At 39.7% G+C, this 113,897-nt stretch overlaps 1 protein-coding gene and 3 long non-coding RNA genes across 4 annotated transcripts; 1 reads left to right on the top strand and 3 right to left on the bottom strand.

Annotated features, from left to right (window-relative positions):
- Positions 1–11,413: 11,413 nt before the first annotated feature.
- On the bottom strand, positions 11,414–12,608 carry LOC124268251. Its single transcript, XR_006896245.1, has 3 exons — positions 12,387–12,608; positions 11,673–11,896; positions 11,414–11,541 (listed from the first exon to the last, which is right to left on the bottom strand). It is a non-coding gene; the product is annotated as an uncharacterized LOC124268251 (long non-coding RNA).
- Positions 11,448–28,615, top strand: LOC124268252. The gene is made up of 4 exons (XR_006896246.1): positions 11,448–11,506; positions 14,131–14,136; positions 22,602–22,614; positions 28,604–28,615. It is a non-coding gene; the product is annotated as an uncharacterized LOC124268252 (long non-coding RNA).
- LOC124268253 lies at positions 21,029–27,096 on the bottom strand. Its single transcript, XR_006896247.1, has 3 exons — positions 26,995–27,096; positions 25,083–25,165; positions 21,029–21,356 (listed from the first exon to the last, which is right to left on the bottom strand). It is a non-coding gene; the product is annotated as an uncharacterized LOC124268253 (long non-coding RNA).
- An 18,325-nt stretch (positions 28,616–46,940) lies between the features above and the next one.
- Positions 46,941–62,955, bottom strand: LOC124268182 (2-phosphoxylose phosphatase 1-like). The gene is made up of 4 exons (XM_046703204.1): positions 62,869–62,955; positions 60,621–60,780; positions 54,065–54,523; positions 46,941–51,733 (listed from the first exon to the last, which is right to left on the bottom strand). Exons 2-4 carry the CDS (start codon positions 60,739–60,741, stop codon positions 50,520–50,522), a joined length of 1,794 nt encoding a protein of 597 aa, XP_046559160.1. The 5' UTR covers positions 60,742–60,780; positions 62,869–62,955; the 3' UTR covers positions 46,941–50,519.
- Between the last annotated feature and the right edge of the window lie 50,942 nt (positions 62,956–113,897).

Raw genomic sequence — 113,897 nt, 5'->3', positions numbered from 1 at the left:
GAAACAAAGAGGGTGTCCTTTTATAATTGATTCACGGACAATAGTAATGTAATGTGGATGCTGCGGCACAAAGATGGAAAATGTTTACACTTTGTTTTACAGCCTTATCAGGAGGAGACATGGAACAGAGAGACATATTTACGCTCCCCTTTGAAAACTTACACAAATGCCAAAACATACTTCATGTTTTCAAAAAGGTATGTTTTGACGCCGCTTTCAGCAATATTCCAGCAAAATCACGGCGGGCACACTAGAAATGGTCTTAACACATTGTGGGGCGAAGGGGTAGCTTAGTGGTTAAGGCGTTCGCTCGTCACGCCGAAGACCCGGGTTCGATTCTCCACCCGGAGACATGGGCACAATGCACGAAGCACATTTCCGATATTGCTGGAATATTTCACTCACTTAACACATTGTACCCATATGGGGAATCGAACCTGGGTCTTCGTCGTGACGAGCGAAAGCTTTAACCACTAGGCTGCCCTACCATCGACTGGTTCAAAAGAAAACCTGTTTCACTCACCAACAACCACAAATAGCAGAACTGTGAAATATTTCATCTTCAATGTTACTTCTTTTGCAATGTTCAGTGTTGTGTGTGGCTTCTGATTCACATCCTGTTATATACGGATGATATAACACAAATGTCACGATGATCGCGAGAAATGTAACATCACATTTATGATCAACGTTGGTCAACGTTTTAGCCTCTCACCAAGCTCACAGCGGATGTACGTGGTGATAAGCTTCTTATGGGATAAAGTGGTGTTTTCACGTGAAGAGGTCGAGCCTACAACACGGATACAAGCAATAAAATCTCAATACGATAATGATAACGAAATGGAACCACGTATCATTGATACACTAAAACAACAAGAGATGCAAAATCTACAGACAAGAGAATATCAAGTAGCATAAGAAAGAAATATGCTTTGTTGGTTGATGAATTGTAGAGCGGGGCAGTCATTACCAGCCGATAAGTGACCGCAAACGGTCCTGCAGAGTGTCCCTGTATGTGGCGACCGAAATCTCCACACCACTGGTGTAATCACAGGACCTCACACAGCTTTGGCCATGAGGGGTTAATGGCAGCCGTGTATCTAGTGATGGTGCATGATTTCCAGAAGGGGGACACTCATGGTGACGACTTCACGTCTCTGTGGATTTACTGGTATAAATATGACCCGAGAAAAAAAAATTAAGGGCATTCGCCTTTTGTCAATCACAAGACATTTTTCACTGTGTTTTATCAAGAACCATGAAGTATTTTAGCGTGACTCTTCTTGTGGCACTGGGTAAGTGATTCAGGCATTTTTACAATCTAATGTTTCTCATAAACTATGCAAGTGGTTTCTTTGCAACAGAAATTGATAATCTCGAACTAATTCCTACTGTTTATTGTTTTTCAGCTGCAATGGTGTGTGTGTCTATAGTTGAATGTCATGGACATGGGCATGGACATGGGCATGGACATGGGCATGGACATGGGCACGGACACGGGCACGGTCACCATGGACACGGACACGGTCACGGGCACCATGGACACGGTCACCATGGTCACGGACACGGGCACCATGGACACGGACACGGTCACGGGCACCATGGACACGGGCATGGACATGGTCACCATGGTCACGGACACGGACACGGACACGGGCACGGGCATGGGCATGGGCACAGTCACGGGCACCATGGTTGAGAGAAAGCTGTCGAGCGTCCACCTTGGTTTCGGTCAATTTGTAACAATATTTATAATAAACCAAACATGCATCGTCATTTGTTTTTTCTTGATATTTTTCAATCTGATGTATCAGGGAAACTTTACTTACAGGCGCACGGCATGATCGTAGTATAGCAAACGTTTGCCGCTGTTAAGGGCGCCTTATAAAGCTGGACGTATACCAGTGTATACATTTGGGTTGTGAAGCATTCTTAAGGTGGGTCAGCCTGGGAAATTTGCTCAGGTTACTGTTTCCAGACATTTCTCTTAAAGTTGCAAGCAAACACTTTTTCGCAAATCGTTCTACAGCACATGATACATAAACATGTTTGTGTGTGTATTTCCCGAATAAACAATGTTTCTAACCAACACGTTCTTGAACCAAATGTTTGTTTTCAAACATTCCCAGCAACAAGAATATCAAACTGATCCCTCACAAGACCATGTGAGGCGATATCGAGTGTGTCTCCTCCTCCAATTCTGACCATCGGGTCCATTTACCATTTACCAGTGTTGCTGGTTGGGCATGTATGTTCTTACATGGAGTTCTCAATCATTCTAGAGCTGTAGACCTATTCTGATACAGTGAGAAATATGGTTATTCTAAAAAGTGGCTAGTATTTAGCTGACGAAACAAAAACGAATCTGTGCATCAATTGACATTGAAAAAGGGCGATATTATCACTGTCGAAAGGGCACAACGATTCTGTTTAAAGATGTGTCGGGGGCTCCCCAAAACTACTAGATCTGACATATGTAACTTCCTGATTAGATGGTACTCGGCAGAAGCACATATCGACACAAGGAAGTTTCCTTGGCTCCTTGTGCAACGACAAGAAGCACCTACCTTGCTTCAAACTCTTTATCTCACGCCTGCTTGCGTTTAGAAACTGCACATTATAGACAAGAACAGGATTTAGACCAGATATAGTGCATGTACTTGAAAAATACAAACTGATGCACTTTCTTGAGAATTTCGTCTCCTCAGGCATCTTCATGAGTCAACTCTCCTGGAAGAAGATCGTAAAAGACTCTGTCATGAAATACGAGAAGTCCTCCTGCAACCAACGAATGGCATCAGATCCAGATCTCAGACACTTCAGGACATTACACCCCTCGATAGAGCCACAGTCAGCTTGGCTACTTGCCAAAAGATACCCCTTCTTGAAATAACAATGCATCTTCATAGTGCAAATGTTTGCTCTCTGGCGTCCTTGCCGTGTGTATGGACCTTGTGATAAATGTAGTGTGAACTGTGCACACCTCCTGAACCATGTCCTAACATCGTGTGAAACTTGTGCTGGCTGCAGAGACCAACTCTGGTGTGACTTTATCAACGTGGGCCCAGTACGTGGAGTTGAGCGTGGAACTACACAAGACTGATATGGCCTGCCGTCCCCCACTACTGCTCTCTGACGAGGAGACTGAGCTGTACACACTGACTGTTGTTAACGGACTCTACGCGACCTGTAATGTATGAATATTCTACGCGTCTCTATTGTTAACTTAAACTTATCTTAACTTATCTCGCATTCCCCTGTACTCTCCATTGGAGGAATAAAAGTGTATATATCGGTACCATGACAGGGAGTATGCATTAATCTTATCATCACGGCATGGCCACAGAGACTGTTCACAAATGTTATCATCATGACATGTCCATAAGGACTATTCACCAATCTCATCACCTCGGCATGACCAAAACGACTATTCACCAATCTCATCATCACGGCATCACCATTGGGAGTATTCACCAATCTCATCATCACTGCATGGCCATAGGAAGTATTTACCAATCTCATCATCACAGCATCACCATAGTTAGTTTTCACCAATCTCATCATCACGGCATGACCAAAGGGAGTATTCACCAATCTCATGATCACGGCATGACCATAGGGACTATTCACCTATCTCATGATCAAGTCATGACCATAGGGACTATTCACTAATCTCATCATCAAGTCATGACCATAGGGAGTATTCACCAATTATCATAATCACGGCATGACCATAAGAAATGTTCACCAATCTCATCATCACTGCATGATCATAGGGAGTATTCACCAGCCTCATCATCACTGCATGGCCATAGGGAGTATTCACCAACCTCATCATCATGGCATGGCCATATGGAGTATTCACCACTATCATTATCATGGCATGACCATAGGGAGTATTCACCAATCTCTTTATCACGGGTGGCGGTGAGGTAGCCTAGTGGCTAAGGCGTTCGCTCGTCACGCTGAAGAACTCACATGGGTACAATGTGTGAAGCCCATTTCTGGTGTCCCCATCCGTGATATTGCTAAAAGCGCCGAAAACCCAACTCACTCACTATTTAACGAGGCATAGCGATCTATGTTTTTATGTCTGATGATGTGTTTCAGGCGTGCGGAAAGGGCAGTTGAAGGACTGCACAATGGGGTCACTTTGCTGAGTCCAGGAGTGATAAATAGGGACAGAGTCATATAGGCTTGTTTGAGTGATAATGGCGGGAAAACATTTAATCTAAAAGAAACATGTTTTCACAGACTGGCGTTATAACATTCTAAGAAGAATATATGATCCCATATAGATGTCTGGGATAAATAAAACTGTCAAACCCCGGTAACAGTCACTCTGCTTGTTCCCTACCCACATGTTGCATTTGTTCACCCCAACTACACGCAGCGCTTGTACGAACGTGCGGCACTTCATGAAGTTTATAAGAGACTGAAGGTGAACTGATTTACGCCGTTTTCAGCAATAATCAAGCAATATCACTATTAGGAATCGAACACGGGCATGTTTTCCTCTTAGAGTAATGTGTTAAATTGACCCATGATTATATCCTTGTGTCCTTGTCTGCTCTCTTTTAAGTACGGGCCTATTATCATTAAGGCAAATACCCATTTACCAATAACGTAGCAAATCATTAAGTCATTCTTACAGATCCAGTGTGCTTGAAAAGTATAAAACAAGATCACAAGTGAATAGTTGATTTTTATTTTCCAACATGTTTCCCAGAAAACGCAGTTTTTACTGAAAAAGGAAAGAAAACATGCATCAAATTAAACGCAAATTCATATTAGGCAGTAATACATCAGCCGGGTTTCATTCTACAGTAGAGAAAACTTTACCTGATGGAACCGACGGTTAAAACAGAACTTCCCACGTTGATAATAATGTTTCAATATCAGAAATGATAACTGCAGAATACCACGCAGGCTCAATGCATTCACAAAGAACGCAGCCCAATACCATGTTCAACTAATTGTATGGATTCCACTTATTTTGAAGGTAATGCCTTACAGGTAGTAATAGTTTTCTTCCTATCCATGGTGACCATGCCCGTGTCCGTGCCCGTGTCCATGGTGACCATGCCCGTGCCCGTGTCCATGTCCGTGCCCGTGTCCATGGTGACCATGTCCGTGACCATGATGCCCGTGTCCATGGTGACCATGTCCGTGACCATGATGACCATGTCCATGCCCGTGTCCATGGTGCCCGTGTCCATGATGACCATGTCCGTGACCATGTCCATGCCCGTGTCCATGGTGCCCGTGACCATGCCCGTGTCCATGATGACCATGTCCGTGACCATGTCCATGCCCGTGTCCATGACCATGGGCGTCAGAGTAGCTTATTGCACAAAGCCATGCTGAAACAAAGAGGGTGTCCTTTTATAAATGATTCACGGACAACAGTAATGTAATTTGCATACTGCGGCACAAAGATGGAAAATGTTTACACCTTGTTTTACAGCCTTATCAGGAGGAGACATGGAACAGAGAGACATATTTACGCTCCCCCCTTTGAAAACTTACACAAATGCCAAAACATACTTCATGTTTTCAAAAAAGGTATGTTTTGACGCCGCTTTCAGCAATATTCCAGCAAAATCACGGCGGGGACACTAGAAATGGTCTTAACACATTGTGGGGCGAAGGGGTAGCTTAGTGGTTAAGGCGTTCGCTCGTCACGCCGAAGACCCGGGTTCGAATCCCCACATGGACACAATGCACGAAGCATATTACCGGTGTTCCCCGCCGTGATATTGCTGGAATATTTCACTCACATAACACATTGTACCCATATGGAGAATCGAACCTGGGCCTTCGGCGTGACGAGCGAAAGCTTTAACCACTAGGCTACCGTACATTCCCGGTTGGTTCAAAAGAAAACCTGTTTCACTCACCAACAACCACAAATAGCAGAACTGTAAAATAATTCATCTTCAATGTTACTTCTTTTGCAATGTTCAGTGTTGTGTGTGGCTTCTGATTCACATCCTGTTATATACGGATGATATAACACAAATGTCACGATGATCGCGAGAAATGTAACATCACATTTATGATCAACGTTGGTCAACGTTTTAGCCTCTCACCAAGCTCACAGCAGATGTACGTGGTGATAAGCTTCTTATGGGATAAAGTGGTGTTTTCACGTGAAGAGGTCGACCGCAAACGGTCCTGCAGAGTGTCCCTGTATGTGGCGACCGAAATCTCCACACCACTGGTGTAACCACAGGACCTCACACAGCTTTGGCCACGAGTGGTGACTGGAAGCCGTGTATCTAGTGATGGTGGATGATTTCCAGAAGGGGGACACTCATGGTGACGACTTCACGTCTCTGTGGATTTACTGGTATAAATATGACCCGAGAAAAAGAATTAACGTCATTCGACTTGTGTCAATCACAAGACATTTTTCACTGTGTTTTATCAAGAACCATGAAGTATTTTAGCGTGACTCTTCTTGTGGCACTGGGTAAGTGATACAGACACTTTTACAATTTAATGTTTCTCATTAACTATGCAAGTGGTTTCTTTGCAACAGAAATTGATAATCTCGAAATAATTCCTACTGTTTATTGTGTTTCAGCTGCAATGGTGTGTGTGTCTATAGTTGAATGTCATGGACATGGGCACGGTCACGGTCATCATGGGCACGGACACGGACATGGTCACGGGCACCATGGACATGGTCACGGTCACCATGGACACGGACATGGTCACCATGGACACGGGCATGGACATGGTCACCATGGACACGGACACGGTCATGGTCACCATGGACACGGTCACCATGGACACGGGCACGGACATGGTCACCATGGACACGGACACGGGCATGGTCACGGTCATCATGGTCACGGACATGGTCACCATGGACACGGGCATGGTCACGGTCATCATGGACACGGGCACGGTCACGGTCACGGACACGGGCACCATGGTTGAGAGAGAACTGTCGAGCGTCTTGGTATCGGTCAATTTGTAGCAATATTTATAATAAACCAAATATACATCGCTATTTGTCTTCCTTGATGTTTTTCAATCTGATATATCAGGTAAACTTTACCAACAGGTGCACGACACGATCGTAGTGTATCCAACGTTTGCCCCTAAAAATGACGCCTTATAAAGCTGGACGTTTCCGATTGTATACGTTAGGGTTGTTAGGCGTTCTTTGGGTGGGTCAGAATGGTAAATTTGCTCAGCTTACTGTTTTCAGACATTTCTCTTAAAGATGCAACCCACCAAATTTGCGCAAATCGTTTATGTGACAACATGTCTAGGTGTTTAGAACCTGATAAAACAATATTTCTATCATATACGTTCTAGAACCAAATGTTTGCTTGATCCCTCATTAATACCATGGAAGGCGATGTCGGGTGAGTCTCCTCCTCCAGTTCTGACCATCTGGTCCATTTATGCCAAGTGTAGCTGGTTGGGCATATATGTTCTCAATCATAATGGAACTGTAGACCTAGTCTGATACAAGGACAAATATGGTTATTCTAAAAAGTGTCTAGTGTCTAGCTGCCGAAACAGAAACGGATTTGTGCATCAATTCAGATTGGCAGACAAGTACAAGAGTGAGTGAGTTTAGTTTTACGCCGCACTCAGCAATATTCCAGCTATATGGCGGCGGCCTGTAAATGACAAGTACAAGACATCACCTGACTTACTAGTACTTCCTGGTAGGGTAACCTCTAGAAACATCAGATTTAAGACGTCAAAGCAGGGAAATATTAGTCTCAAATATCTAAACGAATTCCACGGGGCCTGAAAGGCAAAGTAATGTATGCTCCTGCTACAAAACGACGGCCTGTAAACAGTCTGGACCAGACAATCAAGTGATCAGTACCACTGAAAATCAGTCATGACCCAGGTGCTGAAACACCCATTGATCACACAATAATCAATAGAAAGGTGAGGCGGTGGGGTAGTCTAGTGGTTAAAGCGCTCGCTCGTCACGGTGAAGGCCCGGGTTAGATTTCCCACATGGGTCCATATCAATTAATTGTTACTTTACGACACGTATTCCAGTGTTTGCACTGCTTCATTATGATTAAAGTCATGGGTGTGCCATACATATATTTCTCCCCTTCGCCCCTCTATAACATGATACTCTATGTTCATTTTCATTTCCTATGTCCGTTGTTTTATCATGTTACATATCCACCTATACATGTATCATTACAAGGACACCGAGCGTGCCTGGTGTGAATAAATCAAGAAATATATATTTCTTTGTTTGTCTTCTTTAAATATACCTGTATATCATAATTGGGAGGCGGGGTAGCCTAATGGTTAAAGCGCCCGCTCGTCCCGCTGAAGACCCGGGTTCGATTTCCAACAATATGCGAAGCTTATTCCTGGTGTCCCCGCCGTGGTATTGCTGAAATATTGCTTAAAGAGGTGTAAAACTAAACTCACTCACTCACTAGAAAGGTGGTGCCAGCGAGAATGGAGGTGTGCACATTTCTTGTGAAGTTTGAAGCAAGGAATAGCGTCACGTATCCTGTTGACGAACAGTGTGTCAGATTTGGTTAATATCGCTGGATGTCTCCCATAAATATTCTTAAATGACGTATGAAAACGTTTGATGGTGTAACCGTGACTGAACCGCTTATTTCCACGACATTTTGAACACCCTAAAAATAAAGTAGATCACAGGAAATGTTAGTACACGTAAACCGGCATTTACAAACTATACACGAATTACTAGGAGAAAACAGGTTTTAACCGCTATAAGAAATATTCCAGCAATATTACGACAAATAACACATGACATGGACTTCACGCGTGATCTGCCAGATGTGGGTAACCGAAACGAGGCCCTTGGCGGGGAAGCGAAGGCGCATGCAATCATGATTGGAATCGTACAAGCAACTCTGCTTTTAACAGCGATATCTTATGGATATGAAAAGGGTTTAGTTGCCATGTGTATAAACCACAAGAAATGGGCTCACACGTGTTGTGATTTTGTAGGGAATAGAACCCGGACCTATGGTATGGCAAGTAAACACGTTACCCACTACACTACCCAGCCGCCGGTTCTGATCCTCACAGAATATCCAGTCCATATTTGTGGTGTGTTGTATTCAGTGTGTGATTTTTTTGTGTGCGATATAATCATTTTTCAATCAGGAATCTGAACATGTTTTTGGAGACCCACAACATAGGCATTTGTTTTCAACCATTTCCGAGAACAGAATTTTAACAGAGCTACAGATTGGGATATTGAGTTCAGTACTCGCTTGCGTTCATCTCAAATGGGTATCCTAATTTTCCTTTGAGTAACCAAATAAATTGTGACTCACCTCACTCAAACTCAATTGTGTTTTTGCCATTTTCCATTTATTGAAAAATTTAATAAAGCTTTATTGTTGGTTTACGTGTTTGTTATTTATATTTGATCTGTAACATGAGGAACGATAAGAAAGACTGCATGTTGCCAAGTTCATGTGTTGAAACAGAACCTATCAATATACCTCAGTTATTTTATCAATCCACCGTTTATCAATCTGTACCTCTGAATATTGTTACAGTAATAAATTGTAACTAACTCATTGTTACACTCACATACACACTGAACATCCAACCAATCCCTCAGAATACCAACTGTTCAGCAACTTGTATCTCTTCCTTGAGACTTCAACAATTGTGGGGCACGTTCCAAAACCGGAAATTCTCAAGGCTTAAAATCGGAAATACCAACATTGTCCCTTTATTCGTTCATATTGTCAACATTATTTTTCGAGGGAACAGTTTTTTGCTTCTACTGAAGCGTGTAAGGGCAACTATTTTTAACATCACTTTCATCAACGTAGAAGATACTTTCATCCACGTAGAAGATACTTTCATCTCCGTAGAAGATACATTTATTTAAGGGAGCTACTTCCATTTACGTATACGTCACTTTCATCAACGTAGAAGATACTTTCATCAAGTTAGATATTCAACATATTTTAGATTGTGACACTAATACGTTTCCATAGGCTACAGCAGAAGCCAGGGAGTAGAATGTTGTCCAAGACACTTGTACTAATCTTCGATTGTTCTTCAATGGGATTTCATATGATAATGGTGAGTGACATAGTCGATGTTACGTGTCATGGCAGATATTACTGCATAGCCAACGAATATAGACACTGTGTTTATTGCCATGACGTGTGTAAAACATATTTTATTATTTAACTCATGCGTATGTTGTGTTGAATAATTTCGATGAGTATATGATTGTGTTCTGGACCACCCTTTATGCGGACGACCCACAGATATAAGTGGCCATTATGTGAGCAAGTGAGTGAGTGAGTTAGTTAGTTTAGTTTTACGCCGCTCTCAGCAATATTCCAGCTAAATGGCAGCGGTCTGTAAATAATTGAGTCTGGACTTGACAATCCAGTAATCAACAGCATGAGCATCGATCTAAAACAATTGGGATACGATGACATGTGTCAACCAAGTCAGCGAGCCTGACCACCCGATCCCGTTAGTCGCCTTTCACGACAAGCATGGGTTACTGAAGACCAATTATAACCCGGATCTACACGGGTAATGAGTGGGTGAAGTTTGCACCCTTTTGAACAGTATTGAAGGCGCGACAGCTCTGTGTTATAAGAGGAAAGCCGTGGACGCAAGTATGGTCAATATATCTCCTGTAAATACTAAGGTGATACCTAAGGATCATGACGAGCACGAATCTTGGACTAGACCATGTGGGCATAGGATCGGAAAGGAATTAACACCGTTAAATTGCGGTTACATGAATAGACAGTGACCACAGTGCGGAATATTCTGTCAATATAAATCGAGTTTCCCTAATTGATAAAGCAATTATATTTCAGTTTGCAAATGAAATCTATTATTATATAAGTTCCTCATGCACATTTCGCCTTGTCACAGAAAACACGGAGTAAGAAGTTGATTTGTTTATTGATTCAGTTCCTTATACAAAAGTACCGCTACCAGATAACAGCCTCTGAAATGATAAAAACAGTTTTGTTACCATTTATTAGCTCTTACCTTCATAGATACTGAACATTTTCACGAACTGAGATTTCGTCTGTTTTGTGAGAAAGCTTATCCATATTAACATGTTCCTGGAACATTATTTATTGATACTTAGTGACAAGCACTGTTCTTCAGATTTAAGCTTACACCGTACAAGTCTTGTTTATCCATGGTGATGTCCATGGCCGTGTCCGTGACCATGTCCGTGTCCATGGTGACCATGTCCGTGATGACCATGACCGTGCCCGTGTCCATGGTGACCATGCCCGTGTCCGTGATGACCATGTCCATGTCCATGGTGACCATGGCCGTGTCCATGGTGACCATGGCCGTGTCCATGCCCATGTCCATGGTGACCATGCCCATGATGACCATGCCCATGCCCGTGATGACCATGTCCATGCCCGTGATGACCATGACCATGCCCGTGATGACCATGACCATGTCCGTGATGACCATGTCCATGCCCGTGTCCATGGTGACCATGTCCGTGACCGTGCGCGTCACATAGAGTTAACGCAACCATGCACCCTGAAAACAGATATTAACATGAGTGACACTGAATCCTTAAATCTTCTAGCATACGCTTTAGGAACATATACTCTTCTGTATCCTAACCGTGTTCGTAGGACAGTTGCAGTAAAACAAAATGAGTAACTTACCGATCGCTAGAAGCAACAAAACTGTTAAGTTGTTCATTGTGTAACACGCTGTACTGGCCTTCCTATGGTGGGTATCACGAAAACAGAAGTCTTTATATACGGTAAACTGCATTGGTCATGGTCGATCATCAAAAAAAAGCGAGACGCATCTCAGCAGGACCACAACGGTTTTAGAAGAAGGTGGCGACCCCTCCACCACGTCACAGCTGGGGGTCCAGTAATACCTATGTATGTAACAAATTTAAAATGAATGCCGATATTAAATTTATATTTCTGATCAAATGGTAAAATTTGAATAGTTGATAAAATGTTTTACACAGAAAAAAGCACCATTTCTTCTGTTATCTGCAGTGATATTACCTGAGCATTGCTAAAGAGTGAGTTATTTTTTTACGAGTCTTTTAGCAATATTCCAGCAATATCAAGGCGAGGTAACCAGAAATGGGCTTCACACATTGTACCCACGTGGGGAATCGAACCCGGGTCTTCGGCTTGACGAGCGAACGCTGTAACCACTGGGCTACCCCGACGCCCCATTGCTAAAGAAAGAGGTGTAACCATGCATGTAATTTAGTAATTTAAAAAAACTGAAATGAATGCCTATATATTTTGTTCAAATTAATATATTTGATCAAATGTTTCCACAAAATGGCCCATTTCCGGTGATAGTGTCATATTATTGCTGAAAGCGGCGTAAAACCTACTCATTCATACTTATCCATTACAATCCAACGCAGCATGGTGTGACGGTCACGCAGAGTGTCGCCATGGTGTAGCCCCTCTATCGCTCTTGGGGATGTAGTGGAAGTCACGCACCTACGGTCAACAATCACCAGGTACAGCAGGAGGCTGTTTCAGTCAGTTCCTTTTGGTTTCTATTTTACACAGGTTTTACCCACGTTTGGTTATCACAAAGTGTGGGTGATTCTATCATGTTTAAAATTATATTCAAACAACGGTTGAAAGATATTGATTTCCAAAATTGGCATAGTTTTATGTCATCTTCGCACTATTTAAGTAATTATAGTAAGTTAGTAACTGGGAATGAGGCAGTTTGTATTCCCCATTTATAGAATAAAGGAAAAGTCAAAATAATTATGTCTGAACATTTAATGCACCAAAACTAAAACAAAACAGTAAACCAAATGAAAAATCCCCCACACTGTACATTCACCGAAAGTGTGAGTGATAACTTAGCTTCTATGAATGAATGTCTTCCCGATAATGGAAGCTATTTCTAAATAATAACTTTTAACCCCTGGCTGGAGCTCTGTATGAACGTCTTTGTCCCTCAACAATATGTCTAACTATCTCGCCGGTGTTAATACTGATTAGCGCTGTCGTCAGCTATGACCACGAAATGCAAGAGATTTTAAAACCCACGTGCATATACGCATAGCGACGGGTGTATTCGGGCGTGCTGAACCAAGCTAAAAACGAAAACATCTATTTCCTTCTGTTCAGTAACATTAATTCTTTCTTTCAGCCTTTCAGACATTTTGAATGTTCACATTCACCAATAAATTCAGCATTAAACATTCCAGGGCCATACTTGAACAGTGGTTTTTTTTAAAATGAGCAATCATCTTCATAAAATCAATATGGATTCCAATCATTTTATCGTTTTTATGAGTCAAAAGATGTTTTTTCATCGTGGTCACCACGAGAAGTTTTATGTACGAATCTATCATTGCAAAAATCCAGGGGTGCTTAATTAAGTTTATCAATTATCAGTTCGACAACCTGCCGATTAACTGTAAATAAAAGGGACGAAGACAATTTCCACAATAATGAAAATCTCTGCTAAAACCAGTGTTTTTGAATCACAGTCAAACCGTCATGAACCATTTGTTCGCGTTCCCTCTCAACCTCTGTCACACGTCACAAAGACATGTAAATGCAAGTCAACTGTTCACCTAAACGCCCCTATCATTATTACACGTGTGTTGTGCCCTAAAACCTACTCATGTTTATTTCATTCGTAACTACTCGCCTCTTTCCGCGACCTACAAGAAGACTCGTACCCCTATCGTACGCCATTATTGCCAAGAATCGTGGCAAACCAATCAAATCGCGCGTAGTAAAACGCATTTCGAAGCATGAAAATGGCGGCACCGTTGAAGTTTGAAACTTCGCTAAACTATTCAAAGCACAATTTAATAATATACTTTGAGCTAAAGGATCAGAAACTTTAAACACTGAAACGTATTTACAGAGGGAATGACTGTATTGCTGTTTTGCCCACGGGATGTAGGATATTCTAGAGCCATGTTTGGAAATTCAGAGTTATCTTTCATTGGTGATAGTACTAGACTATTTTCATACCAATGCCCGTTTGCGCTTAGTCAGGGCCCAGTCGTAAACATGGCCACGAGAGGGGTACGAGACGCCATCCGGCTTGCCGGAATGACACGAGTAGTTACGAATGATGTTTATTTATGATTACTGTGCACTTAAGACCATTGTAGGTTTAAGGGCACAACACACGTGATCCAGTACGATTGTGTATCACTGAACCTCAATGACGAGACTCGTTGCTCATGTGCCAAAATGATTTGCGTCATTGACTATTCGTTTTGTTCCTGTTTCTGTAAAATATGTGCGTGTGGTTGTTAGATGTTGGCGTTGTGTAGGACATGCTTGCTAGTTAGTCACACACGCGCGCACGCACACACCTCCACACCCACTACCTCCGTACATCACAGGAGAAAACGATCTCGATCGTATGCTATAACTGTGACATACTAGTAGAGCTGTGACGATATATCGTAGTATCGATAATCGTGATACTTTATCTGACGATACATATATCGATTTTCGTATCGTGATATGTATCGTTGACGTTAGAATTTCTATTTTTCACTAGAAATTGATGAGTATGTCCCAATTTACACTGTTACTTGCTATCAAAATATGCTTTTTTTTAAGGAAATAACTAAAGGTAGCATATCGTGATATGCATCGAATCGAATCGTATCGTTCCAAGATATCGCGATATGTATCGTATCGTGAAATTTCTGCATCGTCACACCACTACATACTAGGCTGGTTGTATGGCTGGTTTCAGATGGATCGGGTTACATTCTACACAGTCACATTTGTTCTCTCTATAAAGTCATTGTTAGCGTGGCTGTCTCGTGATTTATTTATACCTTTTCTGTATTGATCAATGATATATTGGTGGCATTAATGGATATAACAAGGACTAGCTGGCTCGTAGTCAGTATAATGTGTCTGAGTGGGGCATTCATGCTTAACTGCGGCCTGGTATCTCAGTGAGCTGGCACTATAAAACCGACTAAAGTCGGGGCTAGTACAAGCAGCCACACATACACATACACACGCAAGGACGTCGTCATATGAACGAAATATTCTTAAGTGCGACGTTAAACCCCATTTCACTTCACCTCTTGAATTAAAAAGGCGAATGAAGCGTACGTACAAGGGTAGAGAGAAGAAATGTAAGTCGAACTGCATGATACATATACTTACGTAAAAAAGTAACTGTGCATGACAGAAAAATTGCATAATAAAAGCTGTTTGAAATGTTATTAAAATAACAATAATAAACACGTAGCAAAACACTTTGGCACCACATCTCTTCCAGGGCGTGTCACGATGCCTCGTGTCATATACAGATTTCGATTTTATGCTGTCAACTTCTAAACAGTGATTAAGGAAAACACCACAAATCATGTTGTCATCTTTTTGCATTAAATAATGGCATGCCTTCAAATAATGCACAGTTACATTATTGCAGTAGTACTTAACAGTTTGCAAGCAAATGTGCAATATTCATTATGCTTTATGCTTTATACCGAAGACTGAATCAATACACAGACAATATTTGTGCCACCATGTATACAAAACTGGCTTATACGCAATCGTCGGGTATCTCTAACTTTAACTCCAACACCCACCCGTGTGGTGACTGCGGGGGAAGATGCGGGAAGCACGACCAGGAGGAGAGAAGGGCGTTCCCGAAGGGAATAGTGAGCCTCGGAGATGATGCAACGTCAGGAATTCATTCAACAGCCTCCACACTTCAGTTTCCTGGCATTCTAAACAAGTCTTCCTGGTAGGTCACCTCCAGGAAGGCCGGACTTATTAATGGCCAATATTATGCTTATTTGCTTATAACAATCAGCTGCGTGAGACTGTTAAGGTTAAACGTAGTGAACGTTTGTTGCCCTGCCAGGACAATATATACCCGTCCATAGGTCTTTGTCATCTTGGATACATTTCGACCCGTGAAGATCCGGGGTAGAATAGGTCTTCAGCAACCGATGCTTGCCACAAAAGGCGACTATGCTTGTCGTAAGAGGCGACTAACGGGATCGGGTGGTCAGGCTCGCTGACTTGGTTGACTACATGTCATTGAATCCCCATTGTGTAGATCGATGCTCATGCTGTTGATCACTGGATTGTCTGGTCCAGACTCGATTATTTACAGACCGCCGCCATATAGCTGGAATATTGCTGAGTGCGGCGTAAAACTAACTCACTCACTGAACGACTGAATGAATATGATTTTACGCCGCTTTTAGCAATATTCCAGCAATATCACGGCGAGGGACACCATAAATGGGCTTCACGCATTGTACCCATGTGGGAAATCGAACCCGGGCCTTTGGCGTGACGAGCGAACGCTTTAACCACTAGGCTACCCCATCGCCCGGCTTTGAGTACAGTTTCTGTTGTCACAAAATGGGGCATCGTCAAAATCCCAAACAGTGTTGACGATGACATCATTTCTGCTGTGGAAAACGTTTTCATCAACACGAAAACACAGTGGGACCTAGGCACTCTGGCATCGTCTACCATAATACATTCCGAAAACAAATCTGATGCCTTGACTGCTGTCACCCTGATCAAAATTGAGTGAGAGTTTTACGACGCTTTAAGCAATGTTCTAGCAATATCACTGCGGAGGACACCCGAAATGGGCTCCACGCATTGTACCCATGTGGGGACTCGAACCTGGGTCCCCGGCGTGACGAGCGAACGCTTTAACCACTATGCTACCCCACCGCCCCTTGATCAAAAGCCTTTGAGTACGTCTCGTATGACGCTAATTGAAATCTTTGTTGAAAGACAACTATGTGACCTCGTCCTGTTACAGGAACGTACGTTGTAGATCCTGATATCCGTGATACCATACAACAGGTATGTTACAACCATATCAACATGCATCAATATCATAGCCTTCGGATTTCCGGATATAGCTAACGTTATGGTAAAAATTATAAATAGTTAGAATTTATACATCGTAATAACGTTATCTGGATATGTCTAGTATGTGTTTGCTCGCTTTTTCTGATTATAAAATACATAAATGATTGTAAATATAATGATAAAAAGCAGCGCGTAACAAAACAATAACATTGAAAATTGAGTTTATTTGAATACCAATGTTTGGTTTTGTACAACAGATATTCATGTTCGCATGCGCATACTATTGTTATTACACGTTTTTGCGAAATTGTTTTATGGGATATCTGACATTAAATATGTAAGACATAACATAGTGGAACGTAGACAACATATGCCTAAAAGTCGCATTACGCCCTTGGAGATCTTCGACCTTTTGCTGAACATAGACGCTTCTATGCAGTGTACATACATTTCTGATTTGCCGAAAAGTGTGTTGTGTTCATTAATGGAATTCGAAGTCATGAATTCGTCCGGGACCAACCATGACTTTGCTTGAGTTCTACGTGCCTGGAAATAGTCAACACCTTGCAGATAAAAGTTGTATTTATCAAATAATTATGTGAAATGACAGGTGTTCACTCTACTTTATGTGTAACTGAATCATTGAAGACTTCAACATTTGAAATCGAATGAGTTTATTCAAGGTGCACTGGCTGGTTCGGCTGATTCAGCTGCTTCAGCCTGATTTCTAAACTGCTGCATTCGCTGCCTCGCCAGCCTATATTGCTGGAGTTGATGATTCCAACCTGAGAACAACAAAATATCAAAAATAAAACAAATACGTTATTCTTACGAAGCAGATATATTGAAAAAAACCCAGCTAGTTCTTTCCCTTTTTTCATCAACAATTATCTTTCATATATGTAATTGAGAATTTTTGCATTTATTTTATATGTATTTTCCGATTAGATTGACGTTCAAATTACATTATAGGCTTAGAAGTTTTTAAAATTAAACATGGTATTATAAAATTTAAACATATATCAACATAATCCAGCACCATTGCTAATTATAATTATACAAATTATATCACACATTTGAAGGGGGGCACCAAATGCACTGTTAATATGTTAATAACCCTCTTTCCCTTACATCAATGTGCGAATTAAGACAAGCGATTCATATCAGAATCAGAGTAAGCAACACAAACACCAAAGTGAGTGAGTGATTATAGTTTTACTCCGCATCAGCTGTCTTGCAGCTATTCGCGACAAGGAGACCAAACAGAGAGTTATTCTTGTAAGAATCCATCTGCAACATACCTTTAAAACTTGATGTTGTTCATGTTAACATACTATTTATCATTTAAGATACGCTTTGCCAAAATTAATGAGAGAAGATAAGTTTGAATGTCGGACAGTGTTAGCTAGATATCATCAGGCATCAGTAAACTGGCTGAATGTCTTACCTTTCACTTACGTAAGAGTTTTTCCGCCATGGAAAACAAGAGCCACCAGATGATGATCCCCCCCCCCGGAGAAGAAATCATCTGACTGTTATTTTAAGTCAGACTTGATTGTTTTAGATCGTTTCCATGGGAATCATGAAAAATATAAATGCCAAAATCTGCAAATAGCAAAAGGCACCATTTCAAGATCTGTTTGATATATGTGCCAAGTTTTGAAAGAAATGCCGGAAGCGCATCCCTCCCTTTTGAGACAAAGTCCTAATCGTTTCCAAGGAAACAGAAGAAAATATAAATGCCAAATATCAGCAAATAGCAAAAGGCAGCATTTGATGATCTCTCACATATATCTGCCAAGTTTTATTGATAGATAGTGAGCGTTTTTTTGTGTTTCCACCCCTTTTCGTCTCCAAACTGTTTCCATGGAAACCGAGAAAAATAGAAATCCCAAAAATCTGTAAATAGCGAAAGGCACCACTTTAGGTTCTGTTTGATATATCTACCAAGTTTTGCTGAACTATATTGAACGGTTTTTGAGTTATGGTCCGGTTACGGACAGATGGACAGACGAGGCGTTGACAAGGTTCCCCCGCGAGGATAAAACCCCACAAAAATATCGCGATTTATGATTTTTCACGAATAAACGTTTTTACGTCTTTATCTGACATAAATAATTTAACGCTGGCGAGGAACCAAAGTGCAAACTGGACACCTACTACACGTGTGTCGACATGAAACATTCCATTGCGCCTGTGGTCGACATGTTGCAGCAACAAAAGTTGATGCACCCAATGATGAAGGAATTCATCTATTCGACTGAAATTGTTCATGAGAAATAATACAGAGTTACAACAAAAGAGTGACGTCACAAGAATTATTTACCTTCAATGCACGTTCTCCTTGTGTGGTATCAAATATTCCAATCACATGTTAGTATTAGTACACTATAATATATACAACATGCACATATTCAACAGTGATAGTTGGTCGTTAGTATCTTTCAGGGTATCCCACTCAACGTTTGATAGAGACACCGAGATAACCCATGCTGTTATCAAAGTCTCAGTGTAACTATTTTCTATTTCATCTTGAAATAAAGTTCATGGAATACAGCCGCTTGACAACTTCAATTAGTTACATACTATTCCCAAATTGTATTAAGGTACATCCGGGATTCGAACCGACACACTCAGAGTCAGGTACATAATCTCCAGCACACAAAGTCAGCCATCTAACCGACTCAACCACTGTGGTTTCTACCAAATATAACATGTGTTACATTTGATTGCTTTCCTATGGATGTATTCATATTATACTTAAAGGTGGTCACCGGTTGTATGGCGTTTAGCCGTTAGCGAGCACACATTCTATATGAAAGATAAATTTGACGTACATAAGTACATATAAGGTTTTCTTATCAAGAAATGTACCTAATCCATTTTTATACAACTAAAATCCCGTTAATTCGGATCGTAGTGTCCACATGAAATTTCCCGGATTAACACGCTTACAAAGTACCTTTTCTGCAGTGAATTCGCATTACCTCTGACTGTATCGTCTACGAAAAATTACTTCCCGGAAGGCGGTCTTCAGATTCCTTGTGCCCGAAATACATAGATTTCACTGTACAGGAGTCTGTCCTTCAAAACTATAACCACCTAAGTTCAAACGTATAACCTGTTTCCAGTATCCGCAAACACGCTTGAACGTAATATGAGAAGTGATGCGAGTTGTATGATGGATCACTGGTGATCAGCATTTCGGGGCATTGTCTCCATCAGCGTTTGATGGTGTTACGATATTGTGAAATAATATAGACTCAGACAGTAATGTTCCTCAGTGGTAACTCGTCTATCCGCATCAGATGTTTAATTCACACAAATAGGAGTGTGTAAACAGGGTTTTGAACTAACAGTCAAGCATTGAGAGGGCAGGAACTTTAAAAATAGTTTTCAAATTTGTTTACCCTGGTGTAAGAAATCGTTCCTTAATGTTTGTATGAGTGAGTGAGTATGGTTTTAAGCCGCTTTTAACAGTATTCCAGCAATATCACGGCAGGGAACACCAGAAATGGGCTTTACACACTGTACCCATGTGCATGATTAAAATAACAAAGATAATATACAGGATTACAGAATCACAATAGGATTCATGTATTGTGTCAGTGGCGCTGGAGGTGGATGCTCTTGTCATAGTATCACAAGGAGGAAATTGTGTAAAATCTCTTTATTGCATAAATTACAGTCATGTATGTAGTTGTTGATAGCATCGTGTGTATACATATCCTTCTCCACATCAGACATGATGCTTAACTATGACGACACCATACCATAGAACAAGCAATTAAATAGAAATAGCTAGTTATGACCATATCATCAGGTATGTGTTCATACAATGGTATACTAACTTTTAACATATTTTAATCATTCGGGGGATTATTTCACGTTAACAAATCCCTATTCACTAATTGTGAGGAGGTCGAAACCTAACAAAACCTATGTTTCATAAACGTGTGATGGGTTGTGTTATTTGACTTTCTTGGGGAATAGGATGCAAAGGTGAGTGTTCATTTTAGCTGAAGTTATAAACACTCTTCAAGAACACGTACATTTCAAGCATATATGCTGACATTAGAATTTCAGAATTGTTAAACATCCGGAAAATCTTAAATTCAAATCAGCGACAAAATTGAAGTACAGGTGTTTATTTCACAAATGAATGCTATTTTCAATGAAAATACATTTCAAGTTTATTTCCACAGCATAACCAACCATTGAAATTCCATGGAACGGTTATGAGATTGAATTTATCAGTGTTCCTAGTCATTGATTGTCATTCAGTTGTGTCCGATTCCCATCGTGTGATACATTCGGATAATTCCGGTCGCACTCGTTACTTCTTATGGCTCCGGTAATCCTTCGACCTGTTCCGAATGTCAAAGAAGACGGTGGATTCCTATGCAGCGGCACCTGCAGCGGCCTGTGCCTCGGCTGCAGCGGCTTGTCTTTCAGCCTGCGCCATTCGCGCCTTCACGCGCTGTACTTGTGTCATCTGCTGATTGAATGCTGGAAACACGACATATTGATACATACCATGCAGAGAATAAATACAAAACGGCGAATCACAGAATGTGTCTGTTTAATTTTCCCCTGACATGTAGCAAAATGTTGGTTGATTGGTTCTTGTTTAACGCCGAACTCAGCAATATTCCAGCTATATGGCGGCGGTCTGAAAATAATCGAGTCTTGACCAGACAATCCACTGTACAACTTTATGAGCATTGATCTACGCAATTGGGATACGATGACCATATGTCAACCAAGTCGGCGAGTCAACCACCCGAACCACAGTCGCCTCTTAGGACAAGCATTGGTTGCTGAAGACCAATTCTAACCTAATTGTTCACGGATCCAGCACCAGGTCAGTCTACAATCCACTAAATGGAGAATCCTAGATCACGTCTGTCTACACCCTGTCCCAACTAGCTGCAACACGTCACGTGATTTCAAGCAGACGCAAAACACACCAATTTGGGTACCTATATAACTGAAGGCCTTGAAGGGCTTGGAACTACTTCAAGTATGTGCTGTGTGCATTGATCCATCCATTTAACCAAACTGTAGGAGGTTCGGACATTCATTGAACATCTTTAATCTGTTTGTTTTATTTTGATTTGACTTAGTTCCTCTAGAACATTTTTATATATTTTATACAAGAAAGTGTATACTCATTTTCACTTTGGGATTTGTTGGAAGCATTTGATGGTAAGCCATTGCTGTTTCATGATTTGAGCTGTTACTCTCGAACACCAATCAGGGATATACGTTTTTTTCAAGTTGGGAGAACATTATACAAACGGCAATGCCAGAGAATAATCACAATCCAATATCTGCAGAAAGATTTTGTTTGGCGTAAACTGCTAAATAGTGGTCGGAATTCATTTAATGGATCTCTATTAATAAGTGACGACACAAGATGTTCGTCAAAAAGGGTAAGCATGTTCTTCTCTACTGGTAGCACCTGGCGCTTTAAAGCCGCGCTCATATAATTTACATAGTTTTTATATACCGTTGGGCCTCATTCTTTTATAGATAACCACTTTTTATTGTTTCTAACGACATTTCAGGACATCCTCTTCCATTAATGTCAAAGGTAATAACTAGGGATAAACGTAGCATAAAGGCTCTTTTACGTGTTTCCCATATGGTCATATTTGTGTGAAAGTGACCGATGTACTTGGCTGACTTACATGACACACGTGTTAACATGGCCATATATCTTTCCTAACCGGAAGTCACGTTATTCTACAGTTCATGACCGCTGGTGAATTATGGGAGACTATTCAGAATACAAATCCAGATGAAGGTGATATAGAAAGTTGTAAACTATTTTCGTGACCAATTTCATATTTTGCTTGCCAACAAGGATTCATAATGTGTGTCAGATGTCAGCGAAAATAACACAATACGAGAAATACCACATCATTCATAAGAGAAAGAGCCATTTTGGCCTACATTAATGGCAGCATTGGGAACGACAGGGCATAAGTATTTTTCTTTCAAAATGAATAAAACGACAGGAATGCGCGAACGGATAGGTCTTAAGGTCATTAAGGAAATGCGCAGATACGCTAGTACATATGTCATGGGAGGGAAGGAATAAGAATAAGAAGAAACAGTAAGAAGACACATGTACATATATGTCAGATGTAGGAATAAGAAGATATTTATGAATATCTGCAATATCGGCCATAGAAGTGAATTAAAAGCAACACACGAACATTACACATTGACTGGAATTAGTACACATAGACAGAAATAGGTTGGCACACAGCCATGTGTCGACGTTGCTTGCATATAATTTCACATTACACATATACATACACATACACGCACCCCCCTCTAAATTGTTCAAGGGGTTGTTTTAACCATCTGAGGTGAACTAATTTCTTTTTAATGTGGAAATGAAAAGGCTTCAAGACATCAACATCATAAACCCAATATGCCGCATGTTGACGAAAATCAACAAGCCCGGAGGAGATCCCCTTGCATGACCTCTTCTATTGTACCTATCTCAAGTTACTGCCCTTGTTTCACTGACATTCACGTCACTCACACGTTCCTATTTATCACCTGCTGTCGGCGGGTTCAGCCTTGTCTATTTTTTCATGGCCGGTAAAGCAAAAAACACATTCCAAAGACCGGTATGAAGAAATTTGCATTATGTAATTCTCACAGATGACGTATTTGTAACTCGTAAAGGCGAGAATTTATGGATGTCAACTTCTTTATTTTGTGTTAATCAAAAGATATATTTATATCTCCTTCCATTCAATTTGGATTTCAAGAAACGATACATAATTTTGTTGTTATATCCTTGTATTAAAAATAGACATCATGACGAATATGATGTTAATAGTTATGACGATGGGATAGTTAATTTTTGTAGTTTTATATAACTCCAAGGACAAGAAGGACAAAAACAGGGCCAAAAATATATGCATTCTCAATCATCACGATTTAGCCCCATGTAACCACAATAAACCGCCAGCTGATGACAGCTTGGCATGCTACAGGAAGTAAACCGCTTTTTGTCATGCAACGTGATGTATGAGTGACAGCCTCTTTTATACATCTATGAGTGTTTGGATTGGGGAGACATCGTGGATTAAGATAACAGTTATATCTTGAGAACTGTGTCACGAAATATAATATGTGAATTTTAGCACAGTACATTACAATATGTATTTAATTTCTTTAAACACATCACAGACACATTATGATGGTTTTGTGGAAAATATCATAAACGAGGTTTTTTTTACCGCAAACCATTAAATTATGTTTTAGACAGGACAGATGTTTTTGCAAAACCAAGACTGTTTTTTTTTGTAAGAATACCTGACAAAACCATTTTGGTTCACAAGCGTAAATACTGCTTATCTTTCAAAAGCTGCCTTGTCAGCCCCACGTCCCCGCATATGCAGAATAAATAACACACATTATACCCAGTTTGGGCATCATACCCGGGGCTACGGCACGACGAGAGCATGCACACCCAACAACATCTGACGGACGGACTATTGTAGGTAATGACGTACTAATGAATATATATGGATCATGCATAATTCCATGGTAGCGACATACATGAGGAGAGACTTTGGATCCATGCATATATAATCATGAAAAGTATATATCTTGATATTTTCTCATTGTTACTTCCAATATGATATGCAGTTGCAACAAAATGCCATGCACTACAATACTAAGAGAATTCTGAGCAACGTGTTCTTGTCCCCCAATGACAATACAAAAAAGAAGGATAAAGCAACCCAACATTCAAACACAAGATTTAGACAATTGAAGAAAGCTCTTTTTCAGCCTGGATAACTATTGTTTTATGCAGAAAATGTCGACTGACGACTGTTTTCAAAAGGTCAAGCCTCGGCTGACATTTTTGCCAGGAATATTTCCAACCATGGATGCGATATGTTAAAATGGGTGGATCATTATGCATTCATAATGTCATACAGCGTTTGGAGAGATGGGACAGTTCTGTTTCGAGTAATTCCAAAAGTGAATGAAAGAATGATACGAAAATCAAATAATAGTAACAAATAAACAAGTAATAATTTACAAACTTGAATATTTTTCATGCAATTCGGTTGTCATATCATTGAGGTTTGTGTAAAGAATAGGACATACGGAGACAGAAAATCAAAACAAGGCATAATATATAAGTGAGCGTAAGTGTAAGTGGAGCGTAGGAGTGTAAGTATTGGGAATATCACTTACTTTGCCAGAAGGATGGCGGGTTGTAAACAGTCCATGGACGGGAGGTTAATCTGAACCACTCGTTCTTGATTTTCACAATGGCTCTGCAAGGAAAAAACATAAGAATATTAATAATAACAGTGCATATTTATAATGCGCACATATCCACGCTCGTAAGCATGCTCATGACTCTAGCACATTATTATTACGGATAACCTAAGCTGCCTGTTAGGCGCTAGAGTGTCACATGACACATCCCACCGGGTACCCATTTTCTGCTGGGTGAACACATATTAGAATGATCGATGAAGGCCACCTGTTTGTTTTACATAATGATCCTGACATGAATATAACCATAACCTGTCGAGCCCGGTTGGATCGTGGTAGGGCTGTAACGATGCATCCAACTATGGATAGATTGCAAGTGTTGAGTCTCCATAGCAATTAATCGATGGTAGAAAAAAGGAAAACTATCGGTGCATCGATGGTATGTGTGACTATCGATAGTTTAGTAACTGACTTTTGTTGATAAATGCGCAGCGCAAAATACAAGATGTTTGGGTGCAGACTTGCAGCTTCATTGAGTTTATGTTTTAACTGTTTACTTGATCTGGGTTTCAAGGATCTTGTCAGTAATTAAAAGAGACTGAACTACTTCAACTTAATTTTATCGCATATTAACTATACGTTAATTTGGGAAATAACTTCAAATGAGACATATCAAGGAGAGAATAAACTATTGCAGTAGTATTGCCATAGTTGGTCGCACTAGACTATCGCTATCGCAATAGTATGTTTCAATAGACTATCGCTATCGCTATAGTTGTTTGCCCCTCAATAGTCGCCCCTAGATCTTGGACACCTCACGTGTCACTATTCTGCTCCATCGATCACTTGATTGTCTGGTTTGATTACAGGCTACCGTCGCATGGCCGAACTGTTGTGTGGCGACGAGCTGTGGATATTTACAATTTCCAGGCAAAATGTGTGAATGGCGGGTGCTACCGGTAGGACACCTGTTACTCTTTTCGCGAACACCTGTTTTCATCACTGATTATCAGTGCTCCATTCATATGATTTGTACAGCTATTTTGCCTTTAAACCAAATGGAATCTATTTCTGAGGACCGTCAAAACTACGTGTTCTTATGCACTGACGTTTTATACCATATTGTCAGCGTGAGTTGACAGCACGTCTCTTACTGGCACGCACATTGTGAGTAGCATGTGCTACCGGTAGAGCTGGACGTACTCATCTTTCTTGTGATAGTCCCATCACTGAGTGTACAGTATGCATGTAATACTCTTCCCTGTTTATTATTGTGTGCAACCTTGAACCAGGCTCAGCAGATATACGAGACTAATTAATCAGTGGCGTAAACGTTTTGAATTCAGAGTTAGTCACCTACAATCTATGCTTGTGTTAAGAGACGACCCAAAACAGACTGGGTGTTCCTGTCACTGGTTTTCATGGTCAGGGTTACATTATTCGGAAGTAGATTAGAAATAGGGTTGGAATAATGCTAAATGCTACTGGGAAACACTCACAGCATATGACGTCAATAACACATATATCAGTCGCGGTACAAGAACATATATATAGTATTCTTCTGAACTCGTGAATTAGTGAATTATATGACCCGTCAGTCATTTTGGAGGAGAATGAGTGAGTGTGGCTTTATGACGCTTTTAGCAATATTCCAGCAATATCACGGCGGAGTACACAAGAAATGGCTTTACACATTGTACCCATGTGGGGAATCGAACCCGGGTCTTCTGCGTGACAAAACAAAAGCTTTGCCCCTTTTGGAGCAAAGATTAATGGGAAGCATGTTCGTCTTTTTCACCCCGTATCTGGAGCTAACCGACGCACATTACCAGTAGGCTAAATAACGACAGAATCGGAAAACCGAATATGTGGTTGTAAGACTTACACGAAAACAATCTTCTCCGACTTCATTGCCCCTTCGCTTGGGAACCAGATGAACGCTGCGCTCTTCCTCTGTCTTGAGCCGTAGCGGCGAAGGTTAGGGTCGTTAGGGTAGCGCATTCTGTAAACTTCAAGATGGCGCTCTTCCACGCTCCCTACAGCGTCATAACCCTGAGCTCCGCGGTTACACCTGAATCCGACACCCCCAGCCGCGTAATAAGGGTAGATAGAAAACACGCCCACTGGCCTCCATGGGGCTCCAACTTCAGCGTTGGCAACGGCAGGTTCTGCGTAGATGACGAAGTCGGTGAAGTTCTCGAAACTGTAAATGGAGTTCTCCCACTGGTGGATACGCACTAGAAAAGATTAAATCACATAACGTTACATTGTAAATGAAGCCATAAGGAGCAAATAGAACGGTATTCACATTTCCCATCTAAAATGTTATATTTTGTATGGTAAAAATGCTTCCATGAATCGATGAGTCGTCTTGATGGATTTAGCAAAAGGGTTCCTTCTGTAAAAAATTTTCGTTCTTTGTCTTACCAAGACAAACAGAGACAAAAATGTAAGATTGTCTTAATGACAAAAACTTCTAATGAGAAGCAGTATACATGGCATATAACCCAAACAGACCCGTGAAGATCCGAGATAGAATTGGTCTTCAGTAACCCATGCTTGTCGTAAGTGGCGACTAACGGGATCGGGTGGTCAGGCTCGCGAACTTGTTGACACATGTCATTATATCCCAATTGTGTAGATCGATGCTCATGTAGCTGTAATATTGCTGAGTGCAACCAGCCAACCTTCGTTTTTGGTCAAATGTTACCGATTTTATAACTGGCAGAGGTAGAGTTAAGCTGCGTATCTGCGTAAATTACGCAAATATTTATGTGAAAACTCAATTCCTATTAAGTCTATTGCGTAAGAGTACGCTTGAATTTTTGTAAATACTCAATAGAAGTGATGTTACATGCGTACACACAAAAGTGTCAAATATTAGCTTGCGTACCGGTGGATAGATAAAATAACTAAGGTATATTGAGAGGTTCTGCTTCAGGACATGAACTTGGCAACTAGCAGTCTTTCTTATTGTTTCTCATATTACAGATCAAATATAAATAACAAACACTCACATTTAAACTTTATTATATTTTAACAATTAATGGAAAATGACAAAATACCCAATTGAGTTTGAGTGAGGTGGGTACAATTTATTTGGTTACTCAAAGGAAAATTATGATACCCAATTGAGATGACCACAAGCGAGTACATAACTCAATGACCCCAGAAGTTATCTGCAGCTCTGTATAACCTTATAGACCGTTGTAAAACCAGCATACAGCGTCTGTGAAATATACCTGTCCACACAAGTCAATACTCTGTAAACCAAAGACAAGGAAAAGCTGGATCCGTAACAAGCGAGGCGGCCGTAAAGTGACCTGTGTCTCAAAAGTAAGAGACACCTGACGCTTGACGTCAGCTTGTCTTTGATCAGTCATACTGTAAACCACACGTCCATTAAGCAATGTCAGTAAGGCTTCATGTGTCAAAATTAGCCTGTCAAGTTTTTTGGGACTAAAACGTGACTTCAGACAATTCTCGTAATCCAGTCCATGGCCATGACGAGGTAATAACATCAGACCACTTGGAAGATCGAATAATTACAATGAAGGGTTTATTTTAGGAATATTGACTTACTAGTAGTAAACTGGAGCTTTAGAAATATATCATAGGTTGTAATGCAGATGCTGCATGTGTGCTTCTATTTATTCAATGCCTAACATTTTTATACTGTTCCTGCGTTGCGGGGTTATCTTTCCTTTGACGGTTAAACTAAATATATAGAGTATCTCACCCAAGTGAGATATCAAGAACTGATATCAAGAATAATCAACATGAGTTGATAAACTTACAAATGTCCTAGGCTTGCCGAGGAGATTTTTAATTTTATTAACTCGTGTTGATCAGAAGACACGAGGGTGAGATTCTATTTATTATCAAAATTCACTCTTCTTTAGTTTTTAATGAAAAATGTACATCTCTGAACATGGTTCTGCCATTAGACTTGCAGTGCAGCGATGTCATAGCATTGTGACGTCATCAAGTTCCTGACGTATCCTCGGAGATATCGCTTGATCTCACCCAAGCGATATCTACTGTAAAACACAGTTTTTGATGATAAAACAAAAAAAGTCTCTGTGTTGAATTTATTGTTTTTAGGCTTATATCTCCATTACCGGTTACATAATTAATAGTAAATATTAATACATATATAATCAATTCTGGATGTAATCCCAGATTTACACTATTCAAATAGCACATCAATATTAAATGGCACTGATGATAGCTGTTTTAATCTGCTATATGATAATTATCATACTATTGTTACCAACGTTTTAATTTAAAGGATACGATGTCTTACACGAAAGATTTGAATTGTGAAAAAAACTTTCATTTTAATTGTTGGTGTTTGATACAAGTATTATTGTTACAATTGTTTATATTGCTGAAGTGATTCATTTGCTTAATACTTTGAGAGGTACAGTAGATGTACTTCACATCTGCATTTCCGAGGCCATTTCTGGTGTTCCTCGCCGTGATATTGCTGGAATATTGCTATAAGCGGCGTGAAACCCAAGTCACTCGCTCACATCTACCTTATTGTGTAACTATTTGAACATACCTTAAACCTTAAACGTGTCTTAGGATTTATGGAGTAAAAACCTATAAGTCTGCATAATGTAAATTCTTCTTGTGGGCGACATGTTTGGGAACGTTTGGGAAAACACTATCTAATTAAACTGGCATTATTCCAAAATAGATTCGTTCTTTAGAAAATTTGAATACCGGAGCTGTTCCTCTGAAACTGCACCTACTGGATATTCTTCGAGAATCGCTGATATACTTTTTGGTTTGTTTTAGAGCGAATATGTTTCGACTACTACCTCAAATGATAGCTGTTTATCTCTGAAAGAAGCCGAATACTTTTTTTCAAAAGAACGAACTATTTTGGATTTGTAAAACCTGACACAAATGTTTTGTTTTCAAGAATTATAAGGATGTATGTATAAAATATTTACATATCTTTTTAAAACTGAGGCCGACCGCGAAACTTTCATGTGACTTCTCCATTACTTCATACGGAGTACAAATTTTGGGGGCGGTGGGGTAGCCTAGTGGTTAAAGCGTTGGCTCGTCACGCCGAAGGCCCGGGTTCGATTCCCCACATGGGCACAATGTGTGAAGCCCATTTCTGGTGTCCCCTGCCGTCATATTGCTGGAATATTGCTAAAAGCGGCGTAAAACTAAACTCAGTCAGTCAGTCATACGGAGTCACAATTCTGTGATAAATTAAAGCACACGTTCACCCATGTAGGGAACAACGGTTTGCTGTTAAGGAAAATGGGGGTTTCGCGTAAGTTAAATATGGGCGGCATGGATACCATTTCACGGGTTAAGTTCTATTTCTGTGAACTACATTACAAAACAAATTGACCACACAATAGATCCAGCTCTATGAACCTAAAGGGGGTGCATGAAATATTCCAAATGCATATGACAGACAGAATAACGTAGCACTCACACAGCATTTCAAACTACACCATAATGACAGTTTGTATAGTTTTTCTAAAAAAAATGTAACGAAAACAGTCCTCAAAGAAAAGATTTTTGTTGAACAAAATTCAAATTCTAATTTTGAAATTCTACTTCAGCCAACATTCTTGAGTAGTATAAAATCTACTGAAAGCAAAATATGAAAATAAAATAAAATAATAAAAGAAGTAAAATTCAAATGAAAATACCTTCAATAGGTTTGCCTCTTCTGACATCACTGTGTAATCCTCGAGTAGAAAGCTCGAAAGGTGCCGAATTTTCTGGCCAAAGTGTTGGTCGAGATGTGAGGTACTGGCAAGGTGTTTCGTACCTCATCCGAGGAGTCCGTCTAAACTGGCCATCTACTCCTACACAGACACACAACGCCAGAAGCACACCCGCGAACACTCTATTGAGACTCACCATTTTGAAAGTAGACAACGAAACACGGAAAAAATGTCCTCTTATACCCTCAGCTCTATCTGTCCCCTCCAAGCCCCGCCTACCATCACTCATATGCAAATGAGACTGCCTATGGACAAAACTGGCCTTTGTTTTGTCATCTGACCGGAGCACGAGTAAAATTACTATTGTTATGGAGCTAATCAATCACTCCCGTCAACGTCAACGTCTATCTGACGTGTATTATCCAAGGCAATTAGCTGGACAGTGTATGCGAATCTTAAGAACCTGTGCCGTGCTGTACACTATGGTGAACATCTTAATCCATGTTATATATTATGTAACATTACAACATGCAGCGATTAATGTGAATGTCATGGTTATATGAAATAATGAAGTTGTGACTTGGATCACTGCGAGTCTGTAACATGACCTCAGCTTCTATGGACAGGTTTTGCATAATGCAGAGTGTTAGGCACCGGCTGATCTGTACCAACATGGGAGTAAAATGTCCACGTAGTCAGGATGAACGCCTGGGGCTAAGCCTATATTTTTACCGTAGCATAAGAAAGTGATGAGCGAAAGATGGCATCTTGCTCAGTCAAGTGACTTGACATGTACTTCCAGAAACGTTAACGGAAAAGTAGAACACTCTTTGCGGCTAACGTATGTTCGTGAGGCGTATCTATAAATAAACCTCGTTTTTATGAGAAAAGTACCCATACATGAATAAACGATTGAGAAAAGGAGGCGTGCACACTTCATTTTTACCCGAGTTTCAATGGTCATTTAACAAACTTTCAGCACAAAAGGGGGGGTGCGCACCCCTGCACCCCCCCTCTGGATCCGCCTATGCGATTGGTGATTACATTTCGTAGTATGTAACATTGTTACCTTATATGAGAGAATATAAAATGACGTTTGCTATAGCCATCAAATTTTCTGAATATGTACTATGAAAACTCAGAATGGATCTTCCCCTATGGATATGGGCTGATATGTGTGAAGCCCATTCTTGGTGTCCCCCGCCGTGGTATTGTGGAATATTGCTAAAAGTTAGTGAGTTTAGGGTTACACCGCTTTTAACAATATTCCAGCAGCAATATCACGGCGGGGACACCAGTAATAGGCTTCACACATTGTACCCATGTGGGGAATCGAACAAGGTCTTCGGCTTTACGAGCGAACGCTTTAACCACTAGACTACCGCAACGAATAGCAGAGAGATCCAAATACAAGACGTCATCACCTGAGAACAAACTGCCTGGATCATCATCAACAAAGTGTACACATAGTGGGAGACAAAAGACAACAGCTGTGGAAACTAAACGAACAGTCCACTGCAAATCAGTGATGACGGTAGGTGTTCCCGACAGTGACAAACACGTCCTCATTAAAAGACTCGGGGACATGGTTTATTTCTGTGTTTTGTCACCAAACACGACATCGTCGGGCTCAGACACGACGTATACGGCATACCTTGTGTACATTAGTATATATCTTGAGCTGCACAACAAACAAATACCAGGGTACGTGCAGTGGTTTTATACTGCCCCGGGCTTATAATGTGGGTGAGAGGTGTGTAACTGTACAACTGAAGAACGATGAGGTGGGCTGAAGGCGACAGCGACTGCTTGAACTATTTCTTTCTTCTGTAGTTCCATTTTTTACCTCAAGAGACAATTTACATATGAGGAAATTCGTTCCACATGAGTATTTACCTGTCTTTTTTCTGTACCTGTATATCTTAAATATGAAAGTTCCAATATCAGGATACGCTCTTAAATTATAGGTTTTTAGGTATTTGTTTGTCTTACTTCTACGTTTTTGTACGTTAAAACCCTGGAAGTCTTCAAATGAAAGAAGGCTTAATTAAAAAAGTACACATCTGAACATCACCTCAAATGATGTATAATTCGTCGGGAGGAAAACAATTTTACACCTTCTCCTGTGGAGACAAATTACTTTACTGTAACTTATCACTAACATTTATACCCTAATTTAATCTTGTTCGCATAACATCTCTAAAACACTCATACCATGCTCTCATCTATAATATATACGCCCCACAAAACGTAACATCTGTAAAACATGTATACCACGTTCTCATCTATAAACGTGCCATAAAACGGAACATCTCTAAAACATCTATATCGTGTTCTCATTCATATACGTCTCACAAAACGTAACATCTCAAAACATTCATAACATGTTCACATCTATATTCGCCCCCTACAAAGTAACATCTATAAAATATTTATCCCATGTTCTCATCTATATACGTCCCATAAAACGTAACATCTGTAAAACATTTATACCATGTTCTCATCTATATATGTCCTATAAAACGTAACATATCTAAAACTTTTACACCATGTTCTCATCTATATATGTCCCATAAAACGTAACATCTGTAAAACATGTATACCATGTTCTCATCTATATATGTCCCATAAAACGTAACATATCTAAAACTTTTACACCATGTTCTCATCTATATACGTCCCATAAAACGTAACATCTATAAAACATTTATACCATGTTCTCATCTATATACGTCCCATAAAACGTAACATCTATAAAACATTTATACCATGTTCTCATCTATATACGTCCCATAAAACGTAACATCTATAAAACATGTATACCATGTTCTCATCTATACACGTCCCATAAAACGTAACATCTATAAAACATTTATCCCATGTTCTCATCTTTATACGTCCAAAAAAACGTAACATCTATAAAACATTTATACCATGTTCTCATCTATATACGTCCAAAAAAACGTAACACCTATAAAACATTTATACCATGTTCTCATCTATATATGTCCCAAAAAACGTAACATCTCTGAAACATTTATACCATGTTCTCATTTATATTTGCCGCATCAACAGTGGTGATCATTCAATTTACATATAGGGCTAAATATCATGTTTCAATTACGGAGTGAGTGAGATAGTTATACGCCGCACTTAGCAATATTACAGCTTATGGCGGCGGTCTGTAAATAATTGAGTCTGGACCAGACAATCCAGTGATCAACAGCATGAGCTTCAATCTACACCATTGGAATACGATGACATGTGTCAACCAAATCAGATAGCCTGACCACCCGATCCCGTTAGTTGCCTCTTACGACAAGCATGCGTTACTGAAGATCAATTCTAACCTGGATCTTCACGGGTCTCATACACTGAACAAATGCAAATAAACGAGGAACGACAAGCCATCGCTTTAAGTATATTTCTACCACCCTGTGGTATTTTGATAGCTTGTCATTGTCAATTGCACAAGCTCATCTATCACTCGATGTTTTTTTTCCTTCTCTAAATAGGACAAGGTTAGCGTTTTTCCACAGACGGAAACATATGAAAACGACATACGATACATCAATGGAAAATAGGTAAAACAAAATGTCATTCAAGTGTTGACCTCGACCTTATAAAGGAGGTCGGTCCTGAACCTGTGTCTACAACTGTTACATAATTATCAACTGATATTATGGTCAATACAGCAGCAGCTCTTTATAAACCCATCGGCTTCTTCAGTTCTCTAGGAAGATGGCTGTAATTTATATGTTTCCTGCAAATAGGTGTATGTATGAATGTGTCCGTGTGTGTGCGTGCGTGCACGTATGCGTGCGTGTGTGTGTACTTAGGTTCGTACGTATGGATGGATGTCTGTCTGTACGGATGGATGGATTGGTCGGTGTAATGTACGTTCGTACGTATGTATGTGCGTGCGTGCGTGCGTGCGTATGTATGCATCTGTGTATGTGCGTGCGTTGCGTGCGTGTGTGTGTACTTAGGTTCATACGTATGGATGGATGTCTGTCTGTACGGATGGATGGATTGGTCGGTGTAATGTACGTAGGTACGTACGTACTTATGTATGTATGTATGTGCGTGCGTGCGTGCGTACGTACGTACGTATGTATGTATGTATGTATGTATGTGTGTATCTGTGTATGTGCGTGTGTGCGTGCTTGCGTGTGTGTGTGTGTTTGTGTGAATGGCTGATGGATGTAAACATGTAAACATACTTAAATATATGGGAAGGAAACAGATAATTTACATCTCTAACGAAAACAGATACTTTGCATTTTAACTTGAAATATTCTTTTTCTATGGTTTATGTCAAGTGAATAAATATTTGATATTACATGTATTAATGAAGGAATATGGGGAAGGGCATGCAAGGGCATTAACAGATATACAACGTCGTTTCTCCATAGGGTGTGTGTGTGTGTGTGTGTGTGTGTGTGTGTGTGTGTTAGTGAAGGAGAGGTTGTTTGTCTAGACTTATTGTGACTTTTAGGCCACATGCATCAATCACATTTTCTAACCTTTCAAAGAAAACCATTTTTACAACCTATGTGAACTCATTACTATCATGCGTCTGCTTTGACAGCGACTGTTCGTCACTGTGATCTAAATAACAAGTAGAAAACCCGTGACCCTGTTTTCATGTTTACCGACGACACACCCCAGGATCCCGGGTTGTGACAGTTTGTCCCATGGGTTCACAAAAGACGTAAATGTCTGTGACTTGTGTCACTCTGGGATGTCCTCCCACATGGAGATGATAATCCATGAGTAACTGTAAACACCGTCAGAGACAACTTATTTACTCCCCATTGTCATGGAAGACAAGTAAACCGTGAAGATCCGGGTTAGAATTGGTCTTCAGCAACCTATGTTTGTCGTCAGGGGCGACTAACGGGATCGGGTGGTCAGGCTCACTGACTTGGTTGACACATGTCATCGTATCCCAATTGCGTGGAACGATGCTCATGATGTTGATCATTGGATTTTCTGGTCCAGACTCGGATTATTTAGAGACCACCGCCATATAGCTGGAATATTGCTGATCCAACCAACCAACAAACAAATCAACCATGATAGACACATGGAGGACATTTCAAACCCCAGGCATCAGTGACAAAATAAAGAATGAAGTCTGATGCAACACCACTTTAAGTTGTACCATACATTCACGATACTTTTCAGGTAAATAATTGACTAGCCTCTACATGTGTTTATGACAGGTGTCACCACCGTGAGCGGACAGGTTCAATTTTCGCAAACAATCATTTCCGATAGTGATTAATATGTATATGAACATGATACAGTCGAAATCGTACAATCGGCTCTAGGGAGAGATTTTTTGTGGACGTTGAAATGGTTCTGTTGGATTTATTTCGACAACACCCAACCACCACGTGTTTGTCTTTACAATGTTCTTTTTTTATTATTATAATTATTTCAAAAAGTACATGACACATCTTTTCAATCATAAATTCTTTCATACTTTGAATAGCATTCTATACATTCATTTTCAAATCCAAAATCTACCTTAGAAAATTGGACCACAAATACAGATATATGACAAAATAGCACTGACTGGGTATAACTGCATTAAACAAAATATACCAAAGACATTGCACTGAATAAACGTACAGTTAACAAAGAGGCTATAAACCCTTCTTATGCATGAATTGGCGCCAACAGAAGATGAGAAGGGGTTATGTTAGTTTTTCACCTGTTACACATTCAGTAAACATATATTGTTACTTCTTAGAAAATACCCTACAATGACAAAACATTTCTGTTGGCACATATATTTTTAACACTGGTTGTACAGCTCTACGTACAGTCATTAAAGCCATATGGAGAGCTGGAATACAGTCCCTTAGATTTAGAAAGATATACTGTCATGCTCCTCACTGTTGCAATATGATATCTATATAATTATGCAAACGAACATGTAGGGTTACATTGGTGTTCAAATTGCTTCTGAATTCAAAATTTAGAGTTGTATTAGACATGTACACTGTATATAAACATTTATTTGATTTGTTTTTTACACATAAATACAACATTCACTCACACATTCATACTATAGATGAATTAACCAGAGATAAACTAATTTACATTGTCAATATTTACTCCTGAAAAAGATTTTCATATTTTTTCCATTTGTTATTGTATTCTTGAAGCTTTGCTTTGGTATAAAATCTACTTTTTCCTATCTTACGGTAATATTTCCATTCTTTTTTAAATACGGGTAAATGTGGTATTCGATTTGTAAGTTTACATTTATAGATATGAAATTTAGCTAGTAAAATTATCAAGTCAAATTGAGCATCACTGTGGAAGGATTCTGAAATACCAAATAATACTAGATCACAGTGGAATACAATTCTGGTAGCATGTGAACAGTTCAACTTTACAATATTCAGTACATTAGCAGGGAAATCCAACTTCCCTTTCGACCACCACCAGCCATTCCCGTCAGTGTCATATACATGGACGTACACGCCTTCGTCATGGCTGTCAATCATATCTGTCAGTTATCCATACAAAGTACACAATGTACATGTAACAGTGATCGACACTGGTCAGGACAATTGACAAGAGGCATAACAGTGACCCATTGTTCAGTGAGTGGATTTATTAGTCTATGCGACATGTACGGTATGGTGGCGATTGACAATGAAATGCCTGACAGATCCCCGAGGCGATGCTGCTTGACGTGGTATATCCCTTATAGTGTGTCCATTACTGTAACTATCTTGACAAACAGCATACAGTTATATATTTCTAAAACATTGTTTGATTCATTATTTCTGTAATGTATTTTAATTATTACCTTTTTATTTTAAAGTCAGACATATATTCAATGTGAAATATAACTTCATTACATAAATATAACTTCATTACACACTGATTCATAATTAATCACAAATGTATACACGTTGAACAGGTTCGTTGAAAATAAAAATCGGAGTCAACATAATAAATTTCAAAGTCAGGGAATAACAAGTCTTTATTATCCAACAAAACAGCTCCCACTGTGTGAGAAGGCAAAATAGCGGTGAAAATGAATGGATAGGTAAAAAATAGTGATAACACTAATTGTTCGCCAAAATGGCAAGGATGTCAACCAAGTCAGCGAGCCTGACCACCGATCCCGTTAGTCGCCTCTTACGACAAGCATAGTCGCCTTTTGAGGCAAGCATGGGTTGCTGAAGACCTATTCTAACCCGGATCTTCACGGGTCCTGATATTTAGTGTGTAGTAGTAGGTTTATGCATTTTAAGTAACAAAGGTTACTTTAGATTTGTTGTCAGCTGTAAGAACGGAACATTTGAATCATAATCGAAGGACACTGTAACAGTCATATGACATTTCGGCTAAGTGTAGTACCAAACTCAAGAGCGATGCAAAATCTGTCTTTTTAACCACTTCAACGATACAAACACATTTTGTTGTTTTGTTCGGGTTTTTGTTTTTGTTTGTTGTTGTTTTTAGTTGTTGTTTTTTTTTTAAAGGTTGGGGAGAGAGAGAGAGAAAGGGCGTCGTATTTGGGGCGACCCGGTATTCGAACCCACGAGCAACACCCATGACACACTGACCAAAGTGCAATGCGTGACGCAGCTTGACTGATAACGCTGGTGACAACAAGTGTTGTTTCAGAGAGGCAGGTTGTAAAGTTACTCAGGTCGGTTGAAACAAGGGTTATAACGTGAAAAACTGATTTAGGGTTTTCACAAGATAAGTTTACAGGATTTAATGAAAGGTTGTTACTTCTGTGACAAAATTATCCTTTACTCTCACATACGACTGAACCAGTCCGCATTAGGTCAAATATTCTTCATGTTAGGATTGCATTGCAAAATGGGAAATCACTCCATGGATCATTGTGATCTAAAAAAGTGGTAAATAACCTGTGAACCTGTTTCAAACAGACAGTTTGCTAAGTTGCCCATAACTCAAGTCGGTTGAAACAAGAGTTATATCATGAAAATAAAAGTCGGTTGAAACAAGAGTTATAACTGAAGTCGGTTGCAATTGAGACAAGGGTTTTCACACGAAAGCTCAAGTTGTTGTTGAGAAGATAAGTTTAATATGAAGGCTTACAGGACTTAATGAATTAAGGTAATTATTTCTGTGTCGTGAGTATACTTTACCTTCACATACGACTGAACCGGTCAAAACTTATTTATGCTGAAACTGCGTTGTAAAATGGGAAATCACTCCAGGTAATGCATGGAAGGTGGGTGTGACGGTTTTTAGCAGTTTTTATGTGACAAGGATAATACTCTTCCTTGTCACATAAACCAGCCAGGAGGGTAGTCACATAGTATGGAAGACTTCTGTGACCCTCGGATGTTCAAACAAGAAGGCCTAAAAAGTCGTGTACTTGAATGTGGCTCATTTTGAGATCGCAGGAAAGATTTGTTCTCTACTATTGAGAACCGTGGCAACATCTAACTACTGTAATGGATATTCATACAAGTGTAGACCCGTGAAGATCCGGGGTAGAATAGGTCTTCAGCAACCCATTCTTGCCACAAAATGCGACTATGCTTGTCGTAAGAGGCGACTAACGGGATCGGGTGGTCAGGCTCGCTGACTTGGTTGACACATGTCATCGGTTCCAAATTGCGCAGATCGATGCTCAAGATGTTGATCACTGGATTGTCTGGTCGAGACTCGATTATTTACAGACCGCCGCCATATAGCTGGAATATTGCTGAGTGCTGGCGTAAAACTAAACTCACTCACTCACTCTTATAAGTCTAGGAAGGAGAGATCTGACCAAAAACTCGTGTTTTGAAATGACATCTTTTTGTTGCTTCCTTCCTTCTCTGAATCTAGATGTTAATGTGCCGTTAATTTCAACGCAAAAAAACAACAAAGTATTAGATCTGTTGATCCGGGTATTTTAAGAATTGCTTTGATGTATAAAAAAACAATAGATGACTCCCATCAGCTTCCAACAGGATTTAGTTCATAGTGGGTGAGTGAGTATTTACGCCGTTTGTATCAATAGTACAGCAATATAACGGCGGGAGACACCTGAAATGGGATTCACACATTGTACCCATGTATGGGAATTGTACCCGGGTCTTCGGCGTGACGAGCGAACGTTTTAACCACGAGGTTACCACATCGCCCACTTAGTTCCCAGGTAAACCTGACCAGTCGTGATATGTTTACTTAAGTGCACTTCCAAGCGTTCTGAAATGTCATATTTTTCGTGTAACCCATTTATTCACTTATACAACTGCATAAAAGACACACCTATCCAACCTGCGTCCTACAAGCACGAAGATTCTCCATGGAACAGAACCCGCTGCACTGTAGTTGTAAAAGACTTTATCCCTCCAGGCACATCTCTCCACTGAATTATTAACTGCGTCGTAGAAGGGCTGGACTTGACAAATGTGCAATCCTAGCCTGGAAGACAAAAAAATATGCCAAAATAAAAGTCGAAAGGGGAGACACGTGTCAGGAGCCTGTGTACAGTTTGTTTGTTGTTTAACGCCGCACTCAGTAATATTCCAGCTATATGGCGGTGGATACGATTACTTGTGTCAACAAAGTCAGCGAGCCTGACCCCAGATCCCGTTAGTCGCCTCTTACGACAAGGATGGGTTACTGAAAACCAATTTTAACCCGGATCTTGAAGGGTCTACTACTACTACTACTACTACTACTACTACTACTACTACTACTACTACTACTACTACTACTACTACGAATTATATTCTTCACATGACATTTTTTCAAAAGGAAACTTAAAGGACGTTAATTTGTTTTAGTCTTAATTATTGTATCAAGTTACAAAGTAAAGTAACTTGATAGTAATTGATTCTTTTTGGCATCTGAGAAACTAGTGGCATGATGACTGTTTTATGAATCTGACACAATGACTGCACATGCGTTTGGAAAAAAACATGGCATATCAAGTAAATACACCTGTCTTGGCAGATTTGTTCAGCGGTAATCCAAGACTTTTGGGAACAATGTTAGGCTTGACTACTGTGGGAAACAGTATCCATGCCAGAAGTAGTGATGGAGTGGCCGAGCTTGACCATCTCTTGTAAACTCGTACAAGCTAGCAATAAGTAAGGGAAACAGAGGGTGAGGTGAGGTGAGGTGAGGTGAGGTGAGGTGAGGTGAGGTGAGGTGAGGTGAGGTGAGGTGAGGTGAGGTGAGGTGAGGTGAGGTGAGGTGAGGTGAGGTGAGGTGAGGTGAGGTGAGGTGAGGTGAGGTGAGGTGAGGTGAGGTGAGGTGAGGTGAGGTGAGGTGAGGTGAGGTGAGGTGAGGTGAGGTGAGGTGAGGTGAGGTGAGGTGAGGTGAGGTGAGGTGAGGTGAGGTGAGGTGAGGTGAGGTGAGGTGAGGTGAGGTGAGGTGAGGTGAGGTGAGGTGAGGTGAGGTGAGGTGAGGTGAGGTGAGGTGAGGTGAGGTGAGGTGAGGTGAGGTGAGGTGAGGTGAGGTGAGGTGAGGTGAGGTGAGGTGAGGTGAGGTGAGGTGAGGTGAGGTGAGGTGAGGTGAGGTGAGGTGAGGTGAGGTGAGGTGAGGTGAGGTGAGGTGAGGTGAGGTGAGGTGAGGTGAGGTGAGGTGAGGTGAGGTGAGGTGAGGTGAGGTGAGGTGAGGTGAGGTGAGGTGAGGTGAGGTGAGGTGAGGTGAGGTGAGGTGAGGTGAGGTGAGGTGAGGTGAGGTGAGGTGAGGTGAGGTGAGGTGAGGTGAGGTGAGGTGAGGTGAGGTGAGGTGAGGTGAGGTGAGGTGAGGTGAGGTGAGGTGAGGTGAGGTGAGGTGAGGTGAGGTGAGGTGAGGTGAGGTGAGGTGAGGTGAGGTGAGGTGAGGTGAGGTGAGGTGAGGTGAGGTGAGGTGAGGTGAGGTGAGGTGAGGTGAGGTGAGGTGAGGTGAGGTGAGGTGAGGTGAGGTGAGGTGAGGTGAGGTGAGGTGAGGTGAGGTGAGGTGAGGTGAGGTGAGGTGAGGTGAGGTGAGGTGAGGTGAGGTGAGGTGAGGTGAGGTGAGGTGAGGTGAGGTGAGGTGAGGTGAGGTGAGGTGAGGTGAGGTGAGGTGAGGTGAGGTGAGGTGAGGTGAGGTGAGGTGAGGTGAGGTGAGGTGAGGTGAGGTGAGGTGAGGTGAGGTGAGGTGAGGTGAGGTGAGGTGAGGTGAGGTGAGGTGAGGTGAGGTGAGGTGAGGTGAGGTGAGGTGAGGTGAGGTGAGGTGAGGTGAGGTGAGGTGAGGTGAGGTGAGGTGAGGTGAGGTGAGGTGAGGTGAGGTGAGGTGAGGTGAGGTGAGGTGAGGTGAGGTGAGGTGAGGTGAGGTGAGGTGAGGTGAGGTGAGGTGAGGTGAGGTGAGGTGAGGTGAGGTGAGGTGAGGTGAGGTGAGGTGAGGTGAGGTGAGGTGAGGTGAGGTGAGGTGAGGTGAGGTGAGGTGAGGTGAGGTGAGGTGAGGTGAGGTGAGGTGAGGTGAGGTGAGGTGAGGTGAGGTGAGGTGAGGTGAGGTGAGGTGAGGTGAGGTGAGGTGAGGTGAGGTGAGGTGAGGTGAGGTGAGGTGAGGTGAGGTGAGGTGAGGTGAGGTGAGGTGAGGTGAGGTGAGGTGAGGTGAGGTGAGGTGAGGTGAGGTGAGGTGAGGTGAGGTGAGGTGAGGTGAGGTGAGGTGAGGTGAGGTGAGGTGAGGTGAGGTGAGGTGAGGTGAGGTGAGGTGAGGTGAGGTGAGGTGAGGTGAGGTGAGGTGAGGTGAGGTGAGGTGAGGTGAGGTGAGGTGAGGTGAGGTGAGGTGAGGTGAGGTGAGGTGAGGTGAGGTGAGGTGAGGTGAGGTGAGGTGAGGTGAGGTGAGGTGAGGTGAGGTGAGGTGAGGTGAGGTGAGGTGAGGTGAGGTGAGGTGAGGTGAGGTGAGGTGAGGTGAGGTGAGGTGAGGTGAGGTGAGGTGAGGTGAGGTGAGGTGAGGTGAGGTGAGGTGAGGTGAGGTGAGGTGAGGTGAGGTGAGGTGAGGTGAGGTGAGGTGAGGTGAGGTGAGGTGAGGTGAGGTGAGGTGAGGTGAGGTGAGGTGAGGTGAGGTGAGGTGAGGTGAGGTGAGGTGAGGTGAGGTGAGGTGAGGTGAGGTGAGGTGAGGTGAGGTGAGGTGAGTGTTTTGTATATTTAATGCAGAATGTCTCCCATAACCCATGTGGGTGGCCGATATAACAAAAAAGCATCGTACTTTGTGTATATTAACTATGTATTGTAGCAGGCTATGCTTGAATGAATAATCCTTACCGTCTCTCTCTCTCTCTCTCTCTGTCTCTCTCTCACCCGAGTTCCATAGTTACAGCGACAGTCCAAATGTCTGGATATTTAGTCATTTTGTAAGTAAAATGGCATGTGATATGACGATTAAAACAAAGTCATGTGGGCTATTATCAACATTTATTTCATTTGAAGCAAGTATATATAATTATGCAAGCACAAGATACAGGTATGTACACAAACAGGGTGAAAGGAAAACATGAAAGCTTGTCTTTGGTTCCGATTAACCGGTATATACAGACAGTATGCACAAGACAGGTATGCTTCACACTGGGATTGTGTTGTGGGATGTGAAGGCGATCCATGTGGAGGTGCAGTGGGTGAGTGAGTGACAGTTTTGAACAGTATTTAGTTCTTTAACATGTCAGCTTGGTGTTTAAGTGAGTGAGTGAGTTTAGTTTTACGCCGGTTTTAGCAATTTTCCAGCATTATCACGGCGGGGACACCAGAAATGGGCTTCACACATTGTACCCATGTGGGGAATCGAACCCGGGTCTTCGGGGTGACGAGCGAACGCTCTTAACCACTAGGCTACCCCACCGCCCCTGCTGGTTTAGAGGTGAGGTGAGGTGAAATTGGGTTTAACGTCGTGCTTGAGAATATTTCGCTCATATGAGGACGTGCATGCACGTGTATGTGTATGTGCGGCTGCTTGTACTAGCCTAGACTTAAGCTGGTTTTATAGTGCTAGTCCACTGAGATACCACGCCGCAGTGAAGCATGAATACCCCACTCAGACACATTATACTGACTCCGAGCTGGTTTAGAGAGTGCATCAGGAATTTAGAGGGTGTTAAGAGAAAACTGGTTTAGAAAGTGCATATTTAGAATGTGCTGGTGGCTCTGTCGAAATGATTGGGGTCATGGTTGTTGTGGATAGTGGAGGTGTAGTAGTGGTTGGTGGTGACAAGGGTGGTTAAACTAGTTGGTGGTGACGGTGATGGTGGATGTAGTAGTGGTTGGTGGTGATGGTGGTAGTTGAAGTAGTGATTGTTGCATTTGCTGGTAGTGGTGTGGGGTAGAAGTGGGTGATGGTGGTGATGGTGGTGATGATGGGTGGCGGTAGAAGTGGCTGGTGGTGATGGTGGTGGTGGTGATGGTAGCGGTGTAGAAGTGGTTGGTGGTGATGGTGGTGGTGGTGTGGGGTGGTGTGGGGTGAGAAGTGGGTGATGGTGGTGGTGGTGGGGTAGAAGTGTTGGTGGTGATGGTGGTGGTGTGGGGTAGAAGTGGTTGGTGGTGATGGTGGTGGTGTGGGGTAGAAGTGGTTGGTGGTGATGGTGGTGGTGTGGGGTAGAAGTGGTGATGGTGGTGATGGTGGTGATGTGGGGTAGAAGTGGGTGATGGTGGTGGTAAGGGGTAGAAGTGGTTGGTGGTGATGGTGGTTGGTGGTGATGGTGGTGGTGTGGGGTAGAAGTGGGTGATGGTGATGGTGGTGGTGTGGGGTAGAAGTGGTTGGTGGTGATGGTGGTTGGTGGTGATGGTGGTGGTGTGGGGTAGAAGTGGGTGATGGTGGTGGTGTGGGGTAGAAGTGGTTGGTGGTGATGGTGGTTGGTGGTGATGGTGGTGGTGTGGGGTAGAAGTGGGTGATGGTGGTGGTGTGTGGGTGGGGCAGAAGTGGTGATGGTGGTGGTGGGCAGAAGCCGGTTGGTGGTGATGGTGGTTGGTGGTGATGTGGTGGTGTGGGGTAGAAGTGGGTGATGGTGGTGGTGTGGGGTTAGAAGTGGTTGGTGGTGATGGTGGTTGGTGGTGATGGTAGTGGTGTGGGGTAGAAGTTGTTTGGTGGTGGTGGTGTGGGGTAGAAGTGGTTGGTGGTGATGGTGGTTGGTGGTGATGGTAGTGGTGTGGGGTAGAAGTGTTTGGTGGTGGTGGTGTGGGGTAGAAGTGGTTGGTGGTGATGGTGATTGGTGGTGATGGTATTGGTGTGGGGTAGAAGTGTTTGGTGGTGGTGGTGGTGGTTTGGGGTAGAAGTGGTTGGTGGTGGTGTGGGGTAGAAGTGGTTGGTGGTGGTGTGGGGTAGAAGTGTTGGTGGTGATGGTGGTGGTGTTGTGGCGTAGTGAGTGTGTTTGGTTTTACGCTGCTTTTAGCAATATTCCAGCAATATCACAGCATGGGACACCAGAAATGTGTGTGGGGTAGAAGTGGTTGTTGGTGGTGTAAGGGCGTAGTGGTTGGTGGTGTACATGAAGACAGTGTTAAAAGTACTGCTGGTAGTATTTGAAAACACCACAGAAACAATTCATCTGACAGGGCAGAGCATCATGGAGGATGAACTGAGCATCTACCTGTCTGTGTAGACTGCTGGAATGTTGGTATACAAGAATCAGCTTCAAGAACCATCAAGTGCCAACCCCTCTCTTCATCATTCCCACACATAGGATCAGCTGTGCCAATAAATATTTTCCAGTTTCAACCAACAGGAGTCGAGAGTCATAATAAAAAGAAATTTAAAAAAATATCTTTATGCCCACTCAGTCCATGTTCAATAAATTACAAAAGTTTAAGCACAAAAGCCAAACAAATTCAAAACAGTTACTGTCAACATGGTAAACCTTTTAAATAGTAATTGCTCAGAGGTATTGAATGCAATAACTATATCCTGTTAAAACTGAAAAAAAAGACTCCGACAAGAAAATAAAACCTTTTCTGGCAGAAGTAAATTCATTTATGTTACTTTAAACAAATTAAACATTCCACACTTACACCAGTTTTAACTACACCAATCCAAATAAAATAAAAACTATTGACCCACACCATATTTTAAATGTATTATGTTATCCTACCCAGGTTAACATATAAAAAATGAGTTGGACATTGTTCCAACTCTCAAGGTGACTAGTAGAAAGTAGTGTATCCACTTGATGCAAGAACATAGTGCTGAGGTGGATCCAGGAATTCGAAAAATTATACTCAAGTTTGTTGATGGATGCAAATTATACCAAAGTTTTTTGATGGAAAGAAATAACACCCAAGTTTGTTGAGGGATGCACATTATACCCAAGATTGTTGAGGGAAACAAATAACACCCAAGTTTGTTCAGGGATGCAAACTATACCCAAGTTTGTTGAGGGATGCAAATAATACCCAAGCTTGTTGAGGGATGCAAATAACACCCAAGTTTGTTCAGGGATGCACATTATACCCAAGTTTGTTCAGGGATGCAAATAATACCCAAGATTGTTGAGGGATGCAAATAACACCCAAGTTTGTTGAGGGATGCAAATTATACCTAAGATTGTTGAGGGATGCAAATAACACCCACATTTGTTCTGGGATGCACATTATACCAAAGATTGTTGAGGGATTCAAATAACACCCAAGTTTGTTGAGGGATGCAAATTATACCTAAGATTGTTGAGGGATGCAAATAACACCCACATTTGTTCTGGGAAGCACATTATACCCAAGTTTGTTGAGGGATGCAAATTATACCCAAGTTTGTTGAGGGATGCAAATTATACCTAAGTTTGTTGGGGGATGCAAATTATACCCAAGTTTGTTGAAGGATGCAAATAACACCCACGTTTGTTATGGGATGCAAATTATACCTAAGTTTGTTGAGGGATGCAAATTATACCTAAGTTTGTTGAGGGATGCAAATTATACCCAATGTTTGTTGAGGGATGCAAATTATACCCAAGGTTGTTCAGGGACACCACTAATTCCCAAGTTCGCTGAGGTTGCAGTTAACATGTCAGAAGAAATAGGGACCACAAAGCTTCCCTAGCGCCCCTGAAAGGAATCTTGAATAAATCTACCCCTTGGATCTGCAGTGCAGTGTATATGAGACAATGAAGATCAAACTTTAGTCTTCGCACGTTTTTTTGTACCTTTCCCCAAAGAAAAGAAATTACACATTCCAGGATGTTGTCACATTTTCACTCAATTCCAACATTTTTATACACAAAATGATATGCAAAATATACATAGTGAAAAAATAAACAAGTACAACAAAACATGCAACTGGCATAAAGAGCACTGGTCGTTTACAGTTCCGACATGAACTACACGCAATACAAAACACTACAACCAGAAACAAACTGGAAATAACTTGGAGGAAACGGGACAAATAGATCAAATTCATTCAGTATGTTTTGTTGTGAAAACAGACAAATTAAATGCATGTTATATGAAAAACTGAAACGAAATGCAAATACATATTTTGAATACACAAAAACAGTTTTGATGATAACACAAAATAATGCCACATATTCTGCATCAATTGGCAAGAGGTGACTTAGAATGGGTTAACAGCACTCTTTCGTCATTAGAAACAAATGGACAATATATATACTGATATCTTCAAATTTCACAACAAACCCTTCTGCGTTAATTTCATGTATAAACAATCCCACTTCACAATTTTCCTTTAGAAACAGCCACAAATAAAAGGTCACAGAAATTAATTCACAGATTTCAGTCCCAGTCTCACGACCAGTATGTCTCACATGATTTTATTTTCCCCAAGTGATTACAAAAACTTGTTCTTTGTAATTTTGTTTGTGCTGAGTGAGTGAGTGAGTATGGTTTTACCCTGCTGTTAGCAATATTCCAGCAATATCACGGCGGAGGACACCAGAAATGGGCTTCAAACATTGTACCCATGTGGGGAATCTAACCCGGGCCTTCAGCGTGACAGCGAACACTTTAACCACTAGGCTACCCCATCGCCCATTTGTACACTTGAGAACACTACACACATAATCCTCCAAACAGTCAAGCTTCATACGAATCACATCAAGCCACAGATATAACACAGATGTCTTAAAATATTTGGTGTGAAGAAAATAAATAATACAAAAACATTCTTCCCACCTTACAAGTCATCAGAACGAGAAACAATGACAAAAATAACAGACACCAATCTCAGTCTGAGTACAATTGTGAAAACACATTGTCACCTAGAAAATGATCAAATGTAACAAGTTACATTTGGGATCACACTTTCTCAGTGAAGTACAGAGTCTAGTACAGTTTTTCAAATTGTATGGGACTTAATCTAAAAAAAGTACTAGAATCTACACTTTTTGAGAAAGTGTTAATCCAAATTTAACATATTTTATGAAGTACATTTGGTTTTCAAGTATCAATTTAGCTCATAAGAGTTAAGGATGTAATTGTTTCAAATTTGTGTGTCAATTGACAAAATTTAATTTGAAGTGAAGCGAAAATGTGACTGATTTGTTAAAATCATATTTGTGGTGTCGTTGTTTTTTTATCACTAAGGCCACACCAACTTTATTTATTGTTTTACGGATCCGCCGGTCATATATTTTCAAGAATAAGAAAAAAAATGAAAATTAAGTTTCCCGCTCAAAAATTGTTTTTACGGTATATATTTTTATTGGCCAAAAATGAAAACGTGCAAGAAAATGTTTTTAGATTGTTTTTTGCCCCATATACACTTTTTATATTGCCAAAAGTAAAATACTTTTAGTATTTAAAGGGAATATTACTTTCACTGGTGATTTTCATTTTCATTTTCATTCCCTCCTGCCTTTAGATTTTGGGGGGACAGAAATCTGTAAAACGAGAAATAAAATTGGTCTGACCTAATCACCATAAAATTTTGTTGTGTGACTTGTCTACAGAAGAAGAAATTAGTTATCAATATTGTTTTCTTTTGCAAATATAATACAAATGCCCATTCAGAAAAAGGTAATCAGCCCATATGAAGTGTAACTGGAACAGACATTCTCAAAGTCCATAGTTTAGTCTCCCAATGTAGCCATAGTAACTAATCTTATTCTTAACAACCCTTCTTAGCCTTCACTGTAGTGAATCTTACCCAAATGCTTTTATTGAAACAAATGTATGCTTGAAAAAAATTGCAACTTACTGCAATGTAAAAATACCAATCACCAAAAAGGCCACAATTTGTACATCTTTCGAAACTGATGGCATGTTGCTTGGAAATCAACATGATCAATATTTAATAAATAAAAAATATGACCTTACCATAACCTCATCAAACACCAAATACACACAAAAAAAACCAACGACTGAATACATATACAAGAGGTTTAAGTACTTTTTGTTTGTTTGTTGTATAATGCTGCACTCAGTAGAATTAAAGCTATATGGCAGCAGTATGTGAATAATCAAGTCCTGACCATACAATCCAGTGATTACCATCAAGAGCATCAATCTAATCATTCTAACCAAGAGAGCGAGCCTGACCACCCGATCCCATTAGTTGCTGGTTACAACAAGCATGGGTTGCTGAAGACCAACTCTAACCTCGATTTTCATGAGTTTTTATTGTGATTCGGTTTAATTGTACGCCACTTTTAGCAATATTCCAGCAACATCATGATGGAGGTCACCAGAAATGGGCTTCACACATTGTACCCATGTGGGGAATCGAACCTGGGTCTTCAGCGTGACGAGCGAATGCTTTAACCACAAGACAAGTAGTACTGATGAGGGGGTGACGAGATTGTACTTCAATGATTTCTCCTTGCTCCTAACTTCATTTACTAGGCTGCTAACTCTCCAAAATTTACACGTTAATTAAAAAAAGAGAGAATTTTTTTTTTTTTTAAGCATAAATATATAAAATGATAAAAAATACCTCATTACTGTCGTTATCAATATGAAACACTTTTCTCAAACTATATTTTCAGGTCACATAACTGTTTATTTCATATTTTAAAATGGTTGCAATCATTGTTTTCATGTGTGGCTTTATGCCACTGATAAAAAAGAATAATAACACTACTTGATGATAAACAGTGTTTGTGTCAACTACTATGAAATATCCTCTATGTAATACTTAGCATGACTAATTATTTCTGACATGTAGCAGCTTGTTATGGTATCAATTCACCTAACTGTAAAAATTCATAATATGCATAGTATGTAAAACATACCTTTTTGTCCGGTTATCCAGATGAGTCAGTATATTCAGGAAAAAGTTTCTAGATGACAAGGTTACACTCTAAAGCTACTTAGTTTTATGATTACACAAGAATTAGGTAAAAGTTCACCTTATATGTAGAATAATAAATATTCATATAAAATGTAATGCCTGGTCTTAAATTATGTCCACATAAAACAATGCATGCTGAAAGTAATGAGGCAAATTGAAGGGCAAATTGAAGTCTCACTGAGCTCTTTTAAACATCTCTGCTCGGATCAGTATTTCAGCATCATGGACAGTGTGGTTTCAGAGTTTTCAAAAGAGTCTTACTGACAACAAAACACCCACATGATATAAGCATGAAATGCTAAAGCTCATAAGAATAGCGGGTGTTATCACCCAGGACAGATTTCCTTGCAATCACTTCAAAAACAATCACAGTAATTCTTGATTAACAAAATACATCGCCTGTATAGCAAGAACAAAATGTCTTTTCAATGTCGGTGAATATAATGATTAATTCACAGCACTAATAGACATCTGGAAACTGCCATATGATCTACTTTTAAACAGCTTAATTTGTTGTCGTCGGCTCACAGGCCTGAGGATATGTTTTACCGTTGAATAAGGATAAATTCTCCTTCTGAACAAACTCAACAAAATATTTCAATTTACAGAATCCACTCTTTGCCTGGCCCTTGCAGAAGCTGACCTTGGCCGTAACATCTTCACCGTTTATCAAAATACGCAGAAAGTGGTGTTTTTTCGGCTCTTCTCTTGAATACAACTCAAATGCGATTCTCGTTGCATACTTTGGCCATCGCCCATGTCCAATTCCTAAGGCAGTGGCCAAAGGACTGACCGTTGTGTCGTGGCCAGAGTAGAGAACAAACTTGACCTTTGCCTTCTTCTTTGTGGTGAGAACCATATGTTGTTTAATCTCATACAGCAATGGATGAATACCCAGACGAGCATACTTTTGATATGAATTTAATTCATCTAGTTTGGCACCATGCAAATCAAGCTGATGCCACAACTCTGCTAGATACGAGGGTTCTATGCAGTCATTATTCTTGTTGCAAGGGAGAGGAATCTTATGACAAGCATATGCCATGAGGGTGTCTATCATTGACCATAGCCATGGCAACTCCTGTCTCTTTATATTATAAACATTAGCGATATATTGTCGAACCCGTTTTAAATCTGTGTTATTCCTATCATACGCTCCCGCCTCTCCGTCACTCATTTTCTTGTATTGTCTCAGCACAGGACATGAACAGGAATGTCCAAACGATTTCTCTGAACAGAAAAACAAATTATCAGACCGAAAGATGTTCAAATCAGTCAAATTTAAAGCAGGGAGGAATGTGTAGAGAAGAGCTATTGCGCTTTGGTATGTTCGACTATAGCCAGTGCTTTTTACATACACCTGGCTTGGGCTGAAGGGTTCTGAGAACAGCCGCCATTTTTGGACATATCGCTCATGAAGGTGCCAGCCAGTTAGCAGATGCTGTAAGGAGCCCTGTCCGGTGAGTTCTGAGCTATCACATGTTTGTGAGCGAGGGTACAGATGGAAAGGAAAGGTGTTTCCGGGATGGAGACGAGTTTGGTAATACTGCATTGTTGAGACAAATTTGTCAAAATTGGGGATGTCAAATTTTTTGGATGAATCATGCTGGCAGCTGAGAACGGGATTTGGTGAGTTTTTGAAGCTTCCCATTGGGGATCGGTCTCCGTGCCGTACAATGAGATACACCGACTTGAGGGAGTAGCCAGGAGGAGCTTCACCTGGGGATGAAACAGGAATACATGAGTTGTGTAAATCACAGGGCATTATCTTGATCTGCTCTGGAATAATAATAATAATGATAAGTCATCTTCTATAGCGCACAGTCTCCAAACACCAAGTGTTTGCTCGTGCGCTTTAATCAGAATCTGATTCTTATTACCCCGGATAACCCAAGCTGCCTGTTAGGTGCTAGAAGGTTATAGTCACATGACTATCTAACCGGGTACCCATTTTCTGCTGGGTGAACAGTGGCAATTTTGAACACTTGCCCAAGGTGAGACCACATGTATCACATGTGCTTCGTTGTGAGGCAGTCAAGCTGCCAAACACGGTCACCCATCCAAGGACTGTCCGAGCTCGATGTTGCTTAACTTCAACTGATTTGTGACCTCAGCTCTGTGCACAGGACCACACACCACCACAATACTGCGACTGCTGCAAATGTCAGTAATTAAACCCAATTAATCCCAACTCACTCAGGAAAATAAGAACTTTATAATGAAATCCAGTTGTGAAAATATTAACAATTTTACCAATTTGAGGAAGAGGGTTTTATGAAAGTCAACTTCTTTGTTATGTTCCTCATAGAAGAAGTTGACATCCATAAAACTCTCTTCCTCATGTGTCTCACTTCTAAATGCCATTTGAAAACCTTTACCAATTTGACTCACAGAAATTTGTTCTATATATATGCCAGGGTAGAGATTGCGATCTGAGTCCCTACTGGTAGAATCTCCGATCCTTCTTGTAGAGATTTGCAATCGGAGTCTCTAGTGGTACAATCAGAGATTCTACCAGTACCATTTCAAATTCAAATGGTAGAAACTCCGACTGATCTGTGGGCAAACAACAAAGACACTTTCTTTGCTGAACAATAATATGCATTTTATTCAGATATAACACTGTTTCCAGTGAAACTGTGTTTATTTCAGTAAAGGGGCCATAGAACATAGAACATGATGTATAAGAGATGAGATAAAATATGATAAAATACCACATTGCATCAATTCAGTTGAGAAATTGTGAACGTTTCTTAAAAGCTAGAAATACAGATCGCAATCTCTACCCTGACATATATCGTTGTGTCATAATATGCAGTATTTCTGGGAATAGAGTGGGGTGAGTAAATGTTTCATGGCTCAGTGAGCAATATCCCAGCCACGTCATGGTGGCCTGTAAATAATCCTCTGAAGAAGAATCTTAAATGTAACCATGGTTACGGGCAGTATGTGTAACATGGGAGCCCCATTTCATGTATGATTTACGCCCTCTACTGGTGAGGCCAGGCCTATATACTTCCTGGCTATACAGATGGTCAACAAGGTTTATATGTAAACAGACAAAATAGTTGAACAAACCGTAACAATTTAGCATATTCATCATGTTAATGCATATTCATGGACCAAAGCACCTATTGAGTCTTTTTATGAAATGTGCATGAATTTTGCAAATATTCACAAGTGGATAAACGCAATGGGGCAGCATTAATCTGCTGCTAGGTTGTTTTCCTGAGAATATTAACAAAAAAACAACAGGATCTCTAGACTCTTCTGAGCCTGTGTATGTACCTATCAGCCTAAAATGTCAGCAAAGATAGACAGCTACTGTCAGCATTACTATTAAAATATTTTCTGCATAAATCATATGAATAATGATGAAAATATTATTCACAAATGTGAAACAAGCATAATAAAAGATATATTACTCATGAAAACATGACTTTCTGACATAGGACAGATGAACATTTTAGTTAGAAGTCTGACTGACTGACTGAGTTTGGTTTTTACGCTGCTTTTAGCAATATTCCAGAAACATCACTGCGGGGGACACCAGAAATGGGCTTCGCACATTGTACCCATGTGGGGATTCGAACCCGGGTCTTCGCCGTGATGAGCCAACGCTTTAACCACTAGGCTACCCCACCGCCCTAGTTAGAAGTCAGTGAGTTTAGTTTTCCCCACTTTTAGCAATATTCCAGCAATATCAAGGTGGGGGACACCAGAAATGTACCCATGTGGGAAATCAAACCCAGGCCTTGGGTGTTGATGAGTGAACCCTTTAACAAACAAGCTACCCCAACGCCCATTTATTTAGAAAAAATACATCATTTTGGTAGCTCTCATTGTCATACATTTAGATTAGAATGATGATGTCTGTGTTTTCCTTTCTGATAATATCTTTGAATATTTGAATTTTAAGATTTTAGTCCACTGTAAAATGTGTGGTGGCTAAGTCGCCTGAGACCCCACCCTGTATCACTTTGAGCTTAGTTCCCATGTTTATATTACTTGTTAAACTAACCTGACTCTCTTTGTCTGACGTGTACTCACCCTCACGTCCCCGGACTTCCCTCACAGGTTGGTTACAATACTCTGCTATCCGTGGCACGACAAGAGGATCTGTCACCCCCATGAACTCATCCAGTCTCTGAGATCTATGCTTGGAATTGTGGACTTTAGCAACTTGTCTCCCCTTGTCTCCCTTCCTCTTGTCTGGCCACGACATCTTCTCCACCAGGTTGGATTTCTTCCCCTTGGAAGGAGTTTTCTCTCGCACAACATTGCTGTTCAAAATTTTTACATCAAGATTTTTGTTTCTTATACCGTGAACACCTCCATCATTGCTTTCTTGAGCATGCTGGAATAGAAGTGCTTTATTGGCAGTGTTTGAATCTGGTTCCTCCATCAAGGACGTCATGCCTTCCTCTGACTGCCGCTGCCGAGCTCGCAACTTCACCATCTGACCTTGCTTCACACCTGGAAAACTGGGGGAATCCAGACTGAGGGAATCTGAAACACATTGATAAGTTTCCTTCTAACAAGATTCTCTTAATTGTTGTCAAAAAAAAAAAAATATCTCAATTTTTCTTAAAAGGTTATCTGAATGTGCATTGGGCAAACCTCCATGAAGACTCATTCCAATCTCAATGAAAGTTATGTGTGAAAATATGACAAACCAGTCAGAATGGCATAATGACACTTTGATAAAAATATTCCTGAGTATTTAAATCATTTATGGCATTATGTGAATTTTTTTTCAAAATCATGAAAAATATATATCTTCATTAAAAAAAACCCCAGCAATACAATATTTTAACTATAAATTGTATATTTATATACTTATCCTATCTCACGGTATGCACCTCTCTCTCTTCGTCTTCGACCCATATGTGGAAATGTGCTGTAGGCCTCTGTACCACCTGACCTCTGCCCCCACTCCGATAGCATGACCTGTCAATCATCTCTACAAGCGTGCAGTGCGCTCAGATGATCATGTGATGTCCCCTAGCTGTCATTCTCGTCTTGGAGCTTCCAGTAATCTGTGATGTGGGGTAGGTCGGTTGGGTGTCCATCGTGTGAGATAGGATAAGTATATAAATATACAATTTATAGTCAAAATTTCCAAATTTTTAAACTTATCCTATCTCACGGTATGCATTATCCCACGGTTGGCTGGTGGGCCGCAGATTATCCTGTGTCAACTCTACAACCGTGAGGTCCCATAACACAAGGAGGCCAGGAGAAAGCACCAACTCCCGATGTGCTAACTCTGAACTTGTGATGGGTTGCTTTTGATAACCCCTTAGCTGACACAGCACAAAAACTCTAGGGAGTGGGCGGTCCCGAAATAATGTGGTTTTCAGCCGAAACTTTTGACAAACAAAAGGACGCAGTTTGGCAAGTAGATCTTGCCTCCCCACGATTTATCAAGTGATCCCAGTGAATTAAAGTCGAAGACCTTAATCTGGACAGTCCCTGCTTCGAAACTATCCCACACAGACACACGCTGGAAGGCGGTGAAAGAGGGAACAGCCCGTTGCTCAACTTGTTTAACGTTCAGTACCAATCCCCCCAACTTACCATAGGTGAGAACGGACTTAGGAGCAGAACGTTTCGAAAACCAAGCAGGTAATCGGAAATCAACACTACACAGACGTAATTGCTCAGAGAGTAGAGGTCAGTAAGTGGAATGTTGACCATCTCTGCATGTAGCACAAGACTAGCCTCTCAGTCTATCAAGTCATGGGTATGACAGTGGGTATGAGGTGGTCTAAGCCCAAATATAATCCATACCAATAAGAAAGATAGGAACAATATCTTTCATGATACAGAGAATGCAAGACCTACACGAAGCTAGGAACTGCATCTTATCTGTGTTTGCGAGCCGACAACAACTGCTGCACCAGAGCCAATGGACCCAGTTGGTGAAGACTTTCCACGTCAGTGACAGACAGATCCCGGAGGTAGGGTGAGACAAAGACCAATCTCCAAAAACAACCCTTCATGATGACGTGAAGGGAACAGCAGCGTCATCGTAGAGGTCAAGGCTCTTGTGTCATGAGGGTTGGCCGTAGTAGGAGGAGGAAGGTCAGCATAGACGTAGGCAGGAAGGATGGTAGATCGCATCCAGAATGCCAGTGTGGTATGAGAGACTTCTGTAGATGAGGCAGGTGACTGAGAAATAAACAGTATCTTGCGTAACCTACGACGGTCCTTGGAGGCAGCTAATAGACCCGTAAAGTCCGGACAGGACATAGGGAGAGATCCTCGGTGTCGTCAGGGCCCAGAATAGTAGACAGCGGTGGGAAGGCGAAAGTCTGTCCGGCTGTCCAGGCAACTGGTTTTAGCGACAAGACAAAGAATCTGCAATGATGTACTTCACCCCTGGGATGTGATTGGCCTGGACTGTGATGTTGAGAGAGTCCACTAAGTGGAAAAACTGTTGTGTCCACTGAAGAAGCTGAGGAGACCCCATGGATCCCATTCGATTGATGTGCCACACGACTGCAGCATAGTCCGATCGAATCAAAAGCTTGGTTGATTGTAACAGGTGTTGCCAATGAGTGATCGCAAGAATCACTGCCCTGCGCTCGAAACCGTTGATGTGACATGCGCGGTCTGCGGGAGACCTGCTGATCGAGAAAGTGAGCTCCCCACCCATGTACAGAGGCGTCTACGTACAGGTGATGTACTGGAGCAAACAGCCTTAAAGAGACTTCGCTGCAAACATTCAACATGTTTAAAAACCACTGGAGATCGGGATGGAGCACTGGAGAAAGAAAGATCAATGCGTGAGGTTCGCCGATCCTGATATGCGGACACAGAAAATATTGGAGAAGCCGTAGTTGAAGCTGTCCCCTAAGAGTCACAACTTGAGCTGACATCAACAGAAAAAGGTCTTGTAACTGACGAAGAATCTTGGGTTGCGAAAGCACTAGGGGTACCATAGAAACTCCAGTGCAGACATTCAGTTCGCCGAGCCACCACTGAAGGACTGGACGAAGCGGTTCTGAAAGGTGTCTCAATTCCTTCGGATTCAGTTGACGGACTCGAGATACGGGCGTAGAAATCGCTGTATCGGCCGAAGTAGGAGATGGCCTCTGTATGTTGGGGCTTGAGCTGATATCAGAAGGTCTAGCAACTACTTCCACTGAAGAAGGAATCTCTCCTGAGATAGGATACATTCGATTAGTCAGGCCAGCATGACAATACTGAAGAAGTGCTTAATAGTAGGTTTGTGGCATGGAGATTGTCAGTCAATCTACAGGATCGTTCACATTGTACACATAGTGATGCAGGCCCTATGGTTCGCCAAATGAAGTGTTGGTCCGCCAGATGGAGTGAAAAGTTAGTAGATGTGAGGCATGGGATTGTCAATCTACCAGAACATTCGTAATGTTGATGGAATGGCGGAGGTAAAAAGACAAGTGACCCCAGGAAACGAAGGTAGTAAAATCGATGCTTGCGGACAGTCCTGACATAGCTGCAGTGGCCTCTGAACTGAGGGCTTAAGCTAAAAACTGAGTAACCCTAGCCAAATGAAAGCGCTTTCGGGCGATTCTGTTTGACACCCTCGGTAAACTGTTTCTCTCAGATGACTGACAAAACTCAACATGCTGACTCTTACCGGGAATGGCACCGTTCATCATCACTGGCAATTAAAGGCTGGGATAGGTATCTGCTTCGTGAGACCAAGACAAGTCTGTCAGGGCACTTCATAGTCACTGTATCATCAAAAGTCTCCGGTAAACAAACAGTAGTCCGTCATTACAAATGCTACATACAATGCAATAGTGACAAAAACTGGACAACACGGTCGTCAATTAACCAGGCGAATCCCAACCCATATAATCTGGGTAAAGTGATGCTAGCTACTTGACCAAGCATCACAGCTGGTACCACACGCAGAAACTGTGCATTGATATTCAGGAATATTGTACGACGCTTCCCTAAGTCTTTTTACTGTATACAGACTACTCGTAGCAGCTTTGTGGTGTATCACTGGGTGTAATCGTGGTCTGTTTCGTCAACCTCAGCACCCTTCCTTTCACATCGTCAAGTTTCTGGACAAATATGTCAAACCGGGTGGTTGTAGAGCTGATATCTACGTCGAAGGGTAGATTCGTTGAATAGAATCATTCATCAAAGTCGAAGATCGGATGGTAGATGATGGAGGAATCTTAAATCCGGGATCATCAATCACCGCCATAATGTAGAGGCCTGCGCTACTGACATACTACTACCTCTGTACAACCAGCCGAAACGATGCACTAACTGGAAGCGGCGCACTGGATGGAAGCGTTGATACATAAGAGAACGGCGCACTGGATGGAAGCGTTGATACATAAGAGAGCGCGACTGGATGGAAGCGATGATACATAAGAGAGCAGTAGTAAGCGACACTCTGGATAATGATCGCGCACTAGTAGATAACCAGAAAGTGAATGAAAGCGGCGCATTGGGACAAAGCGTCGCACTGGACTGAAAGCATTGTTGTGTAGAGATGAGCTAATCAAAACCCAAGGTGCACTCTGCAGTGCCGAACTGAATGAAAGTGGCGCATTGGAGTGAACGCTTGTTCTGTTCATAGACACCGTAGAAGCAGGAAGCGTTACCCCGAAGCCAAGATGAGCACCAGTAAAAACTGTAGAAATGAGGTATCAACGCCGAAGTTGGAAGAAGTGTTGAAGTAGAACTGCAGTAGTAAAAGTCACTGTAGGTACCGTATTGTGCGAACTAGTAAACAAGTCATGATGATAGTATGCGCATAGAGGTAACCAGATGATTCGGCGAATGCTGACACTGTTGTATCGGCGAATACTGTTGGAGTGGTAATCTGGTATGGTGCGGCGATCAGGATCGATTCCGAGATCTAGGTTGGTTCGACGATCGAAGAAGTGATCTGGTTCGGTACTGTGATCCGGTTCGGTCAAATGATCTGGTTTGGCAGGGTGATCGCGTTCGGCCGCATTCACGATCTAAAGCACTGAGTCAATCGGGACTGGTGCATTTGTCTAAAACGTCCTACCATACAGTAATAGTGTACTGGACTGAAAGGTGTTCCAATCAAAAACAGTTCACTAGGCTGAATCACTGGGCTGAAGTGTTGATCCAATCGAATGCGGTGCATATGGCTTATGAGTTGGACCGAACGAGAGCGGTGAACTGGAGTGAAATGATGCACTTGTCTCTTCTTCTCTTTGTGAGAGCGAGACATTGGTGCAAAGTGATGAATGGACAGCAAGTGCCACTCTGGTAGTAAGCGGCGCACTGGAACTAGGAGGTGGTTCATAGACAGGTGGTGCAAGGTACGGGAAAGGTGTTGAAAGCGCCGCACTGGATACTGCCGTCATGCCTGATGTCACCAAAGGAAGATATGAGAGCGCCGAACTGGAACAAAGCGCCGCATTGGAAGCATATAGGTTGAAGCGCCGAACTGATCCCTGTGGTTGAAAGCGCCAAACTGACTGCACTCACTGCATGAGAGTGAACGCTTTCACCAAGTGCACCCACCATAGCACCATCAATTCGATTTAATCCATTTTGACAATCAAATAATGTCTAGCTGAGAGAACAACACACATCCAGTCGGTGTAGCGACAAGAAAGAGAATGACAGCTAGGGGACGTCACATGATCATCTGAGCGCACTGCACGCTTATAGAGATGATTGACAGGTCATGCTATTGGAGTGGGGGCAGAGGTCAGGTGGTACAGGGGACAAGAAGTTTTGATTCAACTTAGCCTACAGCACGTTTCCACATATAGGTCGAAGACGAAAAGAGAGAGAGGTGCATACCGTGAGATAGGATAAGTTTTATAAATTATGTGTGCTTCAGTGATATTAAGTACCACTGGAATCAAACCAGAATAGAGTGAGTGAGTTTAGTTTTACGCAGCACTCAGCAATATTCCAGCTATATGGCAGTGGTCTGTAAATAAACGAGTCTGGACCAGACATTCCAGTGATCAACAACATGAGCATCGATCTGCGCAATTGGGAACCGATGACATGTGGCAACCATGTCAGCGAGCCTGACAACCAGATCCCGTTAGTCGCCTCTTACGACAAGCATAGTCGCCTTTGTGGCAAGCATGGGTTGCTGAAGACCTATTCTACTCCGGATCTTCACAGGTCAAACTGGAATAGAGCTATCGTTCTTTTTTTTTCAAGTAGTTCTGATGTTCATACGCCAATATGAAATCTTTCCAGGGAGGAGTGAGTGAGTGAGTGAGAGTGAGTGAGAGTGAGTGAGTATGGTTTTACACTGCTTTTAGCAATATTCTAACAATATCATGGCGGGCAAATCAGACATGGGCTTCACACATTGTACCCATGTGGGGAATCGAACCTGGTCCTTCAGTGTGATGAGCGGACGCTTTAACCATTGAGCCCCTTTTCAGTTTTAGAGCCAGGTGATGTTTACCAATTTTCATTAAACATTACTAGTTCTTTGTTGTAATATGTTTACGACTAGATGGGTAACTGAGAGAATGTGTTGTCGTCAAATATTACTTGAAGTCAGAAGGGGAAAAGTATTTCTACTGGACATTGAGACTCACTGCCTTTTAAGAAGGAAATTGTTCAAATATGGTGAGATACTTACATATGAAAAATGTGATGGTCGCCATGACAGACAGGGTCGCGATGATCACGACCAGTCTGCGGAGCGAACACCGACCCATCGTGTGAGATACTGTGTAGTGACAGCATCGGGTGACCAGCATCACATGCCCTGGTCGACACACTTCAGCACATGGTAACACCTGGAAAACACTGAAACAGTTACATGGTACCATCTATAACATGTTCTGGGAAGGCTTCGAGTAGAAAGAGTGAGTGATATTCTACACAATTTATTTTAGCAATATTCCAGCAATATCATGGAAGGGGGTGACAAGAAATAGGCTTCACACACTCTACACATGTAGGGAATCGAACCCAGGTCTTCAGCAAATGAATGCTCTAACCAACAGGCAACCCCACCACCCCTTTGAGAAGATAAAGGATGAATTATAGAGGTTGTTATTTGGTAAACATGCTGTGTGTAATAAATGCATGTTGACAATGTATGAAGTATAAATACACAGTGAATGGTAGAACATTGCTTGTTTTCGCATAACCTTCTGTACATAATCACAAACAACATTTTATGTTCAGACATCTGCTTAACTCCAGAAAAATTTGTTGTTTGACATATTGCCTTTTTAGACTCATTGCTTATCACATAATAATAGCCTGTCAACTAGTCACTGGTTACATATTACATAAGACCTGTACCAAAAGATAGAGTATTGGGGCTTGAGATGTGCCACCTTCAGGTTCATAGAGGTTTTCATGGCTTAAGGATACAGCTTATACATACAACATAGGGATATATCTACTTCATATTATTAAAGTATGTCTAAATGATGTAATATTAGGCTGAGTATAATTCACGAACTTTTCAAAGGACATACTTCTGGGCATCATTACAGCTTATTGAGTGCAGCTGAATTGTGTTAATTGGCAAGAGCCTCCAATTATTGTCATTTCAATCCCTACCCAATCAAGAGGGTAAGTTATGTAATTGTAATATTAAGTTGCCATAGAGATATGACAAATAAAACCTCGGAGATATAATGCTAATGCAGCCTGATACTGGCAAAAAATGACAATTTATTCATCACTACATGAACCAAATTCATGTCAAAATCTGTGACTGACTTATTGAGTTTTTCACACAACACCAAGACTTGAAATTAATTAATATACATTGTTTACAATACCCTGTATGTTGTCCCAGTGTTATCTGATGTCCTGGTCTGGGATCTGACATGTTAGTTTCTTGAACATATAAATCCAGAGTTAATACATTCCGTTTTGGGTGCACACTGCTTTAGTCTGGTCCAACACAGTCGAGATGTCAACATACACCAGGAGTAAGCTATTTCTAAGTTGTCCCTACATCGAACCCTGTTAGCCCTGACCTATCCTTAGCCTATGGATAATCTTTCCAATCAAGCACCATTTTGTGATCATTTTAATTAAACACCTCTTGCCAGTAAAACAACACTTTTGGGTATTTTGGGTTTCTTATCAGTTAATGTTGAAGAACCCAATTTCGTCTGAAAATATACAATTTTGATCAAGTTCTGCAGAAAAGGGTAGCTACACCACCTACACCCAGAACTGACGTACTGATCACTTTGTAAGTATTGTGCTTGCATTCATGATCCCATGATGATGTGTTGACAAATTTGCAATGCCAATTAGTCTTGATAAACTTCAACCTGACACTAGCAAAGCTAATTCACTCAAGTCACAAAATGCAATTACGAAATTGTAGCCTTAACCAGAAAATGAACAAAATTAGATTTCCTGCCACTGCACTGCCACTGATATGTTAATGATATCATGTACAGACAAACACTTTTACAACAAAAAGTATTGAGCATCAAACAGAATTAAAATCAAGTAATAATAAAAGTCAGAGATGATACTGAATGTGACCGATCATCAAAGCCCGACTTTGAACTATCGACCATGTTGACATAACCGTCACGTCATTGGAACGTGTAAGTTGTAACGGCAAGTCGCCATTTTTTCAATTTGGATTACTCATTTGCTCAGCGGCTGATACAACTTTACAACTTGAGCGCTTCCACTGAACATAGGACTGATATTGTTTGGGCAATGACACTGCACCAATGACGTAGACCACGTAATCTTTGGGAGCATCATCCTCAGACAAGTCAGAGTGTATGTTTAGAAATGATGCAGCAAAAATACAATGGCAAAAGAAAAATGCAAACAATAGTACTAATGTGCACTCGTCTACCTTTTGCAATGACAAAGAACTAATGGGGTACTACCTTGAATGTGGTTGGAAGATGTGCCTAATATCAAATATTTCTGAAGAAAAACATCACATTATTTCTTCCGGATGTGAGATGGTACCATCAAAGGGGCATAACTCTGAACAGGGAACACTACATCACACCGCTAAAACATCGATTATCAAGCAAATCATATACTAACTACATCCATTCTATCTTCAAATAATGTGAGACACTGTCTCGACTGATCTCGCTGATATGAATATGTAATGCAAGGAAATACACATGAAATGATAACATGGTTTAGGTAAATTGTTATTATATTATTCCACCGACCAGCATAAGTAAACTGTTTTAGTGTTTTGTCTCTTTAATGCAAATTATCATTTGTATTGGCGTCAATATAGATAGATTATTTACCATATTGTGATTTAAACCCGTTGACGATTTATCTTAAAAAATGAAAATATACGCAACGAAATAGGACAACATTGAGAATTGGGAGATCCTAAACCCAGGGTTCATTTTGGGCTTTTGCATTGCAGAAGGGGCTCGGTGGAAGGGAAAATAATGTTGTTCAAAGACATTCTATATTGGTAGTAGTAGTAGTTAGTAGTAGTAGCAGTAGTAGTAGTAGTAGTAGTAGTAGTAGCAGTAGTAGTAGTAGTAGTAGTAGCAGCAGTAGTAGCAGTAGTAGCAGAAGCAGAAGCAGCAGTACAACAACTTAATAGTAATCGTCGTCGTTATAGAAGCAGTTGTAGTATTAACAGCAGCAGCACATGCATGTATTGCGGGAATTTTGAGCGCAACTCAAAACCCTTTTAATCTTACCTCACCTTATGTCATATGTAAACGACATCCCAAACTGTCGAACATTTCAGAATAGTAACCGTTGGAAGCGCACGTACAATCCCCCAATCTGACAACACATTTCGAGTAAATACACACGCTCCTTTGTTGGGACAGCCTCAGCCATGCAAACGCACACAAACATCACAAATAAAAAAAAGGAAAATAAAATAAAATGAAACCCGCCAGAATTTGGATAGGTGCTCACATGCGCTTCATAATATTGCGATATAATGCTATACAAATAAAGCGCCTGAGTTCCAAGTTGGATAGGTTCTCACAGACGCAACGAAATATTATTTACAGTGGAGTATACATTTACATGGGAGTATACATGTGCTTCCACGTGGGCCCTCACTGAAGCCCTGAACTTCTCACGTTTCAAGCTGCCGAGCATACCACCTACCAAAATACACTCAACAACAAACGTTACTGATCGCGATCGTTGAGTTGTGCACAGTGCCATCACCTTTCTGAAATATGTTTGTTCTAATATTGTTCTGAGGAAAAATAAATATTCTTAATCAAGGCGCATATGAAGACACGAAAGTGTTTATGGATAACAACTTGTTAAATATTTGTAACTACGCTTCAGTGCTTATTTTGTCATTTGGGGCGATGGCGGTAACCTAGTGGTTCAAACGTTCGCTCGTCACGACCCGGAAGACCCGGGTTCCAGTCCCCACATGGGTATAACATGTGAAGGCCATTTATGGTGACCCCGACGTGACAACGCTGGAATATTGGTACAAGCGGCGTAAGAATAAATTCACTCACTCACTCACTCGCGCATCCGGTCATTTACGACATCAAAACGCATCCCCTGAATTCCAAATAGATCTGCCACATCATATTTACTCGAGTCTCATTTCCTCACCCCTTGAATCCCAAATACTGATGAGGGATGGTGAGGTAGCCTAGCGGTTAAGGCTTTCGCTCGTCAGGCCGAACACCCCGGATCAATTCCTCACATGGCTACAATGTGTGAAGCCTATTTCTGGTGTCCCCCGCCGTGATATTGCTGGAATATTGATAAAAGCGGCGTAAAACTAAACTCACTCACTCACCCAGCATATGTAAGACTTCACCCCAAAAAGGCAGAAAACCCGGAAGATTTTCCAAATAGTCTTCAGGTCGACCCCCAGTCCGGCGTACCAGAAATGAGTTGCCAACCTCAGCAAGTATCTTGTCTTCATGTTTTTAAACTTCTACAGGCCTATCAGAAACGAAACTGAAAAGAAGTGGCGGAAATGTTATATATTGGTAGACATGTTGCAGGATGTAATGACCACAACTGGTAGACAAGTTTCAGGGTGTAATGACCACAACTGGTAGACAAGTTTCAGAGTGTAATGAACTCAACTGGTAGACAAGTTTCAGGGTGTAATGACCACAACTGGTAGACATGTTTCAGGATGTAATGACCACAACTGGTAGACAGGTTTCAGGATGTAATGACCACAACTGGTAGACATGTTACAGGATGTAATGACCACAACTGGTAGACATGTTACAGGGTATAATGACCACAACTGGTAGACAGGTTTCAGGGTGTAATGACCACAACTGGTAGACAGGTTTCAGGATGTAATGACCACAACTGGTAGACATGTTTCAGGGATGTAATGACCACAACTGGTAGACATGTTGACAGTTTCAGGTTATGTAATGACCACAACTGGTAGACATGTTACAGGGTGTAATGACCACAACTGGTAGACATGTTACAGGGTGTAATGACCACAACTGGTAGACATGTTTCAGGGTGTAATGACCACAACTGGTAGACATTTCAGGGTGTAATGACCACAACTGGTAGACATGTTACAGGATGTAATGACCACAACTGGTAGACATGTTTCAGGGTGTAATGACCACAACTGGTAGACATGTTTCAGGGTGTAATGACCACAACTGGTAGACATGTTACAGGGTGTAATGACCACAACTGGTAGACATGTTACAGGGTGTAATGACCACAACTGGTGTAATGACACAACTGGTAGACATGTTACAGGTGTAATGTTTCAGGGTGTAATGAATGACCACAACTGGTAGACAGGTTATGTTTCAGGGTGTAATGACCACAACTGGTAGACACAACTGGTTACAGGGTGTAATGACCACAACTGGTAGACATGTTTCAGGGTGTAATGACCACAACTGGTAGACATGTTACAGGGTGTAATGACCACAACTGGTAGACAGGTTTCAGGGTGTAATGACCACAACTGGTAGACGGTTTTCAGGGTGTAATGACCACAACTGGTAGACATGTTACAGGGTGTAATGACCACAACTGGTAGACATAATGACCACAACTGGTTTTCAGGGTAATGAGGACATGTGTAATGACCACAACTGGTAGACATGTTGACCACAACTGGTACAGGGTGTAATGACCACAACTGGTAGACATGTTACAGGTAGACATGTAATGACCACAACTGGTAGACACAACTGGTTTTCAGGACCACAACTGTAAATGACCACAACTGGTAGACATGTTACAGGATGTAATGACCACAACTGGTAGACATGTTACAGGATTAATAATGACCACAACTGGTAGACATGTTTCAGGGTGGGTGTAATGACCACAACTGGTAGACATGGGTTTCAGGGGGTGTGTAATGACCACAACTGGTAGACATGTTACAGGGTGTAATGACCAACAACATGTTACAGGGTAGACAGGGTGTAATGACCACAACTGGTAGACATGTTTCAGGGTGTAATGACCACAACTGGTAGACATGTTACAGGGTGTAATGACCACAACTGGTAGACATGTTACAGGGGTGTAATGTAATGACCACAACTGGTCAGACATGTTTCAGGGGTGTGTAATGACCACAACTGGTAGACAGGTTTCCAGGACAATGTAATGACCACAACTGGTAGACATGTTACAGGGTGTAATGACCACAACTGGTAGACATGTTTCAGGGTGTAATGTACAACTGGTAACAACATGGTAGACAGGGTGTAATGACCACAACTGGTAGACATGTTACAGGGTGTAATGACCACAACTGGTAGACATGTTTTAATGACCACAACTGGGTGTAATGACCACAACTGGTAGACATGTTACAGGGTGTAATGACCACAACTGGTAGACATGTTTTCAGGGTGTAATGACCACAACTGGTAGACTGGTAGACATGTTACAGGGTGTAATGACCACAACTGGTAGACGGTAGGGTGTAATGACCACAACTGGTAGACATGTTTCAGGGTGTAATGACCACAACTGGTAGACATGTTACAGGGTGTAATGACCACAACTGGTAGACATGTTACAGGATGTAATGACCACAACTGGTAGACATGTTTCAGGATGTAATGACCACAACTGGTAGACAGGTTTCAGGTGTAATGACCACATCCAGAAATAACTTTACCCCAGAACTTCCCTGTATCAAAGGAGCTGAGAAAAAAGAACGCTTTCATCAAATGGATTAGTTTCAGGTGAAGTACCACGAGCAACACTGGGTATTGTATTTCAGTGTTATTATTGGATAGGTTCCGCAAGTTAACAGTCAGACTGTAGTTTTTATGTCTGAATATTCGTGCTTTTTCAAGAAAGTAGAAGAAAAGTAAACGCGACCACACATACAACGTCCATCCTGCATCGTTGTAAATTGAGTACAGTTCAGTCACCTCGCATCGCATTTTCTATTAAACCCCAGGGTTAATTCTACTCACATTGTACACCTTTCTTGCTTCATTTCAGTTTATCGACAAGTGACCACAGTTTTATTGCTTCCACGGCCAAGTTCGGCCAATATACAAATGTGCAACCCCCGTGTCTTTGGGTAATATAAATTTGTCATGAACGTCACTAATTGTTCTCCTTGGATGAGCTCACCACACCTTGTGGTACGAATCGCTGTCAGGAGCTTTGATGAAGTGAGATCACGTCGCGCGACTTGACAGTAAAATCTCCACTTGCTTAGTGTGGGTGTCTACTGAGCCATGAATGACAAACTAGGCTATATACAACCTTGGTGATTTATTATACAATCGCCATCTACAAAAAGAAGGACCTGATTCACCTATCACGTCCGACAAACCGGTGACAAATTACCCCGATCTTAAGATTAACGCATTACATTACAACGTCACACGGTTGACTTGACGCAGTACCAGTACGTCTTTGTAAACCTTAAAGAATTCTTTAAAGAAATAAATTTGTGAAAGGGGTATATTTCAAATTATAGGAGTACCCGTTTTCAATACGCGAACTTTTAAATAATAATTACATCGTTTTTCTGTGTCGAACTGTTGTAATATTCTACCCCTGTCTTCCTGTCGGGTAATTGCATATCTAAGCAATTTTAAACAACTCGTTATTTGCAATCATGAATTCATTTAACCTCATTATATATATATATATATATATATGTATTTTCATGTAAAAGATCGCAAGGGAAGGCCAGGCTTACCCACGGACCTGCTGTAAACATATTGCAGTCATGCTGGGTTTAATCCATGGCAGGACTGAACCAAGGAAGTGTAAGTGAGTTCTGACACCCGTCTTTTTAAAAGTTGGATCTAGTAGTTAAGTTTTGAATTGAAAGGTCGTCTGTTAAAGGCACAGGGACACCAGCTAAAGATGATTTCCCATAACATCGCAGCGTTATAACGTTCATGATATTAAGTCACCCCTGCTTATTTTGTTCAAACATATTTTATTCAAAAAAAGAGAAAGGATTTGGATACACGATTTCAAACTTAAGACCAGAATTTTTACCCTGATGAATTACATTTGGACTTTACATAAACATACTGTTCAAAAGGAAAGACTATGACAGGCAAGTGACGAGTTTGAAGCCGCATAAGTCTCATTGTATTACATGTATACATCTATTGAGAATATTATCACACACAGACTTTGCTTTGTTTTCAATCCTAGACTACGAGAATGATAACTTAACTAATTTACCCAATGTCTTAATTTATTATTTGTAACACTACGTTTTCTACGTCCACAAAGGAACTACGATTGGGACATTGAGATGATGTAGATTTGTAAGTGTTATGTTGTGTTGAATTACATATCCTTCCGTTGTTGGTAGTAGTTCTACAGCTTGAGATGGAAAACAAGGGAATTCGAGTGAAGGTTTTAGCCTCGTGCTGGTATTTGTGATATTTTCAAAATTTCTGGGTGTAAATGTATCATTGGAAGCAACATAATTTGGTAAAACGCCGAGTAACATCGAGGTTCCTTGTTGTGATATGTTTTAAATTGAAAGGCAGAGGTTTTGTTTCTACGTATTTGCAAACCAGTCAAATGATGCTCGCGATTTATATTTAGGTAGCGAGCATATCGTTAAATGTTTGAATGTTTTACGTTGTAATTACATCATATCTGTATCTATCTGTACAGATAGGTAATAAGGGCCCTACCTCTAATATGGATCGGTATAAAAGCATAGTGAAATATAAAAGGGGTTCTTTGTGGTATACATGGTGTAATATTAGTTCAGTGGTAAATGGTGCTCAGTTGTATTTTAAAGCCTTTGCTCATGTGACCAAGTTCAACTCCAGACAAGGGCGGTGGAGTAGCCTAGTGGTTTAAGTGTTGGCTCGTCACGCCGAAGACCCGGGTTCTATTCCCCACGTGGGTACATTGTGTGAAACCCATTTCTGGTGTCCCCCGCCGTGAAAAAAAGCGGTGTAAAACTATACTCACTCACTCACTCACATTTACACGCTGCTGTAAATAATTGAGTCAGGACATTGTTTTTAAACATATTTCATTGACATAAAAGTTGTCCAACTTAAATAGCCATTTATATAGTCAGTGGACAAATGCGTGAATACTGAAATGAATGGCTTATATTTGAAGTGATTTACATCCATGTAAATAGTGACATATTAGTGATTAATTAAATAACATACACCATTGTTTAGTGCACAGTAACAGCAACGGAACACCGTCGGAATAAGATCACCCGCTATCAACACGTCACCGTGCATTACTACCACCAAATGGTCTCACGACAAGCGTGTCGCCAGATTCATAGGAACCGATGCTTCGCAGAAATCCAAAGGGATTTTACATGCGCTTTTCATGATGATTAACTGGAAACTGACATTGCGACTGATTAAAGTATACAGTTCAAGTAAGGAAAGCTTTTTCCAGGTGGATAGTCTGGACAGTCCCCAAACCAAATTATTGTTCCTTCCACCCAGTCCTATCTGCAATGCAAAAGTCCTAAAAAGAGCAAGTTTAGATATTCCCCAGATTCTTACATTTCATCAATTTAAATGGAGTGATTTTTTGCATCTAAATTATATCATTCAGAGGCAAAACGTTAGACTAACAGGCGGAATACGATGGTCGCAAATACGATGCCAGTGCACTTTTTAATTACATAATACTGAGACAAATAACATCAGATGATCCAAGTGGATTTAACCTTGGGATGACAAACACCTTACTTTATATTGTGAGTGTTGTGATGTATAGTGAACATTGTAATAAACAGTGAATATTGTATTAGACAGTGAGTATTGTATTATATAGTGAACATTGTAATAGACAGTGACTATTGTATTATATAGTGAACATTGTAATGTACAGTGAGTATTGTATTATATAGTGAACATTGTAATAGACAGTGACTATTGTATTATATAGTGAACATTGTAATAGACAGTGACTATTGTATTATATAGTGAACATTGTAATGTACAGTGAATGTTGCCCATTATATAGTGAACATTGTGATGTACAGTGAGTATTGTATTAAATAGTGAACATTGTAATAGACAGTGACTATTGTATTATATATAGTGAACATTGTAATGTACAGTGAATATTGTATTATATAGTGAACATTGTGATGTACAGTGAGTATTGTATTATATAGTGAACATTGTGATGTACAGTGAGTATTGTATTAAATAGTGAACATTGTAATAGACAGTGACTATTGTATTATATAGTGAACATTGTAATGTACAGTGAATATTGTATTATATAGTGAACATTGTGATGTACAGTGAGTATTGTATTAAATAGTGAACATTGTAATAGACAGTGACTATTGTATTATATAGTGAACATTGTAATGTACAGTGAATATTGTATTATATAGTGAACATTGTAATGTACAGTGAGTATTGTATTATATAGTGAACATTGTAATGTACAGTGAGTATTGTATTATATAGTGAACATTGTAATGTACAGTGAATGTTGTAATATATAGTGAACATTGTAATAGACAGTGAATATTGTATTATATAGTGAACATTGTGATGTACAGTGAGTGTTGTAATATATAGTGAGCATTGTAATGTGTGGTGAGTATTGTAATATATAGTGAGCATTGTAATATATAGTGAATATTGTATTATATAGTGAACATTGTAATGTACAGTAAATGTTGTAATGTATAGTGAACATTGTAATAGACAGTGAATATTGTATTATATAGTGAACATTGTGATGTACAGTGAGTGTTGTAATATATAGTTAGCATTGTAATGTGTGGTGAGTATTGTAATATATAGTGAGCATTGTAATATATAGTGAGTATTGTAATATATAGTGAGTATTGTAATGTATGGTGAATATTGTAATATACATGTATACTGAGTATTGCAATATAAAGTGAGTAGTGTAATATATAGTGTGTATTGTAATATACAGTGAGTATTGTAACATATAGTGAGTATAGTAATATACAGTGAGTATTGTAATATATAGTGAGTATTGACCGCCTCCGTAGTGTAGTGGTTAGAGCGTCCGCCCGGAGAGCGGAAGGTCGCTGGTTCGATCCCCGACCGCGCCATACCAAAAGACGTTAAAATATGGTACTTGTTGGTCCCCGCCTGGCGCTCGGCATTGATGGGCACAACAAGGACTGGTCGGCTCGGAGTCAGTATAATGTGTCTGAGTGGGGTATTCATGCTTCACTGCGGCATGGTATCTCAGTGGGCTAGCACTATAAAACCAGCTTCAGTCTGGGCTAGTACAAGCAGCCGCACATACACATACACACGCATGCACGTCGTCATATGAGCGAAATATTCTCAAGCACGACGTTAAACCCAATTTCACCTCACCTCACCTTTAGTGAGTATTGTAATCTACAGTGAGTATTGTAATCTACAGTGAGTATTGTAATACATGAATATAGTGAGTATTGTAATATATAGTGAGTATTGTAATATATAGTGAGTATTGTAATGTATGGTGAGTATTGTATTATATACTAAGTATTGTTATATAAAGTGAGGATTGTAATGTACCGGGAGTATTGTAATAGTTACTGAGTATTGTAATGTATGGTGTGTACTCTTATATATACTGAGTATTGTAATATAAAGTGAGTACTCTAATATATTGTGAGTATTGTAATATAAAGTGACTATTGTAATGCATAGTGCGTAATGACGATATCACCACCTGATATCATCACCTGATTTAGCTGATTAATGTTAAGCTATTGTTTTAATTAATCAACAAGTGCATTTCAAACAGTCGTGTTCAATTAAACAGCCCTGCCTGTAATTACTCACTACCCGGTTTTCGTAACCAACGACAAGGCGTTTCCCTACCTATTACGACAATGCGCATACCGATTCACACAGTTGCCCTTCCGTCATATAGCTGGAGTATTGCTTTTACGAACACCTGGTGCCATAACCTGATCACTGATGTTCAGTGTTCCGTTCATCTGATTTCCACACCTATTTTGCCCTTATACCCAAAACAATCAGTTTAAGAGGGTAGTTAAAACTGGGTACTCTATTGCACTGTCGTTTTATATTCACGATACAGCCTTAAGCAGATAAACTAAACCAACATGATATGCCACAAACGAAACCCCAAGAACTGAAGTCACTAGTTGCTGCACCAGTAGCCGGTGAGTGAGTGAATTTAGTGTTACGCCGCTTTTAGCAATATCCCAGCAATATCACGGCAGAGAACACGAGAAATGGGCTTCACACATTGTACCCATGTTGGGAATCGAACCGGGGTCTTCGGCGTGACGAGCGAACGCTTTAACCACAAGGCTACCCCACCGCCCCAGTAGCCGGTGATGAATCCAGAGATGCATGCTTATCCCAGTGTGATCTGTACCCAGCATCACCATGTATCAGTGGTGACAATGTCAGTGTCAACTGCTACAACAGAGACTTTCAGAGTGGTTGGTTGGTTGTTTAACGCCGCACTCAGCAATATTCCAGCTATATAGCGTAAATGAAAATAATCGAGTCTGGACCAGACAATCAATGAGCATCGATCTACGCAATTGGGGCACGATGACATGTGGCAGCGAGCCTGACCACCCGATCCCGTCAGTCACCTCCTACGACAAGCATTGGTTACTGAGACCAATTCTAATCTTCACGGGTCGACTTTAAGAGTGAAACAAAATGTGAACAGTTAACAGACACAGATGCCGTATTCTTATCAAATTCACCCTGGTAAAAAGTATGCATCAATGTTGTTGGTTACCAAACCAAGTCATATTTATTCAATTGTGAATTTGTAAACGGGTAACATCGTATTTTGAACCTTGATTTTGCAGTGTTTGGGAGACTTTTTTCACTCTAGTAACGTTTGAAATGTTTGTGATTTTGAGGCCAAATCTAACTTTCACATACTTTTTCCACAAATTTGCTGCAATGACACAGTGAAACATAAATTGCTATCCCTACACTTAGAATCTGAAAGTTGGCATATCAATGGCTCTGAAAATACTAAAGCCAGTATAAAGTACCAGATGAACTTAAAAATGTGTTCATATACTTCAAAAGACAGTCTGTTGCTGGAATAGCATAATTGCATTGGGCAAATCGAAATTCCAGGGCCATTTCAACATTTAAAAGTTGATTGATTGGATTCACTTGTTCAATGAATCATTATTTGATTGCAATGTTAGTACGTAGACCTATGTGATTCAGTTATATATATTAGATATATAATTGAAGTCTACAAAATGTATTTTTTTGTTTAATGCCGCCCCAGCCGAATAACGATCATTTTCCTCATTACAACAGTGTCACTAGAACTGGGCCTAGATTTTCGCAGCTCACTTAGCGCTAAGATAGTCACTTACGACTATCTTAGCGCTAAGAGTGCTTCAAAAATCTAGGCCATGGTCAATATGAGGATAAAGATAAAAACGAATTCCTGGAGTCGCGAATATTTGATCACAATTTAGCACAAGTTTTAACAAATGACAAATGAACATGTACACATATTCGCGCATGATGAATTTGGCAGCAAGATTAACACATATATTTGTGCATGATTAGTGAGACAACTAGATTAACACATATATTTGCGCATGGTTAGTGAGACAACCAGATTAACACATATATTTGCGCATGGTTAGTGAGACAACTAGATTAACACACATATTTGCGCATGGTTAGTGAGACAACTAGATTAACACATATATTTGCGCATGGTTAGTTAACACACATATTTGAGACAACTAGATTAACACATATATTTGCACATGGTTAGTGAGACAACTAGATTAACACATATATTTGTGCATGGTTAGTGAGACAACTAGATTAACACATATATTTGCGCATGGTTAGTGAGACAACCGGACACATATATTTGCGCATGGTTAGATTTAACACATATATTTGCACATGGTTAGTGAGACAACTAGATTAACACATATATTTGTGCATCGTTAGTGAGACAACTAGATTAACACATATATTTGTGCATCGTTAGTGAGACAACTAGATTAACACATATATTTGCGCATGGTTAGTGAGACAACCAGATTAACACATATATTTGCGCATGGTTAGTGAGACAACTAGATTAACAACCATATTTGCGCATGGTTAGTGAGACAATCAGATTAACACATATCTTTGCGCATCGTTAGTGAGACATGGAGATTAACACATATATTTGTGCATCGTTAGTGAGACAACTAGATTAATACATATATTTGTGCATGGTTAGTGAGACAACTAGATTAACACATATATTTGCGCATTGTAAGTGAGACAACCAGATTAACACATATATTTGCACATCGTTAGTGAGACAACTAGATTAACACATATATTTGTGCATGGTTAGTGAGACAACCAGATTAACACATATATTTGTGCATCGTTAGTGAGACAACTAGATTAAAACACATATATTTGCGCATGGTAAGTGAGACAACCAGATTAACACACATATTTGTCCATGGTTAGTGAGACAACTAAATTAACACATATATTTGTGCATCGTTAGTGAGACAACTAGATTAATACATATATTTGTGCATCGTTAGTGAGACAACCAGATTAACACATATATTTGCGCATGGTTAGTGAGACAACCAAATTAACACATATATTTGTGCATGGTTAGTGAGACAACTAGATTAACACACATATATTTGCGCATGGTTAGTGAGACAACCAGATTAACACATATATTTGCGCATGGTTAGTGAGACAACCAGATTAACACATATATTTGCGCATGGTTAGTGAGACAACTAGATTAACAGATATATTTGCGCATGGTTAGTGAGACAACCAGATTAACACACATATTTGCGCATGGTTAGTGAGACAACTAGATTAACACACATATTTGCGCATAGTTTGTGAGACAACCAGATTAACACATATATTTGTGCATGGTTAGTGAGACAACTAGATTAACACATATATTTGTGCATCGTTAGTGAGACAACTAGATTAACACATATATTTGCGCATGGTTAGTGAGACAACTAGATTAACACATATATTTGCGCATGGTTAGTGAGACAACTAGATTAACACACATATTTGCGCATAGTTTGTGAGACAACTAGATTAACACATATATTTGCGCATGGTTAGTGAGACAACTAGATTAACACATATATTTGTGCATGGTTAGTGAGACAACTAGATTAACACATATATTTGCGCATGGTTAGTGAGACAACTAGATTAACACATATATTTGTGCATCGTTAGTGAGACAACTAGATTAATACATATATTTGTGCATCGTTAGTGAGACAACTAGATTAACACATATATTTGCGCATCGTTAGTGAGACAACTAGATTAACACATATATTTGCGCATGGTTAGTGAGACAACTAGATTAACACATATATTTGCACATGGTTAGTGAGACAACTAGATTAACACATATATTTGCGCATGGTTAGTGAGACAACTAGATTAACACATATATTTGCGCATGGTTAGTGAGACAACTAGATTAACACATATATTTGCGCATGGTTAGTGAGACAACTAGATTAACACATATATTTGCGCATGGTTAGTGAGACAACTAGATTAACACGCATATTTGCGCATAGTTAGTGAGACAACTAGATTAACACATATATTTGCGCATGGTTAGTGAGACAACTAGATTAACACATATATTTGTGCATGGTTAGTGAGACAACTAGATTAACACACATATTTGCGCATGGTTAGTGAGACAACTAGATTAACACATATATTTGTGCATCGTTAGTGAGACAACTAGATTAACACATATATTTGTGCATGGTTAGTGAGACAACTAGATTAACACATATATTTGTGCATCGTTAGTGAGACAACCAGATTAACACATATATTTGCACATGGTTAGTGAGACAACTAGATTAACACATATATTTGCGCATCGTTAGTGAGACAACCAGATTAACACATATATTTGCGCATGGTTAGTGAGACAACCAGATTAACACATATATTTGCGCATGGTTAGTGAGACAACTAGATTAACACATATATTTGTGCATGGTTAGTGAGACAACTAGATTAACACATATATTTGCGCATGGTTAGTGAGACAACCAGATTAACACATATATTTGCGCATGGTTAGTGAGACAACCAGATTAACACATATATTTGCACATGGTTAGTGAGACAACTAGATTAACACATATATTTGTGCATCGTTAGTGAGACAACCAGATTAACACATATATTTGCGCATGGTTAGTGAGACAACTAAATTAACACATATATTTGCGCATGGTTAGTGAGACAACTAGATTAACACACATATTTGCGCATGGTTAGTGAGACAACCAGATTAACACATATATTTGCACATGGTTAGTGAGACAACCAGATTAACACATATATTTGCGCATGGTTAGTGAGACAACTAGATTAACACATATATTTGTGCATGGTTAGTGAGACAACTAGATTAACACATATATTTGTGCATCGTTAGTGAGACAACCAGATTAACACATATATTTGCGCATGGTTAGTGAGACAACCAGATTAACACACATATTTGTCCATGGTTAGTGAGACAACTAAATTAACACATATATTTGTGCATCGTTAGTGCAGAGTGAGACAACTAGATTAACACATATATTTGTGCATCGTTAGTGAGACAACTAGATTAACACATATATTTGTGCATCGTTAGTGAGACAACTAGATTAACACCCATATTTGCGCATGGTTAGTGAGACAACTAGATTAACAGATATATTTGCGCATGGTTAGTGAGACAACCAGATTAACACACATATTTGCGCATGGTTAGTGAGACAACTAGATTAACATGCATATTTGCGCATAGTTTGTGAGACAACTAGATTAACACATATATTTGCATGGTTAGTGAGACAACCAGATTAACACATATATTTGTGCATGGTTAGTGAGACAACTAGATTAACACATATATTTGCGCATGGTTAGTGAGACAACTAGATTAACACATATATTTGTGCATCGTTAGTGAGACAACCAGATTAACACATATATTTGTGCATCGTTAGTGAGACAACCAGATTAACACATATATTTGTGCATCGTTAGTGAGACAACCAGATTAACACATATATTTGTGCATGATTAGTGAGACAACCAGATTAACACATATATTTGTGCATGAATAGTGTCAAATATTACTAGCATGATTAGTATGGCAACCAGACGACCACAGACAGCAATGCGGTTGAACTGCGAATGCTACCAACAGACATCAGTAGGTTTACTGTTTTGTCACGAATGGTGTTATGGGGAATGGTAAGTCTCAAATCATTCATTAAAGGGAAAAATGTAATTTTGTACAGCACAGCCATACATGTGCATATACTTATGCATAACTTCATTGAGATCTATCTTTAAACATTTCAAAATCCAGTCTTGAATTCACGATTTGAAATATTGCCCATTGTTATGACTTAACAAACACGTTTAAGAATTATAGGTAAGAAAATGAAGCCCAGGCTTTTAGCAGTTCTCAATTGCTAGTGTTAGATGACATACAATATGGGATGATTTTATGTTTTGGAAAAGGTAGAGTTTGTCTGCTTCAACAAGCTTTATTCTTATCTAAATGTCTTGCTCTGTCGATCAAACCACTCGTTTACAAAGTTACTTCCAGCATATATTAAGACCCTATATTTACAAGTCAAGTCAAGCAAGGTCCCATTGTGTCAGTTCAGGGAACCCTGGAGTTCTCACCTTTTAAGTCGTATCATAGTTGTGGCAGAAAATTGAATTTTTGTTCTTGACGAAAAATACATATTTCACAAATGAGTACACTTTTACGATTTTGTTATATTTGTTCATTTAATCAAATTATGTTTACAAAATAAACGTAATTTGGTAGTTTGTAGTCAGAACGTCGGAAATCGGGCATGAATTTTCGGAAATAATCCAAATTGTTGTGAAAATGCGGTCTGGGCTTCAGGCCACTCCTGATTGTGTGTGGATAATTACATTATCAAACCAGATGGAATTACTATAGGTTGTGACACTCGATGTCCTTGTTCATCTATGGTTTTCAATGCTTCGTTTGTTCGTTATATGATACTTCAGGCAGAAAATATTTTATCGAGTAGCATCACCTCACATGTGACATAAATGATTTATACAATATTCTTACTTTACATTCACGGCCTGTCTTGGAGTGAAGCACTTACACCTCTTCTAAATAGATATTCAGGATGTATCACGCAGTAAGTTATTTTATCTGACACTCGAGATGTGATGATGGGAAGCACATTTACTTTACGGTGTAAATTTGTTTTGGACCCAAGGACCCAGTAGGACACAGATGAAAGCGTTAGATTTTGCAGTCCAATGCCTGCAGATGTTGTTTCAATAGACAAATAAAAACGATGATTTTTAGTGCATTTTATTGTTTTATTTAAGGGTTGTTTTTACTCTCAGTTTTTATGCAGAATGTTTTTTCAGACAAAAGTCCTTATTTAGTCAGACTGTTTCTTTCCAGATTAAATCGACCAAATTAACACAAAATGAGACACAGCCATAGCTTGTCTAACAGAGGCCTCTCCATCATACCCGTTACAGACGTTGCAGTTCTATTTGTAATCATAAAGTAGTGAGTGAGTATGGTTTTACACCGCATTTAGCAATATTCCAGCAATATCAGGGCGGAGGACATCAGAAATGGGTTTCACACATTGTACCCATGTGGGGAATCGAACCCGGGCCTTCGGCCTGACGAGCGAACGCTTTAATCACTAGGCTATCCCATCGCCCCTTTAATCATAAAGATATTTAGAGACACTGTGATCATACGTTTATACATATATAAAATCGTGTTACTACAAAAGTCCTTTTACTGTAAACTAGTGTTGTGACGAACTCAAGGCACCACGATAGTTCGTTATAACCGTAATTCGTTATATGCATTTTAAACTAAAAGTAGCCTTGGAAAAAAACATAATGTTATAAGTGGGCGTGTTATAAACGTATTTTACTGAATATGGACAGTGAGTTGTGCTGGGTAAGGAATAATGTCAAAATCACACACATCATCACCTTTATTCCCCTAAACACCATTACCCCAGAACACTCACCCTTACATGCACGCACGCACGCACAGATACAACCAATGCTTTTGTATGGGGCGGAGATATGGGGTTTCCAGACTTTTGAACCGATTGAAAAGATACATCTATTGGCATGTAAGAAGTTCCTTAATGTTAACATTACAACACCAAACTATATGGTATATGGAGAATGTGGAAGATACCCACTTTATATAAACTCTCACCTTCGCTGCATAAAATACTGGTTCAAAATACTGAAAATGCATGAACAGCGTCTACCAAGAAAGTCATATAACATGCTACTTAATTTAGATAATATTGGTTATGTAACATGGGCATCAAATATAAGATATCTGTTATTTTCGTATGGATTTGGATATGTGTGGATTTTCCAAGGTGTCGGTAACGAGTGGCTGTTTATGAATGAATTTCGCCAAAGAGCCGTGGATATGTTTCGCCAGAATTGGATGAATACCCTTAATCTAAGTTCAAGATTTGATGTATATAGATCCTTTAAAACATTGATCGAACCTGAGACATATCTATCAAACATTACAAGCAAGACATTTAGAAATACAGTTATTAGATTTAGACTTGGCTTGACAGATATAATGATCAATACTGGCCGTAACAAGTCACTCGCCAAACATCTCAGATTTTGCCCTGTCTGTATGGCGGATATCGAAGACGAATATCATCTGTTATTTATATGTGACGCTTATGCCGATTTAAGAAAGGAGTACATTCCACAAAAATATCTGGGTCACCCCACAAGGGAAACACTTATAAGAATTTTATCATCAAAAAACGAATCTGTCCATGTAAAATTAGCCCTGTTTTTAACACATTCGCTGTCTTTAAGGAAGAGTCTAATTTCTCCTGTCAACTAATCTAACAATGTTATGATGCTTTCCACTGTTTGCAATGTCCATACCTTGCCTGTCATTACAATACTATGTATACGGGCCAGAGGCCTTATGTACAATAAACCATCTTGATCTTGATCTTGATACATCACGATACATACATACATACATACATACATACATACATACATACATACATACATACATACATACATACATACATACATACATACATACATACATACATACATACATACATACATACATACATACATACATACATACATACATACATACATACATACATACATACATACATACATACATACATACATACATTTGCTGTTTTTGTTTTTGTTTTTGTTATTGTTGTCACTTATTGTGAAATGGACACTGATCAACCATAACCCCTCATCTGGATTCACACATGCATCCGCCGCCCCTACACCCAGACTTGCTCCATGATCCATGATCCATGATCCCCATCCACACCCGGTAAACTTGCTGGATACTCAAGTGTATTGGATGCTTTTTAAAAAGTGCATTAAATATCATTACTATTTCAAATATAAACCTCACAAACGTTGCTCACTATTCTTTATTCCTAAACAGCAGAAAGTAAATGATTAAACAGGTGCCCAAAAATAACATCTGCGTGGGCTTAGCAAAATTACTAATTGATGCTGAACAAAGTTCTTTTAGGCAGGGGACACAACTCTTGTTTCCACACAGAACTGATATCGCATAAGGAACAATACTATATGGTACATTTATCCCCTTAATTGTCATAAGAATGAGGCAGTGGAATGTTATATATCCATTAGATCATACACTAATTACAGGGCTTAGATGGGTTACATTATGTGGATTTCATGCCTAATTTCAATCATGTGAAATGGACGAGGAAACGGCCGCTGGCCTACAGGCGGTGCTCCTTCAGGCCTCAAGTCTCTTATTATCTGTCTAAGTCAGCGCGCGTTCGTTTCTGTGAATAATCACTCACATTTTAGCTCATCATTCGCCAGTTTCAAGCCGACAAAAGAGAATGGAAATAGATCCTTGCCCCTGGAGGGTTTCACGAAGAACAACACCGCTAAGGTCCGGTATGGTACATCTACACAATACCACGTCTCGCTAATGTCGTAATCATTACAAGTGCAAACTGCCCCCAGTCTTAGTTCATGACTAACACTTATCTCAAACGACACATCTGAAATTTCGCATTTTTCATGGCTGGGTGTAATTCGTTGTCAAATTGCGCATGAAATTTCCCGCGGTTCTGATCTTGAGGATAAGTTGTTTGATGTCGGTGAAGTTTTCGTTAAGGTTGAATTTGTTGGATTCGCCTTTTGTTATCATTCAAATGCATATCATGTTAACTACTTGACAAACAAATTATCAAATTAAGATTTACTCGTTCCGCTTTCTATCTGCATTCTATTGAAAGTCATCAAGTCATCGCTGTAGAGTCCTTCTAAGTTCAGTGTGTAAACACAGCTCACATTTTTTTTAAAAATAGACTTTTGTTATAAACCATATTTGTAATGAAAATCGTCTCTTGATTAATTTCGAATTTGTTGTCTGTAATAATGTTAAAAGTTTAAAAGTCGGAAACGAAAAATGGGCAAATCTCTCTCTCTCTCTCTCTCTCTCTCTCTCTCTCTCTCTCTCTCTCTCTCTCTCTCTCTCTCTCTCTCTCTCTCTCTCTCTCTCTCTCTCTCTCTCTCTCTCTCTCTCTCTCTCTCGATCGAACTCAATATTCTTACCTCATTTCAATGATGATGTCATCACGCAAACCCGTCTTAAATATATGCATAAATCGCCATTATTTATTTAATATCTATGGATTCTTACATTCGTCTTACATGTTGGAAAAACTAAAAATTTATTATTCTTAGTTTACAACTTTCAAGGGCGTTTTCCGTCAACAAATAGCTCCTGTCACAGTCCCTGTTATAATCAGCTGTGCAATGACTCTATAAAATTAAATTGTATACTTTATGAAAAAATACCAATTCAGTGATGCCATTACATACGTAAGTATTATGTGTAATTGCCATGACTATATCCGTTGACAAAGACGTAGTCATACACGCCCAACTGCACTTCCAGTCTAGTTAAGATAAGTGTATACACAGTCAACGAATAAATATAATAAACAAATGCCTCGCATATTATGTTTTTTTTCTATGCATGTACGTTCATAGTACATTTCAGAACATTGATTATGGCTGTCCGTGTTACCGTCTGTCTGTCTGAGCAGATAGGAGAGTCACTAGGGGTATCACACAAATCACATAATAAAAACATAACACGACTTTCTGAACATGCTAACATTCTAATACCATTGTGTTCAATGACACATATATGGAGAAAGCCACACAATAATGGCATATAAGTACGTCTTTCTGACGATGCCAGTAAAACATATGAGAGAGAGAGAGAGAGAGAGAGAGAGAGAGAGAGAGAGAGAGAGAGAGAGAAAGAGAGAGAGAGAGAGAGAAAGAGGGAGGCAGCGAGAGAGGGGGTAAGACAGAAAGGGAGAGAAGGGGGTGGGGCAGACGGGCAGACAGACAGACAGAAAGGGAGACACACGCCACGCCACAAAACTTCAGACTGTGTCCCAATCATGGATGGTATTTTGGTTGCAGTCATGTTAATTACAATTCGTGTTCAGACATGCATATGTTTTCAGGTTAATAGTATTTAATAGCTATATCACGGTATTTTATTTCATTTAATGTTGTACTTATGTCAGAATTATGTGTACTCATGCTTTTAAGAATTGCAAAGTTTATCCAGTGTGAAAAATCATTAGCCATGATGCGATATTCGGTTGAATGTACTCTAATTACAAATTATGATGGGAAAAGTATTAACTTTGATGTTCTCAATTACTCTATGAGAATTGAAAGGTCTCCCATTATGGATTGAAAGTAGGTATTTCATGCCCATATTCACGTCTATAATGAAATTTCAAGTGAATGAATGTACACGTGGATAAAGTCCATATGTTTTCGATTACTTCAGCAGTTGCAAAAAACCTGTATATAGAAAACTCTCGTCGGTACGGACCCGTTCAAACACCTTCCCATGAGCGAACTAGAATCTGTACTTGAGAAAATGTAATCCCGAATATAATACGTTACATTTGACCTCTTTCTTAATGACATTGCGCAATCACTGATTATCTCCCCTTTTCCGCTGTAGTGATTTTTGTAAACGTGTTCAAGTTATATGGGGGCGGTGGGGTAGCCTAGTGGATAAAGCGTTCGCTCGACACGTTCGATTCCCCATCCCCCGCCGTGATATTGCTGGAATATTTCTAAAAGCGGCGTTAAACCATACTCACTCACTCAGGTTATATGGGGACTTTCCGCAAAAACAAAAACGAAAAAAGTTCTCTTTCATAAAGGGTTTCTCCTTTCGTCTTTGTCCCAAAGGTATGTCCATGTACATAAAATCAATTAATTCGATCCAGTATGACCGCTTCCCGGGCCGCGTGCTGACTTTCAAACTAATGTTATCATTATAGTGTCTTGTACATATGCATTCCGTAATGGCATGTTTTAAGTGCAGCTTGCAGAAAATGAAAATGCATCTTATTTCTATTTTTATGTGGGACATGAATACTTTCGGGCGGTGGGATAACCTAGTGGTCAAAGTGTTCACTCGTCATGCCGAAGACCCGGGTTCGATTCCCCACATGGCTACAATGTGTGAAGCCCATTTCTGGTGTCCCCCGCCGTGATATTGCTGGAATATTGCTAAAAGGGGCGTAAAACCATACTCACTCACTTAAATACTTTATGTGATTTAAGTATGTCAAACATTAAATGTCAGATGTTAGTATTAGAACAGACTTCTTACCTCCACGTCTACAGCCGTACCCACCAGCCATAGAGTTCTAGAAGGAATACTGTAGCGCTGTCGCCCTTACAAACTTATGCAGAAAGTAACAAAATATCCAAGACGACAATGCGACAGCTGGTCAAAATATAACGTTGTTTCACCTGGGATTTTGTTTGGTCATGTTTTTGCTTGGTGTGTGCGACGATGTCCCTTTTAGGATTTCTTTTCACGGGAGCCAAGCGAATGCTGCTACAAATATTTCACTTCATTTTATAACAGAACTTCTATTAATAATAGAAAGTGAAACGAGAACATAAGCCCAGAAAATAGCTTTTCAAATGTATATATTATATATAAAACGTCAGTGCAAAAGAATCCCCAGTCTTTACTATTCTCGGAAATAAATTCAGTTGGGTGTAAAGGAAAAATATAGCTGTGGACATACGTGTGTGAGGAAGTATGGTTTTACGCCGCTTTAGGCAATAGCGGCAGGGTTAGCGTTCGAAATTAACGTCGGTCCTTAGGCCCGAAGCCGACTGAAAAACACTCGGACCCACAGCTTTTGTTTTCTGCAGGTCCTTATGGCCGACAGCTTTTCCATCCCCAATAGCTAAGAGTATTATTTCCATATCAAAATATAGGGCCTGCACATTCTGATCAGGACCCACAACTTTTTATCGTTCTGGGTCCTTAGGGCCTGCAGCTTTTCAGAGTTAAAGGCAAACATCAAGCACTGGGTAGGGTCACCAGAAAGTGGTTTCAATGTTCCTCTGTGAGCATTGGTACCCATGAAGCTTCACACATTTTGGTTTGAGACCGTTCTCAAGCTATATGTCAATTTTGTTTCAGACAACACCAGGCATTTCAGACAAAGCCATAATAAATCAATACTATCAAAGGTGTTCTGAACATTTTAAAACTAAAACCAAAGGCATTTAAGCATATAAACTTCCTGTGTAACGGTTATGTGTGCACTTAGCACTAACTGTACAAGCGTAAAGGTCGCGGGAGGCTGACCAATGTAACCGATAGTCACGTACTTGACTTTGATAATTGGGAGAAATTGATTATCTCCCGTTTGAACTCTCTAACCTTGAAGGCAAGGTTGTCACCAGCTGTATTGCAGGTGCTTGGGGCCTTTGAAGTTAGGTTGAAATAGTTCTGTGCATCTTGGACGGTAACAAATGTTTACTTTCTGGTTTTGTTGGCATCGTGCACTTTGGCTCATTTGGACTGACTATAGATGTGCATAGACTGGGCGATTACAACAAAACATGTCGAATCAAGGTTAAATGCTTCACCAATGTTCTTTGACAACCTATTGCCTAAAGTTAGAACACCGTTGTAAAAATGACTATATTTGCCTGCAGTCACATTACATCCGTAGCATAAATCAAAATTGCTTTCATTACAAGTTAATAGTACACATGCGTTAATGATCAAGGATGTAGGGTTGCCTGATGGTTAAAGTGTTTGCTCGTCACGCCGAAGACCCTGGTTCACTTTCTCTAATGCATACAATGACTGAAGCCCATTTCTAGAGTTCCTCGTTATGATATTTCTATAATATTGCTAAAAGCAGCGTAAAACAATCAAACTCGATATATACTGGGGGGTTCCTGTTCTGATCTTTACGTGTACGTTCCATCAAATCGCGTTTTTATCGTGCTAAGCTCTTTGATAAAGGGCTCAATTCCCACATTTGACCAGATTCTGATCCTTGTCTGTCTATTTCACACCAACACTCATTGCTTTTACTACAGTCCCTATATGTTAATTAATCAATAACAGTGCACTGAGCACCAGGTGATTTGGAGGTATTCAATTAACCGATCATGTTGTCATTTTCAAATATCAGAAAACCTTCAATAATCACTGGAAATTTCTGCCAAAAGAAGAATCTATTGTATGATTCAGATTAATCATAAGTATGAGTTTTTGAATCATTGTCGAAGTGTGATAAAAGCTATCCCTTGGACACTTTGTGCTTTTCTCTCACATTGAGCTGAAAATTGATTGTAGATTTCTATGTTTAAGCTGTTGCAGTCATACAAATTGTTGCTTTTTAAAATTTAACTGAACAGATGTTTTAATAGGTTTACTGACTCAATTAACATAGTCGCGTTTACATGTTTCAAGGGAGGAATGGTATGGGTTGTGATCTGGTATTTTTCGGAGAGCGTGACAAAATGAAAAAAAAATAGCATTAATACCTTATATTCTTCAGATATATCGGTTTTTGTAAAGCAGTTTAAATGCAATAATGGCCAAGTGTTTACAAATACGCAGTTGTTTATAGTTTTAATTTAAGCAAATGAACATCCAAAGCCCTCCTGGAATATAAATGGCTGCTCCCTTGAAGGACATGTTGGGATGAATTCACAAGCTCATATTGATTGTGTTTTTACAGCACAGCACCATGTCATATAATTATAACGCTATGATAACTGTTAAAAATACATTGTATGATACTCAGGGTCTAATGGTGCAGTTAATATAACTGATGTGTTTAACCGTTTTCCGATTTTCCCCTTTTCATTTTATAAAAATGTCTCCAGCGTGTGGAAAATAATTTATTCGATCAAATAGTGTATTGTTAGATATGGTGACGTTATTTAACATTAGGGCATCATTATTTTGTTTTATGTGTTTCACGTAGCCACCAAATTCTGAGCATGGGTCGGTCGGTCGGGGAAAAACAACCCCCAAAACAACTTAATAAAGACAAAATTATCTGAATAATGTTCTTGAATCTCATTCTTATTACCATTTCTGGCGTTCTTTGGACTTGTAGGAGCGACTGATTAAAGATAACCAGTTTATATGAAGAGGCGATACGTTTTAGGTTCGAGTCGGCGGTGTTGGAATGTAAAAATAAAGGGGGTAGGGGTGGGGTGGGTATATTTCATTTTTTGGGGGGCAATAAAGGGTCGATGAGAGACACAGAAAATAAAAATGCTGCCCTTATTTGGACATATTGGTATCTTACGCTTTGCTGTGAGGAAAACAGATGAGCGAGTGAGTGAGTGAGTGAGTTTTTAGCAATATTCCAGCAACATCATGGCAGGGAAAATGGGTTTCATGCACTTCACCCATATAGGTCACGCCGAAGACCCGGGTTCGAATCCCCACATGGGTACAATGTGTGAAGCCCATTTCTGGTGTCCCCCGCCGTGATGTTGCTGGAATATTGCTAAAAGTGGCGTAAAACCAAACTCAGTCAGTCAGTTAGTCAACCATATAGGGAATCGAACCTCTGTCTTCAGCGAGACGAGCGAAAGCTTTAACCACTATGTTACCCCACCGCCACTAACTCACAGTATTTGACAGTGATTATATGCTGGATTCGTAATCTTAGTGAATAATTTTGGAACGAATGTTTTGGTCGCTATTCACCTGGGTTAGAATTGGTTGTGATAGGTGACAATTGGTCGATGTCTGCCTCGGTTGATTTAATGCTGTAGTACACGTTGGGGTAGGACGTTGCTGTTACTAAACACTAATTGGTTCACCAGACTTTGTAAGTTACTCTCGTCAAAACTATAAAAACCTATTGCGACGAGGATGAACTTTCTTACACTTGGCCAAGATATACTGAGAGAAAGAAATAAAGGATCACAGGAAAATTCAAGTGTTCCTTTATTATTTTCCAGTTTTCATCACTACTGTGCTATTCAAAGCGGGTGATGAAAACGGGAAAAAGTAAAAGGACAGCTTGAATATTCCTGTGATACTTTATTTCTTTCTCTCAGTATATTACTGAAGATCAACGGAAACAAAATGTATTAATGCTCCCTTCAGGGGCGGATACAGCTTTTTTAAAAAAGGGGGGTGCGCACTATTAAGAAAAGGAGGGGTGCATACTTCATTTTCACCCGAGTTTCAATGGTCATTTAACAAACTTTCAGCACAAAAGGGAGGGTGCGCACCCCTGCACACCCCCTCTGGATCCGCCTATGCCCTTTATTGCTACCCGAAAAGTAAATACTGACCAATAACTCAGAATGTAATTTTCTTATGTAAAATCTAAGAAATCAATGATTGATTTGACATGTTTCCAGTACCTTCATATGGATTGATTTCAAAACGTTATCTGAATCTGTTTCATCCTTGCTGGCACTAATTTCTGACATGGCAGAGACTGGCGCTTCACGGGGTAGATGAACACGTGTTGCAGAGCGTAACCCGGAAATACCCGTGGGTTCGACACGCCTGTTAAGTGTCACTTCAGCTGATTATGTGAACATCTGGTCAATATTCAGGTGAGTTCTTTAATCAGTCAATTTACGGAACTGCCAACTCAATATTCAACAATATGAAAATAACCGACTATATGATTAGAAAAACATATTCTTAAAAATCAAGTTAAGAAAAGATCTTTGTGAATATAATAAATTTTTAGATACTAACAAAAAATATACAGAAAAGAACAAATATCAATTTGGCATCAATTTGTATTTTAGAATGTCGGGAAGAAAAATATTTTTGGTCGTCCTTCCAGGCACTTTGTACAGGTATTTCAGTGTGTGAGTGAGTATGGCGGCGGTCTGTTAATAATCGAGTCTGGACCAGACAATCCAGTGATCAACAGCATGAGCATCGATCTGCGCAATTGGGAACCGATGACACGTGTCAACCAAGTCAGCGAGCCTGACCATCCGATCCCGTTAGTCGCCTCTTACGACAAGGATGGGTTACTGAAGATCAATATTCTAACCCGGACCTTCACGGGTACCCGATCCGTTAGTCGCCTCTTACTACAAGCATGGGTTACTGAAGATCAATATTCTAACCCGGATCTTCACGATTGTACGGGTAGTCTGGAGAGCCGTAAGACTCTTGCTGAAGCATGGTTTGATCAGAGTTACGGTAAAGGCCCCAGGGAATAGATATAACTTAGACGCATCTGTGACGAAAATGACGTCCGAAATTCGATATTTTTGTTTATTTCATGTGTGTCTTCTATTTAAGGTGAACAGTTGACTTGCCCTTGGATGTGTTTGTGACGATTGCCACCGGTAGGGAGGATACACTCACCTTTTCGCGACATCCAGTATCATCACACTGGAATGATTAAAAAGCACGCCCTTATGATTAATCCGAATCATACAATAGATTCTGCTTTTGGCAGCAATTTCCAGCGGTTATTGAAAGTTTTTCTCATACATTGTATTTCGAAATGACAACACGTTTTAAATCGGTTGACTGAATACCTCAAAATCACCTGGTGCTAAGCATACTGTTATTAACTCATTAACATTAACCTATGCGTGTGTGCAAAGACAAAGTTGTTCTTCAGAATAAGTTGTTCTTCACGATAAGAGTGTGAGTGAATTTTGCCAATCGAACATATTAACCCAGCAGTCTAGAAGGATTCAGGATGGGTGGGTGCAGCGGTTTTCTTGAAGCATGACAATCACATTAATGTATGAAAAACATGGACCACACCTTCTGTGGGACAAGCAATAACGGTGGGGCTTCTTTTTCACTTAATTCGTCTTTCAAGAGCAAATGTTACATTCACATTGCGTACCATACACATGATTCCTCAGTCCACAGATTTTGCCGATTGAATTACACAGACCAGAGTTTCACCTTTATTTGGCCAACTGACACATTCCGCTCAAAACCACCAAGGTGTAATTATGAAGCAGTTCCCAATCTGAAAGCAGTTCCGGTTTCATTTTTTTTTTTCGAAATATAAATTCCTTATAGAATTCTGTATTTAAATCTCATTCATTTGTTCAATGATTTTGACACAATGTTTACTATTTGATAGTGCACCGCGACTTCTTGTATATACGGAAATGTCTTCGCTTTCATATTGCATGGAAACTGTTCCAGTCTGGGTCAATACCTGTTACAGATTTGGATGTTTCTCTCAATGTCGTGGCTCTCTACGTTTATCTTTGAGACAGCTAATACATTAAACGTTGCCATGTAAACAAAATGACAGTGTATCATACGTTATATTTGGGATTTCACTTTCTCGGTAAAGTACAGATTCTAGTACTTTTGTTGGGTTGAGTCCCATCCGCGATTCCAACCCACATCCTCAGAGTCAGGCACCTTATCGCCAGCACACAAACTCAGACGCCTAGCCCGCTCAGACACACCGCGGCTTGTAATCACAAATATAACATATGTTACATTTGACCACTTTCTAAATAGCATTGTGTATTCAAAATGACAGTGTAAGTAAGATTGACATGTAAGTACCATGGCAGTGTTTTATATATTAGTAGTCCTAAACTTACATTGTTTCATGCAGTGTGATGCCTACTACCTCTCAGAATGAACATACGTTATCAGAGAGAAACGGCTTTTGGTAAAGCTCTCAATCAACCATAAACAGCTAGGTGTTAATTGGCGATCACACCTGTTGATGGCTGAGTAATTACAGCAGATGAAAAGATATATTGGTTATTTTTCACGGCGCCAGATTGGGATAAGCGAACGTTTAAAGCAGTGAAGTGTGACGAAAAATGGACATTATCTCTACTGATGGCTTTGAATATGAAATATTTATATTGATTTGTATCTTGATTTTATTCAAAACGTCAGAGTAATCAGTCTCGGATATCTGCCCAAACAGTTTTTATTAATAAAGTACATTTTAGCACATTTTAAACTCACAACAAAGAGACTATATCAGCATCATGATTTCCACTTAAAAGAGACGTATAGGTTAAGGGTATACCAAATGTGCTCCCCGTTAGAAAGAATTTAAGTTACAAGGTTCTGCTTAAGAATGATTTATTTTATGAATCTGTCATAAAATTGAAGTATATCAGACACATATCGTTGCGGAGTAGAATCTTATTGTAGATACCTGAACAAATATGGTATAATTGTGAATCTATGATTAACTAAAAAGCGTAATGTGTGGATACGGAACAGGTTTACTGGAGAAGATTCTTCAAATAGATCAGCAGATTTATCTCATAACCGTATTGGTAATTATATTTCCTCAGGTGTATTTACCATGAATATATTTAAATCCCCATAATATGATCATTTTAACAAATTCCCTGACAACTATTGCTTCGTCAAACACATATACTTTAAAAATAACATTTGCATTAAAATATTTATCAAAGCTGTATATCTGACGGATATTGTAATTTATTTTCAAGGACAGTTGTGTCCAAGATCAATGAATCTTCTCAATACCTCAGAGAACTAAAAGACCACGATATCGTCACCCGCCCATCTTCTCCATCAATTGAAGCGAGTTGCGTCACACCTGTTTGTACATAGATACACCTGGTCGCTGATTACAGGTATCCCGCCGAGCGTCCATGTGGGGAAAAGACGCCGCACACCTGAGCAATTGATCACAATAGGCATCAAATAGATACTTATCTCTGCATGAAATTGACATTAGCTTTAGATTAGCATTGTGTATCAACATGTATTGATGTAATTAATGAGAGAACAAGAAGTCATCAAACCCACACTGACTTGTATAACAGATCAATTACATCTCCCATTGAGAGAGGTCCGTGGAATTAAAGAGTAAAGCAGAAATTACTTTCTCCTGCTATGAGGAAGAAAATGAAGAACAAACAATGATAAAGAGTATACGATTATGTGTTGGAATCTATACAGCCAGTCTTCATGGATATGATCTGTGATGATTACTGCCTGGATAAATAATAAATATGCGAATATAATTAATCAATTCTTTTTTCACAGAAAATGCATCATTGCGATAAATGGACAAACGTTTCTATAGTTATTGGAAGTATTTGCAAGAGTGAATCCGGACAAACGAGATTCCATTGTTTTAAATAAATTGTAAAATTAATGTCTTCCTATCTGCAGATTACTTCTTAATCATTGCCTTAAGCAATTTATTTAATGCAAATATCAATGTTTTGGTTAAGCTACGTGAAATAAAGGCAGCGCTAGAAAGTGCTTACACCTTATACATGTATTTGGAGCTGGGATATTCGTTGGAGATCACTTTCCTGTTTCAACTAAGCTACTTTCAGTGTGGACATTTTGATAATTTAACAAGTCTTTTACTTTCATCCTACTAAAGAAACGACTTATTCCAACGGTGGAACTAACTTTTAATTTAGAAAGTTGTTCTCCAAGGCAGACAATCTTTTATGCTGCTAATGTAGGTTCTGAAATATTTTGAATTTAACGAAAACAAAATACAACGTCCCTATTGAATTAAAAAAAGACAAAATAATAATTTTAGCCTCTTCATGTTTAATTTTAATTTATAAACTTCTAGGATTTCGAAAACTAGTACTCCAAACTCTTCTGCATATCCCTTTGATTCCGACTTTTCTAAGAACCCGACCTTTACCTACCACCTGGGAGGATACCATCACTTGTTATCACATCAATTTGTTCCATGTTTGGAAGTAATTAGTACCTGGTAATTGTTCCTTTGATGACGTCACAGTCATGGTGTGGTCAAATGTGAGCACCTGTTGGGTCAACTTGTGTCGGTGATAGAAGTAGCCTTGCGAATGCTGAAGGCCAGCATCATCAATTTGCGTGCTTTGTGTGACTGTTATTCTAAGTAAGCAATTACATGGACTTCCGCTGTTAAATCTATCTTTTAGGTGCGATAATGCATTCAAACTAATTCCCGAAAATCGCTTAAAGCGATAAACAGATGCATTTCAAATCGATTTTGTATAAGATAAGGCTGAATACGACATCGTGGGTTTTGCTGCAGGTATTCATAAAACACATTACCGCAATTCGTAGTATGGCTCGAAGTTTTTACACTTTTGTTTCGAATTTTGCGGTAAATGTCTTTTTGAAAACGGACAATTATCTGACTGGGATAAAGACTCTTATCTTATTGACGTTAGTATGATGTGACAGAATACAACCATCTGTGTCAATACAAGTAGGTTAAAACAAATCACTTGTAATAGGACGATATCTTAAATTAAAAGTAATATACTTCGAAGTTATAGATTGTCTTTGAATTGTATTCAGTCATTGTTGTGAGTGAGCCATATAGTTTATGTAACTTTTTGTGAATAAATACAAGTTGCTAAAATTTTCATTAACTGTACAGTGCATTTATTATGAATATTATTGATGTACCAAATGGTACTCGGTCAAAGTTCTTTTTTCATTTTTAACTAAACTAAATACAATTTAGAAAATACTACTTCCATTATAGTGTGATAAGTTTCATATTTTTATAAAAGCACACTTTATAATAACACTGTTGATGACAACTTATCAAGATAATTAAGTAATGGTGTATTTTTTTATGTATCATTCTGACATTTGTATTTATAATTGATAAATACATGTGCATGAATTATCACAAACGAAATGTAGGAAAACCGATCGAAGAATCAATGTACCGCAAGTAAAACGTAATATGCAAAAACAGATTCTTACCTAAATCGAAATAAATAATTTGTCCGAAAGAATGTACAGTCTTCAACGTAAATTGCTACATCTATTGAACACATTGTAACACATGGCCTGGCATCTTTGAAGAACATATTACATGTATTTCTGTTTTATGTGTTCGAGGTTAAATTGATAATTGAAAATACAAAGGCTACATATAAAAAGTACAAATTGTATTTGTAACCAGAAAATGATAACTAGACTATGACTCGTTATGATATAGAGAGCATTCTCTATTGTACCTCAGTTGTGAGTTGTGGACACTTAATGATGGAGCTGATGGAATATTGCTCGACAGGAAAGGAAAGTTGGCAGTAGGAAAATTAGAGTCTTGTGGAAACAATTTTATTACTCCGATTATCATCGGACACCTTGTTTGTAGTTCAGGGGCAGAGGCCCAGATAAGCTGCGTATCCGGGTAAAATACGCATGGAAAATTTCCAATTACGCATTGAAAAATAATTGTTGCGTACCAATTACGCATTTAAAATGTTACATACGCAAAAAGTTTAAAACAAGTTCGTACGGAATATATTTATAGAAATCGCTTGCGTAATGAAAAAGACATCGATTGCTATCAAGTTGTACTGATAGTATAGGACTAGTGTTGTACTGTAAGTATAGGATGAGTGATTATTTTATGAAATCATTTCCATTATATTTAAGTTGGTTTTGATTAGATATGACATAAGGCAGAACATACCTGCTTAGTAAACTTACTCAATGACATAATACTTAGGTGAGTAAAATGACTGAAATACGCACATATTTGAAAGCTGTAGGTAACGGAAAATGAAATACCCACTCAACATTCATAATACCCACTCCAAAAAATACAGTGGGTACAGTACCCACATGAGCTAAATCTTATCTGGAGCTCTGCAGGGGGTTATATCACTGGTCAAAATCCACACATTGCACAAAAAATATAACAGCAGACATCAACGACATGGTGTCCACGACTTTATTCGGACGTGGTGGTTAGTGTTTCTCTTTCACTGCTCCCAGAAGTAGTCAAATCTTATATAGAACTTTCCATTAATTGCATATCTAAATATTTTCAAACTAATCCCTTGTTGCATCAAGTCTAAATCACACCTTTGACAGGTGGCTCATGGGGTATAGACGAATGACATGATAAAAATTTTTTGAAAAAAACTCTTCCCTCGCAGGATGGGAGGGTAAAACAAACATAATTACAAAGATAATGACACAACGTCTTCACTGTCTTGATAAGCTGTGTTACCTTCCAAAGTGGAACATTGTTATCACCAAGACACGGGTTGAGCTCTGGTAAGCTGCCTCATGCTTCATTCCTACAGATTTATACAAATGTATTCAAGCCTTTCAACGTATTGAAAACCTTCAAACATAAGTTAATGGCCCAAGCCACGCTTTTCCATAAAATGAGGATAAATGTAAGACCGCCGATAGAAATCCTTTACCTTTATAAACAACATTTTGGACCTTGTAAGCTCTACCATCTGCTGTGAAAAATTGCCAATGAATAAAGTTCTCGTTTCATCTCGGATTGAAAAACAGGTAGAAAAATACACGTAAACAGTTGACGTTTTTTCGCTCATTAATATGAAAGAGTGTGTAATCTATACTCCTGGAACAGGATTCACATTTCATGCTACCTGAGTTCCGGCGTATTGTTGACAGAATTAAAAGAAACAAATTCATAATCGAACAATTTGTCGACAATATTCACAGTCCCATCTCGTCACAACAAAAACCAGTTTTATAGGACTGGCATCGCTGGTGCTTGACTCCACACATGGGCAATGTATGGGATGAGAATGGAGCAAGCAAAACACATTATGGGGCGTGATCTTGACGCCCTGTTGCGACGGATTAAAAGCCCTCTGATCCACTCTGAGTTAACAGAAGAAGAAAGGAATGGCAATCTTCGCCATAGAACAGGAACACAAGGTGGTATTAACTGCCATATTCCACCAAAATCTGCCAAATCCCACGGATAGGCTTACAGCTTTGATCTAAGTCGACTCGCATGGCTGAAAAACAAGATGGCGGAGATTTATTGTTGGCATTTCTCACCTCCGCACTGCCCCCTGGCGGGGCTGAGATGAGTTGGATTGTGTCGGAATGACCCTGCCCTGAGTCAGGGCAGTCCATCGTTGATGACTATGTGTCGAAATGATCAGAGCTGAACAAACCATTTCGTTGTTGATACCTCGCCCACAATACGACAGCGAGGCTCCCTGAAGTTTTGTGCTATCAAATCAGTGATCTCCTGGCAATGATAGGGAGCACCTGGGACACTCACGTTTATTTAAGTCAATCAAGTTTTGTGGTCTTTCAGCTGAATTTTATAGCCAAATTGACACTATTAATGTCAAGCACCCATGGATGCTTCAATTCAAAACTTGCATAATTTTATATTGGAGATTGGATTATAACCTTCATGGGATATGAAGATTCAGGTGTTGTGGAAACATCTTGTGTGAATGACACGAAGCGTTAATTTTGTCAGCATAGGTCGTAAAACGTGTTTTTCAATTATGATTTATTTTTCATCACTGAACATGTGTTAAGATCATTCATCCAAATATTCATTCGTTAAAAAACAAGGTTATAACTTATGGTATGTGCTTGTATGTAAGTTAAAATATAGGAATTTCAAAATTCAGTGGGACTTTCAAAATGGCTGTTTATACCCGTTTTGTAAAGGTTTGAAACTACAGGGTTCGTTTGAACAGGACAGGAATACGCTCTATGATCAACATTATACTTCAAGTATATATCAAATAGAACATGAACCCATATAATTCAATGTTAAAAGATCCCGGCTTCATCATACTTGTTTGGATTCTGTGTCATAGTTCGTATTTAATATGTTTACACTTTTTTTATCATCGTTCGGCATCATTTTGTTGAGATGAATCTGATCCTTTGCTGGTGACGTGTAGGCGTAGCTTTAACGAATTTGTTTCCATTTCTGTTTGTTTAGTGTATTAAACGAAACATATACTAGTAGTTAAAGGTAGAAAAGAAAGTATTCATGAATTGTGACGAGGAAGTTGTTTGCATTCGACTGTTTGTGATAATTTCTTTTGGTACACTCGAATCCGCTGTGTGTAGTGATACGAGTAATAACCTCATAATGAGTTCTACGAATTGTCTCGTACCTCCCAGGCGATTAACCGTATTAACAGCGAACTTATAATGTATCCGTGGTTAGTTTATCCGGACGGAAATTTGCTGTTCCGGACAATTTGATCAGGAACTGGCGTTTTCTTTCTTTTTTAAAAAAAGAAAAAGAAAAGAATATTATGATTTAATTGTTGTTGTTTAACAAAATCCAACAATATTCCACCTATGTGGAGGCGCTCGTGGAATATTATGAGTAAAAGACCCAAAACTAACATTGTCATTCAAACATGAGTGTGGTTTTACGCAGCTTTTGGCAATATTGTAGCCACTTCATCTAGTTGGGGTGATGTAGGGGTACGGTATAGAGGCAGGAAGAAAAGGTTTCAGACATTGTACCCATGCGGAAAATAGAACTCGGTTCTCGGCATGACGAGCCCGAGTTTTATCAACTTTACTACCCCACAACCTGTTTCACAACATGGCACTCCAGCAATGAGCTTTCCTTTATGGAACCTCCTTCGCTAACACTTTAACTTCGAGATAAATGTCAGTAACAGGTGCACGGTTAACTTTAACCACTTGCTACCTTACTGCCTAAATGTGCCAAAATGTCAGCATAAAATTCTAACAAGAGGCGGAAAAACCCGATTTTTGAAATTATATGAAAAATACGTTTTAATTACTAAATATTGAATTGAAACTGTCGATAAGAATCCTATGGCACCACATACGGCGTAATGGAGACCTCCTACTGAGCTTAGCGATGTAGTCGTTCAAAATGTATGGCTTCCTCACAGTGCGTGCTCTTAAGGGCCCTTTAGAAGCAACACGTGCTTGCAATGAAAATTAGTCTGTTCATTTAATTTTATAATAACTCTGAAACTGATTAGCTTTGCATGACGTGTACAAAACAGGGGAGTATGCATATTCGGTATTTAATCAAGGTGTTGGCTAGATAAATCATGCATTTCAATATCGCTCAAAAACACATTTGGGATGTATTTCTTTCTGAACATAATTAATGCAGTCATGCTAAAAAATAACGAACGAGGTTTTATTAAAAGACAAATAATTTGATATTTATGAATGTTCCACGCGACTCCAAAACGGCTCGCTGGTTTTTGAAAAATAGCTTTTTGTTACAGCAGTATACGCCACCATTTTTAAAATTCGGAAACTGCAAGAAAAGTTACTGTAATGTACAATTCGATTGCATGATTTTGTAATAAAATTAAACAACTGAGCCAGATCACATTGCTAATGGTAAAACTGGCTTGTCTGACGGCAGCCATGCCATGTTGGGTCAAATGATAAATGTCGAATTTAGCTGAGAACAGGTTTGTTTTTGGTTATGGGCAACGTTGCACTTGAATATTTCTAACTTCGAAATTGTCGAACCCAACGCCATGTCTCGAAACCTATCAACAGTACTGGCGAAATATCTCGACTTGGTTGTAATATCGGTTTTTGTGAGTGGTTACGTAGAAATTCCGTGATAAAATGTCGGAAAGGATGGTTTGGCGAAACATCTTGCCTAAGTTGTAACATGGATTTCTGTGAGTCTTTTTGATCAACGTGATGAATTCCGTGAGAAAAATGTCGGAAAGCAAGGTGTGTATTTGCTGTCTTCTGGGTCCTTGCTTTCATGTAAAACTGGTTTCATTTTACTTCTCCGCGTCCTCTCAATCCCCTCACCCAGCCTGTTACAATACAAGAAGCGACTTGTTGATTAAGGTCAGTGCGAGTCTATGAGAGTAAGACAAGAGGCAAAAGTTTATCTTTTGCCATAGATTTCTCTTAAATATTTTGCAACTTTTCTTTTGTTACTGTAACAACATTCATAATGCAATTCTTGCTGCAATACTTGCATTACCAGTATCGTTTTACTATTACTGCATGACTGCGTTTAGCTCAACGCCATGTAAAAATATTACGTTCTGTTTCTAGGTGAGTTAGATACAGGATGTTCAGTTACTACCGCTTTAAGGGAGGGGAAAACGTAGGTTGATATGTATCTGGATAGCCCAGACCTTATTTTCACAAACGTGCTCGCACAATTTTCAGTCTCTTTGAATATTATTGTGCCTGATTCTTTAAACACATACTGGTACATATCGATGTTTAAGAAAGAATACAAATCAATTACTGTCATATTATACAAAGAAACATAAATAACCAGCTATTACCCATCTGATATTTATTATAAACTTCCATTACTCTTCGATTACACGGTGAGGTGAGGTGAGGTGAGGTGAGGTGAGGTGAGGTGAGGTGAAATTGGGTTTAACGTCGTGCTTGTCGTATTCCTCTGAACTTGATATAGAGCGAGAAGTAGACGGGTCCCAATAGGGAAGATGCTATAGAGGTATCTAAGAGGATGGAGGCTCTTGAAACTGGGTACAATGTGTCAGGCATCGTAAGCCCAGGCCCCGACTTCTCGAAACAAACTTAAGTCTGAGTTTTGTCTTAAGTTAGAGCTTTTACTCAAATTGAGAAAATGCATTTCCCAGAATGAACTGAAATCGACATTAAACTCAAACATAATAGACAATTTGAGTTTAGTGGATAGATTACTTAAGTTGTTTGGGCTTTTTTTTGGTTAATGCAGTTGAGTTAAAAATTCAGCTGTTTCAGATTGTCAAACTCAGTTCGAAATTTGAGTAAACACTTATGTTTGTTTCGAAAAATCGGGGCCAGGTCTCAGTCCCACATTGTACTAGTATTATGTAAAACTCATAACTACGACTTTACTAGTATTCAGTGAAGATGAGGAGTATAAAAACAGCCCTGAGATGGGTACAATATATACTGGACAAAAATAGTTAGGGATATATGTAAATTTTGAAATTATGAATAATGATCTATTTATTCATTGACACACTGATAAAATATCAATCATAAAAATACCAATATCCCTAACTAATTTTGTCCAGTATAATAGGGGAGGTGGGATAGTCCAATGGTTAAAGCGCCCGCTCGTCACGCCGAAGACCCGGGTTCAATTCCCCACATGGTTACAATGTGTGGAACCCATTTCTGATGTCCCCCGCCATGATATTGCTGGAATATTGCTAAAAGCGGTGTAAAACCATACTCACTCACTCATTCACTACAATACATAAAAACTGTGAAAAACAATATTTACTCACTAAACAAACCACAATACACATGCCGTACAAGACGAAAGTTTAAAGCTAAAAGTTAAAGTTAAAGCTAATACTCACAAAACATGCTTGAATATTGTCAACAAGGGCACAGACTGTTGGTTATGTGGTCACAGCGTATTTAGTGTCAATCAATACGTTCATTCCTGAACAAAATTATCTTATTATTGTGACAATTGTCCTATGATATAAAAAGACACTGTGTACATTCTGGTTGCAATAAGGCTTATGTCTCTTTGGCATATTTACTTTTAATTATTGATATGCCATCGCCTTCGACTTATTCTGAGAAACCGCTTTGGGATTAGAATATGCCTCCAGCAACCTGATTCCAAAGAGGTCACGAAATGGATGGGGTGGTCAAACTTAGATGGATGGCGTGAACTGTTGCGTACAACACCAATCACTGGATTGTGTGATTCATGTACGATTGTTTATAGTCCGCCGTCATATATTTAGAATATTGCTGACTGCGACGTCAAAAACAAAAATACTAAGAAAGAAATTTGTGTTGATGTACATTTTCCTCGATATGCAGTTTCACGATTCCGTAAATATCAAGTATACAGTCAAAGCTAGTTTCTTTTTGTACTGTAACAAATCTTTGCTTTCACAGTTAATGTCACAATGGCGTATCGACAATACCAACAGATGTTCCAGGGTGAACGCTGAGTGTCAATAACAACAAAGACCAACCAATGGACGTCATGCAGGTATCATTTAAACCTAGAGATGCAGTCGGCCATGAGTGAGTGAGTATGGTTTTACGCCGCTTTTAGCAATATTCCAGCAATATCACGACGGGGGACACCAGAAATGGCCTTCACACATTGTACCCATGTGGAGAATCGTCGAGTGACGAGCGAACGCTTTAACCACTAGGCTACCCCACCGCCCCGTCAGACTTTAGAAATCGTCATGGTTGCAACTGTAGGAGATTGACATATATATACTTCTTTCTTTCCTCCATTAATGAAGATTTACAACAAAGGATGGATATGGATTATGTACAACAGACGCAAACATTCGAAAAGGAATTAGACGGATATTTAGAGGGACAATCGCATAGTGCAGGGCGTTTATGCAGGTGGATAGACACTGCGCCCATTGGAGAATCGAACCCAGGTCCCCGGCACAACGAGCGAACGCCCTAATCAGTGGGCCCCTTACATCCAGACGAGACAGAGACGGGTAAAGAAGGGCAGAGATGACAGACAGATATAAATGTAGAGAAAAGGGTAGACATGGTATCAATTCAGAATGTCCTTTTCGCATGATTCCTCATGCAATTTTCACATCTGTTTCAGGGACCCGTTTAAGACTATTTTACTATCATACCGATACGTAAACACGTGTAAGTGACTGATTTTACTAGCCCACTGAGATACCATGCCGTAGTTTATAACATGGTTACTCTGGATTGCCTCTGACCACCCAGCAGTGATTGGCACCCGGTGAGATAAGATGGCCATATGACTGCTAACCTCATAGCGCCTCACAGGCAGCTTGGGTCAACCGGATGATGTAATAATGTCTGCACTTTGCGCATAATTTGTTAATACTGAGCATCTTTGAGGTGGATATTAGGCGCTCCACAATTCTTTTTATATATAGCTTATATACACCACTCAGACAATGTATACTCATGCTGGGCCAAGCAGACACACACACACACACACACACACACACACACACACACACACACACAGAGCTCCCTTTTATTATTTTTTATGACAATAATTTGGGAACTGTTTCTTTCTGTAAAATATGTTCATTTCAGAGACTAGATGTTAGTCTACATTTTGCCCATCAATGATTTTTCCGAGAAAAGAAATGCACACAAGATAAAAATCGGTCTTATGCTTTGTGGAGGACACCTCTGATTCAACTGGGGATTACTATCGCTGATGGTTTTGTCCCTTACGAAGGTCAAGGACGACGCTCTGCTGTGAACTTTAATGAATTTATGCAAAGATGGAAAGAGAATGTGAAGAAACGATATTAATTTCATCAATTGCTCGCGGATATTTTCTTTCTTTCGCAAAACGAAAGAATTTCTTGCCGAATTCTTCTTCAAGGTACCTGACATGATAACTATATCAAGGAAGTTCCTCATTAAATCCTAATGACTAGACAAATGTTACATTTTGCGCTCAGATTATTATTTTTTTCCTGCACGACATATTTTCAATTGGTCCCGAACAGGTTAGGGAGTGTTTGGTTTGATTAACGTGAAGGGAAATCATAACAGAATTATAGTGTTCACTCTGGTACACATTTATTTGTCTGATCATCTTCTTGTGCAGCACATAAAGGCTAGTGATGGACAGAAGACATTCAACAGTTTTCTGAAACGAGCCCAGCGTTCGAAATTATCATCGGTCTTTAGGCCCGAAGCCGACTAAAAACCACACGGACCCACAGCTTTTGTTTTCTGCAGGTCCTTATGGTCGATATCTTTTTCATTTCCAATAACTAAGAGTATTATTTCCATATTAAAATATAGGGCCTACATATTCTGATCAGGACCCACAACTTTTCATGGTTCTGGGTCCTTAGGGTCTGCAGCTTTTCAGAGTTAAGGGCAAACACTGAACGAGCCAAGGGCGTGACGCATATTTTCAATGTCCATGTTGATTTTGTTGTTGGTTCAAGCGAAGAGCCACTTCAAATCACCACGAGCTCGGTTTCTCGAGGGAAAGTCTTTCGAGTTTATTCGCAGTGTGTTGAATAGCAGCACTGCATGAACATGTGATGAAAATCTGAGATTATCCAATGAATTTAATAGGACTGTCCAGTGTTTGCAGAAACACAGTATCTTGTGCGACATGATGGGTGCCTTCATCAATTTTGTTATCGTCTCCGTCATGCTCCACGGAACGACATCATCATCGAAAGTGATCTTTATACACTTCTTTGGAATAGGCCAGTATACAGCCTCAGACGAATCCAGGCCGTCAAACCTGACGCTGTTTTCTGTAAATACAGTGAAAGCGTTTACATCATTCAATCCTCTGTCCCTTCTGACGCATGCTTATTCGGACCTTGCTTACGGAATGTCACGCATCTCAAGTACCAGAGGTGGTGGGGTAGCCAAGTGGTTAAAGCGTTCGCTCGTCACGCCGAATACCCGGGTTCGATTCCCCTCAGGGGTACATGTGTTTAGTCCATTTCTGGTGTCTCCCGTCGTGATATTGCTGGAATATTGCTAAAAGCGGCGTAAAACTAAACTCACTCACTCTTAAGATACCAAGTTGTTCGACTCCCCATTGATCTCGGTGCCTCAGGTTTAATACCTGCTGCCTTACATTAAAAGAGTAGCCAAGTTGGCTGTCAGGAACACAAGCCTTCTGACACAGATGCAGATGGCTGCATTGTTGGGAGTCTTTCTTGGGAAGGTTCTTCGTCGGTTCCACTGGGCAGCAATTTCTAGAAGTCCAATTCGCTGCCTGGTCTTGGCGTAAAAGGTCGAAAAGGTCCCCTAGCTGACGACGACAAGACTGGCTATTCAAGGGGTCACTGCATCTCGCTTTGCTCAAAATGTTTGATGGTAGACCGTAGACATGTGGAGGAAAACTTTAATTTTGTCGGATCAGTGACAAACATTGTGTCCGATGTCATTCCCTATTTCGAACTGTAACCTCTATTTCTGTGTTTCGGTGGCTTTTATTTCAGATGAAGAATTGTCTTGGCTTTGCATGTGCTTGTGGCGTGTATCACGGATGGGACAGGATTCGCTCATCTTTCACGAATACCTGGTATCATAACTGTCTGACACTTATTCATAAACAGTCAAATTTTAACACCCTGTTGTAGGTGCAATTTTGGCTGACACATCCTATCCCAAGTCTTAACAGGCGCATGATTAAAAAAACACACGGCCGTCAGTATTTGTAGACTGAAGCATAAACTGCAATGAAAAAGAAAACATACAATTAGAAACTGGATTTGGCAATAACATTAGAAAAGTTATCAAAATTTTACTGGGCTGAAAACAGTTTCAAGAAGACTGCTAACTTTAGGTTTATAATGCAGCTATAATACCCATATGGAATACATCCCGGTGGAATCAATATAACCCTTTCTGTGGACTAACGTTTAGTCCCTGAATACATATAATTTTGATAGTAGCAAATAAACCCATTTAAATTGAAAAGGAGCCCCAGTGAGACAAGAGATTTCTGAGTAAATCTAGACTTTCTTCATTTAGGGCTTTAGCATTGCAGCGAGGGATAAGCATTGGGGAAAATAATATGTTTCAGGGACTGTGAGTGAGTGAGTGAGTGAGTGAGTGAGTGAGTGAGTGAGTGAGTGAGTGAGGAGGTTTTACGCCGCTTTTAGCAACATCACGGCGGGGGACACCAGAAATGGGCTTCACACATTGTACCCATGTGGGGATTCGAACCCGGGTCTTCAGCGTGACGAGCCAACGCTTTAACCATTAGGCTACCCCACCGCCCCTCAGGGACTGTGAGACCGACTACCCTTTCTGCTTTATTTCATTTTAGCCTCCACCAAAGTCTTTGATTTTTTTTGCTCTGAGGTATATTTTAGATATTTGTAGAAAGGGAATGTTTGGATTGGGAAATAGTCACAAAATAATTTCTCCTCACATTAATTCGTAATAGAGCACACACTGATCTTTATCTTGCATCTATGTTTGCCTTTATTGCAGCGGGGTTTCAATGGCTTCAGTAAAGTAAAGCTGTTTGTGAGGTGGAAGCTGTATAATAGAATGTTCAGCTGGAGTGAAATATATCTGTCATATATTTTGTTTTTTTCCGGAAAAAGCAATAGTTTTCATCTCATAATATGTTTTAAAACTAGATTTCATCAAGTGGATCGGTTTCAGCAATATTGTTCCATTGGAGAAAACTTTTAAGTTACTTTGTTATCACAAATGTCACAAGATAACACATTAATCATGTAATCAGCAAAGCGGCATATTTACTCGAGCATATCACAAAATTTTAAAACGTGCCGATATTTTCAGTCGATATCCCAATTTGAAAGACAAAACAGTCAAAACGTAGTAATAATAAATATCAGTGTATTGCCGTCCTCAACTTTTCATGAAATGCAACTCTTTATCGTTAGTTTCATTTCACAATCAGATTGTTCGCGAGTGTTATACAAGCTGGTGTTAACCGCATCGATAAATAACTGACGCGTATTGCTTATAGTATCCTTATAACATAGGCAAGGTAATTATATCGAACCTGCAAGGTATCGGTCTCTTACTATTAATCGCCCACGGGTAATTACTATTCTTCCCCAAAGTGCAATGCTTTGTGTAAATCAGACCATTTGATAGCTGTGTGAAACGGGACACTGCGTTAGTAATTTGTCAATTGATATATTTAAAAATTGAAACAAGGCGTGAATATGAATTATGCTGATAGAGGACGGCCATCTCGTTCTAGTCTCGCATGGCTCGTGATCTCGCGTCAGCTCATCTGGTAAGTCAATTGCGGTATTGTGATGCGCAGTGTATGTTCGACAGTGAAGCGAGTATGGACTCAAAAGACGCATTATGAACAGTAATACCGATCTTAACTTGCCGTGAAAATTGTGATTCTCGTGGAAAATGACACGACATGGTTTGGAAGCACCAAGCAATGCCAACACTACTTCCATTGTCGCCAGATTACTCATAGTCGGGTTGCTTCCAAATCGATAAAATTCGCCATACAAAACCTAATTTCTCCCGCCTATCGTTATTAAGTTGCTTTTATCCCTATCCCAGCTCGTCTAAAATATAACTGCTTTGTTAAGCCCTTCTAGCCACGGCGATCATGCTGTGAGGAAGGAGGATGAAATTTGATGTTACAATAGGCTACAATGAATGGTCCCCGACCGCCATTTTCTTCCTGGCGCCGTAGTGCGAGTCTATTGACGAAATTCGCACTTCGAGTCGAAATCGAAACTATGAAAGCATTTAACTTCTGAGAGCAAGATAAATTGATTATATTTTGCTTCGTGTATGGATGATAGAGTCTTTTTAATATGGGCTAGATGAGCGAAAGGATTAGAGGGCTTATGTGTGACTGCCCTGACAGTCTTAACGCTTTGCCGCCATTGCTTCAATGATACGATGGAGAAAATGAGAGGGTTGCATTCAGACCTTGTCGGAGAATTTTAATAGAAATATGCCACATATTTGGGGATAACGCACGTAAACAAGACTAGGGTATTATTGCTTCTGTCGCCGGCGTTCGTTGACCATTACAAGAAGGCGTGTCGAACACCTCAACACATACAACTGACGACAATAAGATTATTTTCTACATTTTCCTGTCAATGGAAGTTAAATTAGCTAATAATTTGGATTGGTTTTGTATTATATTTATAGTCGGGTGTGCTTTTGCGAATGGTACGGTTATTTCTTGCAAAAATATCTCGAAATTGATGCTGACAATATTGAAATGCACAACAGATGGCAGAATGGATAACTTGTCCTGTTTGTTTGTTTGTTTGTGTCTAAAGACATATCAAAACTGTTTAGATTTAGATTATTTTTATAGAGTGTGGTTAATTTTCAATTTCAAAATAAATGAATTATTATTATTCAATGCCACCACTAGTGGCAGCTTTAACGTCGTCTATTGAGACTATACAATTCAATAACTATTTCTTTACAGCCATCGAATGACACTAATATGTTTATAATGAGAGAGTACTTGTGTTCCATTTGAGGTAACATATGCTCCCAATACAGAATCTTCACTGAATCATAACATGTGATAGGTGAATTTGTGATAATTCAAATTGTGTACGATATATGATCCATAATAAGCCGACTTTTTCGCCGGGATTCTCTTTATGACATGTTTCTGTGAAGTTTTAAATGTTGAACATTAACAGTATTGTGAAGGATTTCATAACGATTTAACTACACGCAGTTGTAGTGAAAATAATAGCTGTAGTAAGCCTGCACAGAGCCGGAGAAAACTTCGTTGATGATCTTATTGATGACACGTTACGCTGTTTTAACAGCAGCATATTTACATTTGGTCGAAAATTTAAAAAAATAATTTGAAAAAATTGACTCCACAAACAAACACTCGAAATCATTTGGAAAAAATTCAAACGTTTTAAATCAACATGGAAAATTGAAAACACAAACAGACAAGCAAAACTGTTTGGAGATTATTAAACTGTTTTTACATCAACATTGAAAGTTAAAAACGTTCATATATGCCAACAATGCGAGCTGTGAATCAATATTGTCATTATCTTAGTTTTTAATTTTATTGCATAAAAAATCGCAAAAATAAAACAAATTAAACACTAATTATATCTACACAGTACATATGTAATTACAATACATGTCATGCTAAATATTATCAATGCCTTACATAACACTTTACTGCATAACAAATTCACTAACTTGAAACGGGTTTTAGCTTTTAGCAGAGTTTTTTTCTGTGGAAAGGCCTTTGTCGCTTGTTTTTAACAAATTCAAATATTTGCATATTGCTATCATTATATCTTCACATCGAAAACTGAATAATACATAAATCACCACAGTCCAAATTATGCCTACATATTGTTAATCTCTTAAAATAAAGTTTTATTAAATTAAAATAAATATAACACCTATCTAATATAATGCACCAACATGTGCTTACCCCATAACCATATCCATCCCTAACATTCCATTTTTTCATTTTACGCACATAGCGAAATAACACTTTTATAATATTTCAACACACCAAGCATCCAAAGAATTCCAAATCCCACCTCAGCCCAACCCATCTCTACTGGGCTGTCAGGGACGACCATCCTCTCATTTGCCGGCACATCACGGTCCCTGAGCCTCAAAGAACCCTCCTAAAGGTTAAGGGCAAATACAATTAATGAATCGGAACTGAATGATCCGGAATGGCAATTGATAGTCGATAAAGGTGCTGGAGACACAAAGAAGACAAGTGTTTATGTGGGCGAAACAGGTGAACTATGGACGCAAGCTCCCTGTCCGTGTTGATTACAAGAATTAACGCCGGAGAGGTTAAGGAGGCGGTGATCTTACCCCCTTAAGTCAATCGCTAATGCATTTAGCTGCAGTTTTATGCGATAAGCTGAGAACAAATAAAGTGGTTTTATTGGGAGACATCGATCAATCATGTGTTAGGGCATTCTTACCTTGTATAGCCTTGTTCAGGAACGATGACAAATGATGGCTTTGAATCTCTTGCCCGTGGAGGCTACGTCTCTCAAAAGCAAAGCCGATCTTTTGTACTTGCATTACAATAGCAGTTTGGATATACCATAACGCGGAAAACAGAATATATATGTGCTCATTTGTGTATTCGTGGTATTTGATCAGGGATGCCCAGAGCGGTTCTTGGGAAGCATCGACTCTGCCTTTTGTTATGATTGTGTTTTCACAAAAATACCCATGTACATTAAATTTATCTTCAGAAGATCTAAAGATTAAAGGATGGTAACATCAAATACAAATGTACCCCATTATAATGATAATGTATTTCTGTGTAGCCCATTTAGTTGGAAAATATCGTCTTTGTATTTTTAATTTTTTTCACAAAAAGCCGATACTTTCCTTATTGAAAATAATTTGTAGTTTCTGGTGTGTGTGTGTGTGTGAGTGAGAGAGAGAGAGAGAGAGAGAGAGAGAGAGAGAGAGAGAGAGAGAGAGAGAGAGAGAGAGAGAGAGAGAGAGAGAGAGAGAGAGAGAGAGAGAGAGAGAGAGAGAGAGAGAGAGAGAGAGAGAGAGTGTGTGAGAGAGAACAAACGAAACTTAAGAAACCTTTCATTTAATATTTTTCATGTTTTCATGACACCATCTGTGGCTATGAACCATTGTTGTTTAATGCCGTACTAAGCAATATTCCTGCTACGTCAATACAACAAGCTACATCTCGAAGCATGGAGACCTGATCCATTTAGGCGCAACTTTCGTCAAGCATAGGTGACCTGGAACCTTTATTGTAACCGGCATCACGTGTAAGTGTAAATGATCTTGTGAAAACACAATGCCCTCCATATCACATCTGCGCGTGTGCAACAGGTCCGGCTTATTTTTCATAACTTGCAATTTCTGATAACTTGCGACATCATGAACGGAAGGTCAAAAGTGACCGGCTGTTTCAAAGAATTTCTTACCCAACACCTGGTGCCACAAGTTTTTTGTGTGATCCATTCATATAACTTTCATAGATATTTTCAACTTTATAGCTTATAGCTTCTCAGGATAGTCAAGACTGGGTATTTTTTGCACTGACGTTCCACGTTTCATTATAAGCTGAAAATTGAGGTGAGGTGAGGTGAGATGGGATTTAACGTCGTACGCGTGTGTGTGTGGCTGCTTGTACTAGCCCAGAGTTAAGCTGGTTTTATAGTACTAGCTCACTGAGATACCATGCCGTAATTAAGCATGAACACAGCACTCAGACACATTATACTGACTCCGAGCCGACCAGTCCTTGTTTTACCCATTAATGCCGAGCGCCAGGCAGGGACCAACAAGTACCATATTTTAACGTGTGACGCGGCCGGGGATCGAACCCGCGACCTTCTGCTCTCCGGGCGGACGCTCTTTTTTCCTCTTTAATAAAATGTTTATTTATGTTATTGATATGTACAATAAAATATGTTAAGAGATATGATCACAGAGTTCCGTGGAATTAATCGCTGACCTTCCGCTCTAACCTCTACACCACGGAGGTGGTCAGCTGAAAATTGAAATGAAGTTGCTCATGTGACTTCCGTTTGGATTCATAGCAAAATCGGGCTACAGTATATACGAATGTATATATTTATATGTATTGTACGTATTTAGTTGAATATGTACATCAACGCCTTGATTCATTTAATTTATTCTGTCAACATCAGACATCATTTGTTCAGAGAGAGAGAGACGGAGGGAGGGTCACAGAGAGAGAGAGAGAGAGTGTGAGAGAGTGTGTGTGTGTGTGCGTGTGTGTGTGTGGATGAACCGTATTATTTCCCCTATGTCCAACAATACCAACGAAACTCCATCAAGCAACCACATACATACACACAGGCACACAGGCACATATACACACAATGCTGTGTGTCACCATCAAGACACACGGTAAGGATAGTAAAACAGTGTTGTGTTTAAAGCACTTTATTCCCGGATCATGACTCAACATGTAAACTGCGAAATCTTCATACCGTTGCACTTCCTAAATGCTGCTCCCTCTCTTTTGTGTTCTTTTTTGTTCCTTCATAATTTTGAATCTGTGTTCATTAATTTTCATTTCAGTTAAATGAATACTTGATTACTCAGGTGGAATGTTTTATGCATTTGAAATTAGGAAGCAAGAGGTTCTTTTGTGTGGATTGACAGGACATAACATGCCCTGAACTGTCTATGGTTAAACTGTTCAAGCAATGTCTAATCAAGACTGAAATTTATAGCCGTACACAAAATTAAAGGCATATATTGTCTCGTAGTATACTTTGACATTAAATGTGAAAAGAATGAGATTTTAATTTAGATTAGAATATTAATAATAATTGATCAGCACTTCTCTCTTAACCTTCATGATGCCTGTATATTCTATGAATGTTGTTTAACGGCCAAAGTTTAAAGTCTTTCTTTTATGTAATCCGTTCTACTGTTGGTATACTTTTTAGGTTGTATAAAACTCTACGTAAATATCACAGTTCAGCTCTTAGCCTCTACCTCCCGCACATGACATAATTTCATGTTCATCGTTCCACTAGCTACTGACATGATAATGTTATATAAAAATATAGGTGTAGCACAAGCTTCCATATATCACTGTAAATAATCTGTCAAAGTTTTATTTATTACTCGTATATGTATATAAACGATATTTCTACACATACACCACCGTAGTATAAACAAACGCATTATATATAGAAAGACGCTTGTGCCCATTACATTTGACGTTGATTTTTTGCATTTTATCATGATTCATGATACAGTCGGAATCTAACAGTGGACTATAGCAACATATATTTAAGAACAGAGTTTCGTTGAAATATTTACAGGAACAATATATTTCAACAGCAACATTAGAATAAATTGTGTTGTTTTTGTTCTTTCAAAAATATTTCATGAACCCGCGGAGGACATGATTTGATTCATCATGATCTGTTCGTCAACACTGAAATGGCAAGTAAAAGTCTCTAAAATCTCTGTAGAAGCAAAATTTGGTCTGTCTTCTTTTAGTATTTGAAGTTTGTGTACCTTCTTTCCGTAGAAAGTTAAAATACACATCTAAATGATCGTGTAGAATACTGATTTCCAGCGATCCTTTCATTTACGTTTCAACGCTATTTTATCCTTTTCGCACATTTTATTTTAGACTGGAAGCCAGCACTTGACCATTAATTATGTTTGTTTCGGTATCAAGACTGAAGTTCAATGTGTGTGTGTGTGTGTGTGTGCGTGCGTGCGTGCGTGCGTGCGTGCGTGCGTGCGTGTGTGTGTCGTTTGTTTGTTTGTTATAAAGCTTTGTATGAGACCGTATGGAATATATTCAGTGCTTTTTACCAGAAATGAAAGAGGCCATTTAACGTCCCTTTCGATTTGCATGTTGCTGTGCATAACGACCCAAAGGGAAAACCTATATTTATGATAATGTGTGAATATAGGGTTTACTTCAACTTTCTCTTTTTGTCGAGCAGTAGCCCACCAGCTCCAGGTCTGACGTTGACAGGTCGCTACTGTTGTTGCAATCGAGTAAGCTATTTCTTCTCAGGGGCGGTGGAGTAGCCTAGCGGTTAAAGTGTTCGCTCGTCACGCCGAAGACCCGGGTTCGATTTGCCACATGGGTACAATGTGTGAAGCCTATTTCTGGTGTCCCTCGCCGTGATATTGCTGGAAAAAAGCTAAAAGCGGCGTAAAACTAAACTCACTTACTCACTCACTCACTTTTCTTCTTAAGATTGTAAAGAGTCGCATACAACTCGTGATCAAAAGTTACTTGATTAGGGCAAAAAACGTTAAGGTTTCATAAAAGCTTTCAAAAACGTTTAATGGTAGGCAGGTGGAGGACAAATTCCAAGTTTTACGGCTAAATATATTTCTCATGCTATATCCTACTTGGACTTTAACCATGGGCTCCTGGGTTTACTTCAGCTGAACTCTTGTCTTGCCTTCGCGTGTGTTTGCAACGGGCTTCCCCGTTGGGGAAGGACAGGTTCAACTTTTTACGAACACCTGGTGTCATCACTGTTTCATAGTGATTCATAAACACATGCCACAGTCGGAATCGTACAATAGACTCTGCTATTAGTGGAGATTTCTTATGATTATGAACTTGACTTTTTGTAGCTTTTATTCACATCGTATTGTACAGGTGACATTAAGTACGTTAATATCCTACACATCTATCAGTAAGTGGGATTTTAAATCGTATCAAGCTTTAATGTCTATGATGCAGAATATTCTCATTCTAAAACTATTATGCACCTGATAATGAACGATACGGTTTCAGATAATGACCATTAAAATATATCCAGTCGATGTTTTAGAAGTTCATACTCCTAATACATTCAAACATATGTTACAATGCTTTTTTCAAATACTGACTACATGTGACTTAAAAGACGAATATATGGACTATAGCATATCTCATAACAATATCTATGTTATATTAATTACAATGTGATGTTATATCACGTTTCAAATCAAACACACGTGTATAAAAATGTGATCTGTCGCTATAGACATCATCAAAGCATGTCTTGTTATTATTGTATACCATGTTACTTTGACGAGTTAGCTTTCACACATTGAGACAACATAAAATAAATAAGAGTTTTCTCGAAGCCCAAATTCTTCATCATGTCATTATCAATTTCATGATGATGTCAACTACATCCAGTGATATTTTGACAATTACTTGGTGCTCTTTAGTGAATGTAAATCACCCTAAGCACAACTGTACATGACTGACTGAGTTTGGTTTTACGCCGCTTTTAGCAATATTCCAGCAACATCACGGCGGGGTACACCAGAAATGTACATGACAATCCTGATCTTGCTACTGTGATCAGCTGACTAAATAAATGTATCTTTGATGAATTTGAAAATATTCCATTTTGGTTCGTTCTAAGGTAATTAAGTGCCAACTACATTGTGTGTGAGATGATTACAATCTAACCTCGATCGACAGTGTTTCAGCGACTTTTTATACCGCACGAAAACGCCTTTAGAAAATAGAATTTGTAAATTTTGTTGCAGCAACTCTGCTGAAGATGAGGTACATCGCCGAGTGCCATTTTTGTTCTGATATTAGATATAATATATTTCAAAATGATATCTCCCGTATTAACCCTCTCTTTTCACAAATGTCTTTAAAAGTTCAGTCATAATGGAAGATTTGTGAAGCCTCTTGCCGCAATAATATCACAAATGTATAATAGACGAAAACACGCGTTTTTGTCCCAGTCAATGGTTATCATAATGTATATTAATAATTTAACGTTTTAGTCTTGTCCCAATAAGTTTCACATTTGTATTTTGATTTAAAGCTGTTATCGTGTCTCATAAGCCATATGGCCGGGTGGTCTACATTTTTTATTGTGAATTGTATGTGATTTTAATATATCAGTTGTATACCACGTGACACGTTAAAAACTATTTTTTTCTCAATACAAAGATAATATAATAAAGGCCATTTTCAATTTATTTCAAGCCTGATACACACAAAGGGCAATGATTATGGGAAGAGTTTTGTTTCTTATTTTCAAACCAAAAGGCGTCAATGTTTTGAAAGGATACAGTCTCTGACTTGTTGAGATGTTTTGGTCCATTACAATAGCCGGTAGGATGTGTAAACTATGTTAGCGCATTACCCAACCCGAACGCTCTATCTTTATATGACATGAATTCATTACAAACATAGAAAAATAGTTGACAGACCGACACAGACAACATGACAATGCGATGTATTATGCATCAAAGCATAGCAAAATGTAGTTTTCCCAACGAAACATGTACAAGTCAAACGTGAAGAAAAAGACAGTCAATGCTTTAGGCAAATTGA

The sequence above is a fragment of the Haliotis rubra genome, unplaced genomic scaffold, assembly GCF_003918875.1.
Source record: "Haliotis rubra isolate DU_JTF1 unplaced genomic scaffold, ASM391887v1 Scf137, whole genome shotgun sequence".
Lineage (NCBI taxonomy): Eukaryota > Metazoa > Mollusca > Gastropoda > Lepetellida > Haliotidae > Haliotis > Haliotis rubra.
The sequence above is the reverse complement of the archived record's forward strand: the minus strand, read 5'-3'. Positions and strand labels throughout refer to the sequence as shown.

Excerpts from the sequence above, each read along its gene's own strand:
- LOC124268182 (XM_046703204.1), bottom strand. The coding sequence starts at position 60,741 with ATGCTGGTCACCCGATGCTGTCACTACACAGTATCTCACACGATGGGT. Across the intron at positions 54,524-60,620 it reads GACCATCACATTTTTCATAT|ATTCCCTCAGTCTGGATTCC; the intron begins GTAAGTATCTCA and ends AATGTGTTTCAG. Across the intron at positions 51,734-54,064 it reads GGAAGTCCGGGGACGTGAGG|GTGAAGCTCCTCCTGGCTAC; the intron begins GTGAGTACACGT and ends TTTCATCCCCAG.